The sequence below is a fragment of the Electrophorus electricus genome, chromosome 15, assembly GCF_013358815.1.
Source record: "Electrophorus electricus isolate fEleEle1 chromosome 15, fEleEle1.pri, whole genome shotgun sequence".
Lineage (NCBI taxonomy): Eukaryota > Metazoa > Chordata > Actinopteri > Gymnotiformes > Gymnotidae > Electrophorus > Electrophorus electricus.
In genome coordinates, this window is record NC_049549.1 from 15,086,837 (window position 1) to 15,208,732 (window position 121,896).

At 43.4% G+C, this 121,896-nt stretch overlaps 10 protein-coding genes across 18 annotated transcripts in view; 5 read left to right on the forward strand and 5 right to left on the reverse strand.

Moving 5' to 3' along the window:
• Window positions 1-6,585, forward strand: part of zc3h4 (zinc finger CCCH-type containing 4) — an 11,752-nt gene extending 5,167 nt beyond the window's left edge. Inside the window, exons 6-14 of the mRNA XM_026997693.2 lie at window positions 40-136; window positions 242-378; window positions 733-834; window positions 1,079-1,190; window positions 1,390-1,499; window positions 1,588-2,036; window positions 2,172-2,488; window positions 2,628-2,864; window positions 3,748-6,585. Of these exons, the coding sequence (XP_026853494.2) occupies window positions 40-136; window positions 242-378; window positions 733-834; window positions 1,079-1,190; window positions 1,390-1,499; window positions 1,588-2,036; window positions 2,172-2,488; window positions 2,628-2,864; window positions 3,748-5,357 (3,171 nt within the window). The 3' untranslated portion in view covers window positions 5,358-6,585. The remainder of the gene's footprint in view (window positions 1-39; window positions 137-241; window positions 379-732; window positions 835-1,078; window positions 1,191-1,389; window positions 1,500-1,587; window positions 2,037-2,171; window positions 2,489-2,627; window positions 2,865-3,747) is intronic.
• Window positions 6,586-13,592: 7,007 nt separating this feature from the next.
• Window positions 13,593-15,611, forward strand: zgc:154093 (uncharacterized protein LOC777623 homolog). The gene has a single exon (XM_026997685.2). It carries the CDS (start codon window positions 13,833-13,835, stop codon window positions 14,682-14,684), a length of 852 nt encoding a protein of 283 aa, XP_026853486.2. The 5' UTR covers window positions 13,593-13,832; the 3' UTR covers window positions 14,685-15,611.
• A 398-nt stretch (window positions 15,612-16,009) lies between these two features.
• ercc2 (excision repair cross-complementation group 2) lies at window positions 16,010-22,388 on the forward strand. Its single transcript, XM_026997684.2, has 23 exons — window positions 16,010-16,171; window positions 16,377-16,476; window positions 16,567-16,644; window positions 16,764-16,826; window positions 16,915-17,028; window positions 17,324-17,440; window positions 17,588-17,704; window positions 17,901-18,024; window positions 18,096-18,192; window positions 18,350-18,483; window positions 18,630-18,798; window positions 19,055-19,173; window positions 19,281-19,350; window positions 19,623-19,692; window positions 20,069-20,170; window positions 20,301-20,364; window positions 20,563-20,684; window positions 20,803-20,895; window positions 21,052-21,124; window positions 21,294-21,364; window positions 21,467-21,610; window positions 21,698-21,841; window positions 22,159-22,388. The coding sequence occupies exons 1-23, from the start codon at window positions 16,167-16,169 to the stop codon at window positions 22,249-22,251; spliced, it is 2,283 nt and encodes a 760-aa protein (XP_026853485.1). The 5' UTR covers window positions 16,010-16,166; the 3' UTR covers window positions 22,252-22,388.
• Window positions 22,389-23,363: 975 nt separating this feature from the next.
• On the reverse strand, window positions 23,364-27,368 carry klc3 (kinesin light chain 3). The gene is given in 14 exon segments (XM_035534233.1): window positions 23,364-23,526; window positions 23,782-23,848; window positions 24,068-24,145; window positions 24,230-24,279; window positions 24,748-24,847; window positions 25,036-25,209; window positions 25,498-25,599; window positions 25,708-25,795; window positions 25,903-25,992; window positions 25,994-26,123; window positions 26,303-26,378; window positions 26,580-26,810; window positions 27,160-27,244; window positions 27,246-27,368. Coding segments are annotated over 14 exon segments (1,527 nt in total). The 5' UTR covers window position 27,368; the 3' UTR covers window positions 23,364-23,392.
• A 7,598-nt stretch (window positions 27,369-34,966) lies between these two features.
• Window positions 34,967-38,717, forward strand: ckmb (creatine kinase, muscle b). Its single transcript, XM_026997681.2, has 7 exons — window positions 34,967-35,075; window positions 36,388-36,597; window positions 36,882-37,036; window positions 37,164-37,296; window positions 37,410-37,705; window positions 37,851-38,040; window positions 38,213-38,717. Exons 2-7 carry the CDS (start codon window positions 36,408-36,410, stop codon window positions 38,389-38,391), a joined length of 1,143 nt encoding a protein of 380 aa, XP_026853482.2. The 5' UTR covers window positions 34,967-35,075; window positions 36,388-36,407; the 3' UTR covers window positions 38,392-38,717.
• mark4 (microtubule affinity regulating kinase 4) lies at window positions 38,448-72,298 on the reverse strand. 8 transcript variants are annotated; one of them, XM_026997679.2, is made up of 19 exons: window positions 71,370-71,420; window positions 64,804-65,001; window positions 64,328-64,381; window positions 56,513-56,561; window positions 55,857-55,922; window positions 54,570-54,640; window positions 54,312-54,368; window positions 53,839-54,075; window positions 53,284-53,403; window positions 53,055-53,154; window positions 52,680-52,789; window positions 52,408-52,591; window positions 51,900-52,132; window positions 51,084-51,187; window positions 46,970-47,245; window positions 45,882-45,964; window positions 44,393-44,437; window positions 43,991-44,024; window positions 38,448-41,856 (listed from the first exon to the last, which is right to left on the reverse strand). In XM_026997679.2, exons 1-19 carry the CDS (start codon window positions 71,418-71,420, stop codon window positions 41,523-41,525), a joined length of 2,406 nt encoding a protein of 801 aa, XP_026853480.1. In that variant the 3' UTR covers window positions 38,448-41,522. The 8 variants fall into 8 exon arrangements, with proteins under 8 accessions (XP_026853480.1, XP_026853473.1, XP_026853474.1 ...); XM_035534129.1 differs by having other exon boundaries at window positions 41,779-41,856; window positions 44,393-44,429; window positions 71,370-72,298; XM_026997672.2 differs by lacking the exon at window positions 43,991-44,024 and having other exon boundaries at window positions 44,393-44,429; window positions 71,370-72,298.
• Window positions 72,299-76,610: 4,312 nt separating this feature from the next.
• Window positions 76,611-80,162, forward strand: si:dkey-182i3.11 (insulin-like growth factor-binding protein complex acid labile subunit). The gene is made up of 2 exons (XM_026997723.2): window positions 76,611-76,667; window positions 77,244-80,162. Exon 2 carries the CDS (start codon window positions 77,260-77,262, stop codon window positions 80,065-80,067), a length of 2,808 nt encoding a protein of 935 aa, XP_026853524.2. The 5' UTR covers window positions 76,611-76,667; window positions 77,244-77,259; the 3' UTR covers window positions 80,068-80,162.
• Window positions 80,163-80,257: 95 nt separating this feature from the next.
• On the reverse strand, window positions 80,258-88,772 carry LOC113569773 (zinc finger protein 91-like). The gene is made up of 9 exons (XM_026997787.2): window positions 88,477-88,772; window positions 87,423-87,624; window positions 86,967-87,046; window positions 86,756-86,852; window positions 84,787-86,231; window positions 83,361-83,510; window positions 82,863-83,115; window positions 82,611-82,717; window positions 80,258-82,510 (listed from the first exon to the last, which is right to left on the reverse strand). Exons 1-9 carry the CDS (start codon window positions 88,633-88,635, stop codon window positions 81,110-81,112), a joined length of 3,894 nt encoding a protein of 1,297 aa, XP_026853588.2. The 5' UTR covers window positions 88,636-88,772; the 3' UTR covers window positions 80,258-81,109.
• A 682-nt stretch (window positions 88,773-89,454) lies between these two features.
• On the reverse strand, window positions 89,455-111,163 carry exoc3l2b (exocyst complex component 3-like 2b). Of its 2 annotated transcripts, none has more exons than XM_026997810.2 (13): window positions 111,037-111,163; window positions 102,969-103,454; window positions 102,202-102,428; window positions 96,456-97,116; window positions 96,034-96,148; window positions 95,278-95,388; window positions 94,384-94,484; window positions 94,092-94,205; window positions 93,861-93,996; window positions 93,017-93,139; window positions 92,659-92,814; window positions 91,695-91,816; window positions 89,455-90,887 (listed from the first exon to the last, which is right to left on the reverse strand). In XM_026997810.2, the coding sequence occupies exons 2-13, from the start codon at window positions 103,430-103,432 to the stop codon at window positions 90,608-90,610; spliced, it is 2,610 nt and encodes an 869-aa protein (XP_026853611.2). In that variant the 5' UTR covers window positions 103,433-103,454; window positions 111,037-111,163; the 3' UTR covers window positions 89,455-90,607. The 2 variants fall into 2 exon arrangements, with proteins under 2 accessions (XP_026853611.2, XP_026853610.2); XM_026997809.2 differs by lacking the exon at window positions 111,037-111,163 and adding an exon at window positions 107,838-107,945.
• Window positions 111,164-112,703: 1,540 nt separating this feature from the next.
• ppp1r14ab (protein phosphatase 1, regulatory (inhibitor) subunit 14Ab) lies at window positions 112,704-121,531 on the reverse strand. The gene is made up of 4 exons (XM_026997737.2): window positions 121,262-121,531; window positions 115,021-115,101; window positions 114,906-114,938; window positions 112,704-113,999 (listed from the first exon to the last, which is right to left on the reverse strand). Exons 1-4 carry the CDS (start codon window positions 121,457-121,459, stop codon window positions 113,865-113,867), a joined length of 447 nt encoding a protein of 148 aa, XP_026853538.1. The 5' UTR covers window positions 121,460-121,531; the 3' UTR covers window positions 112,704-113,864.
• Window positions 121,532-121,896: the final 365 nt, after the last annotated feature.

Sequence of the window (121,896 nt, forward strand, 5' to 3'; positions counted from 1 at the left end):
CTGTTTGAAGTTTTTGAAATTTACAATTGTACTTCACAGTATGGTGACGACGACTATGACAACATGGGGGACGATGATTATGATGATTACTCAAAAGAACTTAACCAGTATAGGAAATCCAAGGATAGAGGGCGTGGTGAGTTTTAAGTGCACTGTGTACCTAACAGTAATTTGTTGAATTAATTTTAGAACGCAACAGGTATGCTTATGCAAAGCATCTTATCTGTTTGTTTATTTGCAGGTGGTAAGGGTGGGCGGGGTCGTGGACGGGGTAAGGGAGGTAGAGGCATGAACCGGGGCAGAGGGAGGAATCGAGGGAGGGGCCGTGGAGGAGACCAAGGCCATGATGAAGACAACAACGGAGATATGGACACGACGGTAAGAACCTGAATCAGCCCACAGCTCACTAGAGCAGACGTGCTCAGCTTCAGCTCTTACCCGACACTGCTGGTCCATTCAGTCAACGTTTGTGGGAACACTTGAATGCCAAAGTCAATGGTTTTTACATATAACTTGGAGACTGATCCAGGTTTTTGTTGACATTCCAATCCTGTTTGAAGTTAGATAACTTTATCCTGATTACTTGGCTTGTGTATGTTGAGGTATACGTTTGCAGCAGTGGTACGTTGGAAGTACGGGTGGAGAGCTACTGCTCTGGTCAATCCTCTTCTCACAGAACACCAACAGTAAAATATGAGTACTTATAGCTCAAGAGTACTATGTATTGTGTAGGATGGAGGTGGTGGCCAGAGGAAACATGACCAGGATAAACACGGCCAGGACAAGAAAGGCAAGGCCATCTGCAAGTACTACATCGAGGGCCGCTGTACATGGGTAAGCGTTCAGATTCATTTGACCTTAATTATTAAATTAATTATGCATTTTTAGGCAGTGATAGTTTGGTTAAGGTCAAAAATAGGCCACTGTGTCGACCAAATGGTATAATTAATTTAGTTTTTTTCAGTGAACCTTCAAAAATAGGCCATTGTGTCAACCAAATTGTATAATTAATTTAGGGTTGTTTTTTTTTTTTTTTTAACCTGACTACTGTGGTTATTGTTAACTCTGTGATTGGCAGGGTGAGCACTGCAACTTCAGTCATGACATTGAGCTGCCTAAGAAGAAGGAACTGTGCAAGTTCTACATCACTGGCTTTTGCGCTCGGGCTGAGAACTGCCCCTACATGCATGATATCCTGCTATAGTTGGGTTTTTTTTGTCGCCAGCCATTATCAGCTGTACCATTTGTTAATGGACTGACCAAGAACACCTTGTCTGCTAAAAAAAAGAAAGAAACAAAAAATGTTTTCATAGGCAAGTTGCTGTTATGGGTCTGGGCTCAGTAATTCATCCCCAGATTGGTGCAGAATATTCCTTGACTCGAAAGCACGGGACTTCCCATGCAAGCTGTTCCACACTACAGGCAACTGTGTGAACGGAGATGACTGTATGTTCTCCCACGAACCTCTGACAGATGACACAAAAGAACTACTGGATAAGGTGAGCCCCTCTATCAGGGAAAACCTACATCACGTGTGTTGCTCTTGCTTTCTTGCTTCCAAAGCTGAGCTGTTTGCCGTTTGTGCAGATGCTGGCTGAGGATGCTGAGGCTGGCGCAGAGGATGAGAAGGAAGTGGAAGAGCTGAAAAAGCAAGGCATTAATCCCCTGCCAAAACCCCCGCCTGGAGTTGGCCTTCTCCCCACACCCCCAAGGCCTGTCCCAGCCGATTCTTCTACCCCCATGGACTTTGGCATGACTGGGCCCCCACCACCGGGCAACATGCCCCCTAACGGTCCTTTGTGTCCCGGCCCTGGCCCTGGATCTGGATCAGGTCCCGGAACTGGACCCTGTCCTGGACCCCCTGCACCTTGCCCAGATGGAGGGTCGTACCAGGGATCACCAAACCCAAATGGTCCACCTCCACAAGCCCTGGGTCCTCCGCCTCCCTGCGGGGGCAACACAAGCAAGAAGATCCCATCCCTGTTCGAGATTGTCGTGAAACCCACCGGACAGCTGGCACAAAAGCTGGGTGTCAGGTCGGTCCTCTCTCTTTTCTCACAACAGCTATTCAGTTGCATATTTTTGTTCATGACCTATATATAAATGTTTTTTAAATTCCTGCTGCTTGATGCTTTTAGAAATGACTGACCATTGAATTTGTTACTTTGCAGATGTCCAAATACTGGTGCTGCTGCAGCAGGCACTGCAGGACCTCAGGGCCCCACTCCAGGACCTCCTGGTGCACCTCGTTTCCCTGGGCCAGTGCCACCTGGACACTTGGGGCCCAATGGGCCTCACGAAATGGCCCCCATGGGTTCACCGAACATGAACCAAGGTCCCTCAGCAATGATGCAGAACTTTGGTTCAGGAGAAGGGCCGTCGAACCCAGCCATGATGGCCCCCGGCAGCGGACCTGGTCGCAGTTTTTACGATAATTTCTACCAGCAGCAGCAGCAAAGCATGGGAAAGGAAGGGGGAGGCACCGAGGGTGAGCTTACCTTCCGAGGAATAGCTGTCCAGACAAATGCATCATAGCATATTCCCATCCGACTTTGCATTGCTAAATATTGTGTTGTGTAAACTGAGATATTTAATCTTATTGCATATATTTCTGCCTCTGGCCATAGGTGATGGCTACAAGGGAGCTAGTGGAAACTTCAGTGACATGTCCTCAGGGAACCAGAGCTCTGGGAGCATGGAGGGCCCAGCCAATGGAGGCTCAGCAAACCAGTCCGGAATAACAGTCCCAGATTTCCTGCCTCCAGCGCAGCGTGTGCTGTTTATGAGGATCCAGCAGAAGCAGCAGGAAGAGGAGGAGAGGGCCAGGAGACTGGCCGAAGGAGGCGCAGAGAGGGATAACGAAGGTACAGCCAACCACATCAGGTCCCACCACCCATGCTCACCCATAGCAGTGAAAACAAAAAATTACCCAGATGTGACAACTCTCTCGAGCACCATCTTATCACAGCAACACTGGTATTTTAAGGATTGTAAAAGTACATATCAAAGTGTCTATCCCTAAAATGTTGAGATTGCCCAAAGGATGTAATGACAAATGTCACATTTAATCAAAGATTTGATCACTTAAGCCTGTTTCAGGCTTTCATGTTAAACTGGAGTTGGCTTGTTATAGGTGCTTTCTTTGCACTAATGTTTAATATTTACCAAATTAGATTCTGTGCTAATTTTCAGTAAATCCGCATGACTTCAGCACACTTCAAAGGGAGCAGAAATTCAGCTTTGTTGTTACAATACATTCGACTTAAAAATGCATAATTGTGGTATGTATATACAGTCTTTTTTTTGGAAGAGGCAGCTCCCATGCAGGAAGCAGCTCAAGGACCCAGTTCTGTGCATGACCCTGTGCAGAACCTCTAAAGCCTGTAAACATGCTTTGGTCTTCAGAGTTGTTTTCACCTTAGTGCTCGACTAACAGATGGCACAATTGGTCATATACACCATTTAAAGCGGATATCAGGGACAGGAAACCAAATGTGAATAATCATTTAGCTCTCGGGTGTCACAGGTGTTGTCTTCAAGATCTCTCCAGTGTAACTTTTTTTTTCTTACACCAGCTGCATAATGGGTTTCATAATCAGTATGTAACAACAAGGCAGTAAAATCTCTGAAAGTGTGCAGCTGCTGTGGTCTATCTTGACTGGAGATTTACCTGTATTTTAGATGGACAGCTTTAAATAGTATCTTCCCATTCTTATTAAACATTCTGTGGTCTCTTGTGTGTTTCAGGTGATTCTGCAATTTGGTATTCTAGCGAAGATGAAGATGGTGGTGGCAGTGTCACATCGATTCTCAAAACTTTACGGCAGCAGAGTCAAAACCAGGGGCCCCAGAAGCCTGATGGTGCCCCCAGCGACCCCCGTCTGCAGAAGGCCCAGCCGGTGCAAGCACCCAGCAGGCCTGCAGACCCCAGGCTGGCACGGGACCCCCGCTTGGCACGCGCCCCTGACTCTTCTCAGACCCCCGAGCACAACCCCTCTTCTTCACCATCCTCCTCCGCTCCCGCTGACCCCCGCCTCGCCCGGCAGGCCGCTGCGCCCAAACCTGAGCCCCCGCTTGTGTATAAGCCCCCACCCCTGGTCCCTGCTGCCACTGAGGAAGAGGAGGGGGAGAGGATGCTGAGGGACAAGCATGTGCCCATCCCTCTGGATCCGCTGATGGGCATGGCCCTGCGCGACCCCCGCTCCCAGCTCCAGCAGTTCAGCCACATCAAGAAAGACGTGGTGCTGACCAAGCCACCTTTTGCCAAGGTGGTGCTGTGGAGTCCCGAAGACCTCATCCCCGTCCCCATTCCCAAGCAGGACTTCCTCCCACTGCCGCCCGGCATCCCGCCAGTCACTTCTATGGATCCGCGGCTGTCACGCGCCCAACAACAGATCCACACGGCCATGCCCGCGCCCGTGCCAGCCTCGGCCCCCCTCGCCGAGCAGACTGGCCAGTCCGCCTCCTCCTCCTCATCCTCCCTCCCGGACTATGAGCTGCTCTCTCGCATCCTCAAGACTGTTAACGCGACCTCGTCCGGTCCCTCTCAGTGCCCTCCACCACCGGCTCCACCTGCATCCACCCCCTCCGAAAAGCCCGTAGACCCCCGCATGGCCCGGAAGGCTGTGGCTGACCCTCGCCTTCAGCCGCAAAAATCTGCCCTCAAGCAGCCTTCGGAACCTCCAGCTCTGCCCGTGTCGGCATCGTCGTCTGGCCCCCCTGCCCCAACCTCACCTACGCCCACGATCGCACCCTACGACCCGCGATTGCTGTCGGCGGGAGGGGCCGGGCGAGGAATTGGAGGCGGCAGCGCAGGCGCGAGCAGCAGCGTCCTTAGCAGCATCAGCCTGTATGACCCACGGACACAGGGCTCGGACAAATCGGAAAGTTTGGAGCCCACCACACCAGCCGTCGAGCCCAAACCCGCCGACGCCGCATCCGCCTCGGCCAAGCCCAAGGCTAAGGAGCCGCTGTTCGTCCGCAAGTCTGCTCTAGACCAGCCCGAGCCGGACAAGGGCAGTGGCGATCAAACCACCGATCGCTACAACAGCTACAACCGGCCTCGACCCAAACCCTCGCCCTCCCCTGGCTTGGGTGCTGCCGGAGCCCCTACTCCCGGAGGGCCCTCTCAACCCAGCCAGGGCAGTTCTGTGGGCACCGAGCAGCCGGCGGGAGTCCACAACCTGCCTGTGTCCACACTCTTCAGCGTGGTGAAGCAAGCCAGCAAGCCCAGCGGCACGGGCAGTCCATTTGGGGGCAATAGCCCCGCGCAGCCGGATGCTGCTGAGCAGGACAGTGCTTCGCTCAAGGATGTTTTCAAAGGCTTTGACCCTACAGCCTCGCCCTTCTGTCAGTGAACTCGGACACAGAGCTTTAAGGCTTTCAGGAGCGTTCGGCCTCGGCGATGCCTTATGTGCAAGGAGAGTACCGCTGCAGCACCACGTTCCACATCACAGTATTCACACTTCTAAGGACTTGTGTTTGGGATGGAAGGGAATACAATGAGAATATAAGGTGAAGCGGGGGGGACACACAAAGATAGCTATAAAAATATATGTCTGTTTTAAAACCAAATGAGAACATTTAAGATGTATTCATTTTAAATTCTTCTCAAAGTGTAAGAATAAACCTGGGCTTTCGAAAGGAGATGTGTTTTTTCATTAGTCTGTGGCCTGCTGTCAGTAGGCTCTGGTTTAGTGATCTGATTGGAAGATGACCCATGGTTTAGTGATCTGATTGGAAGATGACCCATATACACTGCCATAGAGCACCTCCAGCCCCTCTCTGTGATGGACCCCTGTGGCTCTATGAGAGATCTTCTCATAGAGCAGAAGGTAGATGGCAGGGGCATGTCACTATCCCAGTCCCCTACGATCGGCTCTGCAGCAGGACAAATCCATGGGAGTATGCACTGCCACTTCATTGCTTTAACAGGACAATGTTAGCAACGTTGTGTTTCTGCATTTTGTCCCGTCGGCGATTTAACTTCTTTTAAACTGTTTTAGCTCTCCAGTGGTCTGTGCTTGGTTCAGCTGAGGACCTTGTTTTGCTTTGCTCTCTTTTTCTTTCTTCTTTTTAAAGGCTGTTTATGGGTACCTCCCTTATGCTTGGGGCTCTCAGCTCCCACTCCGAGTAACAAAACTGTATAACTGAAAAACCCCTCTGTTAAGTGTTTCACATGTGAAATTTTAATTTATTTTTTATACTTATGAGAAATCTGCTTTTTCTTTGTCCACATTGTAGTAGAATCGAATCATTCTATATACATATTTGTACAGTATATAAATATTTTTTCCCACCTGCAGTGTAAATGGACTTGAGATATGCGAGAGAGGTTTATGTAATGCTTTTGTTTTTCAGTAAAAGAACTGTTCTTCCCATCTTACCCTGGAACATGAGATTTTTCATGAGGACTACATAAGAAAATCAACTTTTTTGTTTGTGTTTTGTTTAGGTTTGCCCCTGGGAAAAACTGCTTTGTATATTGAAAAGTGTCCATATTTGACAAGAGGTAACATTTTGTAACCATTCAGTGTAGGTAAGGTTGTGAAATATTTAATAAAGGCAACATCAGATTGAACAAGGTGAAGGTCTGAAACTCTACTACATGTGTTTAGTATGGCTAAGAATTCAAGTGATTGTTGCACATGGCCATCATTCATCTGACAGTATTTCTCTTCCTCTTTATCTTTGACCCGTATACGTGTCATTTCCCAGTTTCCGCAGCCGTATGCTCCCCCATTCGGATCAGGGGTTACACGTCACTCTATTAATGTCTGTCACAAATTCCCAGCAGTACTCAGTAGTGCATTATCACCAATCGCAATTAATGACCTGTCTAACTTTAAAACAAAGACATTCCTCAATAAATCAAGTTTTCTTTGGCATTGATTCATTTGCTAAGAGAAAAGCATTTTAAATTGCTTCTACACCATGGTTGCGATGGCTTCCCAGTTCTAGCCACTTTCCATTGGACAGACAAAAATCAAACCATCTGTTGAGCCTACATTTGATAATTAAGCTTTTTAACTATAGCAATGCGGTTTGGATATCAGGTTCAAACTTTGTTGTAAAAAACAAAGTAGTTTGGAGTTTCCTTTGCATGCAATAGACATTAAGCTGTAATTTATTCAGAGCCTTTCCACACCCTGTACCACTCTATGTTTGCTGTTCCAGATTTTTATGAGGGAATGATAATTTTAAGCAAAGGAATTTGCCTGGAGTAAAAACAGCTACATTTGGTTTATGAGCATATAAAGTGTTTTGGTTGTCTAGTAGAAACTCCAGAACTGCAAATGTCTAGCATATAAGGATTCTTTTTTTTTTTCAAACTGGTGCTTGTGCTGCAGTCGTTCATGTTTCTTCATTCCAGATTTAAAAGTACTGAGCACAGCCTTCACAAGATTTCTCTGGTATTTATTTTTACCCATAATCCCCTTAAGGCAACGTTACATGGAGGGAAGGCTCGAGTATATATAGCATTCTTGATCTCCTTACAGTTGAACTGGGTCGGTCAGAGGTGTCCCTTATACCTACAGTGGTAGGGCTTCAGAAACTTGATGTCTTTTTTTCTCATTTGGAACTGCAGGAACTCACACCACCATCTGTCTCTAGATTTGCTAGACTATAGGCACAGTGACTGTAGTAGCAGGACCATACTGGCTCTTATTGCTTAATCAAAACCTGGTCTGGGCAAGACTATTGCTAGCCATTTTGTGCTTAGTGGTAAATTGGGGTATTTCTTGATTGGTATTCAGTGTTGAAATACTTTTACACAGCCAAAATGTAGTCTTCCAGATGGATTTTGGATGTTCTGGTTGCTTTTAAAGAGCCTAAAATAGTTTAGACACTTTCAAAATTTGATGAAAGTTTATGCAATGCAGCAGGGTTATGTGACCATAGAAAATCTAAATATTTACAACACGCACCCTGTTTGTTTTTGTGCTTAAGGTCTTCATCGGTCTCAGTGTGGATTAGAAAGAAGAACCTTCTCTGTCCTACTTCTGGATAAGGTGGCATAATTTGGTCCAAAAAAGTTTTTTGGGTGAAATTATTAGGTCAGTTTGAGAGTTTTAGAAATGTATAATAGCCATGTAACAGGCTGGTTTTCTTGACCCAAACACTAAGCCTAATCACAGAGTAATAATGATTTCCAATGAAAGCTAGAAAACGTCTCCCATGAAATATAATCGGACCCCAAGCGTTATCTGTGTCTGCAATGCAGTCTGTTGTACATCTTGCCAAATGTCTTTAACCGTCCTGTTTGTGCTTCCCGTGAAAACTCTGCTCTAGCCTCCCTATCCCTCCCCGTCCTGTTTCCTGCCCTCCTCGAGGAGTTCCACCCTGTTTGCTTTTTTCTCTCCTCCTTCCTGAGAAGATTCCTTTCTGCAACAGGCAGTAGAACAGGGAAAACTTGAAAACAAATCCGTGGCATCATTTGGGGGATATAAACCCCAGTCAAAGTCGAGCTGGCTCGCTGAGTGAGTGCCTCAGTGCTCGCAAAGTGGCTGTCTGCTCCTTTTTCGGCCATGAGCTGACATACGAACAGGACAAACATGCGAAAATAGCTTGTTATGCAATATAATGTTATGGCTAAAAATGGAAAAAAATAACAAAATGCAGGCTGTGCTGCGTGTAAAAGTTCTCCAACATCACAATTTAAAGGTGGAGTTTTAAAGATTTAAACACTTAAAAGGAGTTTTTAGTATCTTGATCACCGCACATTTTTTGGACTGTTGTCTGACACTAAAGTTGTGGCAAATTAAGAACTTGTTTACAATATTTTGGTAAACAGAACTCTCCAATATATCCTACTCATTTTTTATTTTTTTTGGCCAACACAAAGCCTTATGTAGAATGCAGAATAAGGGCTAGCAGTTGCTACATGATGTTTTAAACTGTGTCCCCTCTTTTCCCACAGTAAGTCTTGTAAATCTTGTTATACGGGCTCACTTCCCCCCACCACAAGGTCTTCTGGGAACTGTCTGTGTTAAATGGGGCATGAGTTTTGTTAGTTTCTTTTCCTGTTCAGATGTGGCTTTTCCCAGGTCCTCTTTCATTGTGTTTCTTTAGCCCCACCTTTAGGGAGCAAGCTTCCTCTATAACCAATTTTTAGCCAGTGTTGTGATCCGTCAGTGGACTGGATTTAATATACCCTTGTGTTAACCTTCTTGTCCTGCTCATTGTGGTGTTCTTTTTTTGTGTGTTTTGTACTGTACACATATCCGGTGCCCTCTGTTCACTGGGCATTATCAGGAGATGTGCATGATGGCTTGCTGGATAAAAAGCTGATAAATTCCCAGAAACCAGCTTTTAGTAGCAGTCTGCAGTCCATTTAAATTTGGCATGTCTGACAGGGGTTATCACGTTTACAACATCCCTACGCCAACAATGTTATGCTTGTGTACATTATCAGGGATTTTATAATTCTTAAAAAAGAATGTATCACTATTTAAAAAAGGGTAATGGACAGCTGAAGCAGAAACGCAGAAACATTTTAATATGTGATAAATCTTAGAGGAATAAGTATGCTGTAACAAAATTATGTAGGTAGAAGCATAGTCACCCAATACAATGCATGAATAATTAACCCCCTTAAACTGACTACTGTAGGTTGTAATTTAAAAAAAAGGATTTACAGATTTTATTTTCCACTTCAGGTTAGTGAATTATTCTCCCTTCCCAGCATGCAGCTGGGTATGTGCCCCAGGCCTAATGTGCCCCAGGCCTAATGTGCCCCAGGCCTAAGGTGAAGTCACTCTCCTTTTGCATGGTCAGTTGTCCTGCTGAGTTTCTTCAGTTGAATTTTCTGTGCCCAGTACACGTCATTGCAGGCAAATCAACAAAAGCCCTTTTGAGAGATTTACGGCATGGCAGTGTTCTGTGAGGGCGGGAGATGGCTGAGCAGCGCAGGGCCTGGACGCCGTGTCGAGGCTAAGCACAGTCTGAGCCTGCTCTGGGAAGTCTTGGCTTTCACATCTGACCTTCATATTCTGGCAGAACAGGAAAAGGAGACCTTGAGTATGGCTTAGATGCTGACAAGTGAGAAAGAGTCTTGAATATGTCTCGAATACTATTTTGCCTATGGGTTATGATGTTGAATCTTAAAGGAATGTTTAACACTAGTTTAAAATTGGGGATTTCCCAAAACTCTTTATTCAGAAAAAGACTGTAGTAGACTATAAACCTGATATAGACATAAGCTTTACGCTTCTCACTGTTCAACACCTGATTGGCATGCACAGTCCATACCTCTACACCTTCAATGTGTGTAAGCTGCCGAAAAACATGGCATATAATGTTGTGTATCTGTGAGTACTGCAGATAATCTTTTTATGATAATTTGTAAACTCAACTGAGTCTGTTTAGGCTTGTTTTGCTCGTAGATGCTCAGTTGTCTTCCTTGCTGCCTGGAGTCAGAGTGCTTGTTTGAACTTTCTTGTACCAATTCCTCTTCGTTTACAACAGGGCTTCTTTATCCCCCACTGTGACTGGCAGCATGTTTTTTTTTTTTCCTGACAAGTTGTCTAGATGGTTTCTATTTAATTCTATTTAAACACAGACAACCCTCCTCTAAGTATTGCTATTAGAGACCTTTTTTTTGGTTTATACGATCTATACCGTCAATAAATAAAAATGCATGCTTGCGTTGCACATTCGTTAGACCTACAGCGGAGCCGAGCGGTCTGTCCAATTATCTATAACCGCAATGCCGTATCAACAACGAGAGAAAAAAACAATCAAGCGCTTGTCATTCTACGGCTGAGCAGTCTGGAATCCTGCCCACAGGATTCAGTGCCAACATACTCTAAACAGACAGCTCCTCGTTAAGGCAAGTCTACTACATGCATATAGGATTCCCTCACTCCACCCCCAAGCGTGCCCGGGCTCCAGCCTCTAAAGCTTTGCTCGCGCACAGACAGCGCTCTCGCCCTTCCCGTGCCCCGGCGCGCGCTGTTCCTTGCCTTACGTCCCGTCGCAGTTAAGCGGTTTACCGGACGACGGGCACGCGTGTACGGCTGGAAGCGTGAGCGTGGACTCGGCTGGAACAACGCAACAAAGAACATGGGAGGCAAGTATCAAACACACAAGCCCGAACATAAATGTCTCTCTGTGTCTGTGTGTGTGTGTGTGTGTGTGTGTGTGTGTGTGTGTGTATATATATATATATATAAAGAGAGAGAGAGGGATATAAACAATGTGTGATATTGAATTGCTTCATTGTAAGAAGTAATGTGTGTTCTGTTCAAGTGCAACCTGCGGATATTTGAACCCAAAATACTGCTGATTATTCTGTTCAAAACTGTTACTCTACTGTTTTCAGGAATAAATCATTATTTCTGGGATCGTTTATTGTTATGTAACTGCTGAGTTGTGATTTAGTTGTTAATTACGGATAAACTTTTTCTAGAATATAGACATCTGGGAAATGCTTTAATCTGGGACATCTGGGAAGCCTATAGCTACAGACATATCATGTTAACCATTCACTTGTAAATTATAATTCAATTAATAGTGAAAATTAATTATTATATTTTAGAATGGCACAGATGGGATGTATTTGTAAATCCTCATGATTTATGATACCAAATGGTTAATTGGGAAAATCCGTGAATTTGATTATCTCAGGAACTATACATATATAGACACACAGAGAAAGAGAGAGAGAGGGAGATATAAACAATGTGTGATATTGAATTGCTTCAGTGTAAGAAGTAATGTGTGTTCTGTTCAAGTGCAACCTGCGGTTATTTGAACCCAAAATACCGCTGATTATTCTGTTCAAAACTGTTACTCTACTGTTTTCAGGAATAAATCATTATTTCTGGGATTGTTAATTGTTATGTAACTGCTGAGTTGTGATTTAGTTGTTAATTACGGATAAACTTTTTCTAGAATATAGACATCTGGGAAATGCTTTAATCTGGGACATCTGGGAAGCCTATAGCTACAGACATATCATGTTAACCATTCACTTGTAAATTATAATTCAATTAATAGTGAAAATTAATTACTATATTTTAGCATGGCACAGATGGGATGTATTTGTAAATCCTCATGATTTATGATACCGGATGGTTAACTGGGAAAATCCGTGAATTGGATGATCTCAGGAACTAACTTGGTTTACCTATTACATAAGAGACGGGTGGTGTTGTAATATAGAATTGGAACTGCTCTGAGTTGTATCGTGAAGGTCAAAAGGGCAGATGGCAATCATGTGTCTTAAAATTCAGTTTAAAACAACATTTGTTTTTTCCACATATCCCCGATTTTAATATCAGATATGCATGTTTATTTTTACAATAAGCCAACACTAACCAGTGCATGTTTTATGCACAGTATCTGTGCTGCTAGCATTTTTTCAGGGTTACATGAGGCATGAGTCAACTGCACTAACAGACTGTGCCTGCTACGATGGCTAAAACATATGGCCTTCACAGAGAAACACAAAGATGAAAAGTAACCATGAGTTTTTTAACGCATAGTGTGCTGGAGACGAGATTAGTCTAAAACACATTCACAGTTTACCAGCGACCTTGGGGTGTGTCTGGCCTTCTTGGTCACCACAAATTGCACTCTTCTTTTTTTGTTGTTGTTGTAGTTGTGCTTCCAGCAGAGTGTTTTTCCACAGCCAAATGTGGCGCTGGGGAAGGGAGACAGGCAATTCATCAGCCTGCTTGAGTTGTCACATCTATGTTAGGAGATAACGCTCACTCCCATTCTTCATTCTGCTCTTTCCTGACACTTTCCACTGTACACTCAATGGCAATGTGGCCTGAACAGTGGTACGTTTGATGTTGGGATTGTATGCATCTGGATGGTGCTGCAAGCAGACTGAGCAGGTGGAGTCAAGGATGAAGTCCGCTATGGTAGACAGTGGGCAGTAGCAGACCTCTACCTCCTGTGGTACTTCTGTAATACTAGTTAGGAAATGTTATCAGAGAATTCTGTGTTTATTCTGGAATATCTCTCATGTTTATGGCAAGAGGGAAAGGATCCATTGCATAATAACGTCAAAAAAAATACAGAACACAGGCTTTTCAAAGAAAGGAGAATAGAAAACCTCTGCAGTGGAACACAGGTGTGGTACAGGAATATATTCTAGGAGCCTTGTCACTGAACCAGGTTGGGAAACTTGCCCATATTTATTTAAGTAATTCACATGGTTTTATCTAGTACTATGAAATATGCCATTTTACTGAAACAGTGAATGCACATCAATAAGCTTCTCACCAACTTAAGGTCTAAACTAAATATTACATGTAACAGTATCTCTGTTTTCGTTACTGCTCCACAAAGGCCAATGATAACATGGGCTGTGGTTATATGCTTAAGCATTTTCACAAACAAGCTCTTTGCTACTATCACTATCAAAAGCTAAAGTGAATGTGCAATATATTTGCAGATATGTGATTTATCAGCTTATGAGTTATTTATTGTAAAAATCCTAAAACTTTATTTGGCTTCCAGACTGATTTCTCATTAAAGGGATGCAAAATACTTTTAAAATAATATTTCAACTTCACTTTCTCAAAATAACTGTTCTGGAGGCAAATCCAAACTTTACTTTCCATGTGTTCCATAGGCCTGAGGACCATACGTGACAAAGTTCCCGATTCACAGGCGCCAGCAGGAACACAAACAGCTGGAAGATCCATCTTCTTATAGTTTTTGACCAAAAGTCTTAAAGGGAAAGTGCAAAAGTTCAAGAGGGCTAATTAAGAATTGGCCAATGCCAGAAAAGAGCAAGTTTCTTTTAGCTCCCTGATCTCACAGCTTCACAATCACAACATAAACTAGCATTATAACCCTGTATTCAGGGAAACAGAATGCCAGCGAAGACACCCATCTACTTAAAGCCTTCCACACCAAAGCGGGGCAAAAAATTTAAACTGAGGGACATGCTGTCTGGGGACATGATCAGCTCACCGCTGGGAGACCTGCAGCACAACGCCCATGTTGGGCCAGAAGGGGAGGGCGACATGTTTGGGGATGTTGACTTCCTGCAAGGCAAACTGGACATGCTGCCTTCCCTTGCCCGCCCACTGCATTCCGGATCAGACGCAATGGGTCGGCGCCTGGATAACGTGTATGAGGCAGACTCTAAAGGCCTGCACCACAGTTCCCATGGTAACTCTAGTCATGCGTCTTTTCTCAAAAGCACAATCTCCATGCCTTCCTTCCTTTCTCCAGAGCAAGCTCCTCCCAAGCCCCCACGTCTGCACTTAGCAGAGAACACCTCCCCGGGGCTACACCAGCAGAAGCAGCATTCCCTGGCTGTGAGCAAGGAAGGGGTGTCAGGCTGCAGGGAACCTTGCCAAGACCTCTCCCTGTCTGCCTCCATCCCTGTGCTGAGGCACCTGGCTCCCTCCACAGGATCCTTCTCTGAGCCCTCCTCCGATGACTCTACGTCAGACTGTGGTGGCCCGCCCGAGCCGGGTCGAGGACTGAGCCTGGACTTCGATGCAGGCCTGAGCAACGAGGACCTGCGGAGTGAGTTCAGCGAGTCCCCCGCACTCTCTCCAACACTCTCTCCCACACTCTCCACAGCGTCTTACCCCACTTTGTCATGCTCTGGGTCCCTCACCACTCTGGATCTGGACCTGGGGCCGTCCATTCTTGAGGATGTTCTTGAGATCATGGACCGTTACAAGAGTACAGAGGAGCAGGGGGAGCTGTGAGCTGACTGAAGGCCTTTGAGCATTTATAATGTAGTGGTCTGTGTATGACCTTGAACTTGCTAAGGTCACGCTCACTGGTAGTACACATCTGACACTGTAATGACTTGTTGTGATGGAATGTCCGCAAACTGCAAGCGTAGAGCTGCACAGTATGGACATAATATCAAAAATAAGGTGGCGAATCCTTGTGGTGATGTGGTTGACATGTTTTATGTAGACCAAAACATTGTTGGTTGTCAAGTCACACGAATGATTACTAATCTGGAATGTCCAAGACTGTTCGCACAACAGAGTTTGAAAAAATGCTTTATGAGAAGACTTAATTGCAAAATGCAGTGTTCTGTTAAATCACTATTGCAAAGACAAATGACAAAATGTGTGGCACCATTCTACCTTTCAGAGGCTCTTAATCAAGTCATTTATCCTTTCAGCAAACCACAGAAACTATGATTTGTCACTGATAATAAACAAAGAAGAATTATAACAATGTCTGTTACTGTGTTCCCACTCACTGGAATTGGAGATACAGAATCTTAAACAGCACTTGTTTAATTTGTTTTGTACATCTACTTTGTTACATTCAATATATAAAAAGATGGTAAAGAGACTGAAATTTTGGCTGCCTTGTGATTTGGAGGTGCAAGATTTAAAAAAATGGGACAAAAACACAGCAAAAACTCAGTAACAGCATTCTGTGGTCTTGCTTGTTACTTCAAGCAAAATGTATCAGTGTAACTAACTTATTAACTTGGATCACTGATGTCCATATTCATAGGTTGCCTATAAATTCAAAGATAGTTATTAATGAAGGCTCATTTTTATCTTTCTTTGAGTATTATGTCACAGTGCATTTCATTATTGATGTCTTATTATAATGTGAGATATGAAATGATCATGATGAGCATGTAAATAAAATATTATAAACCATTGCTGTGTTTTTTAGTCTCTAATGAAACAAACAAACAAACAAAATAAAAATAAAATAAAAAAATATATATATATGCAAATATATATATATATATATATATGCGCATTTGCATATGCAGCAACTTCCAAGTACCTGCATGAAAAAAAAAAGAAAGAAAATAATTAATCTCTAGTAGTTTCCACGTCGTATAGGTTTTTCATTTCTTTACCCACCCCCACAGCCGCCCGTGTAGCTCCGTTTCTATCTTCCCGATCGATTACTTGGGTCTTCGTTGTTGTTTGTGGGTTGGACTTCGATGACTTTATCTGCAAGCTAAACCAATTAAATGGTCCGTTTACAATGAACCAACCAATCGTAGTCGCTTAAGAGAATCTACGCTTTTTAGACGCGACAAAGCGCTGCTAAACAGAGTCGCTAGCTAGCTTACATGAGTGTAAGGTGTTAAGGACGTATCAGCGTATTACCATTTGATCGTTTGACTGCCATTTGACAGTTTGCAGTAAATACTTAAAAGGAGGTGATACGGTTGCTGTAAGGTTTTGCCAGCAATAAAAATGAAGTGAGTAACGCTAACTTTTGTAACGTTTGTTACACCCCCCCCCCCCCCCCCGTAAGGTTTGCTAGTTAGCTATCGATTGTTAAATAGTTCAGATATCTTGCTAGCACAGGTGTCCCCATAACTTCCGTTGAATATACTGTATATAATATTACTGCATTTAACAGTGCATTCAATTTCAAACTACTATTAAAAATTACTTTCCTAGGTTGAACATAGAGGGGTTGTTAGTCTATTTCCCATATGACTACATTTACCCGGAACAATACTCTTATATGCTTGAACTCAAGAGGACACTGGATGCTAAGGTATGTCAAGGGGGTGCATGTTATTTCCTTATATAGCTAACTACCACTTTAAGTAGCACAACCTTTTCTCCTGCTGTAATCTCTTCCCAGGGTCATGGAGTCCTAGAGATGCCTTCAGGTACTGGGAAGACCATCTCGCTCTTGTCGCTGATCGTTGCTTATCAGAAGGTGAAAACCTGTTATGTCTGAATTATGTTTTGTACAGTAACAAGCAATTTGAATGATCCATGCCAAGCAAGCAAGCTGACCAAAGCAAAATTTTTCTTTGCCTCCTCCATGGCATGCAGGCTTACCCTCTTGAGGTCACCAAATTGATCTACTGCTCTCGAACTGTGCCTGAGATAGAGAAGGTGTGTATGGTCTTTTTTTACACAAACTAAACATCATTCTTGAAGTATATGTTGAGAAGTCATGGCATTTCTTTCCTCGCTTTCTTAGGTAGTGGAGGAACTGAGGAAACTGATGGACTTCTATACCAAGGAAACCGGAGAGAAAAATAACTTCCTTGCACTGGCCTTGTCTTCAAGAAAAAATCTGTGTATCCACCCTGAGGTAGATGTTTCCTTGCTAAGCCCTGCAAGTGTGATGAGAAAGTTTAATTGTATCTGTACTAGCAGTTAGTCTTTTGCAGCTTATGTGGTTTCCTGTTTATTTACTTTACTCAATGTCTAATTGTTTTATTAATCAGTGCCTTTATTGCTTAATAAACTAAATATGTAATGCAACTATGTCTAATTGTTTAATTAAATAGATTTTTCATGAACACTCAAAACTGATTATGTAATTATGTCCTAGGGAATGCTGAATCTTTGTCCAGGAACCTGATCCCGGTTGTTCCTGTTTCCAGGTTAGCTCCTTGCGCTTTGGAAAAGAGGTGGATGGAAAATGTCACAGTCTGACAGCATCATATATTCGAGCCGAGCGTCACAGTAACCCTAGCCAACCTGTCTGCCGCTTCTATGAGGTAAATGTAGGGAAAGCAATCAAGCAAGCATCAATCATAATGTTTAGAAACTGCATTTTTTAAGCATCACCTAAATGCATTTTTAAAAAATTATATATTTCATTCTTGCTTGGTTTAATTTATGAATGTCTAATTGTATCTGGGAAGGAGTTTGATGCTGTGGGCAGGCAGGTCCCCATTCCACCTGGAATTTACAACCTAGATGACCTGAAAGAGTTTGGCCGTCGGAGAGGCTGGTGTCCATACTACTTGGCTCGCTATGCAGTATGTATTTTAACAGAAGGATGTGGCCTTAGTAAAAAGTACCATTTAATTCAGCACAACTTATTGTGTATCTGTATTAGTTAAGAGGACGATGCATTTCTGTATTTGTTTAAATTGATGAGCTTATGGCTTTTTTTTAAATGCATATACATTTCAAGGTGAATATTTATTACTGTTCTCCTTCTGTTTTATTCAGATTCTCCATGCTAATATAGTTGTTTACAGCTACCATTACCTTCTGGACCCAAAAATCGCAGACCTGGTGTCTAAGGAACTTGCAAAGAAATCTGTTGTTGTATTTGATGAAGCACACAACATTGGTAAGACCCACATAAGTTGTTCTTACAATGCCGGACTTATCAGTGTTGATGATTAAGTGTCCCCTCCCCAGACAATGTGTGCATTGACTCGATGAGCGTTAACATCACCAGGAGGACACTAGACCGCTGCCAGGCCAACGTCGACACTCTGCAGACTACCATTCGGAGGTTAGCAGTGTTTACGTATTGGTGAAAAATTAAACAGACAGTATGTGGATCAACACAAGGTATTGTAGGCACATATGTATGTATTTTTATGACCATACATCATTTGCCTTAGCGGGGAACAGTGTTTACTAGTGGGTGCTTCTTTCTTATTATGAAGGATAAAGGAAACAGATGCTGCTAAACTCCAAGAGGAGTACAGGAGATTAGTGGAGGGGCTGAAAGAGACCAGTGCAGCCCGTGAAACTGACATCTACATGTCCAATCCCATCCTGCCAGATGAGGTGCTCCAAGGTCTGTCTGGTGCTTTTTTTAATAAAATCAGTTCTCAGTGCTTATGTAGGAAGCGGTCGCCCTGTTGGCGTGTTTGCACTTTTCCGTGATGACAGCACTCCCCTAAAACCATGCCATATCTTTGGTCGCGGGTTCCGCCCCTGCAGAGGCGGTCCCAGGTAACATCCGCACAGCGGAACACTTTGTGGGCTTCCTGAAGCGTTTTCTGGAGTACCTGAAGGCTCGTCTGCGTGTGCACCACGTTGTGCAGGAGAGCTCCCCTCAGTTCCTCAAAGACATCTTCGAGAAGGTGTGCATCGACCGCAAGCCCCTCAGGTGAGGTGGAGCATCGGCCTGCACAACCCATGTGGCAGCTCTGTGCTGAATTATGCAAATAACTGCATCGTCTCCAAAAGATTTCACTTTCCTGAACTAATTTGACAGGAAACCGGGAAAGGACATTATCAAATTAATGGATATTTCACCAAGTAATGTTTAAATGGACTGATAATTGCCCGTGAGAAGCGATTTGTGTGTAAATGTTTTAGCCTATGCTCGTGTCCATCATAAAATGTTTGCTACCTCTCTGTAGATTCTGTGCAGAGAGGCTACGTTCATTACTCAGAACCCTGGAGATTGCAGACATCGCTGATTTTTCTGCCATTACTCTGATCTCTAATTTTGCCACTCTGGTCAGCACATACAGCAAAGGTAAAAGAGCTGCCCCATATTCTGATTCCACTACCAGCAACAAGCAGGTTTTTTAGGAGCCTTGTGTTTATTTCAGTGTAAAAAGTAGTAACTATATTCTTTTTCAGGCTTCACTCTCATCATTGAGCCATTTGAAGACAGAACTCCAACAATAGCTAATCCCGTTCTGCACTTTAGGTGGGTTAAATGACTGACAAATCTCAGGTGCAAGGACTAAACATTGCGACAAATGAATACTGAGAAAAAGGTTTGATAATTCTCTAACGCATGTTGTGTGAATTACACAACAGGAATGTTCTGAATGTTATGGAGTCAAAAACCTTGTTCTTTCAGCCAGTAATTGCCATTCACAGCCTGTTGACCTCTTTCTGTAGTCGAACTCTAAGACAATTCACAGACGCTAGTTTGTGATTCTGAATTTTCTCTGACTTTGTGTTCCTTTTCTCCAGTTGTATGGACCCCTCCATTGCCATAAAGCCGGTGTTCGAGCGGTTCCAGTCAGTCGTTATTACCTCCGGGGTAAACTACCACCTCCCATATCCCCCTCTCTTCCTCTCTCAGTGCCCCTGTTTCAAACGTTCCATTATTAGATTAAGTGTGCCTCGTTCCCTAATCTGAGACTGTAATCCTGTCATTAGGAGTGTAATGCCATCTGTGCTGGACAAGTAAGAAAGCAGGGCACAGTTGAATCCAGTTGGATGTAATTCCTATAATTATTCCGTTCCTGCCAGTACTCACCTATTCTTCTATGACTAGGGCAATTAATAATGAGGTGGTGCTATATTAATGTATACAAATATAAAGACTTTACATGTGTCAGAACCAAGACTCTCAGCCCTGGTATGTATCCACTGGGTTTGTGTGTAATACTGTGTCTTATTGTTCCTCTAATTAGACTCTGTCTCCACTGGACATCTATCCCAGAATCCTCGATTTCCACCCCGTTACCATGGCTTCCTTCACGATGACTCTGGCACGCACCTGCCTTTGCCCTCTCGTGAGTGTTTTGTCAGACATTAACATGTGCTTGTGTTTGGAAGACCCTCTGCATCAGACTCCTGTGAAAAGAGGCTTGACAAAATCCTGTAAGTGAATACTTCACACTGGTCATTTTGAACATTTTCCAGATTGTTGGGCGAGGGAATGACCAAGTGGCCATGAGTTCCAAGTTTGAGACCAGAGAAGATTTTGGTGAGCATCTTCTTTTTAAATACGGGTGCCCCACTCCTGTGTGACCCTGGGCTATGTTTGGTTAGGGATGGAGTTAGCCTGCGCAGGGCGATAGGTGTGTAAGACTGGAGTAAGAGCAGGCAGCCCTGGTTTAGATGGTTTCTGCTTTAATGGGCCCTGGGAGCGTGAAGAGACGCTTTAATTCACTGCATTCCACAGCTGTGATCCGCAACTATGGCAACCTGCTTCTGGAATTGTCTGCCGTTGTGCCTGATGGAATCGTAGCATTTTTCACGAGCTACGTTTACATGGAAAACATTGTAGCTTCATGGTATGAGCAGGTATGTGATGACAAAACCTAGATATTCTACAGCACCTTTTTTAAAGCAGTGAACACTGTGCATCTTAAAGACCTACGAACGGCCTCCGCTGTGCTTTCTGGCTTCGGCTTTTCCGTAGGGAATTCTGGAGAACATCCAAAGGAACAAGCTCATCTTCATCGAGACACAAGATGCAGCAGAGACCAGCGTGGCTCTGGAGAAGTATCAGGAGGTCAGGGTCTCAGCCTCCCGAGTGCTGTTGCAGCACTAGACACTCTTCAAAATCAGACCAGATAGAAAAAGTAGCGCTTCCTTAGTAAGTGTGCGGTAGTACAGTAGTTTAAAATACTTCTTCTAATGACCTTTGATTTCTGACATAATGGTCCAGGCCTGTGAAAATGGCAGAGGTGCCATTTTGCTGTCCGTGGCCAGAGGAAAAGTGTCTGAAGGGATCGATTTTGGTGAGTATTCTGGTACAAGCTAAAAGTCCCATAACTGCCTATTAACTATATGATAATCTTGTCATCTCGTCATTTAGCTGATACGAGAAACAATAGATTTTTCTGTACAGTGAATGAGATATAGAAGGTCCTTCCCTAAACAAAATTGGCCTCTGACTAAACCCCCCAGTTCATCACTTTGGGCGAGCGGTGATCATGTTTGGAGTGCCATATGTGTACACCCAGAGCCGAATACTCAAGGTCTGTGGAGTCCTCCTCATCGCATCCATGGTTCTGTTCTGAACTATCTTCACATGGCTGCACCAGTACCTAACGCTGCTCCTCTTCTTCTGGTCCCATCAGGCCCGGCTGGAGTATCTCCGAGACCAGTATCAGATTCGTGAGAATGACTTCCTGACCTTCGATGCCATGCGCCATGCAGCACAGTGCGTGGGCAGGGCCATCCGCGGCAAGACAGACTACGGTCTCATGATCTTCGCTGACAAGGTGAGCGCGTCTGCTTACCGTTCTAAGCGTTTTGTGCATTTAAGGTTCCAAGCATTGCATCACTCTCACCATGGCCTCTTCCTCCAGCGGTACGCTCGGGCAGACAAGCGAGGGAAACTGCCCCGCTGGATCCAGGAGCACATCACAGACGGCAGCCTCAACCTGACCATCGACGAAACCATGCAGCTGGCCAAGCACTTCCTGCGGCAGATGGCCCAGCCGTTCAGGCGGGTAAGACCAGTGCCCTGCTGCACCCCGACCAGGGGCAGCACAAACCCTTCCTCAGATGCCCAGATACAACATTGTCCCCCTGCAAAGGTCGTCAGCGGCCTTTTCGGCCGATTGGGGAATGTTGGGTATCTCCTAAGTGGGTGTGTGAAGAATATAGTGTGTAGCCCATGAGAGGGACCTCAAATGGTGAATTTCGGTTATAATAATCCTACAGGCCTGACCTGAATGTATTTGACTATTGAAATTGCCCTTTCTCTTCTCCTCATGTTTCGCCATCCTATTTCTGTTTGGATCCACTCGCTTGGCTTGTGTTGCAGGAGGACCAGTTGGGCCTGTCCCTGCTGACCCTGGAACAGCTCCAGTCAGAGGATATGCTGCAGAAGATCTCTCAGATTGCGCAGCAGGCCTAGTGCTCACCTTGGAGCATGGAGCACATGGCTCATGGTTCGAGCCCAGTCACCTGTATATATTTTATAAATGGTTTGATATCGTTTTTTTTTTCATGTTCCAATGCAATGGCAAAAATAAATGCTGATATTTTCCACAAGTCTAATGACTTATGACTGAGTGAAACATGGAACACCTTTGAAAGGTACTGAACGGTGGAGTACAGGTGAGCACTTCAGCCTGTTGAAGCTGAGGATTTTCATATAGAAACACCCTACCACATGTTCATCTGTAAAGGCACAAAACTTGATTGGCTTTGGTCAGCTATGCTTTGAAGTACCTGCATTCTGTCCACTCGCAGTACTGTGATAGTTTGGTGGTTCTGTTTTACTGTACAGCAATCATTAATTAATTCATACGTTCCAAATTCATAAGCTAATTAATAAGTTTATTCATTCATAATTTCAAGGAAGGCCGCCCATTAGATTTAACCATGTTGATGTGTAGGTACAGTTAGTATATTTATGCTGCCTGACAGAAAACTAGTTTGAATAGCTTTACATTGTACCTTTAGTAACATTTCTAGAACTTTCTGGCAATAAACACATGCCCATGTGCACACAACCCACTTTTCATGATTGTTTCAGAATTTGACAAAAACTCAGTAAATCAATAAACATTAAAATGTCTATATTGAAATAAAGCCTTGTTTCACTGGCCCAAGTCATGTTATACAAGATTAATATTTACAATTTTACGTGTTGTGTAATGTACTACATACAATGACTTAAGTCTATACAAAATAAGTAGTGCTATAGCTGACTCTTCTAAAGCTAAGCTGTAGTGAATGGAAATATCCTAGCTGGTTGTAATAAGTTAAGATTTTATAGTACAACTGGTCTTTAAGATCTGAAAGAGAAGACTGATTGCAGAACACTCCAAAAGCCTTAAAAAGGTAGATGTGTGTAGAAGGTAGCTGGATCTGGTCTTTCCCTGATACTATGAGGAATCTCCAGTATAAACTGGTCCACTTAATCTTTACCTACTCAACCATTGTAATAGTAATAATAGTGTAATAAAGAAGGAAACGATCCTTTATAGTGTAAAAAAGGGAGACTGATTGGTCGGTGTAAAGATGGAGCTGTGGCAGGAGCTCCACCAGCATCAGCGTGGTGTGGTAAGCTCCAGCAGGCTAACCAACATAGCTAACAGTAACCTCCTCCACTTAAAGAGCTCTTCAGGGCCAGACTCTGGGTGCTGGAGCTGAGAGCACGAGTATCTGTTAGTCTGCTGGAAGTCTGGAAGGCAAAAATGTAACGTACGAAATAATTATACTGGCTTTACATATAAGATAACATAACCAAAATGAGATTAAGAGCCTGAAATTAGCCCCAGTGTACCATTAGAGAATTAAGTGAAAAGAATAGTAGCTGATTGGACAAAGGTTTGTTGTTTGGATGTCCTCTAATTAGAGTAGTAATTAAAATTCCAGTGTTGCTTTTTTTAATACTAGCACAATGTGCAGACATGAGCAGGTTGGTCTCCTTGCTTACCCCTTCTGCCTCCTGACTCCCCCGCATTCCCACATTCAGCACATTCTGGGAGTTTGCCCTTTTCATTCTATTACAAAGAAATTGTCACAGGCTGGTAAAACACTGCTTTGTTCAGACCTACAGCTCCACTGGGGGCCTCTCCAATGCCCCTCCACTAAAACTCACACAGACTAAACACACCACACTACAACCTAAGAGCCCACAGGCTCAGCCTGATGGGACAGACCATTCACCCATGTGCGGGGGGAGTCGCGTCTGGTGCTCTGAGCTCTCTCAGCTTCCTCACCAGCTTCTCGCTGCTCCGCCTTATGGACTCGCAGAGCTGGGTGAAGGACCTGCTGTGCCTCAGATTGCCCATGCTGCCCTATGTCCACAGAGGGGTGACGTGGCATGAGGCATGTGCTCTGCAGGGGCTGCGGTGTTGAAAGACAATTAGAGCTGCGCATACCCATCTAGTGCTCCCCTCTTCTGTGTAGACCCGCATTGGCCATCTGTCTCCTGAAGGTCAGGGAGAAAGAAGTCATGTTGAAAAAAACAACAGAGCAAGATGATCACATTTACTAAGATGTAATGCGTGTTGAATTTGTGAACTGACCTGGCACTCATATGCGAGCATAGACAGTGGTATTGCAAGAAACAGGATAGTGAAAGTGTTTGTTGCCTTAGTATTGTAGCACATTAGAGATTAACAAATGACAATCAATTTGAGCATGTGAACATGCATAATAGATTACTTACAAGTTTAATGAACTGTGAATAAATGACAGAGCTTCTTATGAATTCCCAAGAGGACTTATAAAATGTATAGAGCTAATTCTAGATGTGGGATTTGCTTCTGGAATCTGGAGCCCCCACAAAAGGACCAAAGAAAAGCCACTGTCAGTATAGTAGGCCTTCTATAAGCCTGAGCACATAAGAAAGTCATGTGACCTACATATATGATCTGAAGAGTTGGTGGCAATTTACCTTCCACTGATCCGAACTCTTTCTCATGGGCGCGTGTCAAGATCTCTTTGTACAAAGCTTCAGCTTGCCTGTATTTCCCCTGCTTGAGATAGCATGAGGCCTGTATACATACAGCATACTCTCTGAACACTTATAACACACGGAAATCCCATTCATCCTACAACACAGGACACTTAGACCTATATGCATGCACGTGAAGGAAATTTGCTCCTGGACTTAGTAACACAAAACCATGCACATGATAAACATGTTGAAAATAAAGTTGAAAGGTTATCTCCAGGTCCTTACCAGGCTGTTTTTGGTCTTGGCCACATTGGCGTCATCTGGGCCCAGCTGACTCTGGTATATCTGCAGGGCTCTCTCATAGTACTCCTCCACTTGCTGGTACTTGCCCTGGTTCTGGCACAGCAAAGCCAGGTTGTTGAGCTGCTTGGCCACATCAGGGTGGTCTGTCCCCAGCATCTACAAGAAAAAGGGGCACTTTGAGTTGGGTACTGGTGGTACTAACAGATAAACACAAGTGAGCAGATCAACAACTTTTCTTCACTGATCATGACGATCAAGGTCTAGTAGTTGTGCTGCTACAAATGTCTCCAGGTAGTTTAGCATTTACTGATTTTAGATAGGAAATTTGAAAGATATAGAACAACAGAAGCCACTCTGAAGTGTGAAATATTACATACTTGTGTTTTTAGCTGTATAGCTGTGTGAGGCAGATTTCCTTGCTTGCCTTAACTATGGTGTTCATACCTTTTCCCTGATCTCCAGTGCTCTCTTGCACAAAGGCTCAGCCTCTTTATACTTCCCTCTTTTGCCGTAGAGCACAGAGAGGTTATTTAGAGTAGCTGCTACCTGCGCAAATAGCAAGGAAACAGGTGAATGCATGTATTAGCTGTGCCATTCACATTTTACAACAACATTCATTCAGAATGTGAGAGATGGCAAGACACAGGCACATACTGCTGGGTGGTCTACGCCGAGGGTCTTCTCACGTATGGCCAGCGCGTCATTCAGGAGGCTGGCTGCTTCTTTGTATTTGTTCTGGTCCCTGATTAGAAAAAAAACAGAAGCCTTCACTGTAAGCCCACAGCTCACGAGATGAGGACAGCGCAGCGCAAACAACAGACGGCAATGACAATCCAGCCTCTCATTCACCTGTATACCAGTGCCAGGATGTTGAGCCTGGTGGCCACATCCGGATGGCCGTGTCCCAAGGTCTTCTCCAGGTACTCCAGAGCCTGCTTGCTCGTAGCGGCCCTGCAAGGCATACTGGATCACCAGGTTGTGGATCGTTCGGAGCCAGGCCGGGATCTCGTAGCCTCCCTGCTGTACCAGGGAGGGGCTTCCTAGGGCACTGCTATGCAGCTGACCCACTGCTGGGGCAGAGGGATCAGAGTTGGTGTGAAAAAGTGACCTTGAAGTGACCTACTGCAGGCAAAATACATTTTCAAGGGGGTATTTTGAGGGGCCAAAGGTATTACAAATCCACCAGCTAGGCTAAATCAGTTGGGCCTGCAGGTTGGTGTAGAAGGTGCCGATTCAAAGAGATACTTGCTTTGTGTTTGCTCCTCTTCGTCAGTGGGAAAGAGGTAATCAAGAGACTGCTTGGTTGAAGAAATGTTTTTATCTTCCTGTTGGACATACACAAAACAATCACTTAAATGGAAGTTCATTATCATATCAATGTCCTGAAACAGTCAAGGAGGTATCTCATTTCATGACATATTAGCTAGCAACTCTAGAGCCAATTAATTCCTAGAACTCTGCTGACTCAGAGCCATTTAAATATGGTTCGTCCCTTTTTGGGGGTTTGTGGGAGTTGCAGTACCCACCGGTAATGCCTCAGCCGCGTCATGCTTACGGAAGCTATTCATGAACAGCAGGTGTCTGTTTTGCTCCTCGTGCATTACCACCTCCTGCTCGCACTGCTGCAGCCTCTGCTGGGCGGTGGTCATCTTGTAGCGCAGCCATCGATTCTCCTGGCACAGGTGCCACACATGGGTACGCAACTTCTGCTTCACGGCCTCCAGGGAGCCCAGGTGTGCTGAGAGAGCCATCATTACCTGGGGTTAGGAGACAGAAGACAACTAAAGAGACACACTCTTTTTGCCCTTAAACTTAATGCAATATATAGGAGCGTGCTTTTGAATTTTGGCACGTTACAGCATGGTTACGTAACGTAGGAACCCTCAGCTCCAAGCCCGGAGGTGTATCATCCCGCAGAGTTTACTTCTAACCCAAATCTAACACACCCCATCCTGTTAATCAAGGCCTTCGGTAGCAGTTTAATTTTAAAGTTGGTTGCATTGCAACTAAACTTAGCATGGCAGCACAATTCCTGGACCGGCACCCTTGATGTAACACATAGCTTGTTGCGTCAGCCTGTAGATGTTTGACATTCCTGAAGCCCACCTGTGCCTCGCTCAGGCCAAGCTCGATCCTCTCTAGTGACCGTAACATGATGCAGGTCTTCTCCTGCTCCAGACCACCGCCCTCGCCGGCCGGCCGTCGCCAGCTCCTCCTGCAGGCCGTCGAGCAAAGCGCGGTTCTCTCCACGCAGGGCCTCCAAGCCTGCAGTCACCTGCCGTGTGCTGCACAAGATCTCCTCTGCTGACAACATCCCTGATGGGCTCTGCCCTGAGCGCGGGAAGACGCTCTGACACTCACTGGGTCACAATAAGCTTCCTTCAGCAAGGAATTACAAACCCAAACTACAAAGGAGGATTAAACAGGGCATGCTGTTAAACTGCCTGTTGATACATCATAGAGAGCTGAGGAAGGACCCTCCCGCTGCAATAAAGAGCTCGACAGTGAAAGCGAAGTGAGAACTGCCATAATCTCCAAACCAAAACATCACAAATGTGTTTAGCAATCTGCTACAAGACACAAGCCAGCCACTAAAAAGATGCTTTATATTCCATAAAACTCTCTTCTGGAAAAAAAACAAAAACACACACAAAAAAAACAGCAGCTCTCTAGCAATGATTTCAGCTGTGAATTTCACTCATGTCAATGCAAGCAGTTTTTGCAAGCCATTAATAATGCATGCAGTGATTGTTATTATTGTTCAGTAATGAACTTGAATCAAATATCAAAATATTACATTTGTCTGTCAGTTCATGATGTGAATAAAAGTCATGATGTGAAAAGTATGCTGGAGGATCAATGACCATTGCAATACTACTTTCAGAACAATTGAAAGGCTTAAAGTGTTACTTCTGCAAGTAACGCTTCTATTCCATTGTTCCACTGTTCATGTCATCAAACTGCTAAAAGAACCGTGAAGGAGGCGATACCTAAAATCCTGTCTAAGGCAAAATAAAAAAAGAACCTCTACCCAAAATGACGCCATGAGCATTCAGTCACAATAGCTGTCCATGACCCCATTCTCTATACTTTCATTCACCCTGAAAGAAGTCATCTGGTAAGCTACAGTGTAGCAGAGATTGCTGTATGGAAAACTGTTGTGAAGATCACCCCCAGGGCAACGGGGAGACGATGAGAAAGGACTACAAATCTAAAGAAAATATTCGACAGTAAATAGATAAGGGACATTTAAAAGAAAATCTCACAGCTATCTTTTTAAAAAATGTGCTTCTACAAATACCTTATCATTAGTGATCTGTATCAGAGTGCATTGACACAAAACTTTAAATCTCATGTTGATGTTTGAATAAACATTTTTCCACACACTGGTCTCCCCATCAATTAAATGGTGCTCATAGAAGAAACAAGGTTTTGAGTACAGTTATTTCTTTTTGATATCGCATATGTCTGCATTTGCACCTCTTTTATTGATTGATTGATTGATTGATTACAGTCTCAAGTGTAATTACTATGTTGGTTAAGATAAGAAATTTAAATAAGGTATATAACTTATTAATTTTATTTGAACATATCTGCAAATACGTGATCAAAACATGGTTAAATGGATACATTACTAATTAGGAAAATCATTTATATTTAATAACTGCTGAGAAGTATCCAACTAGTTAGGTCCCCCTTAGCAAACATTTTTTCGCTGTGTTTACACACGGTAAATTGCAGGAGAGTTTGCTGCTGATTATTAAGATAATCGTATGATCTGTCCAATAATTAACCTTCATAAGGTGTGTGAGGTAAACTGAATCACAGCTTGGATGAATCCGGTCTCTCAGTCGGTCACATGTTAGTTTAAATATCCTATTGCCAAAGGAAATTAAATAAGACCAAAATCAGAACGCAATGTTGCGTTAGTTACTTTGGCCTAATTTAAATTTAAATGTGACTAGGACCTGAAAATTAGGTTATATTAATAGCAGTCTGATAATGATAAATATTTAAGACTACTTCTCGAACCTTATTTTATAATGTAAGATTATATATGTAAAAACAAAAAATAATATAAATAAATAATAATAAGCATATAAGGATGTAATATGCACAACTATACACAACAGCAAAACTTTAATCGTCAACGAAGTGTGTTCAGCTTTGTTCGACAGTGACTGTTTACCTGCAAAACACCCTGAAGCCGATGAGACTTGTTCCAGTAGGAAGCCGGGCAATACGGCAGCTAAAACTCAATTACAGCTCAAATACTCTGATAAAGCCCAATAGCTCCATTTCTGTTAGGTATGAATCCAGTCTTGGAAGCTGGTTTCACCGCCGTTCACCAGCAGTTCCGCCGTACTGTCTCCGCTGCTCTGCCAGTGGCTGTCTGCCTGTTACAGCTTTGAACTGCCTGTCGACCTAAGTGGTGACCTGTGCAAGCCTACGAATTGTGTGCTCTTTTGGGGATTCTCTGTATATATATATCTCTGTATATATATTGGTGACGGAGACGTGTGCTAAAAAGCTGACAATAGAGGAAACTTAATTACTTATTTAGGACTTCATTATTCGTACGATTTTCATTTGCCATCCTTTTTTTTTTTGGCAGATAGGATATCACAGTACACAGTACACCATGAGCAGTCATAAAGGATATTTCTTGTTCATGTATATTATGAATATTCCGGAGTTTTCTAAGTAGTTAATTATAACGGTAGATAACACCGTCACATAACGTTTTCTGTGTTGGAGGATGCCGGGGGCGAGCCTTTGAATGTCATTTTAATGGCAACCTTTCAACCAGCTTAGAGAGGTGTGAGATTTGCCTGCATGAATAAAATAAGGGGCGTTAGCTTGGCTCAGGTCAGACTTGCTTAGTTTGACAAACAAAACCAACTAGGCTGCCCAACCAGCAACATCAGTGCTGACATGAATGATTCCGCAAACAGATATTTAGGTTAAAGTTTGCAAATAGCTGTAAGGGCACAGATGATTCAAAATCCAGATAATTTGGCACACAGCAATGCAGGCATAAGTAAGAAGTCAGGAGGAGGAAGATTTAAGAGAGACACCAGGCTTTCTGGGAACAGGAAGCGAGAACGACTTGTGTCCAAGGAATCGGTCACATTGCTACTCCTGGAGAGGAGATTGGGAAGGCGTGTGCGTACTGGGCACAGAGAGTGGCAACATAATGGCAGAGGAGCAACTGCCCGCTGACTGATATACGAGGCAGGGCTAATTGATGGTTCAGCTGCCGGACAGTGGTGCTGTGGGAGGCAGACTCATGCCTTATAAGGACTGAATAGGGGAGAGACCAGCACGGCTCTGGGATGGGGGTGGGTGGGTAGGACTACACTTCCCACAGAGGGGAGGTAATCAGGTCAGTAGAGCCGGAACAACTCTCACATTTATATCTGGCTGACAGTAATACATTTAAAAGACAATATCTAGTGGTGTACTGGAGTGTCTCTGGGGGATAGTGGAGCAATAACAACAGGGAAAACTGAAGAAAATGCTTTCAGTGCTTGTCAAGCTGTTTTATTTTCTCTTTTCTCACTTTACATTGGTCATGTCATACAGACGTATTCTCATGTCATACGTTGGTGTTTTTATGTTCCATGACACTAATCCCATTGCACGGACCTTGAGGTGCCAACCTTCCACTATGTCTTCTTCTTCTTCTTCTTCTTCTTCTTCTTCTTCTTCTTCTTTTTCTTCTTCTATATATATTAGTATTATTATTGGAATAATAGGATTAACCATTAAAAGCCCGCTGGCGGCAGACTGGTTGTTTTAGGTGGAGTTACCAGAAAGGGGTTTATTTACTGCTAATTAGACTTCAGCCTTTACTATTTCTTTTAGATATGGCAAGAGGTGAATGAGGAAAGAGCCATTTTCCATGGCACACCAGATGCTATGAGGTTTATGTGTGAGTGGAAGAGGTGCTAAACACAGGGAACGCAATCAACAAATCTGCGTCAAGCCAGCCAGTGCGGCAGCTGACTCCCACCACACAGCTGTTACTGCACGTAGTGACCTCGTCTGCCAGAACGTGTGTTGAGCCTCTGGACAGAAGATTTGTGTATGGCCTGCAACGTATCATTTACACCACAATCAAAGGCATTTTCACTAGCACTGAAAAACCTATATGACTCTTAAGCACCTGCACATGTGTCATGGCCAAAATGGTACCGCCATGCTTTCGTGAGCAGCCCGCTGAACCCTCATTCAGAGTCACTGCCTACATGATTACAGTCCTGCTTCCACACATTCTGCAGCTGGTCACTCTGAAGTCAAGAGGCAGGGGTCACTGGAAGAGTGGATGGGTAAGTGGGTAGACAGACCAAGAGCTGAGTCAATGCAATTCAATCAGACGAGCTGGCATGGGGAAACCGACCGGCACTAAACTTAGCAGGGGTAGCACAAGGCACTGATCGGGCTCCAGTTTCAATGGAAGAGGTTACTATGCCAAACCTACATTTACATGCATGCACACATATAAAAATGCTTTTGCATGTTTAGAAGCAATAACACTGATATAGGAGTGTAAGGATACATAATTCAAACTATTATAATCCACACTTTGCTGGAATCAGGCAGTACTGCTGAAATCGACATGTCAAACTCACAGTGTTCTTACTTCATATCCTGTAACCACAAGCACCCTCATCTTCTTAAGTAACAGAAACAAAAACAAAGATGGCTACCAGCTAAAAGTGGACAGAAACACACCTTTTTTTTTTTTCCATGCTGCTCGTCGGTAACTTAAACTGGATGCTGGGTTGACAAGCCATTCTGCTTTGTTCTGATATTAAAGAGCAGGACCAGCACACCCTCTCTGTACATACATTACATATGTGTTTACCACACATACAGTACATGGAATGAACATCAAACACAAAGAGCTACCATTTGATGTGTAGTATCATGTGTGGAATGCTAAATATATCTCACACTCTGAGCTCTTGAGAGTATTGATAGTATGAAAACTGAGGGAGGAGAAAAAAAAAACCCAAACTAAAAGTAAATGCTTGTGAAATGTTAATAATTCCATGCTTTAAATATCCATCTCTCTGGGAACTGTTACGTGTAATCTATTTCTTATACACAGAGGACACTCTTTCCCTTAGAGCATTGCAATACGACAGCCCTAGAGCTAGCAGCGCAGGATCTATGCAGTCTGATATTTACACATTTATCTCACAAGATGCTTTTTTTTGGTTTTGACTGGTACAAACTTTGAAACAGTAGACGTCAAATAAGCTGACCTCAGTGGACCGTATATGATATCCGATTCCACATGCTTAGAATTATGCAGCAAATGTGCTATCTGGACGTTAATACAATAACTTTGACTGTCATGTTCAAAGCAAAGACATGATCCCTCACGCACACACCGAGCTCTCGGCACATGTGCTGGTCATCCTGCAGTTCGTCCCCCTCCCCAGCACTCTCTCCACAAGCTGCTCAGTAAGAGTGTGAAAGGTCGGCGGGGTGGTGGAATAAAGACACATTTCATTTTGTTTCCTTTTTCCTCGTCATGAATTCACCACTATTTTGAGTTCATAAAGTCATTAAATTTGACTAAAGAGAAGGGAGAAAATGATTTTATTCTGCACATGGTCCAAGAGGTGCACACAGTAATCACCCTTCATATTTAGATTTTTATTCTTCATGCTTTATATTTGTTAATGATTTTGGCCAATGTGCCTTGATATAGACAAGGCGATATGTTCTGAGAAATCGTAGTCAATTTGAACACATCTGTGGCGCTAACGTGTTTGGGCCTGTTTATCTATGAGAGAAAATAAAGTTATCTGTACGACGACTGGCTGTTATTTCATTGGACCAGTGTAGCTACAGATGGCGACCCCCATGCAATCAGGTGCCACTTTCTCCCAGCCATGAACGTAACAGTAACAGTTTCTTATGTAACTGTCCTCACTCAGTGTCAGGCGCCTGGGCCCCATTGGTTGCTAATTTTGGTGGCAGCCAGCAGCCTGGGCATGCACCCTGGACTACGCTTTCCCATCCTAGACATCCCTCTCAGGAGCCCCAAAGCCTCCACACCCTCAATACAAACTGGAGACCCCAAACACCAAACACAGGCAAACGGACCTCATGTTGGGATCTTTCAATGCCCATTTAAATTCATGAGTCAGTTCTTACGTGTTGCTCAATTTCACTTTGTAAACTCGGGATCACTGTGTGAAAGTGGATGGTGTTAATAGAGAGAGAGAGAGAGAGAGAGAGAGAGAGATGAAGGAGAGGATAATAGACAAAGATCAATTTGTAAGTCACAATAGGGTCATGACGCAGCAGTGAAATGAAATGCTAACTAAAGATATGGAGCACGAAGTATAGGATGGATACATTAGCAAAGGTCAAAAAAGGGTCAGGCTGCACTCACCAGGCCTAATCGCAGTAAACATAATCCCTTAAATTTGATTGTATTCCACCATAGAATAACAGTCAATATGGAAAGGCTTTTTAGCAGAACTCTTCCATTTTTTCACTGGAATTAGAATCTAATTCATCACAGAAGGCTGTACTGCATTAATGCCCTTTGAAGTATCAAAATAACACTATATGTCTTCTGCCCATGTTCATTATATACACATTAACCTCACTTAGGTTAAACACAAATATTTAAATATTACTTTTGTGGGGATTGCTACAGTCAAGGAATAATAAAATGAGTAATTTCACATTTCGGAGAAAAAACTCAGTAGTTCTGTTTCCTTAAAATGTCAGTGTCCTTAATAAAACAACTGTTCAAGTGAGGCTAACACTGTTCACAAAATAGGCTACATGCTATTAGTGTAAGATAACGTGAAGCACTGATGACTTGTCTCTGTAAAGATGTTTGTTTGTGGTGATCTTATTTTGGAGTGAGGCCAAGCCGCTTACTAATCTTTGCAAATATTAGGATTTACAACAGTAAGGAAAAATAAAATCCTTTAAACCTTTACCAACATTTAACCAATGAAAAAAGGGAAGCGACAGATTGAGACTTATTGGTATATGCTGAATTTGGAACTTGGGGAATCTCTTGGAATTTGTTTTCATAAAATGCACAACGAAATTTGGTTGGAACTTTTAACGTTTACACAGTAATGTTTAACAGGAAGTTCTCAAATACATTATTTCATTAATTCTTTAATACACTGGTTGATTTGTTATGCTTATTCAGTGCTCAGTGGTTTGAGTCTATTTCCTAATTATATACAAATATGCAAGGACCTATGCTACAGCATCAGATACCATTAACATATCCAAAGAAGTGAAGAAAATCAGCATTCAGAGTATCTGAAATGCCAGCCTGATAAATCTGAGAATACCACAGCCACTCCAATGTGGCTGGTGAAGTCACAGGAAGACTTACACTGTAGCCATCCACACTCACAGTGACCAGTGTACGTATACACAGGAATATTTATCTAAATTAGTGCAAAGCTAGTTCAAATGCAGTCATCATGTAACTGACTGGCATGACCATCTCGTGATTTGAGGCAGACAGAAACCCTCAGTGATTCTCTGCTTGCCGGTTAAGCATTCTCTTTTTAATATAGATCTTTGAACATTAGTTACTGCAGAAATCATACTACTGCAATGAAACTTGGGATCCACCAGTGGGATCGTAAACAAAAACATAAAGACTTAAGAGACCTGGCGGACAGGAAGTGAATTTTGTACCTCTGCTGATTCTGTCTGAGCCTCTCAGTTCCTGTAACCACAGAGAAGAAGGAGACAAGCCACTGTTAAAGGGTGGAGACAGCTGTCACCCTGTCTCGGGTGTTGTGATGTAGGTTCTTTCCTTTTAGAACCTAAACTTGCTATTACCTATTGCTAGTCTCCAATAGATTTGGAGCCTACAGGGAATGACCAGCCAATGAGCACTGAGCATCTGAGTATATAAGCCGAGGTGTGACATGTTGCAAAGCTGGGCAACCCCTACATTGGCTTTGGTGGACAGGCTCTGATCCCAAGGACTGTTACCTCTTTCTCTCGTGCAGGTAAACACAACAGTGGCTCTACAAATCGAAATGGGTGGGAAATGGGGAATATTTGTGTGGAAATATAAAAAGGTTCTGCATCAAAAAAGTACAGTTAAAAGAAGTTTTTTTTTAATGGTTTTTGATTTTAAGTTACCTACCAACTTTTTTTCTCAACAAAAATGGTTAATATCTCTACAGTGTCTGCAGTATGGAGTCCTGAAATGTGATTGTTTATTTGAAGTCCTCTGCAATTCTAAAAAAAAGTTTCTGAAGTTGTTCTCATGGAATTTTGAAAATTGTTCACTTGCATATTGCTGAAACTGAGGCTAAACCATTTTGCTCATGAAGTGAATGAGCTATAATGTGTTTCAAGAAATTACAGGCTCAGAGTTTAGGAAGATTGAATCTAATTCTGTGCAAAGATTGGAGAACAGCATGGACTGTGCTTTGCTGTGTGTGGCTGGAATTAGCCCTGGGACACATGCTTGCAAGGTCAGCTGGTGTAGCAAAAAAAGGGCACCATGGCAAGACTGATTTAGCGTCTGTTAAGTTCTGTTTTAATGTGTGTCGCAAACACACGATCTTTTTATGAAACATAATATGCTTGCAGCATAAAGAAAATAGCATGAATGCCTGGTTACAAGATAATTATAGATTTAAGATCAGCCTGTGCCGTCAGAGCGTTAGCATTTGGTTCTCTGGAAACCTGTGCATAGTTTGTTTGGCATAATCCCCTCAACCCACACAGGAAAAAAAGTAGTTCTGATGAGTTTCTATCTGTTAACAATGTGAGTTCAGTTGAAAAAAAAAAAAAAACCCATCTTGCTCACATCGACCAACATTGAATTCCAACTTTGGGAAGAACAACCCCCCTCTGGAAATAAGAGAGGTGTAGATGGTAAGTGGAGTGAGGGTTTGGCAGGCATGCTAAAAATATCATCTGCTCTCGGATACATTTAAGCACACAAACCTTGCCTCACACCACTATATGTGGTAATATGATGCGCTAGTTACAGTTAGACAATGATACAAGGGTTTGCTCCAGTCATGAAATATACTACCCCTGAATGCTATGAGAAGCCCAGAGCTACTGCTTGCCTTTTGCTCAGAAAACAAGTATAGAATTTTGAAAATTGTTCAGTTGCATATTGCTGAAGCCAAGGCTAAACCACTTCAAGTGAATGATCTATAAAATGTTTCAAGCAATTATTTCTGTATCATATAAGGTTATTTTCTAAACAGATTGCATAGCCTTCCTTCCACTTGTTATCTGTGCAGTAGAAGAATAAAGCATGATGGATATGCTCTCTCTTGTGGTTTGTCTGAACAGATCATCTGAAAAGTGCAATCATGACCAAGAACTGCCACAATGACTATAAGATGAAGTTTAGTCTGGAGGAGGAATATCCTGACCTCTCTCAGCACAACAACCACATGGCTAAGGCACTGACCAAAGAAATCTATGAAAAATTGAGGAGCAAGTCCACCCCAAGTGGCTTCACTCTGGATGACATCATCCAGACTGGTGTGGACAACCCTGGTAAGAACGCAAATACACACACACACACACACACAAACAAAATAAAAATCAAATCTGGTCTTAACAATGTCCAATCACTGTAACAACTCAGTTAATATACTTAATATACTAATATGCTTACCTAGAAAGGTTTTCATCTGCAATAATTATTTTGGGTTTTCTTGATTACACAAATTCCAGTAGGAGAGGCACTGTACTCATTCCAGTGACATGTCAGCTCTAGTTCATTTTTATAAGACCCCCATTATCTGGACCTATTCTATGAAGCCTCTTCCTGTTTCTAGGTCACCCTTTCATCATGACTGTGGGCTGTGTGGCTGGTGATGAAGAGTCCTATGAGGTCTTCAAGGATCTCTTGGATCCTGTCATCTCCGACCGTCACGGCGGCTACAAGCCCACTGACAAGCACAACACTGATCTGAACTGGGAGAACCTGAAGGTGTGGAAGTATTTCATGATCTTTTTTTTTTATTATTTTATTTTATTTTTTTTTTTTTTAATCAAACCAATCATAACTTGTTAGTTTAAAAAAATCCCAGGAAAGATATCTCTTCAATCTTTTTCAGGGTGGTGATGATCTTGACCCCAACTATGTCCAGAGCAGCCGTGTGCGCACTGGCCGTAGCCTCAAGGGATACACCCTGCCTCCCCACAACAGCCGTGGCGAGCGTAGGGCCGTGGAGAAACTGTCCATCGAGGGTGAGTGTTGGTTGTTTAGCCACTGCCAGCAAAATATGGGACACGCCCAGCTATCTAGAGTAGCTTCTCTAAAGATAGCCATCCATGCAGACTGCGGCACCTTCTCTTCACAGCTATGACCAGCCTGGATGGTGAATTCAAGGGCAAGTACTACCCTCTGAAGGACATGACTGAAAAGGAGCAGGATCAACTGATCGCCGACCACTTCCTGTTTGACAAGCCTGTCTCCCCTCTGCTGCTGGCTTCTGGCATGGCCCGTGACTGGCCTGATGCAAGAGGCATCTATCACAATGACAACAAGACCTTCCTGGTCTGGGTGAATGAGGAGGACCATCTGCGTGTGATCTCCATGCAGAAGGGTGGCAACATGAAGGAGGTCTTCAAGAGGTTCTGTGTTGGCCTGCAGAAGGTAAGAACCTATCAGATATTGAAACTGAAATTCAAAATCCTGATATTCAAAACCTTGAAATATTCACGGCATAACTGCAGATTTTCATTAAATATTAGTCTGAATATATGACAGAGATCAGCGTCTTTGTCCTACTGTTGTGTAGATTGAGGATGTCTTCAAGAAGCACAACCACGGATTCATGTGGAATGAGCATCTCGGTTTTATCCTGACCTGCCCCTCTAACCTTGGCACTGGTCTGCGCGGTGGCGTGCATGTCAAGCTGCCCAAGCTCAGCACACACCCCAAATTTGAGGAGATCCTCACCAGACTGCGTCTGCAGAAGCGTGGCACAGGTAAGCTTAGCGTGAGCAAATCTAAATGCTAAACAGACTCCAACTGTGCTTTCATAATTGTTTGTCACGTCTTACCGCCACATCATACTTCTGACAGAAGCAGTTTGCAGTGGTAGCAAGCACTCGAAATCCTTGAAGTCAGCTTGACCTTCCTTTTCCCCCTCCTGTCCAGGTGGTGTGGACACAGCATCTGTTGGCGGCGTGTTTGACATCTCCAACGCTGACCGTCTGGGTTCCTCTGAAGTACAGCAGGTGCAGCTGGTGGTCGATGGCGTGAAGCTCATGATTGAGATGGAGAAGAAGCTGGAGAAGGGCGAGTCCATTGATGACATGATCCCTGCCCAGAAGTAAAGTGGGAGAAGTGCTTCTTTTTTGTATCTGTTCTAAGGAGCAACCTTGTCTTTCACGCAGTGCAAGCAGGAGAAATGTTCTCGCTTGACTTTTCCAAGAGACACTCCACACTGTTCCCTCTCTTCCTTTTTTCCTTTCCTGTCGCCTTTGATTTTCTCCCCTTTTTTCCACTCCCTTTTAATGCCATCTTTCTTTCCCATTCTTTCTGTAACATCCTGGGATCAAATTGCCGCATGGCTGAGGAAACTCTGTCTATGCTGTCTTCACCTAAACCTTTTTTTTGGTTGTACAAAGTAAGTAATTAAAAAGCCCCATGTAACAATCAAGGCCATGTCCTCGTTTGTAACTCATCTGAATGCATGCGTGCTATACTGTAACCCGCTTACTTATGATACTGATGACAATGAAATGTTAGAAAACTGCAATCAACACAAAACGCAACCGATAAGGCAAGTTCTAAACTCAGTGAGTTTATTCATCTGTCACTTCAGACATTCCCCTTTCTATACATTTAAAGGCAAAAACAATCTAAAACTTTCAAAATAACAAAACTAAATTCAATCATAATTTACTTTTTCTACACAATTGTACATATTTAAGCAATGAGTCGGCTTTGCAGGAGCAGAGAGAGTATGTGGTTATTTACCTCAAGAGGGCATGATTGCTAACGCAAACCTATGACATCGTGCTAGTCAAGACATCTTAACCAGGAAGTCTTATTTTTCCATTACAAATTGCATAAATATTGAACAAAAATAAATAGTGAAATGTTGCATGTAGTTGAAGGGTGGAGACACAGGAAAAAGTAAGCACATAAACAGAACAGAAACAACAACAAAAAGGTTTTGGGTGACTAAGGCTACTTTATATTGCAAAGTCATGATACGCTAAGTGGCCTGCCATGTGACCAAGAGAGGCTATTATTTGTCTTACAAAGTAGAATGATTAAATATTACTTGTTGTAACAACTTTGATTTCAACCACTTAAGACTACTTAACATTATAAACCAATGATGGACCAAAAACGACAGTGTTTTCAAAAACGCACAACGTGCCTTTTACCATCTGATTGAGAACACCACAGTAAACTCTTTTCTTTCTCCTTCTCTCTCTCACACACACACACACACACACACACACACACACACACACACACACACACACACACACACACACACACACACACACGTTCTGGTGCTCACTGGTCATTAGTAGTTACTTATTCTTTTCCATAACAAGATTATTTTTTGATTTTCTCAAAGCTTACCGACATTTTCATATATGTATTTTTAAGTTGAATAAATTTGTTTTGAAAAATGTGTGACATGCAGGCGTTCAGCAGCTGCCTGAGTGCTCTGACTATGGACACCCCTTCTACAGTCCAGAACAGCAGCCAAGTTGTTAATCATTTAGAAAATCCATTTTTAATGGGTTGCACATATGGTAGCATTAAAAAAAAAAACACTGCATAGGCCACATGTTCTTTTTAGGACTATGAATATTACATACTGGCATACTCTGAGTCTCCTCATAGATGTTGAATATGATCTCAGGCCAACTCAGAGATTCTGCCTCTAGCATTAAAATGCAGAACTGATCGTTCCATAGACCTCTTAGAATGACAGTTACACCTGTAATGTCAGGAGTACTGAACTGCTGAACAGTGAATCCAGGAGACTTAATTGCGATGTTTCTGTCAGAACAGAATCGGTTGCCTTCTTAGATCTTCAAAACTGGGACGCAGGATCTGATACAGTTTATGTAACACTCGCAAGGAATTCTGATCTGGTGTGGTTGTGAGAGACGATACTACACTTACTCATTCGAAGGTTTGCGAACTGTTCAAAGCATGGTGCATACATCTCTACAGGTAGCCCTTGTACCTTTGCAAATCATTGGAGAATGGTGCTCATAGGGCACCTGGGTACTGGGTAGGGTTAGCCATCCGTAAGGATTTTAGGAGGGATACAGTGTGGTCAGTCCATCTCTGCAACATTCTAACGTTACTAAAATGACCAAGCACAGCAAACAGTAATAATGACCGTGATTTAAAGGGGCCCTTTGAGCTAAGAGTATAAACAAGGTCATTTACAATGAACAGTACTGAGAACATATCACAGGATAATTTGGCAGACATGTTTTAGCACCCCAACGATTCTTGTCACATTATCAAAAATATTACATCTACAACTCCTAGATTAGCCTAAGGCTACAGCTAGATTTGCACATTCCAGGGTTTCATACAAATATACTAACCAAATTTGCACAGTGCCGAGAGCTCTGCTTGAGAGATGTAGCTGTGTTTAAAGATGACGGTCTGTATCAAAGCAGTGGAAAGCACCAGTCCTGTGTCCATGTAGCAGAGGCTTCTCACCAGCATAATACTTACAGAAGGAAAACAGGGTGTTGTTGATATTGACTTGGCTGGACAGGCGTGCCGTACCATTTGACGGGGACAGATGTAGTTCAAAGAAGTGATGCCCACTCAGCCCTAAAGTGCTACTGTACAACAACGAAGGATGCATTACAGAGAAGAACTGCTGAAACGCAGAAAAAAAAAGAAACCTGACAGACGCTACAAGGTTAGTGGCTCAGAAAAGCAACCGTGGCCTCTTTCCCACACAGGCAGGTTAGACAGACTTTATTTCCGTTTGACAGATCTTTCTCCTGTGTTTAGGCAGCTTTTCACCCAGGAAAGTGTTAATAATAAAAAAAAGAAGAGAGTGAAGCTCTTTACGACATCTGTTTCATAACTGATGAATTCACAATGGAAAAAACTAAAAGAATTTTAAAAAGTTTTTGTTGCAAATAAATCATAAATCCAAAATGAATTAAATAGCAGCTGTTAAAAAACATCAAGATGGGACAATGTACAGAAAACAAATGTCTGGTAAACTGGAATAGAACTTGGCTAAGACACCCACTAAAAGTCAGTGGGAAAGGGAGTTTTCTCAGCAGGGCTTGTGTGTAGCAGGCACAAGGCTTTTTGTGTTTAGGTGTGTTTTAGTGTCTGTATAGGCTTAGAGAAGGCAGGGGTGGAGCCTAGGCTTTAAGGGGCGGGCACTTCCTCTGCCTACTACCCAATGTTGCATCCTCCCGCTTCTTCCCCAACTCCTCCCACCAAGGAGCCCTTAGAGTTCCAGCTCTTTGGACACTTTGGTGGCGATGTCCCGGAAGGCTAGCGGCGCTCCCCACAGGCGCTTGAAGCGGACGCCGCTGGTGTCGTTGGGGCCGGCGGGCAGGTGGCACACCTCTGCCTCGAACGCCACACGGGAGCCGGCAGCTCCGTGTGTGCAGGACAGGAGGAAGGGCCCGGCCTGGTGCACCTGGCAGCCACAACCTTGCGCTGCCTCACGCAGGGCAAGCACCATGTCGGCAGGGTCCCGCCGGCTCCGGACCCTCACATCCCAGCCACATCGGGGGGTCCTGGGCTCTGGCGCTTTTTGATGCCCAGATAGATGGCGACTGTGTTGGACAGAAGGGGTGAGATTTGAGGGGAGGGGAGGGGGGTATTGGAAGTGAAATCATGAAGACAAAAAGGGGTGTGGACAGTTTGAGGTGATGTGTATGGTGGGTGGAGTGGGGAAGGGAGACAGAAATATATATATGAGAAAAGGGCACAATTGAACAAAAATAATGTGCTCTAACATTAATGGTTATATAAACTCACTTTTACATGTTACCTTGTAGCAGGCACTGGAGTTCTTGGGTTTTTGAGGGTTCCACGGTCAAATCCAAGATGACTAATTATTTTATAGATTTACAGACATGGACAAATTTGTTGGTACCCTTATAGCTCAATGAAACAATCCTTCATTCCCCCAGAAATGTGATGAAATTAAACACAACTGTCTCATGTATACCAGCACGCATTTGATATGTCAGAGTAAAGCAAAGAAAATGCTAAAAGAGGTCAATTATTATTTAGATATTCTAAAATGGCCTGGACATATTTGTCAGTAGCCCTAGAAAAGATTATAAATAATTGGATTATAGTGATATTTCTTTAATAAGTATCTTCACACATATTTTATATCTTATCATCAGTCATTAATCCTCATTTAAAAAGGGGAAAAGTAGCCACTCTGCTGTTTGGAATCGTGGACCAGAAAAAGCCAAGGAGAGACTTATCTGAAAATGGCAGATAGACATGTTAAAGTTAAAGGCTCTAAGACCTCTAAGATCTCTAAGCAACTTAATGTTCCTGTGACTTTGCTAAAATTCATGTTTACAAGCCACAATGCTTCTGGGTGAATGTCCTTTGGACAGGTGAGAGAAAACCAAAGTTTTCTGGCAAGTCACATCACATCAGAAAAGAACGCCATACATACTGTGAAACGTGAAGGAGGCTGGGATATGTATGGGGATATTTTGTTGCGAATGGCACCGGGGGCATTGAACCTGTGCTGGGCACAATGAAATCTCAAGACTATCAAGACATTCTGGAGCCAAACACACTGTACAGTTTTTGAAAGCTCTGTCTCAGCTGCAGGCCACAGGTCCTCCAGCAGGACAATGATAATAACAAACAGCTAAAAACACCCAAGAATGTCTAAGAAAACAACACTGGACTATTCTGAAGTGACCTCCGATGGGCCCTGATCCAGCGCCAACCGAACATCTATGGGGAGCGCTGCAACGTGCAGTCTGGAGAAGACACCTTCAAACCCGAGATGGGTGGAGCAGTTCGCTCAGGAAGAGTGGGTGGGTGGAGACATCTCAGCCAGAGCTACAGAAATCGCGTGTGTGCAGCGATTGCCTCTCAAAGTTACAAACTATTAGCTTAAGGGTGCCATCATTTTTGTCCATGTTATTTTCTTTTTTATTATTTAAAATATTCTGTTGAACCATAAATTTAAAAAATAATATCAAAAATCACATTTGTCCATGTTTGTAATTCATTTAGTGCTAAAAGACAATGATTTGCAACACGCAACTGAACAGACTTCCAAATGTGTGCATTTTTTGTGATTTAAGGCATTCCTCAGGCACACCGAGGTAAAGGCATTTAAAATACACGCACCCATTCTCATCCACTCCCTTCTCTTTCCATCCAGTCATCTTAACTTCATTTCTCGTACTCTTCCATGCATCACGAAGGCTTCACAGACATGTTAGTTTGTGTAGTTGCATCGAATTGTTTAAGTGCGTGTTTAAGGGTTTGACTTCATTTCCGGACACAAACACGTCTGTCAGCAGCACGGACTCTAGGGCACGCTTGTCCGAGGTCACAGGTGAGGGTGCAGTGCATGATACTAGCAGGCATGTAGCAAGGTACTGTGGATGGACACTATGAGCTCATTAAATTCAAGCATGTCCTTAAAACCACGCAGAGGGGATGGAAATGAATTTCTTAATGGGTCTTCTAAGGAATGTCCAAACCATGAGGTTTTCATTTCAAGCAACAGCTGTAACTCATGGGGGAACTGAACACTACTACAGGTTAAAAAGAGCAGGACAGGCGAAGGGAGGGAGTCTTTCCTAAAATTAAATAAACAATAGTGCACGCCACAAAAAGTGCACACAGTAGCTGGTGCTATATGTTGATGCACAGGTTATATCCGAAGTGCATGGGGACCAAGCATGGGGTTGAAGTTACCTGGTATTTTTAACCTGATTTTTTGCTTCTGGGGCTTTGCAGGGGAGGGGAGAGAATCAGTTTAAATAGTTAGAGCCAGTTTTGCAGGCACAGTTCTTAGCTAGTTTAAAATGATGCTGCACTGTGAATAGAGATTCCATATTAAAAACATTAGGCTGTGTTGAGAAAACTGGCCCTTAAAAGTTTTAGATCATCTTCATTTAAGCTTCTAAAGGTCATACTATTTCTAAAAGTTCATGGATGGTCTAAAGAAAAGAAGTTATTTTGTTAAAATCCAATTGATCCAGTTATCTTGTCAGCATGTAAGTTAAAAGTTAAAATGGGTTATCCTGATTTAAGAATAAGTGCACTGCTTAATTGGGTCTGACATGAAGGAAACTACGGTGAAGCTTGTGAACTCACCTTGTGACCGGAGATCTGCAGACTCTCTCAGGTTCGTCTGTGACCCTCAAGAGGAAGACAAAGGTTTGCATTAGGAATTAGCTGAGAGGAAGAAAAAGAAGCCCCACCCACTCCACTTAATTCACCAATCAATGAAGCTCACACATAAACGCTCGCTGGGTGGTGAAGGGCCACAGTAACACCCTCACAAAAGCAAAGCACACACGTCACCGCTATAGAGCAAACAGCATACCGTGGAAAAAAAACAGACTACAAGCTCCCTAAAAGATGTGAATCTGTGCGTCTTGGGGGTATGCATGAGCGTTTCATTCCACCACAGTATCATGCCAGAACAACAATATGAACAAATGAAAAAAACAATGACCACCATGAAATCAAGTAGTTAAATAAGAACTTCCTACTGACAGCAATCTACATGAATTGGTGGCAGTTTGCTTGCATCTTGATTTTCACAACTAAACAAAATACTCTCCCTTAAAGCATTAGCCAAGTATTAGAGTTCTATATAATCTCAGCTAGATGTCTACATTAATGTAATCTCTAAATGTTGAACAAAACATAGCTGTAGGTTTACTAGATTAATGATCGGACAGTTCACACACACTATAACTTGACAAGCCCCACACATAGAGCTCTGCGCAAGATGTGTGTCCGCCTGCTGCCATCTGAGGGTTCCAGTGCTCAAAGCAGCATCCTTAATCCTTCACCTGAACAATGACAAAGCAGAAGCCTCTCATGGCCTTTAGAAGTGCTCGTGAAGACGTTCTCCTGCCTCTGTCGTGGCACCTGCAAGCTCTTTGAGTACCGATGCATGCAGATGTGAGTGCCAACCTCTATCAGCCTCGAGCTGTGGGTGAGGTCCCTATGAAGGCAGCACGCTGGTTACACACTCTTGACTGAAAGGGGACAAGGGACATTCTATTTTCCTCTCAAAGTATACCAAACTTATTGTGTAACGACACCAGACAGAAACCATTCATTGGAAGCCTGTCACTGTACGTTTTTAAGCCTCTGGTCTTTCCCAGAAGGAAAAGACCTCTAGCGGGGGGATGACATTAGTTTCATGTCTCAATAGGACTTGTCACAAGGGAGCCATGTGATCAATCATGACATTAACCAGGCCAAGCCCAGAACTGCACCTGTGAGTGGTGAGTGATGGAGAGCACGAATAAACCTGAACTAAGCAGATGGACGCAAGTCACTGTGGAGCAAAGTGCCCCTTGTTAATCACACAGGAGCCATCTACATCAAGCTCAAAGCCATCAGGAACATACTGTCCTGCAAAGTGCAGTGGACAGCGCGACGCATGCATTCCCTGTTGTGATTGCAAGCGCTTTCGATAATGGCCACAAGGGGGAGCCCTGCAACCTTGTTCCAGCAAATGCAAGGACTGGCCAGCAAAGCAACGACGGGCTCCTGGCAGGAAGTGAGAACGGCGGGACAGACAGAAGAGGAAAAGAAGAGATGGAAAGATGGGAAGAAGACTTACTAACTGCTTTCGATCCATGTGGCAGAGGGCAGCCCGAGACGGATTTGTTTGAGCTCTGACGCTTAGTGGGGTCAAGATTGACCCTAGGAGATGGAGAGGGGAAAGAAAGCAAAAGGAGAGAGAGGGAGAGAGAGAGAGAGAGAGAGAGGCAGGAGGGTTGACAGAGAAATAAGACACAGCTGGTTGATAAAGAAAAACAAGCGAAAAAAAGAAGGAAAGACACAGAGCACCCAACCTCGGCCAAGTCTAAGAAGGACAGAGGAACGCAGACCATTGGGGAGGGGGTTGTTAGCAGCCACTGGTTAATAAAGAAGGAAACTACATGAAGAGTTAACGCAGAGCAGGAGACAGAGAACGTTCCCTAACGTGGAGGGTGTCTCAATCCAGCTGCCTTTGGAAAGGCAGAAACAGATCGGCTCCAGCAGCTGATCTCTGGCACTGATTACTAGCTCTGAGGTAAGAGCTTTTCAGATATGCTTAATCAAATCCTGAAAGGTTTCTTCCGAGGAATCAAGGGATCACTATAGACTTCATCCACTGACAGGCAACATTTGTCCATGTGATTTCTTAGGTTTGGCATTGTATTTCAATACAATGCCAGAGATTTTTAGCTGTCTTTAATCAGATTCTAGAGATATTTAGCGGTCTCTCATTCAGCCTGGACTATTTCCATATATTTACATATGCTTAAATCAAGTGTTAAATCAAGAGCACAAATTAATTCACTGCATATTCTGTGGCGCACTGCACACAAGTTAACATTTTCCCCAACTGTCTGTCTCAAAACGGTAGGCCAAGGTAAATTCTAAACCTGCTTGTTTGACTTCTTTACATTTCATTCAGCAATGGGTAGCAGGAAACCTGATCACTGATTTGCAGGTCTCGTTGACACAAACGCCTGCATGACTCAGCCTTGAACTATCTGAAATTAACAGTCTTGGACGGTGTACTGATATACGGCTCAAACCGGCAAAACATTTCAGAAGAACATTTCAAGTCCATCAGCTATAGACCGCGCACTTCGAAAGTGTCCCCTCTTTCTGATTGGGACGCCCCGTGCTGTCCCGAGGCCCGCTCTCTCCCGTTACCTGCGCGTCAGCTTGGAGGTGAGTTTGCTGAAGAGGTTGGAGGTGGCCCGACTGCGGGCGTGGGGTAGGGGGCTGGCGTCGTGCGACAGGGTGGGCGAGGCGGGTGGAGCGTGCGTGGGCGTGCGGCGCTCTCGTAGCTGGCCGCCGTGGAAGGTGCTGCGGACCGTGGAGCCTCTGGTCAAGCGGGAACGTTCGGCCGAGGAGGGGGTGGCCACGCCCGCGCCGGTGATGCTGTGCGTGGAGGGCGACGCTGGCGGTAAACGGTGTGAGAGGGAGCTGGGGAGAGAGAGAGAGACCGACGTTACACGCCGGGCGCAATAACAGGCCTGCAGTGACGGAGGGGAGGATCAGATAGCGGCACAGATGGGGCGGCTCGGGTGAAACGTGAACGCCGCGTGCTGAGTCATTTCTGCTACGAAGGCTCCCTTTCACTCTCCCACTTTCAGTGTTTCATTCTTTCAGTTTCTCTCTCTACATGGAAATTTCGTGCCGGACCACGAGTGACCCGGGCCCTTCGCAAAAAACGCCTGTAGCTGTACATCCGATCGGCAGAGAGTGAGCAACTGTTATGTTCTAGTGGGTTCTGTGCGAACGTGGACACTCACAACACAAGTGAGAAAGACAAAGACAGAGAGTGAGAGTGAGAGTGAGAGTGAGAGTGAGAGTGAGAGGTATTTCTTAATTGGATCTTTGACCGGGACTTTTATTCAGACAGCCTAGCAAATACGCCCCTTTTCCCCCTTTTAACAGAACACTTAACATGCTCAGCTTCTCATCCCGACAAACACACCCACTCATTCGCAAAAACTCCCTCTTCATCACAGTACAAACAATATCTCGATAACACCTTTGAAGTTCAAACCCCTCTATATTAGTCATGTTCTTGTAAAAGCCAAACTCCAAAGTGAGTGTGGATTTCATAAGAGCTAGGATGACGGCAAAATGTTACGGCCAAATCTGCTCCTATTTGTTCCTTCTTGTATTGTACCAACATTTGCCCGCGCAACCAAAAAGAAGCTGCCACTTCATCTTTTCTCTGCAGTTGTAACCTGCTTTAAAAATAGAGCTTTGTGATGTGAAATCTTCACTTTATTTTTGAAACAGCACTTTGTGAAGCAAATTGGCATCTTTAGTCTTGGACGCTCTAAAAAACACACGAACAATGGCCACAAAGACCATAAAACAAACACGCATCACAAACACTTGGACTGATCACAGGTACAAACAAGCCCATGTAAAATCCTCCACTGGAGATCACCAGTCCTCTTGACCTCTTGGTGGCTGTACAGCGTTCTCCAAACTGTTCCCAGCAGCCCCAAGCTTGTGCCTCCACACTGTGCCCACTTTCCCTCTCAGTGATGTCTTATTTCATATCTTCACACAACTTTTGTACAAAAATTGTACATTTTATGGATGATCAAGTTATACTGTCCAAGAAGGCCCGAACAAATTGTTCTTCAAATTAGGTATAATCCCAATATAATCCTAATATAATCCCAATCCCCCACTGGGCACTGTGCTTCTATTCCAGTAATCCTGTAGTAAGGAACACTCTTTCTGTGTCTTTTCACTCACATGTCAGTAACAATCTTGACATAAGAAACAGCCCAACAAAGAAACTTCCACCTCCAGGTCAACAAGACCCAGTCCAACAACATCCACTACATGCAACAGTCTCTGAAACACATAACATCTGGGCAAGGCCTGGTGCCCGACAGCCCTCAGCATGCAAACAGATCCCTTTAATCAGGGGTTCATCCAGCGGCAAAAAAAAAAAAGTCCCTTTAAGATCAGTATGCAAAAAACAAACAAACAATCTCAAAGTTTAAATAGTCCATAATGAAAAAGAGGCAATCTGTTCAGACGTAGTTATCCCGGGTCTCAGAAAAACATAACTACAGCCATCTGAAACCCATCAGTATGAAAAATAAAGCTGACCACACCTCTGTATATCAAATCCACTGGGCCAGTTAAAAATCTCTGAATTAACTTGTTGTGAGATTTCTGGAAATAAACAAGCTTTGACAAGTACTGTCTTTCATGCGCTTTATTCTGCTTTGCAAAGTAAAGGTTCTGTCTCGCATACAGAAGTCTGAGAGAAGAGGAGCGCCAATCAAAGCACACGCACAGACACACGCCCACACCCACACCCACACACACAGTTGTTTACGTAGAGAATGAGATAAGACCAGTCTAGGCTGAAGGCTGGCCTCCAGGATTGTAGTCACAGCTGACAAGACACATTTTACAGTTCCCATCTAGTTTCCCTCCCTTAAACTTTTGACCTATCCTTAGCAAATTTGTGCACAACATAGAAAACATACACTTCAATTTTCTCCCAGAAACTGCATGCGGAAGTGCTCGACAAATGCAGCAGACCACAGTATCATTGAGATGATCAGGCTCTTATCAACACCCTCCCTCTAAAAGACATTAGCAGGTGCATCCATTTCAATCTCGCTAAGATACTCAATGTCTTTTCCACCACCACTTTCCACTAACCTGATTCAATCTGGCCAAGGACGTAAAGCCATCCCCAGACTGAGCCCATGTATACCGAGAGAGAAAGAGAAAAAATGAGATAAAGAGAGCAAGACAGAGAGAGAGAGAGTGAGTGAGTGAGTAAGCGACAGAGACAAGTGAGACATACACTAAGAGAAGATGCTCTTGGCATGTGTCCTGCTCTGCGCCCTCCAGGGTGCTGGAGTTGGTGCTACACTAAAATCTCACACACAGCCTCGCCAGCAGTCTGGAGCCACTTTGGTTAATGCTCTAAATAAGCCTGCACTGATACAGCAGCCTCATCTCACACATCCACACACGGGCTTGACTCTAACACAGACAGTGGGAGAGTCTGACTACACACGCATTTATTTAGACTTTATATACAGTATATATTCTGCATTCAGAATATTCTGCAGCTCTGTAAGTAATGTTTTGTGGATCGAGTAACAGTAATGAATATAGTGTGTGCTTCCTAAGTACACTTTTTTAGGGAAAACCACAAAGAGATTGTGTCATTATACACCACAGAGGAAGAGAGTACGTTGTTTAGGTCAGTATGAACAGTGCAGTAAGACATGGGGAGTGTGGCTGGTGCACGTTTTCTAGACTAACAGTGCTGGAGAGAAGGTGCTGGTTCAGCTCAGGCAGGCTCACCAGCTGCAACCTGGAGCAGGTTAAACATCCACCACCCCCACCACCCCCCAAACCTCCATCAGATCACACGACCAACGCCGTCTGTTACACAACAGAGAGAGGAAATTCATACGAACGAGAGAGGGTGGTGGGACAGACAGAGAGACAGAGATACAGAGACAGCACACGCAAAAAGAGGATAGGGATAGGAAGAAGGGAAGAGAGGGGGAGAGAGAGACAGAGATACAGAGACAGCACACGCAAAAAGAGGATAGGGATAGGAAGAAGGGAAGAGAGGGGGAGAGAGACAGAGATACAGAGACAGCACACGCAAAAAGAGGATAGGGATAGGAAGAAGGGAAGAGAGGGGGAGAGAGACAGATACAGAGACAGCACACGCAAAAAGAGGATAGGGATAGGAAGAAGGGAAGAGAGGGGGAGAGAGAGACAGAGATACAGAGACAGCACACGCAAAAAGAGGATAGGGATAGGAAGAAGGGAAGAGAGGGGGAGAGAGAGATAGAGATACAGAGACAGCACACGCAAAAAGAGGATAGGGATAGGAAGAAGGGAAGAGAGGGGGAGAGAGAGATAGAGATACAGAGACAGCACACGCAAAAAGAGGATAGGGATAGGAAGAAGGCAAGAGAGGGGGAGAGAGAGATAGAGGGAGAAAGTTGGAGAGAGCCAGGGCCAGATTCTACTGTGAAACACACGCTGTCTGCCACTGCTGAAACATCTGCCGGGAACATCAAAAACCACATTGATCTAATAAATGGCACCTCTTTACCTACACAGCTGATGATTTCAGAACATACCACACAATACAAGATACTTCTCTAGGTTTTAATGTAGAAAGCATCTAGTCTTAACTGAACAGATGATATCAGGTAACTCTAAACAGAAACACCCACCCACAGACCCATGTTCACTTCACACACACACACACACACACACACACACACACACACAGTACCTGTTCTCCTTGCCGTTCTGCAGTAAGGAGTGTCTATCCGTGCTGGAGCGGTCGGTGCACACATATGTGTTTCTGCGGGTCATGGCACTTGCTGGGATGTTGTTCTGGAGAACAAAAACAAGATAAGCAACAAACACGTAAGGCCACAGGTGAAACGCATTATACAAACACCACGGCCATGGGTGAAATGCATTATACAAACACCATGGCCATGGGTGAAATGCATTATACAAACACCATGGCCATGGGTGAAACATGTTATATAAACACCACGGTCGCAGGTGAAACACATTATATTAATACCATGGCCACAGGTGAAACACATATAAACACCACGGTCACGGGTGAAACACATTATATAAACACCATGGCCACGGGTGAAACACATTATACATTCACATATACAGCATTTGGCAGACTCTCTTATCCAGAGCAACTTACAAAAGTGCTTTACTCATAGAAACCCCACGACCACGGGCGCATTACTTCCACTCCATCTATTGCCCATCATTCTGCAGTGGATTCTCAGCCCCAGTATGTTGACCTACGTGTGCGTGTGCTGATGCACCTGAGTCAGATCATTTGCTTGGTTTCCAAAGAAGGCACATGCTGAGACTGTGGGAATACTGCCATAGAAGGCCTGTGTGTGCCCTGATCCTAACTACACTTTAACATACATCCACATCTACATGACCTCTGCTATCTTCACTATCTTTATGTCAATGTTATCTTCACAGCCCTGTGTTACACTCTGCTGTGTTTGGAGAAAATAACTCCGCCGCCAAGCGTCTGTCTGCACAGGCATCTCGCCCTCACCGCCGTGATGGGAACGTCCTTGCGGCGGTCGGGGATCTCGGCCTTGTTGGGGTTGCTGGCCATGCTGACCATGGGGCTGGAGGGTGGAATGCTCCGGCTACCCACAGTGCTGCAGCTGGACTTGCGTGCTGCCAAACGCTCGTCCTTCAGCTCCGCCTCTCCGGGCCCTGGCCCCGCCCCAGCTGTCGCAGTGGGGCTGCGCTTGGGGTGGGCCGTTGGCACTGCAGGGCCGCCTGCCACATGTCCAGGGGAAGACAGGGAACACAGTCAGACAGCCTGGCAGATTTACTGTGAGGCTGTAAGCTACGGCATGCTGGAAATGCCATTAGTACAGTGGCATTCCGAATATGAATGAATGAAACAAACAAATTAAAAGTTCAGGACCAAGTATTATTTCTTAAATGTCAGCAGAGCTACTCATTATCTATGATCTCAGGCTAAACCAGTTTGCAGTTGTTGAGTCACTGAGGTTATTTCAGAACCGGGGACAGGTGAACTGGAGACTCACAGAAGTCACTGTGCCTCCTCTGGCGGTGGTAGGTGGAAGCACTGCGCTGGGCCTTGCTGTGGGTGGAGGCTGAGGTGGAGCTGGACGAGGAAGTGGAGGAATGTTTACTGGTACCGTTGGTTATAGGACTGGGCCGTACACGCGCCAGGGAAAGACTACTGCTCGACCGGGACTCACTGACATCCTGTGTAGGGGGACAGGCATGGGTGAACCACATCTGCGTAAACACACACATAATTTTATATATATAAAATATCAATTTCGCATCTCACCTCGCCTTTGCGGCCAAGCAAGAGGTAGGTGGAGGTGATCTCATTGTACTTCTGAGAGGTCAGAGCTTCTCTGATCTCCTCGCGGGTGTAACCCATGCCTACCATGACCTCTGTGGCGGAACGGAGAGAGAATGAACAGACACACTTCGTTTATTTAAGAGCAGAAGGAAAAAAATGTAGAGCAGTAAAAATCAGATCTATCATACTTCTGTTTAGTTCAGTCTCTAGCCAAACACCACGACCTGTCTGTGGAAAAAGTCCAGGAGTATCTGATGTGTTACATCAGGTACAGCTGTGTTAGATCAGGAGCAGAACTCCTCAGGGCAGCAGCTCTGCAGGAGCAGGCTTGGTCACTGGGAGGAGAGACCATCTCACCTATCCGCTCAGAGTCATTGTAGTTCTCCACAGGTTCTACGTGTGGTTTCAGCTCGTCGCCATCGTATCCGACGTTCATCCACTTATCCTTCATGATTTGCTATGGGAGACCCAGACAGACAAGTTAAGATTACCCTGGAAAAGCAGTGTTGCTCACGGCAACGCCGCCCAAGGCCGAGAGTGTGGACTGCGGCAGCGGCAGCTGTAGGCCACAGTGAGCCCTCCCCACCTCTAGGCTGCAGCGTTTGCTGGGGTTGAGCACCAGGAACCTGCGGAGGATGCCCTCGCAGTCAGTGGACATGTAGAATGGCACGCGATACTTCCCCCGCAGGACTCGCTCCCTCAGCTCCTGGCGGAGGACGAAGAGAGAGACCGTTCAGCGCCCTGTCTGACCAGACACGTCTCGGCAAGGGCATTGGGCACCCGGGGACACATGGAACAGCACTGGACCTGCATCACGTTAACACCGCTTACAAATGCCAAGTGGCACATGGAAACCGTGTCCACATACGCCTCAGTAAACATTTCGCAGAGCCTCGAGGAGGAATTCCTTATATAGAAACTACGTCACACAGAGTTGCACGCGCAGTACGGAAGCTCAGTGTTCGAGCCATCTGACCAGGGACGGATATTAGCTTTTGCACCAAGGCAACAGAGTGGCCAAACTGCTCTGCGCCAAACCTGTGGTCTTCATCAGTTGTCTTGCACGGGAAAACACTGAGTCACAGACTGTGGGTGGGAAACAGAACGAGCAGACAGACCGAAAATCCCCGAGCCGGTTCACCTTGAGGTTCTGCCCGTCAAAGGGCAGCGAGCCGCTGACCAGCGTGTAGAGGATGACCCCCAGGCTCCAGACGTCCACCTCGGGCCCGTCGTACTTCTTGCCCTGGAAGAGCTCGGGTGCGGCGTAGGGTGGGCTGCCGCAGAACGTGTCCAGCTTGCTGCCCACCGTGAACTCATTGCTGAAGCCGAAGTCGGCGATCTTGATGTTGGAATCAGCGTCGAGCAGCAGGTTCTCTGCCTGAGGGAGGAGAAAGGGAGAGAAAGAAAGCGAGACAGAGAGAAACAGAAAGCGAGAAAAAGAAAAATATAGAGAGAGAGAGAGAGAGAGAGAGAGAGAGAGAGAGAGAGAGAGAAAACATGTTTTTAAAGCAATGGAAGAATTGTTAATGTGTGATGCAGGGTCTGACATATGGGTGACATGAACAACACTCTGAGTGCTAACTGAAAAGAGACAGACGGCACTGGGAACAATACCTTCAGGTCCCTGTGAACTATGCTCTTCTGATGGCAGTAGTGAACGGCAGACACAATCTGAAAGCAGACTGACACCTTTAACACAGTTAACCATTACATCCTCCTCACCGAGTGCTGAGGGGCGTATTCATGACGAGAACCTTTCATACCCCCTGAAAACAGTGGAGTCCAAAAACAGGAAGTCTATTTACACAGTCATGCTGAAAAGGAAAGCAGACTTGAGCAAGGCTTCACAGGTCAAAGGGCAGAATGTCTTACCTGCCGAAATTTAGCTCGTGCCTCCTTCTCTTTCATTCTCCCATGCGCCACGAGGTAGTCGAACACCTCACCTGTTCCAGATGTGAAGAGAGGCAGCGAGAGAGAGGCAGCGAGAGAGAGGCAGAGAGAGAGAGGATGCACAATAAACTTTATTCCTGTACAACACAACAGCAATAATTGAGTGTTTAAAAGTATGAGGAAGTAGACGTCACACGTTACTGCAACTCAGTAAAACACTACATACTTAACTCAAGATCAATTTAATGGTTACATTTATTTAATAAGGTTTTAATATGTAAAGAAAACAAAACAGACTGATATTCTATTGCCTGTGACTTTGAAGAAATTTTGCATATAGGCCTCACAATTCTCAAGAACGTGTTTTGAAAGAGAGATGCAGAGCCAGAGTGAGTGTTTAGGCCTGTGAGAGGGGAACACAGATGACAGGTTGCTAGTGGGTGGAGCAGTTCTTAGTGTGCACGCACGTAGCACAGGCCGGGGCAGATCGGTGCTACCGGGCGAGTGCATGGGCTGCTAAGCTCAGAGCGGGTCTGCCCGCCTGCCCGCCTGCCCGCCTGCCCGCCCGCCTGCTGAAGTAGGCAAGCTGCACTGGAGTTAAAAGAAGCTTTACTCAGCTATGAATAGCGGAAGGAAGAGAGCATGGGCCGAGCTCGGGGAAGCACAAGGGTGAAGGTGTAGTGGAAACCAGGAAAAGCTGCACTCAGGGGAGGATGGTGGACTGCTGGGACAGATGCATGTACTGTGTGTGTGTGTGTGTGTGTGTGTATGTGTGTGTGTGTGTGTGTGTGTGTGTGTGTGTGTGCACAGTGAGTGAGGTGAATGGTCTGAATACACGTGTTTGTTCATGTTTGAGCCCATGCTGGAGGGTACATGTATAGGTTATAAAGGAAGGCTGGAGTATGTGTGTGTGTGTGTGTGTGTGTGTATGCGTGTGTGTGTGTGTGTGTGTGTGTGTGTGTGTGTGTGTGTGTGTGTGTGTGTAGGTGAGGGCTTGCCACGTTACATTTCAGTGAACTACAGGCGAAAAAAGGCACAGTTGCAGGACAAAAACATTGAAATGACAAAAATTCAGGGTGGGCTCGTCACCACTATAATCACCCTGTTCTTACTGAGGGCCTGATCCAGGCTCAAACTTCACTATTTGTGCCATGGCAGCAAGAGATACATTCAGAAGAGATACATTCAGTTCTAATCAAAGACTGGGCTTTATCTTAATTTCACACGTATTTGCTCTCTGAGAGTGTGTAGGACCCGAGGATTCCTTACCACCACTGGCGTACTCCATAATAAGGTACAACGTCTTCTCCGTTTCAATCACTTCAAAGAGCTGAACTGCAGAGGATAAAATAAGGAGAGAGTGATTCAGAAAGGTAGCAGTGCAGAAAAGCTTCCGTATGGGTGTGTTGCTCGTTTATACAGAAGACATTCTCAAAAACCAAGAGTTTTTTCCCCCATTTACTACTGTTAAGAGCACATTCTATTCAGGACAACTTCGCCACTGGACTAGAACCAACATCATGAAATCTCCAGGGATCACAGCAGCAGGAAGGTGGGGCGGATGATGAAACGAAAACATTCCTACATTTCCTACAATGTGGTTTGACTATACTGATGTTATCTAAGCATACATAACTTACACCGCACACAGCGCCCCAGCACATGCTGTGTGAGGACTCACTGTACATTGGTAGACACTGACAAATTAACTGGTTTGTGGGCAGTATCTATCAAATTATGGCCAGTAACAGTAACATAGCTGTTATATAAAACAACATGTAAATGGTAACATTTTTGAAAAGGTGAAAAAGTAATAGGCAATAAGCTCAAGGCAGAGGGAAAACGGGCAATGCAGACACACACACACTCACACACACACACACACACCCTTTAGATTAGGCAGCTCAGAGTTTAACGTGACTCACCTATGTTTGGGTGGTTGAGACCTTTCATGAGCCGCACCTCTCGAAAGAGCTGCAGGAGAAACAGCAGCCATTACAAACCTGACTTACTTAAACAGACACTGCTTAGGTACAGAAATGTTGACACACAGGGTCAAACAAACACAGTGGAGTTCACCCCCAAACCTACGAGTGGAACGGAAAGAATGATAGCGAGCGCAGCTGGTAACTACAGGGGAAACCCACTGATTCATCTCGTCACTGATGCCAAAGGGTCATGAGCGAGCGCCTCTACTCTGAAGCCTAGCTCACTAATCACACATTTCTGGGGGGCCTGAGGTAGAAGCCCAGCATAGAGGCACGCTCACTCTAGTCCCAGGAGAGAGAGAGAGAGAGAGAGGTATAAAATAGAAAATAAGAGAAACAGTGAGAAAGAATGAAAAGAATGTGCTGAGGGCTGACAGGCCACATGGCAACATCAGTGGTCATTCTTCATCAAAACACACACGGTAGCTCTGGGAGACAGCGAGAGAGAGAGAGAGAGAGAGAGAGAGAGAGAGAGAGAGAGAGAGAGAGAGAGAGAGAGAGGGAGAGAGAGAGAGAGAGAGAGAGAGAGGAGTACACAAACAGCCATGGCAGAAAGGCCAGAAAGAAGAAAGAAATAATTAAGTGATTAAGAAAGAAGGAAGCTGAGACAGAGACGGAGAAGCAGACGCACAGCTAAACGGAGATGACAAATGCAAATAGTAAAATGAAAGAGAAAAGGGGACAGACAGAAAGACCCAGAACTGCACAGACAGACCGACAGCTGTACCGAAGGCCACGTGGTTCACCCTCTGCATGGCATCAGCCCTCTGGGTGTCCTGCGTTTTAAGCATCTAGACGTGTACACCAGTGCTCCTGCCTTGGGGACAACAGCTGCTAGAAACGTCTGCATCAAGCTTCACGAACCAGACGTTCCCACAGCCCATCACGAACATAACATTAACAGGACGTGCCCCTAAAAACAGCGTCACAAGACCGTCATATTCTGTTACTGTTTCAGGGAAGACGACTACAAAACTGAGAGAAAGACTCATCGGGTGTCGCCAGTTCTTGTCATCTTCACGCCTGCTGACAGCATAAAAGAGAAAACCTTCCCACGAGACCTCTGACATTGTTTTAACATTGTTTCACTGGTGCTTGGCTAACTGCTTTTCCATTTGCGCCCTCTCTAAACACCGAAGAGGCCGTTTTCCGGACACAAAGCCCAGGCCTGGATTACATTACTCCGCTAATGGTAATTCCCCATTGACAACGCTGCCCGGTCGATGATCGAGCTTTTTCGGCACCAAAAATAGCAACTCTCTGTTTGGCGTAAACGTTCACTGGCTTTAGACGTAGTTGCAGACTCCCAAACACAGTGCCTTGTGTCAAAACACACCAGCCTGACTGGTATTAGAGCAGGCCCGTTCCTTATTTACATCGCAGACAGACACAAGATCACAATCATCTTGTCACGATGCGCACTTAGAAAAGGGCTTTGGAGAATGTTTCTCAGTGGAAAGGAGAAACAATTTCACTGTAAAGAAAGCTAGAAAGACCAGTCTCCAGTACTATGGGTTAAGGAGTGCAATCTGTGTTTCCAACAGAAAGAAAAGTGTCTAAATATGAATTTATCTTCCACAAAGACCCATTTCATTTGGATGGTATTATTGCATCATTTGAGTGTTCATATTTCAGTGCACCTGTAAGAATGTTCCAGAAGGTAGGATGGGTTCACAGTGCTTGAACCAAAGCACTGTTGACTAACATCTCACAGTTATATGTCGCAGACACTCAACTCGACGACTGGGTCTGTGGTGAGGAAATTTATTGCAACAGTGAGCAGGAGTCTGAGAGTCATTCTGGATCACCTGAAAACCTTTCAGAGTTAAAGCTTTCACAGGACAGATTGTACATGGCATCTGCTTAAATTCACTAATCTTTTTATGTCATGCATGTATGATTCTTGCACACGCGCACACACGTGCACAAATGAGCACACACTCAAACACAATGAGATATAGGTATATTACATAATGGCCATAAATTATATTACCTTTCTGACACGTATATTGGCACAGTTCTGATTTCGGCACGGGACAGCAGCAACTAACTCAAGGCCTCACTGTCTACATGCCCTTGGAAAATACGGCACAAATCCCTTACTCCTTCAGCAAATCCGAATTCCTCGGGACTCACTCTTATTGAATTATGGAGGGAAGCGCACGGGCTGCTTACCGCAGCTCTAAAGACGATGACCATATAAGCCTGCCTAGCCGTGACCCCTCCCCATTTCTCTTTCTTGCTTCCTTCCTCTCTCCCCTCCCCCATCACATGCAGGCCTTCCTGGTTCGTTTCCCAGATGCTGGCTGCACGTCAGCGTCACCATGGCGACCCAACGTTGAATCTTGGTCTGGGCTGAGCTTCCCTTGGGGCCTGCCGCTGCTCTCTCCTGCCATCTCCTGCTCTCTCCTGCCCTCTCCTGCTCTCTCCTGCCCTCTCCTGCTCTCTCCTGCTCTCTCCTGCCATCTCCTGCTCTCTCCTGTCCTGCTCTCTCCTGCCCTCTCCTGCTCTCTCCTGCCATCTCCTGCCCTCTCCTGCTCTCTCCTGCTCTCTCCTGCTCTCTCCTGTCCTTTCCTGCTCTCTCCTGCTCTCTCCTGCCATCTCCTGCTCTCATGAGGACTACATTAATTCTGGGAAGGCAGAAGGCAAGGGGAACAGGGCCCTCTGCCTGCACCTCTCTCTGCTTCCACTGGCACCCAGGCCACAGCGAGGCAGCACTAATCAATACCTGAGCTGAACCCTTCTTGTGTGTGTTTTTTTCCCTCATCTTCCTCTCATCAAAGCGGTTCAAGGAGTTGTCTCCCACTTTCTTTCGCTGCTACCACGGTGGAGGGTCTCTGTACGGATGCAGGCGTCTGGCTGTGCGCCTGCCTCCGATCCCTCCTCACGTTCCCTCCCCAACGCAACACGTTAATCCAGTGCTTGTGCCCGAAGTCAGGCAGGGATTGTGAGGGAAATCCAAAATCCACCAGGTTCCATCTACATGTTTGCGTGCGGAAGTGTGCTGTATTCTACATGCATGCCTGCAGGCGTGAGTTCACATAAACATGAATGCATACCTGCAGGCATTCATGTAGAATCAGACACGCATACAGAGAACATGAGTAATGTCGTGGGTTATGAAATTAGTACAATGACTACATACATAACTACCTTTTTCTTCCAGAGATCTGTTATACAATTCATGACATAAATTCCATGGGGTACTAAATGGATCCCCTTTAGTAAAGCATTCTATTATCTACAATACACAAATCTAGCCATTGAAAAATCACCTGATTGCATAAATAAAGGAGTCTATCCAACAGGGAGAGCGAGAGAATCCCATGACTTAGCGATTCAGTTGCAGCCAGCCTTTCTGTCGTCTGTTAATATAAAAGCTGGTTTATGAAAATAATGTGTGGAAAGGTGTGTTCTGCATGTAAAAGAGTCAGCATGAGATCTGGCACCTGAAACAAGTGCAACTCCTAACTGAGATAACATAGTAACAGCTACATTTTATAGGTATTTCATTAAATGCATTAAATAAAAAACGAAGTACAAATAAGTCAAATATTTAGGGAACACTGTTTAAGTACAACAGTTTTCCTCAAAAACACAACAGATCTAAAACTGAAAGATCTAGTTAAGTATTATTTCTCTTTACAATACAGAAGGGTATCAAATTGCCTTACGTTTTCAAGGTCTTTTTGCAGTTGTAATCTGCATTATAAGAAATAGCTAAGAAATATCTTAATTCTAAGAATTGTCCGAGCTCACTGTACATAAATGATGTGAATTTCCATATTCTAGTTGGTCTGGCATTGCCTCCCTGTCATGACTACATGGCCTGACTCACCCACGCCAGCACGAGAGGGCCCTCCCTGCCGAGAGTGAGTCTGGCTCTGCATCGTAACGGACGATGTAATCTGCTGCGATCCTAAGAGGCTTAGCACTCTCCCTAGGACAGCCCTGTGCAGCCCGGGCTGCCTACCTGGGCCCACACCTACTCACAAGCACTCTCCTGTGCCCGTGCTTGGAGCAGTGGCACCTCTCCTGTCGTCCAGCCTCAGCCCTGCGCTCCTGTATTTCTGCACACACAGGCGAGGACCAAGGCTATGCCAGTTTAACAGCGCCACAGCCAAAGAGATCTCTTCCTTTGAGATTTATATCCGTACTCATTTATTCAGGCAAATTTCATCATGACTTGGGCACACAGCAGACGCACACGCAGACACGCTTGCTTTCTCAAGATCTCATTCCCATATCAAAGCCTCCCGGGGGCCTCCCCTCCAGCTCGGTTGCCCTCTTTGTTCGCCTGTCTGGAACGCTGCTCCTGGTTGCAGGAACTTGAATGAGGGACACCCAACCCCACCCCCTCTATAGTCCTCCACGATGGCGGCCCCCGAAACACTTCCCTTTTATTAAAGAAGCAATCCTATGACGGGGCCCGTGAGCACTCGGATCATCTGCGCTCCCTGCCCCGTGTGGAACAGTCTGGTCTCCCGGGAATACGAGGGCTGGGAAAGCCTATGCACAGCTTACTGTGCCTGGCCCATCCACCCCTAAACAGGATTAAGGTAAAGGGGTCTTTGGGTAAAAGAGGCAGAGAATGGGGTAGAAACTCCCTCTAGCCTCGGTGATTGTGTAAGTGATACTGCAAAATAGCCAGAGCAGTTCAGATGGGGATGGGCAAGCCTTGGCACACTGACAACGCCTAATGTCTAATGCAGGGAGCCTTCGGGTAAGCGATGGCAAGCATAACTGTTCGAAGGAAAGAGATTGCCAAGTTCCTTTTTTTTTTTGCATTAGTGCACGGATACAGGCTGTACATCATGGGACGATTTGAGTGCTTTGTTTAAAATAAGCCATCACCTAAATAGATTTAGATGGGACTATAGGAGTGTGATAAGAGTGCTTAGGTTGGGTGAGAGTACAGATATCACTATGAACAATGGGCCTCGTGCAATAGTGTTTTAGTACTCTGACCCAAAATATGTCACAGCTAATTTGTCAGAAATCAGGTCATATGTCTGTGCCATGTCAGATTCAGCAAGCATTCCTAAGTTCAAAGAACTGTCATTAACTTTGTGTAGTACAAGAGCATGTGTTGGCGAGACCTGTGAATTACCATATTTAACGTCCCTAAAATGCTTTATAAGGCTAAACACCGTGCTTGATTTGTCTGGAAATGTCATGCACAACAACTCCATCAAGAGGTAAAATGAGCATCTTTTTCCCCATTTATTTTCAGAGTCCCGTAAATGAAATCACATCACTGTAACATCAGAGGTGGATTGTAGTGGAACTGACAAAGCCAGGAAATGGGAAAGAAATGTCACTTGATTTGATCAGTCGTCACTGAAGAGTGGAGTATATCTAAAACGCTACGAGATGAAGGGAAGACAAATGACAGAATATACCTGATGCTGCAGCGTCAGGCGGTGGATGATCCACTCAAGAGTGACTGTCAATATCACCATCATGAACTGATAAATAACGTCAATTCATTTTAACTGAATGCTAATTTATCAATGTATATAAAGACAATGGGGAGTGCATCTGATGAAAGGCTACTGTCACGATTTAGATTACCATGTGAGAGTAGCAGACTGCAGCGAAATACTAGTGTCAGAGAATAATCAAAAAATTATGATTTGTTACTCATTTGTTACTTCGTTACTAAGTTTAATGTGTATATTCAAACCCTAATGAAATAGATAGCTAGAACGGATACAATTTGTTAGGCCATTTACTGTTTTTTCCTTGGAACTGTACATGACTTGTATGACAGGTCTATAGCACCCATAAATGTTGTTGTTGCCTCAGAGAAAACTGGTGAATGCTGCAAGTATGAATCTGTTCATACAAGTGGTTCTTGCATAAGGACAGCGCTGTTGTGTCGGTGTTGTTGCTATGGCTTGTTCACAAAATGCTGAGACGCAGTGTACACAGTGTACTTTTATGAAAAGAATCTAGCATCACTGTAAGGATAAATACCCCCCCCCCCCCCCCCCCCCCCCCCCGCATTTAGCCTTCCAACACCTGGGGCAGACGCATGCTCTCACACCATGGCAACGGCTGCATTTCATGTCTGTGTGAGTGTTGACAGGGAAGGAGGGCAAGCAGCAGTCTGACTGACTGAGAATGACAGAAAGAGAGAGTGAAATAGAGGGGGAGAGAATGAAAGTCAGAGGAGGGACAGAGAGAAATGTAGATAGAAGAGAAACGGGAGAGAGCACAAGCGAGAGACAGACAGACAGACAGACAGAGGCAGCATCAGACATGAGAAGAAAAACATCAAGGGGTGACGAAGAGCAGGGGGCAGGCAGCAGAAGAGATGCCCAGCTGGGAGCAGAGGCACTGGAGCGCCAGTCCGGAAGGGATCACCTGCTGCGGCGCTGGTAACGACACCCCTGTGCAGCTCGCACACCGCCCCTATCCCAGCCTCACCCTGCACCAGGGCAACCACGGAAACAAGCAACAGCCTGACACTACAAGTCAACTTTCACTTTTTGCATACCGCCGGGCAAAATCCTTTCAGCATTAATGAAAGATAATGAAGGCACGCTACACGCATTTGTCTTTACCAAATCCTGTCTGTTGTAACAACAGTATTCGTATTCCCAGACATAGGCTTAAGTATCCATGGCTTTCTCTAATGCAATAGGCACTTGGTCATGAGAACAGGCTCTGCAAAGTCAAGGTTAGACATGCTCCCTTGGCAACGGAGTGCTGTTTGAACGATCAGCGCCACTAACGGCAATTCTCACATGCGAAGTGTGAATGTCATGCAATGCTCCCTCACACAAAGCGGAGATTCCAGAGGGCCCAGTCACACACACAGGCATGCAGATCAAATTAAAATCATCGCTTAAAGCAACCTAACATGACAAAGAAGGTACCGGAACAACGCCCTTGGAGGAAAAGCAGCCAGTGGAACAGACAGAAGAGAGCGGACATCAGCAGGTGGTGAAAGCGTTGTGTTCTGTACACGGGAATATGTAACTCCGCAGAAAGGTGGCATGGATTCTGGAACAGCTGCTGTATAGCCTAAGCATTAGAGTCAGAGTGAGTATTTAAATCCCCAAGGTGCACCTGTGATAATCCTCCAGAGATACATCACTGTAAAATACATTATACAAAAGCAGACACTACTGGGCTTGGCTCAAACACAACATTACTGGAGCTCACACTAAGAAAGCAAGAGGTATAAAAGACAGTCTTTAATCAAACTGCTCATCTTACCCATATGAACATTTCCGCTCAAATTGCTGTTTGCCATCTTTAGCTTGAGTAAATGTGAATGGACTAGAGTTCTCCAGATTTCATGCAAACGAGTGAGATTAGCAATGCAAATTACGAGGTGTTCCGACACTCTGTCAGATGAAACAGCATTGCATCACTGAGCAGTGCCTCAACACAGCCATCAAAGCAATTGTGAAATAGACCACAGTCAAGGGGCTCCCAGTTACGATACTCGGGTTAAAGTTCATGTTCTGCTGCTGTATTATCAGACAAAGCCTGACCAAAAGAAACCACTTTTGGGCCTTGTGATTCAAGCTGATGAGCTTGTGATTCAAGCTCCAACAGATTGCAGTTTTATATTCTTATCTTATCTTATCTTCTGGGAGTCAAATAACAGTTCAGCACTGATGCGGTATTGTGATGAGTGTTACTGCACAAGTTTCCTCATCAGGCATACATCTTATATTTAAATAATTAGTGAAAAGAAACACTTAAGAAGACCTGAAGTTAGAATCTGGGTCTTACCTTTTGCAGGCTGGTTGGGTTGAGTTGGGTTTTGTCGATAATCTTTATTGCAACCTGAAAATTGTAAAGGTACATGTGATTAGTGGATTGAGGTGTCTGACATCTCGCACATAAAAAAAGTTCTGCCCATATTCTGCCGCTGTAAAAGTCACAACAACCAAACACTTCCCATATATTTGATGGCATGATTACTCTTTGGTCAAAGTGTCAGAAAACTGGAAAACTGGATGGATTTCTTTGGTGAGCTTTGTTTGTGTCACAACGCTCCATTGCTACAGATCAGCATGCTCCTATCTAGTCATGAAGGATGACCATACTGCTCAGTTTATGGTTTGCACACTCCGCCAATTGATTTCAACTCAATTAAGGGCAGCTGTTACAGCAGGGAAACACGAAACTCAGCAGGACAGAGTTCCTCCAAGCCAGGACTTCCAAGCCAGTCGTTCCAGACCTATAAGAGCACGGCGGGGCTTTACCTCTCTGCCCGTCAGGATGTGACGTGCCAGCTTCACCTTGGCGAAGTTGCCCTTGCCAATGGTTTTGAGCAGCCGGTAGTTGCCGATGTGGGGATGCTCGTCCGAGCACGAGGCGATGGAGCTGCGGCAGCGAGCCCCCAGGGAGCGGCTGGACCAGGCCGAGCCCTTCTCTGAGCGGCTGGCTGAGAGTGGTGCATGCTGGGGAGGGAGCAGAGGTATCTTGAGCATGCAAAACCCTTTTTTATGGCAACATTTTGACACCGGAAAACACAGAGCATCAGCAGTCACGCTTGCTAAAACTTTCATGACCAACATGTACAGGTACACACCCCTAGTGGATTAACTGATTAGCTCTGCATGGAGATGAACAGGGCAGAATTTTGGGAAGCAAGACTTTAGCACACAGGTGTCTGGTTCCTGAGCCTGTGAAAGGCAAGCTGACCCTCGCTAGGCAACATAGCACTGACCTGCCACAGCTGGGCTCTGTTTGCTTCTGTGTCTTAGAAGAGCAAGCCATGAGGTGTGACTAAGGCCCTCGGTATCTTCTATTCTAGCCTAGTCTATTGTGGAATGTGTTGTGCTTTCACAGTGTGTTGCTAAGTGATGTCAATACATTCTAGCCTCCATGACTAGCCCAATGCACACATAGTAAATATAAAGTTTGGGTGATTCATTCTTTAATTTAGTTATAGTACATGCATGTTTATCAATGTGGTATATTGATATAAGCGCTTTAACAGTGAATGACTCATTGCTTTAAAGCTCAAGCTTGTTGTGACGACAGCTGTAGGAGGGAAGTCCACAAGCCAGGCACACGGAAGGTTTTGCTGTACTTCTCCACTGCTGCCATTTTCACATTATATAGCCCACATATTCCTCCTCTCAGATGTCTGTCATGCGACAAAGAAAGACAGTAAGACACTCCTTGGTTATCACAAAGCTGTCAAGTGACCCCTGAGCATCGAGAGCACACTAATAACCCAACTGTAGTGAAAATCGAGCCCTTTATATGAAAAGGGCGGTAGCTCTCCCTACACCCTCTAAACTCTGCATGTGGGTCTGTCTGCTGAGTCATTCCCTCTTGGACCTCTAGTCCCCTGGGGAGGAAGGTGACCTCCAGCACCGCACTGACCTCCAAGAGGCGAAAGAGGAACAAAATGCTTAAGTCAGTGCACCCCCCCCTTCACACACACAAGCTTGCACATATTTGCACATACGTGCATGCACCCGTGCGTATGTATACAGACGTCATCGCGCTCACGCTGACTCTTCTGCGCGCTACGTCTCGTTTCCCCACGCCTGTCCTATTCACCAGCTCCGCCTCCTCCTTTCACTTCCCTCTCTCAAGGAGAGCACATCGATTCTCCCATAGACTCCGACTGCCACACCAATTTATTCAGGACATTGGGGGTAGGGAGATGGATGTGGGGGTTTGAAATTCACTGCAGGCAGGACTGGCCTCGGATAAAAGACAATTTGGGAAGGAGGAAGGGGCGCTCCACACCCAAAACCTCACCTTCTTAACGGGAGGAGGATGCCAAGATGAATGTGCATTTCAATTCTGCATCGTGAACTCCAATCCCTGTTACATCGACAGAGACAATCAGGAATATGATGGGAATAATATGGGAATTATGTTGTGTCTATAGAAGAGGGATCAACCAGAAAGAAACACCCAACAACCAGTTTTAGATGGTCTAAAACCCCCATATAAAGCCACTGCATGAGGTGTGCTTGTCACTGGAAGTGGGAACATGGGTCTCCCACTTTTAAATGCAATATTATCTCTTTGAATCAAACATACGGGGCTCATTTTGTCCTAATATTTCACTTGCACTGTCACTAACAGCAACTTATTTAATCCGATATGTACACATGGGCCAATGGCAACCATTAACGTTTTCATCTATTGTCCCCAGTCTGGTCATCAGTTTTCTTCTCACTTGTAGAATGCTTTTGTCGAATGTTTTTTCCTAACCACATCAAGCTTTCCAAGACCACTTCCAAAGTGATACTGTCTCCCAGTGAAACGGCACTGACCAGCAGTAAGACACTTATGCAGCACAAGTCAGTGAGGATTAACTTCCTGCTGAAAGCCCTGACTGCAGTCCTGTGGACCTGCAGACACCACCCTGGTCTTAGACAATAGACCTCCCTCTTTGGGGAGCATCCTGTCTGGAGCAGGGCAGAAGGAGGAGAAGGGACTCGGGACTGGGTCAGGGTCTGTCCATTCAGACACATGTCCTGCTACTCCACTGCATGGGTCATCTCCGCTGCCGCCAACCTCTCAGTCCTACGTCCTGTTTTCCACAGCGCTGTCACGCCCCAGAGTCAGCACAAGCCAGTTCCTCATTGTGGCCTCTTCTATCTACATTTCCCTGAAAGTGATGACTCGTCAACAAAGACAGCAGACCGTGGACGGTCACACCATGCTACGGTGCGCCATATACCGAAAAGAAAACTCAAAAGACTTCAGAGGAATACAAGGGCACGTTTAAACCTAGTAAAACGTTAGCTTGGTTTGCAGGCGTACCATGGCTGGAAAGCGATACAGGGCTCCGACAGACGGGCAGCCAGTGACGGAGAGTAGTCGGACCGCTTGAGTAGTATTACCTTGGCATTAGATGAGAGGGCCCAAACAAAAAAGCCCCCAGCTGAGACCCATCTGGTGAGCGCTCAGTGCAGAGAGAGACCCTCCCCCACCGCTTCCCAAATCCACAAAGGGATGCCACCAGCATCAGCTGTCAATTGCTGCAATCAGCTCGGCAAACAAAATCATGACGCAATCCTGAAACAGCTACGGGCAGGAAAGCGTGTTTCTACAGCAGCCCGCTTTTCAATCCAAATACTTTAGTAATTAGTTTATTTATTCTTTAGTTTGCAGATATAGATAATGTCAGCTTGTTTTTCTGTACTGGAAACTGTGAATTCTAATGACTGCTGTGGTGTCAAAAAAACATTTATAAAGCTTACCTGTGTTATGTAGGCATATCGAACATGGCTAATTGTACACATAAAAGCGTAATAATAACCTTATTACTAAATGCTTGTAATGAACTAAATACAGCATTATAATATGACACACTAGGTGTCACTCCAGAATGATTACATCCAACGCATATTTTACACTATTTTCAAGGTCTCTTGCAGGAAACATGAATCATCATGCAGCTGTTATTTTGGTCCCATGAAATGGGGGTGGAGGATGGAGATTGTGTGGAAAAACAGGTGTGATTCCTACATAATTCACCCAATATAGATGTAAACAACTTAAAATCATAAAGCATTTTAGATGACTGATTCTAGATTTAAGAGTAAAAACCACCAAAAACTGTGTCTCTATCCAAACACTTGGAATTCACCACATAACAATTTTGTCCATGACCTCACAAAGATGAGCATCTTCTGCCCCTCTTACAGAACAGGAATTGCTCGTTGGGTTTCCAAGAAGCAAACTATGGGGCTTACAGTCTCCTTGCTTGTCTGGCCTCTGTGTTCGATTAGCGGAGGTATGCAGCTAATGGCTTGTTGGCTGGCCTTTTCCGACTAGGGAAAACACTAGGGAAAATTACGGTGGTGTCCTGCCAGTTGGGTACTAGATAAATAATTCCCAGTATCATAAATATCCCCAGGATCAGATTCTCAATTATCTCTTTGGATAAGAAAAAATTAACAAAAAATTGAGGAGGACAAATCCCAACACAAAGAACCTACAACTTTATAAATGACAGAATGGGAAGAGGTTCAATGTACAAACAATTGCAACATTGCAAGCATAATTTTCTCTTTACTATCAAATGAGTGAGGGAAAAAGCATAAACTAAATGGCTGGTAAAACCTTCTAGACCAAACATTTTCACAGTTCGAATCTACTGACTACCAGAGCATGTGAACTGATGTTGTCTGATTCAAAGTGAGCAATAATGTCGGACAGGCATTTAAAACAGTCGTGTTAGGTACTCCAAATGGCCATTATGCCACAAGTGAAGTAACTAGGCATGGTCTTACACAACTGCTCGCTCACTTCTTAACATACTCTACTGGCTGGTCAATAAAGTAGCATAGACCGTGTTACTTCTGCACATCAGCAAGAATGGAGTCTGGTACAGCAGAGAGATAGAGATAGCGAGAGATAGAGAGAGAGAGAGAGAGAGAGAGAATCAGAGAGACAGAATTAGAGCAGAGAGAAAGACAATCAGAGAGAGCAGAGAGAGAGACAGAATCAGAGAACATGTCTTTCCTGCTACTAAATCATTGGGTCTTGATGCTGTTTTAAAGTAAGCTGGTGGCGTGTAACACAAAATGGCTGCCATCATGACCAAGCGAAACCTGTTTCATTTCAACAGATAAGATAGGAAGATGTATGACCTGAAAACAAGGCCAAGGGTCTGGGCTAAAGTGTCAGGCTAGTCCCTCTCCTCTGGTACTGGACTACTTGCACAACAAAGACAGCTCGATCACCTTCTGGACTGTGTATGTGCACTCTGGGTCGTCTCTTTTTGTCACTCTGCTCTTGCTCTATGGCCAGACCAAATGTTTGCATAATCTGTAAGGCTGATTTCTCTCCCTTGACGTACTTCCTAGTGTGTTGGCTCAGTGCTACCAGTTCCTCTATCTCAAACTGTGGTTACTTCCACTGGGTTCTTTGGGGCCTTGCAGACACTGTGTTATGTGACTGTTGCTGCACTGCTAGAGTTTCCAAGACAAGACACCAATGAACAATGCAAGGATTCAGAATAAAAGTGAATGACGTGTTCAAATATTCTTGCTATATTAAGATCGGCAGAGTCTCTTGCCGTTATGAAGGTTTATCAGGTCATATCATGAAACATTGTTGGTAATACATTTTTCTGTGATTTGTAATATGTCTATGGTGCCTGACACAACAAGAAGTATAATGTGTAATGCACTTTTAGTCGAAGTAACACAGACATTGGATTACACCAAAATACACAATAAATCGGGTTACAACTGATGTTCAAGGTGGACAGTGCAGATTCATAAGTTCATAACTTAGTCCTAGGAGAAAACTTCTGACCCTCTTCTGACACCCAGCTTGCAAAATATCACCTTTTAGCATGTGTGTTTGCACTGCAGTCACGTGGATGTCACCTGTTACTGTTTCACACATTTTTCTAGAACAGCACTATACAAGGCAATGGCAAAAACCTCAAATGTTGAAAAGGCAGTTAGACCTTCTTATTGGACACGATTATAGTATGAGTGAATGACCTCTCTACCTGACCCTGTTTTCTGTAGCAAAATAAACTGTGTAAGAATCTTTACTGAAATATAGTTGTTTAAATTATATATGCTGGTGAGACCACAGGGACCCTTGAATATGATGTGGCAGTAGGCCATTAGGGTAAAGGTGGCAGGGTTAACATTCTAATTAACATTCGCCCTCCATACAAATACAGTATAGTACACTGCTACCCCTCCAGTGGGGGGCTGGGGTTCAAACCCCATCCAGGCAGGTTTCTGTTATAAAAATAAGAGTCTTTGGGGAAGACTCCTAAGACTACATTTGCTTACCTCTGTAACATGCTTGAAACTATTAGTTGCTTGGATAAGTGTCTGCCAAATGCATTTTAAAAAATAACTGTGGATCCCCAGAGCAAGCGCATGGGAGCTCTGTTCTAACTGCTCTGCTACTAAAGCTCCTAACAGGACTATAATGACTGGTTATAAATACCAAATAAAGGTTCAATGCAACTGACAGCTGGTAACAATTTATCTTATTTACCAAAAGTAACCAAATGAGAGACCAACATTTTTGACTCAGTTTTAAGCAAAATACATGCAATAAGCAGTCAGCCAGAGGAATACTAATGTAAAGAGCTTAATTTGTGTCCATTTGCCTACCTTATTTGATAACCTGCAGGAAGATTCAGAAACAGTGAAAGTAGTTCCACTGGCGTGGGGCACTAAACCCATATTTTTATTTAATACATTATGCATGTCTATTAATCTGGAAGACAGCATAATGGAAAACAACAATGTGTTGGCTATACCCATAAACATCAACCTGCACAAAACTCTATCTGCTAAAAGAAAGAAAGTAACAGAGTATGGGTGATACGTTTGCCACCGTGTTACAAAAGAGCACACAGTAGCAAAACTAATCAACGTCCATATCTGTGAATCATCAATTGACTCCTCACTGTAGGCCTGTACGGGGATTCTCATCCTAGTCCTTTAAGAGTTATTCACAGCCTGCTGAATCACACCAGCTCTTCGGATGGAAATCTAGGAGGTTTCCTCTCATTCTTCCAGCCGTGCAGGCCTGAGCTCTACAGCGATATTTAACTAGAAGCCAGGCGCTTATAAGCGTTGCCTTTCCAGGAAGCACTATGCTTATAGAGCCGGTAGCTACATGCATTGTAGATACACTGCGCCATTTAAACATCGTTTTCACTGTGTGTTGGGCTTGAAACTGTCATACTTAACCGTAGCCACTTCCTGAGCCGATATTTGTAGTAAAGCGGTTAATTCATTGTTTTAAAGCACTGTACGGTTGTAGTACGTGGAAACACTTCGTGCTGTGTAGGTCAGACTTTACTTACGTGGTCTGAATTCCTGTCGCTGCCGGGCTGCTGTGCTGGACGAGAAGACATTGTCCCTGAAGTCTCAACTTCAGCAACGACAGCAACTTCAGCAAATATTTTTATTTATTCCTTCTATTTATATATACAGAGCTGAAAAGCGCAAAGGGGAAAAAACAGCGGTCATTTGCGTATCTGCATTTCAGCTCTTAAGGCAACCGGTGCCCTTGTTCAGTTAGGCTGGGCTGGGGTCGGCTGTCCTGCCAGAAGCAGCAAGCAGGGATATTCTCAAATAACCCGCATGTTCAGTTGCATGCAGGTTGTCCCTACCTAATGCTAAATAAAGAGGGAGTCCAGTGTTAAAATTCTATATGTCGCTCATGGTTGGATCATCTAGGCTGAAACAAGACTCATTTTTTGTTGCTGACAAGCGATAGATGTCCCATCGTGCGTTTCCATTATGTCCACAGGCTGTCTGCATCAGCACGGCTTCCTAGTGTTGGATCGCCGTTGTTCTCTTGTCTTAAGTCAGACAAGGCGAGACATAAAAAACAGAGATGGATCAAACGTGGCAAAATATTTTTCGTATCTTCATTTTAAAAATAACATTTGTTTTCGTATTAATTAAGTGTCTTTCACCACTCCCACGCAAACCGCGTCTCATTCAGAGTCATCTGTGTACATTTCTAGGAAAATAAATTAATAAATAAATTTTAAAAAAGCCCAGAAACAGTAGCTAGCACACAATGTGATGAACTACAAAATGCAAACGGACGCTTCCCACCCATCCGAGCCTGTGTTTTACCTAAGCAAAAATGTCTAGAACAAAAGCAAAAATGGAAAACAAGGTATCGAAGAGACATCCGCCCGAACATCGCCTTGCACAGTACAAAATACGTGTTGGTTTCACAGTCTTCATCCCCAAAAGCGTGTGACACGGACACCGAGGAAGGACGTCAGGCTGAAGAATGGGCCGGTCTGCAGTGGTCACCCCCCCCCCCCCCCGCCCCCGCCGCATTTTCTTAAAGAGACAATCCGCCCATTCATTCCTGTAAGTGCGATCCCAGTCTGCGCCGAAATAGGCCGCTAAGACAGGGTTGCAATTAAAACATTGTCCCCTCTCGCCACCGTGAATTGGCGACACAGCCGATTCATTTTCATCGGAACATTGGAGTCGTTTTTACTGCCGAATAAAATGGCAGAAGCGAATCTGCAAACTAAGTGGGAGCTATGGGCGTTTTCCTGCTGGGAGAAGGGAGGGTGTAGTACCATAGCGGGCAGGGATAGGAATCAGCGCCACGATCTTTATTTGATTACATTATTTATTTACTTATTTACTTGTCTGTTAGTTCACACGGGGTTTATAATACTAGTAGTATTAGTAGTAGTACACGAAAACGAACATTTTCTCTCTGTTTTCTTGGTAATACAGTGTTTATCAAAACTACTTCCACCCTGTTTCATCCATGAGAGGATTTTGAAATGTCTGCATGATTTTCAAATGTCTTTTTCTCACATTAACCTTTTCAGTCAGTCACAGTTGTGTTCATGCATTAAACTTTGATAACAATAAATTTACATTGCATTATATTTCTGACATCTTGTCATTGCTGATGATTCTAGTGATTATTCTACGGGTATTCTTCACAGCTCTGGTTATCCCCACCTTTGAAGTATACCACTGAATATACTATTTCTTTGATTTCATTTTTCATTTTATTTCAAAATGATGCACTATTTTTGCTGCCCCTGGTTTCCACGGGTGCAAATTCAGTTCTTGCAGCATCTGCATTACTTGACCAATGTTTGCAGATTATTTTGGTTTTTGCAAACTGACTGCAAATATAAACCTGGGGCAGAAGCTTTATAAAATCTGTAATCTGAAGGTTTTAGAGTTACTTTGTGATAACAATCACTTACAATATGCTAACATTACTGTGCCAGCACCATGGTAGGCCACAAAATTGCTAAGAGTGGAATTTTACCAATCACTAATGGAAATGAGCTAGTGGGCAGACTTAGACTGTGCAGTGGTTTCCAGCATCGTAGTGTGGCTGCTGGTGACGCATGCACTGAGAAGCTCAGGTCAATCAATAATGTTACTGCTGATCAGTGTTAAACTGAAATGTAGCCAACCGAAATGTAATGTTTATTCAAATTAATTACGGAGTAAAACGTGAGTATCGAGTTCTAGCACATTTTAGTGTGATCTCTAACATGACTCTCCCCACAAAAGCTCAGTAATTAGCTGATTAGTTCAATCAGGTGTGTTATAGCAGGGAAAACAACAAACCGTGCAGTGCTTGGACCTGTTAGACACATGAATTAAGTGCTCCAACAGAATTTCATCTTATTTTAATAGTGGGCATACTATACACAGTTTAATTCGTTTAGTTTGTAGGAGCCCAGATATGTTTGACTATGGTATGAAATGTTAAATAAGTACTTAAACCATTCTGCTAGTGTTTTCCCTATTGGGTTTGGAGAGCACAATGAGTGCAAACGAGAGACATTTTTCACACAACAGAAGGCAGTGCAGAGGAATGTCACTGATTTTATTCAGGTAGGCTTCTGCTCTGTAGTGTGGATTTGTATGCAAAGTGCATGGCAAGTTTTTCCAATTGTTCCTTTAAATGTTTGCTATAAACCGCTGGACAAATCACACCAGGTGGCGATATTAGCTAAACAAACCATGTTGCGATACATCAGACATTAGTAAGCAATCTAATATATATGATATGCTATGCACTAGGAGTTATTTTGGACAAACTCTAGAATATTTACATACAATACAGTGTGTAAATAACTGGACAGTGAAAAAATGTTTTATCTCTGCATTCACTAAACAGGACTTCATGTGTAACAATGACTTTGTGTTCAAATTACAGAATGTCAGCTTTTACTGAAGTGTATTTAGAACTGTGCTTCATTTAGCTTCACTTAATATAGATTTAAATACCCTAGAAAAATTGGGTCACTGTACATTAATTATAGACTGCAGTGTGATTTTTTTTAGCTTCCATGACTGTGAACAATATAGGTATAGACTTTGAGATTAATTAGTATTATAACAGTTTAATTAACCAAATATAGTCTACATTTACATAAATAGAGTATGATTTGTCACAGTATGGTCACAGTATGTTCTGGTTGACCGGAAACTGACCAGAGACAGAGACAGTTTGTATGCCTGCATTTTGCACTTTTAGTCTCAGTACTATGTAGAAAATTAGTCCCCTAAAACTCTATGTACACTGTAACATGGTGCATATTAGTATATGAACAGGTCAAACTTCACTCTAAAAATAAAGTTGTAATGACAGTAATTCCTAGTTTCATGGAAGGTATGTTTGTGAATACTAATTTTCTGTGCTATGAAATAATTTTCTTCCCTTTAGAGCTTAGTAAAAGTTCACAATTACTGAGGAATATAAGGCATTTATCTGTCTGCAACCTTCAGTACTGAAGTGTGCTCTTAGTGCATCTGAATAGTGTAGAACACTTTGCACAGAGAGAAAACAGACGCTTCACAAGTCAAAATCTCCAACGCCTCCTAATGGCACCATCTTATGGTCAATAAGGAAAAATACAATACTGGTGGCAGAACAATCACTGACCACTTTGTTAGATTCATCAGACAAATACAGGGTAGGAACAGCTTTGCTCTCATATCAGCTCCGGTCCTTCCTGGCATGGAATTTCACAAGATGTTGGAACACCTTTCATCCTTGGAACCTTTTTATCCATGTTGACATCTAATCAATGTTGAACTGCTTTTGACATGTAGGATTAATATCTGGTGACTCAGAGTTCACTGACGTACACTCAGCTCATTTTCATGTTTGGGGTTCCAACACGACAAAGTATTAACCAGTCTGGGATTACTTCTGCTTTGTGACATGACATAGCCATTATAAGGAGAGTAAGTTGTGGGGGCATGCATGTGAGCGCATGCACACACAGACACACATGTACTTGCGCACAAACAGACACACACACACAGAGCTGCCAGTTTATTAGATACAGGACCACTGAGGAGTCGAAAATCTCTGCCTGTTTAGATGAACCCAGTTTCCCTTTGCATCTTATTGATGGAAAGAATTAAGAATTAGAAATTGGCACAGGCAACAAGTTATCCATTCTGGATGATGATGTGAGGAATATTTTCCTGGCACATATTAAGGTGCCAAACAGCCATATGAACATCACTGCTGACCAAGTTCATCTCTTCAGGGCTCATATAGACACTGTCAGTATGATGATGCACAAGACATGAATTGTCACAGAACAGTTCAAAGAACACTGCAGTGAGTTTTCATTGCTTTAACAGATCTCTCTCAAGCATTTTGGGATGAATTAGAAAGCACTGCTTGCACCAAGACTATCCAAGTTGGAGAAATACCTGGGAAAAAATGAGAAAAATAGAGAGAATGCAGAAGGTCAAGTCCAAGTTTGTCCCTGTGGTGATAGGAGAATTGGTCCTGTGACCCTTAAACTGGAGGACTGTCTCTTACAGACAACATTAATCTCGTTGCAGAAGAGTGCTGTCGTAGAAACAGCAAGATACTGTGTCTGTCCGTTGAGCTCCCAGGCCTTATCAGCTGAGAAGCATTTTGATCAAGAGTAGCACTTCGCTCACAAAGCTGATGAAGGATGTCTGTCTGAAACATCCTGTTTCTGTAAACCCCGTATGCTTTGCTGCTTTTGACTACCTCTCTACCTGTCATGGTCTTGTGCTGGTACAGTTTCTGAGCAAAGTCTGGCATAAACTGGCATAAACAGTCCTGGCCAAAGCAACAGATTTTTGTTAAATTTGAGTAACATGGTAAAATCAGATATGCAAAATATTGTACCTGACAAAGTCTATGGGGAAACTAACCCAGCTATGCTTTTTATAACACATTACAAGTCATGTATTTTTAATGAGAATACAGAAAGAATTACACACTTAAAATGCCACAGATTCGGAGACTGACCACTGTTGTTTGTTTTGATTTGTTATCTAGCATATACTATTTAAAAATGACATGTAATAAACTTCCTCATAATGCAGTGTAAGCAGATTTACAATGCATATTCTTTCTACTTATGAAAACCTTCTCATGCTGGGCTGAAAACAGTTTCCTTCTAATGCTGTAAACCTCAGATCTCTGTTGTGGCAACGGATGGGTTCACTCTTTGTGTTTAATGTGTCACTGGTGTCTGAATGCAGCATCTTTCTTCAGTCTGCATGCACAAAAACTGCTGAAAGGCACATTTCTATTTTTCATTTACTGCCTTCTAGCATGCTGACAACTCAGTTTTGCTGCTGCCATATTGGTAAGTTTTACTAATTTATAAAGATATTTATAATACTATGCGGTGTTTATAAAACCAACATACTGAGTGTGCGCAGTAGTAATAGAAAATCTTGGCATTATTTATTGAAGGAGAAATAACACAAATAACATAAATCTGTTTAGATACTGTGAATCGAAATGTGGTGTGCACTTTCCTTCAGGAAGAGTGTAACATCTCAGGATGACAAGAATCATTAAAACAATCAATAGAAGTCACAAGGCATTGCTTTCTGCAGACTTTACACTGTATTTACATTTATTTCACTCTCAAATTACACTTTCTACTTGCCTTTAAAAAAAGTTTAAAATGGTTTTTAGTTTTTAAAATAGTTTGTACTACTACAATTTACAAACCAAATGTAAACAAAGAGTCCAATTTAAAGCTTTAAACTTGGTTCTTTATGCCACTGCTTTTTAGCTCATTTAGAAGGTCTTCTTTCCTTGGTTGTGGAGTTTATTTTTATTGTTCTGAAACTGATTGTGGTTTTACTTATTGACACTTTTCACAGTCAGTATATACATTCAGTCTTTTTATGTTTTGTCCATTTCCTCTCAGGTCAACGTGGTAAACCATGATTAGACTTCTGAGCCTGGTACTGACCCTCATCACAGCTGTTGAATCTTGTTTAGTGTCCTGTGAGTGTGTAGACAACACCACCGTTATCTGTAACAACATGAATCTTTTGGAGTTGCCTCTGACTCCCCAAGACACCAAGTACCTCTATGCTACTCACAATAAGATTCAAGCTCTTCCCAGTGAAGGTTTGGAAAAACTACAGGTCCTTGATCTCACCAGCAATTACCTTAGTGTGTGGATCGCTAATACTGCCATCTTTCCAAATATGAGAAGTCTTAACAAACTTTTTCTAAGAGGGAATAGGCTCAGGACAGTTGTTGGTGGACAGCTTCAGGAGCTAAAGAATCTCACCCTCTTGGACCTCAGTGAAAACAAAATTAGAATTCTCCCAAAGAAGTTCTTCCAAGGTCTGGACAAGCTTCAAATACTTATTTTGAGCTTAAACCAGATACATAACCTGTCCTACACAGACTTTGAGGGAGTTCCTGCCCTTAGTGAACTGCACCTGAGTAGTAATAATATTGAACTGATAGATAAGGGTGTGTTTGAAAATTGCAGCAATCTGAACAAGCTCTTCCTCTCCAATAACAATTTGAGAAGTCTAGAGAAAGGGACACTGAGGGGTGCATTGAGCCTGGCTCACCTTGACCTCAGTAAAAATAGACTTAACACTGTGCCTACTGATGCAATTATGGATACGCTCAATCTCTCCAGCCTTTATCTTCAGAAAAATGCTATCACCTTTGTTCCTGGATATGCTTTCTCTATGCTACCTGCATTAAAAAAACTGTACTTGAGTAATAATGCACTTGTTAGTTTAGATGAGAACTCCCTTATGGGCCTTCTTCATCTTGGTGAACTTGATCTGAGTTCCAATCAGTTGCAGGATCTCCCCTCACTACTGTTTAAAGATCTGAGGAAACTGGAAAGACTTAACCTATATGGCAACTCCTTGATATCACTTCGTAAAGGCCTATTTAATGCATTGACCAGGTTAAAAGAGTTACAGCTTGACAGAAATAATATTCAGACACTCCCACCAGATCTATTTCATCCACTTTCAAAGATCAGGTTTTTGCAGATGGACAATAATCTAATTTCAGATCTCAACATTTCCTTTGCAAAACTTAGAAGGCTTAAACATCTTGATCTGAGTAACAACACTCTGACAAAAATTTCTAAGGGATTTTTGCACATGACAGAACCCCCCAATGATGTTGAACACCTATCATCACCAAGAGCTCCTGAACTCAAGGCGCTCCATCTGAGTAGTAATAATATTGAGGTGATAGATCAGGGTGCATTTGAAAATTGCACTAAACTGAACAAGCTCTTCCTGTCCAACAACAATTTGAGAAGTCTAGAGGAAGGGATGTTTAGGGGTGCACTGGGCCTGGCTCACCTTGACCTCAGTAAAAACAAACTCATCACTGTGCCTAGTCATGCCCTTAAAGATACACCCAATCTCACCAGCCTCTATCTTCAGAAAAATGCCATCACCTATGTTCATGAGAATGCTTTCTATAGGCAGCCTGCATTAAAGAAGTTGGACTTGAGCAATAATGCCCTTGAACACTTACATGAGGACTCCTTGAGGGGCCTTCCTCATCTTATCGAACTGGATTTGAGTTTCAACCACTTGCAGGACTTGCCCTTAAGAGTGCTTCAGGACTTGGGAAAACTAGAAATCCTTAATTTATACGACAATGACCTGGCATCGCTTTCTGAAGGTTTGTTCTACAACTTAACCAATCTAAGAGAACTACAGCTGGAAAGCAATAACATAGCCATTATCTTACCAGAATTATTCCACCCTCTGACAGAACTCAGAGAACTACAACTGGACAGCAATAGAATTCCTGAGCTTAACTCATCTCTATTTATAACAACGACAAAGTTGCAGAACCTTTATATTAGCAACAATGTTCTTTTGAGAATCCCCAAGCACTTTCTCCACAAAACACATCATCTGAAAGAGTTACATCTGATGAACAATCAAATCAACTCTATCTCAAGGCTTGCTTTCAAAGGCCTTAACAGACTCCAGTCTCTGAGCCTCAACAAGAACCACCTTTCTGTTCTGCATGCAGAGCTACTTACTGATCTTGGTGAATTACGGGAACTATGCCTTAATGAAAATAAAATAGAGAACCTCCCAGCTGGATTTTTTGTAGGGCTTAAAAACCTGAGGACACTTGACTTGTCAAACAATTACTTGACTACCTTGTCTAATGATGATTTCATAGGCCTGTCCACACTGAAAGAATTGTACCTGAGTTTCAATAAGCTTAATGAACTACCACATAGCACTTTCAGGTCTATGGGAAACCTGCGAAAGCTTTTTCTGCAAAACAACGACCTGTTTTATTTAGACTCAACAGTGTTTTCACCTTTGATTTCTTTGCAAGAACTTGATCTGGAGAGAAACCAGCTGTGTTGTCTAACCCCTTTCCTTTTCCAAAGCTTGAAGAACTTGAGACATCTACACCTTAAATCAAATCAACTCGTGTCACTGGAGTGCGGGACTTTGGACACTCTGACAGCTCTGAAATCCATTTATCTCAGTGGAAATCCATGGGATTGCTCTTGTAAAAATATTGCATATATCAGCAAATGGATTAAAAATCACACTCAGTTGGTGAAGGACGACCCCACATGCTTTTCTGTGTCTGGAAAACGTCTTCATCAAGATATCTCACTATTGCTGCCACAAGGTTGTGTTAGTGTTGCCTGTTTCTCTAAATGTATTCCACAAATGCAGATGCTAACAATGATTATAATTTTTATCACAAATATTCTTTGAGGTCTCTTAGCTTTTGCTTAAAATCATGTGCTGTAGTGCATTGTGTGCCTGGAGTTCAACAAGCTTAATAATTTACAAAATAGCACTTTTGAAGAAAAAAGAAATCATTATCACCAAAATGTTATTCCGTTTTGTTTCAAATAAACCATCCTTGAACAATGATGGTACATTTGCTTCAGAATGTGTCTGTAAAACCTTTAATTTGAAAATTATTTTTATGCATATTTTCAGCTACTACCAATACATTTACTGCAGGAAGTTGGAGACTGGTGTGCATAATCAGTGGTTACATCTTCCTCTCAGATCAGGTCATAACTACGCACATACCTGATACAGACATGCCTGCACGCAAGCATGAACATGAACACACACACACAAACTTTTTTCAAAGTACTCCATCAATGGTATTTGGGCAAACTGCCAGTTTTAAAAAATGCCATTAATACATATTATAATTTGTTTTAGTTGGAATGAACAACTCCACTGTGTTCATACTCTTAGAAAACACTTAGATAACACTCAATTAGTTTTACAAAAGCATTTACTTTCTTGAGCTGTTCAACAAAAAGGATTTTTTTCTTCTTCAACATTTCATACACTCACTCATACTATCCCTCATATTCAACAAAAGGACATGAGTCTTTTTTTAAGCTACAACCAATATTTAAAGGGAGAATGTGCATATGCAACATCACGACTGAAGATTCCTGACATGCGCTGTGCATTCATAACCTTTTTACTACACCGTATGAGCACTTTCTTGCACTCTACATTTTTTTCCACAAAACTCTGCAAGGTCAGCCACACCATCTCTCCATCTTTAAAGGCACATTTAAATGAACTTCAGTTTCACACACTGTTTGAACTTGTGATAGACAAGTAAAATACATCATCTCAAGTAACTCAAAAGATGTAGTTTAAAAAAGACATGAAAGACTGAACTTGCAGAAAGAAAATTATTACACTCAGTTTAAAGAGTGATGCATGTATCGCCCACAGTGAGCAAGATAAGGCAATATCTCTTAACCATACTTTCCTTAATTTACTGGTTATATGCACATTTATGGCTTTTCAGGTTTCTCTGATAACCAAAGCTCCTCCCACACTTGTCACAAGTGTATTGTTTCTCTCCTGTGTGAACATACATGTGAGCTTTGAGTGTGTTAAGCTGTGTAAAACTGCGCTGGCAAATAGTGCAGCAGTGAGGCTTCTGCCCAGTGTGCACACGCTCATGTCTGCGAAGATTGCCCGCAGAGGAGAAGGCCTTGCCACACACCTCACAACCAAAAGGCCTCTCCCCAGTATGGGACAGCTGGTGAGACTTGAGGCTGTTTTGCTGCGTGAACTTCCTACTGCACACCGGGCAGCTGTAGGGCCTCTCCCCGGTGTGAGTCCTCACGTGAATTTTCAGACTGCCAGCGCTTCGGAAGGACTTCCCGCAGACGCGGCAGCCGTGAGTCCTGCTGTCGCTGCCGTCACCATGGCGACTCTGGTGCGCTTGCAGGCTGCTGAGGGAGCCGACGCCCTCACCGCAGACGCGGCACGAGACGGACATGTCGCCCACATGGGTCCGGTGATGGGCCCTAATAGCATCGGCACACGGCACCACCAGCCCGCACGCGATGCAGCTGAAGCCACGCTGACCCCCGCGCCAGCCGCCATGCAACCTCAGCCCGTTGGCCTGGCTGAAGCCTTTACCGCACGAGTCACAGATGAACGGCCTCTCGCCTGTGTGGATGCGTTCATGCGACTTCAGCGTGGTCAGCTGGTTGAAGCTTCTCCCACATGTCAGGCAGGTGAAGGGTTTCTCCCCCGTGTGGATGAGCTGGTGGCGGGACAGATTGGAAAGGCAGGCAAAGCTCTTCCCACACATGTCACAGCTGTGCTGCTTCTCCACCGAGCTTGTCGCCAAACGTCTTCGCAGAGAGCGAGCTTGGCAGTAACGCCTTCCGCAAGGTTTACAGTCGAATCGTGTTTTCCTATGACGGAGCCTTTCATGACTGCGCAACAGCAGCTGATGAACAAATGCCTCGCCACACTGACAGCAGATATAAGGTCCAGTGTGAAATTTCTGATCATTAGCTAATCTGTGATTTTTCATGAAGCGCTTGCCATACTGCGAACATTTAAATGGGTTCTCCACAGCTCCATGGAGAGCCTGGTGTGCTTTAAGGTGGATCAGCTTGCCGAAGGTCCTTTTGCAGTTCTTACAGCTGAATTTTCTGTTCCAGTAGCTCTCCCGTGTCTTTCTGCCCTCTGACCGTCTTTTATTACTTAAAGTTGCATTTTCTTTTCTTTCCTTCCAAACCATTTTAGATGGAACATCAGCCCGTTTCTCACCACAGATATTTTCATCTTCATCGTTAATCTTGGGCTTTGGATCGTTGCCAGCATTCCCCGAGCACTGTTCTGACCTCTCTTCTTTTGTGTCCATTTTAGGAAACTATAAATAAAACAATCTCACCAGTAATCCACCATTAACATTTTACAACGTGACCTATGAAACGAACATCCTGCAACGTAGACTGCAATATGCACCACACCTGCTGTATTGCTGTGGCTGAAGAAGCCAGAGACCCAGATGTCTGAGTAACCATGCTCCCCTCTTCTGTCCAGCCTTGAGAGACAGAAGAAATTCTCTCCTCAGGAACTGCAATGAGTCCAAAAATATTAGGGAAGATACACATGGTGCAAGATCATAGTAACCCAAAAAACGCAACGAATTGTGCAGTGGAACAGCTCTTAGCAAAAGAGACATCCATACAGTCACAAAGAAACAAAGGTGTAAGGGTTACCTTTGGTGGGTGGATGAGTATCAGTCATGCTATGGCTTGGAAGAGCAGTGGGAATTTGATTAATTCCTCCTTTCCCTGCTGGTAGAGCTTTCTTCCTTTTCACCACTTTCTTCCATTTCCTCTTCAGGTTATCCTGTGCAGCCTGAGTTTCAGTCAACTGCAGGTGTAAACGTGTAGAGGTTTCACTGAAGAGCCTGCAAATCTTCTCTACTGCTTCCTTTACCTGCTTTTCTAGGACACATTTCAGCTGATCCTGAAATGTGAGAGGACTCAACGTCAGAAAGAGAGAGAAGTGACTAACGCACATTTCAGTGCTTTTTGGAAAACAAACTACAACTGTACAAGCACAATAGCCATACGCGACTTCTTGGGTGTCAATGAGCTTTGTCACGCTCATTAAAGCATTGAAAGTGAGCTCTTTAAAGGAATATATCCATTCACTCATAACCAAATCAAGCTTTTTATATATTTTCAGAGCTAGTTATCTAGATTACCAACCTTAAACGCCACCGATGCTGCCAGATCGTTTGCTTTAAACTTCGATAACAGTGATTCCTCCATAACTGTGGAAATATTTTGTATTGTGGCCTGAACAAGTATCTCCAAAATGGAGAACACCTGAGACTCTACAAGCGACATTTGTCGAGTCTACCTATGCATCTAGGCAGCTTCTTGCTACATGTATCCTATTTCTGAAGACAACTTTATATTAAGATAAACATACAAGACACATATCAAGCTAGCTAACCGGCACTAGCACCTGTGCTCTCGGCTTTGTTACACGGGCAGCAGCCACATTTAACTCATTGCTGCCACAGTGCGGATCGGAGCGGAACTACAGCCTGATTTAGTTTGTACACATATGCGGCATCCTTACCTTTTAGCTTTCGAATACTTACTTAGTGAACAGTAAGGTTTTTCACAAAACAAAACTCGTAGAGTACGCCAACTTTTTATTTCCAAGTCTGAAAAAGCATTAATTCCAGTCTGCACAAGGAGTCTAGTCTCTGATTATTAAGAATCTCTGGGGTGAGAAACTTATCTTACCTGAAGTCCCAAAAAACCTCAATGAAACAGCTTTAAAAAGTAGAAATGGTTTGCAGTTCTGCTTTATTAGAAGGGAACTTGATCAAAGACAGTAAACCAAACGTGTCTGGAATTCAAACTTGGCTAAGTATTCTAGAGTTAGGCAAAATGTATATACATATATTTTACACAGGAAGAGACATGAAATATCCTTCACCATACCATTAAGGTTTCAAATATGGCCCAAATCCACTCACTTCATTCTGTCCTCTAAGAACTCACTACCTCATAAGTTCTACACAAAGGTTGTCAGGTAAGCACCTGTGATTGCACTTACTTAAGCCCACACACATCAGATGATTTTGGGCTGGCACGTTAAAAGAAGCAAAAGAGAGTGTGCTGCTGGACTTAGCAGGCCTGGCTGGGCCTTCTGAGACATTTTACCTCTTATTTGTTTTGGTAGACAAAAGCTGCAGGCCAACAAATGAAATATCTTTTCATGGAGGAAACAAAAATCTAGTCTCTCAGTCAAAATGTAATAACAGTTTCATGTGTTTTAATATTTTATGTAAAGATATACTAATAAATTACACTGATGTGAAATAGTTTCCTTTTTATTGAAGGAAGACGATGATGTTACAAGTAACTGTTCATTAAATAATCTGATTATGTGAGTTTGAATGGGGGAAAGTGCAATAAACCTTTATCAGAATCAAACGCAACCAAGCATGCACTGAGTCACAAGAATAAAAATAACCAATTCTCTTTATAGAAGAAGAAAATGCAACGTTGCCACTTCTTAATTTATACTGAGCTTACAATAATGAAGAGTCTTGTGTCTAAATGTAACATTTACAAAATAAACATCTGATATTGCTGCTTGGGCATGATTATTTCAGGGAGGCACACATTTGTGATCGTTGTAGTTCCTAAGATAAGCGTACTTCTTCCCGCATTTCTGACAGCTGTACGGTTTAATTCCAGTGTGGATCTGCATGTGTGCCTTCACGTTGTTGGGCTGGCTGAAGCACTTCCCGCAAACTTCGCAGCTGAACGGCTTCTCCCCAGTGTGCACACGCTTGTGCCGTCGCAGGTTGCCCACCGTGCGAAAGGCCATGGCGCATGTTTCACACTTGTGCGGTTTCTCGCCTGTGTGAATGAGCATGTGCAGCTTGAGCCCGTTGGGCAGGCTGAAGCCTTTCCCGCACAGCAGGCATTTGTGCACTTTCTCCTTGGTGTGCAGGAAAGCGTGCACTTTGAGGTAAGCTTTGTTCACGAAGGTCTTCTCGCACACGTCGCACCGGTACGCGGTCAGGCCCGAATGGCGCTGCTCGTGAGCGTAAAGGCCAGATGTGCTGTTGAAGATCTTCCCACACACCTTGCAGCCAAAGGGGTCGCGCTCAGAGTGAAGCCTCTGGTGAGTCTTCAGGGCGTACGTCGAGCTGTAGCACTTGCCGCAGATGTCGCAGCGCTGAGGGTTTTTCTCGGCTCCAGGCGTCTCTCTGACCCCGACGTGCGTCAGCATGTGGTTCCTCAGGGCATAGTTGTACACAAAGGTCTTCCCACACACCTCACACATGAAGGGTTTTGCCGTCCCATGCATGGGCATGTGTTCCTTCAGAGAGGCCATCTGGCTGTAGCTCTTGCCACAGACCTGGCATACATAAGGCTTCACTCCGAGGTGATTGAGCATGTGCCTCTTTAGGTTGGTCCTGTGGCCGAACCTCTGGCCGCAGGTCTCACAGACGTGTGGCTTCTCCCCGGTGTGAACGATCTGGTGCTTCTGCAGGTTGGGCCGGCCCTTGAACCGCTTCTCGCACAGGGCGCACTTCCATGGCTTCTCGTCTGAGTGCACCCGCCGGTGGATGTTGAGCGTGCTCGATTGCGTGAAGCGTCTGCCGCACGTCTCGCACTTGTACGGCTTCTCGCCCGTGTGCAGCCGCATGTGCGCCTGCAGAGTGCACTCCAGCGTGAACCCCTTCCCGCACACGCCACAGACGTGCGGCTTCACTTTCAGGTGGATGAGCTCGTGCGTCTCCAGGTCCACAAAGCTCTTCCCACATGTTCTGCAGGGATGCGCCTCCCTCTTTTTCTTGTCGTGGGACGAGAGGTGCTTGTTCAGGGCTCTGAGGAATCTAAATTTTTTTCCGCATTTGTCACAGGTATGAGGGGCTGTTTTTGAGTGTCTTTGCTTGTGCTGTGCTAAGTAATGCATCTTTGTAAAAGTCCTCTCACAATCATTACATTTAAATGATGCCATTTCCGTTGGTGGTTTTGACTGGGTGCTGGTTTGCTCAGCTGGTACATTTACTGTATTCTCATCATGAGTTGTAGCGCATGTGTCTGAAAGAAACAAACACAACAATGTGATTCCATAGCAATTTTCCATCGTACACTGATGAGAAACATTAGTGCAACACAGATCAAAGATGCCTACATCTTCCTACATGCAGTGGTGGAAGAAACAAAAATACACTGGACATAATGCAGTTGGTACAACACAACCCTTCAATTCACACAAAAGACATGACCAAAATATTGCAAATGTCTACATGTTGCAGACAGTACACCTTCTTTAGCAGTTCATTACTGTCTACTAATGCCATCTACTCTGATGTACAGCTCCTTATTAAATGTAGTCTGATGTACAGCTCCTTATTAAATGTAGTTATGTCTGCCTGGTTCCTGCTAGAAATATGTATTGGTAATTCTTCTGTGCCATTATGTCACAGACAATGGTAACACGTTCCTACAAACTTTCATAGTTTCACGTTTGGTCCCTCTTCTCAATTCTTAGACCTAAATAAAATCAAGGTACTACTATAAAACAGTAAAGAGCACAAGGCAGAAATAAAAAGGGCTCATACCTTCTGTTACCAAGCTGGTCTGGACTTGGTTTCCATCTCCTTTCCCCTCCAAAGAAGCAACAGTTGTGAGAGAGTTGACCTCCTGGCTGCCAGGACACTAAAAGGGACAATATAGGTTCTGTCCTCATAAGGTCGCACAGTAACAGCCTGACAGGAGCATGTGTTACAGCATCTGTTTCTTTTACAACTATTGCTATTGTTTTTAGCAGACCTGGTCGTCTTGGATGTCACACTGCTGTGGAGGAGCTGCTTCCAATGCGAGATCCACCAGCTCTTTCAGCACAGGGGTTCCTAGCAAATTACAGGTCAATGAGAAGACATTTTAATGAAGGTATAGAACGTGTGGTAAAGGTGAGCTGTCGCTACACTATTCGTCCCAGTATAAGATGCAGTTACTCTGACATGACCGTTTGTTTTGAGTTTAACGCCCCTGCATCAGAGGTCACAGCTACCAAACTGCACATGCACCGCAACCTCATTTGCATGTTGAAGGGTTCCCCGTAATGAAACAAAGGCCAATTTCAGGAGGCTTAAAAATGCGCAGTGACAGGATTCAAAGGTCAAGCTTTATGTGTTTACCTACTACGGTAATCCCTGTTTTCTCCGACAGCTGCAGTAGTGACCGCTGTGGCCTTCACTACCTACTCTATACGGAGTGAACTCTTACCAGTCCTGCCTGCTGGGGCATCTTCTGAGTGACTAGCGACTCTGACTGGGTCTTGTACCAACAGCACACTCTGATCTTCTTCAGAACCAGTCTTCAACTCCACTGACTTGTAATGCTTCACTGAACAGCAGAACTTAAATATGCGGCAGATTTTCCTCACCGCCTCCTTTGCAAGGAGTTCCATGATGGCAGTAAGTTGTGTCTGCAAAGTTAGCAACACGTTTTTTAAGAACAATATTTGTCAGTGTACTTGCTAAAGGTTTGCCTTAACTGGTTGTTTAAAATGACCATGTCATTTATATGGAATATAGCAACAGCAATGAAAAGTAATATATTCTATATTTAAAGTTTAACTAGAGAATGGCACTAAGGCTCAACAGGCGAAGACACATCTGCAATACAAGCTTGGATCATGAAACCCACAGAACCTCAAATAAACATTTATTGGGGATTATATTTTAACACAGTAAATTCCATTGTCAGTAAAGTGGCATTTATTCATTAAGTAGCAAAAAGAGAAGTTAAACTTGAGTTGTGTTTTTAAAGCCAAGGTGAAGTATTTTTTAGAGTTAACTACTGTTGCTTACATCGAAAGTATGATGTATCTCTAGTCCGTCTAAAGGGATACTTTCTAAATGCTCAATTTATTTCCCCCAACTTATACTTGATTCTTTAATTTACAAACAATGCAAAATGAAAAGAAACCTAGTTCTTAATTCGGGTTGTCTATGTGCTGTTTGATATTTATATTCAGAGGTTATAGATTATTCAGAAGTTATAGATAGACAAGGCTGCTTTCAGTGTTGGATAAAATGTCAGCCGGCCAATTTTGGTCTGAAACTCGTGAGTGTGACTTTAAGGAGGCGTAGTCAGTCACGCAAATATGACAATATGACAGCCAAGCCCAATATGTTTGAGCTCAGCATTTACTTTAAGATGTGCTACATTACGTGGCTATCTATTTACCTGTCGTTAGCTAGCCAGCTAGCTAGCTAACGGAGCTCAAATGCGGCTCATCTTACTTTTACAAGGCATTACTCTCCACTAAACTTACCAACTTGTGCTCAGACACTGGACCTCTATCAAGATCGTAACTTTCAGAGTTGAGTACTACAGACTGACAACTAACCAGCTTGGAGATTTCAGTATGTGCCGTTTCGGTTAACAGTGTCATTATCGACATTGTTTGCGTCTGAAATAATTCATACGACATCGTATTTTAATAAAAGCTATATTGATGAAAAGTAAGAGAACTTTTCTGTACCACCAAAAGCCAGTTCGCCAGCTATGTTAAACGGATAATCCAGAAACATCACCGTTAGGCTAGCGAGTTATGCATCTAGGATCGCCAAAGACATTTAAACGCAGTTATAATGACGTCACATCACCCGCAGCCTATATGTATTTCAAAATAAGAGTTGCTCACGCGAAGTTTGATCGTTTGTTTGTTTTTTTTATTTGGGTGCGTTTCGGAAGACACTATGTAAATATTGTAACTCTATGTTTAATAAAATCTAAATCTAACCTAACGTTTCTAATGAAATTAAATGCTTAAAGTTATACCAGATAACAATTACTTGTATACTCGAGAGTCAATACGCGTCGAATAGGCGATATGATACTGGATTTTCTATTTTTTGTACTTCTTATTAGAAACGTTTCTCATTCCTATTATGATTTTTCTTTCCTATTTTATTAATCTATCATCGTATATTCTAATTGGACAGTGACAGTTATGTTATGGCAAGGGAAGTGAATAAGGACAGCAGTAATATTCGCTCCTACTGTGTCCAAACAGCCTTTCTTCATCTTCCACTATAAACCAGTATTATATACCGTGTTAAGTTCCACTTAGACACTTTACTAAAATCAAGGAAAACCTATTTTTCCCCATACCTGGTGTGTTCTTGTCATGCCAGTTCTGTTGACATCATGACCTTTTCTTATAAATTATGCTTCTGTGCCAACTTTTACTGAGTTCATTCTAAAATGATTAATCAAGACCCAAAAACCACAAAAACCCCAACAAAAATAATTTCCATATCTTTTTCATTTATTTTTATATGATTTAATGTACAGGAGTTTTATGTCCAAAAGCACAGTTCATGTCAATTCTGAAGCAAAGGCTTCATAATTTTTTAAATAGACAGAGTACCCTAAAGCACATTGAAAAGATGTATCTTTGATGCCTTTTCTATGTCATCCACATGTCACATATACAGATCAGGAAGAAGCTATACAAACAAGCTGACTATTTGAAAACTACTAATAACGGTGTCGTGCACAGCTTTCCTAGCTATTGTGGAATGAAAACAAGACATTTTTTGACAGAAAAGTGCTATTTGAAAAATCTATTGGGCTACTTAAAAATTTGGTCTGTTAGCTTGAGAAATAAAAGGCATTAAATGCATGTTTTATATTGACAGATACTTCTGTAAAATAAAGAATGTGGATATGTTTCTGTTGATATGTTTTTTGTTTTTTTTTTGGTGCAATAAATAGCCTATTTGGTTCCTAGAACATAAATACTCTCCTTTTGATTTCCACAGGCAGGTTTGAATAGCATCATCAGTACTAAATAAAAATCTCCTTTATGATGATATGAGATGAATGCAGCATGAAATTATTATTTTAAATATATGAAAAATAACAATTATCATAAATCATTGCACAGTACCTTAAATCAAGTGTTAAATCACAATGTACAATCAAAAACACAAAATAAATTTCAAAACACTATATAATGTCCAAGCAGTACTAGTGTGGGTGTGAATATAAGAGATGGTTTCACCCATTCCCAAAATATGAGATGGTCTCGATAATTGTTCCCATAATTCATTTTTTTTCTAAACTGAGCAATATTTGATAGTAGTACTTTTGTTATCCCAGTAATAATATATGTCAATGCATATGTGAAAATATTTCACAGAACCTTTATGTTCTCAACTTGGAATCATGTTATGTGGTGCCATTTTCTCAGCTCAGTCATCTGTTTCAGCATGGATACCAGACAGAAGTCCTCTTGTGTGACTTAGCAATAGCACAGGCTATGCTGTTACTAAAGTTTTAGCATTAACCACTGTCTGCATTGACATGTAGCTCATGGACAGAGTCAGAACAATACAGCAGGAAGCAGATTCTTTTCAGCCTATTAATCTTACACGCATGAAATCCCTTCAGGTGAGTTACAGTGCGTCATCCTGGGCCTCCCGGGCCGGGGCCCTGCTGCGGCGTCCACGCAGGCCGGAGAAGCAGGAAGAAGCGACGAGGGCCACCCGGCTCAGGCCTATGTTCAGGCAGTGCACCTCGGACGTGACAGGCACGTCGGCAAACAGAGCCTGGTCCCGTGCCAGGCGCCCGAGGCTGTCGTAATTCTCGATGTCCTTCACAATGTTCAATATCTCCTGCCGTTCCGTCTGCCGAGTCATTCCGCGTATGTTCAGGATAGCAGATACATGTTTCTTCCTTTCAGGGGAAAAGACAGATAGCCTTTAAGTTGTAATACCTTAATTGAGGCTACACTACCACGCATTGGGCCCAACAGTGTAGCACTTTCATCTAAACTTGGCAAACCATGAAGCTAATCTGATGAACTGTAAACACTGATGCATTGCATGGGATTATCTGCAATTTACAAAGTCCTCATTCATTATGTGCTTTCTTTACTCAAGTCAATTTGTTTCTCAGTGTGCATCACTTTCTAAACTAAATCATTACTGAATAACCAGAGGAAGGTGTTATGTAGTAGTAATCCTTAACATAAGGACAAAGGCTGTGGGATAAAATAGAAGGTACTTTCTGCAGTGTACATCAGATGAAAGACTGATGGTGTTTCCAGATCAAAACTAGATACAGGTTTACACTGCATACAGGTAATTAATTTGAAGCATTTGCCTTACTTAACATACTTTCTTCAAAAGACAATTTCCTCAGATTTTTGCAGCCCGGTGGGACTCTTAAGCAAGCAACTGCCCTTTCTAGGTTAAGACATGCAGTGTCAGGTCCAGCCAGGATGCCTGTATTGCTTTGTCTTTGTCATAGCTCAGAGATGGACAACTCCAGCTTTCATGTGAATTTAGTACAGCCAAACAGACCCCCATAAAAATCAGGAAGCCACCGACGTCTTGTTTGCTTTCACAAGCCACTCTTTCGTCGTCAGGCTGAATGGATGGTGCTAGCTATGTTTTGCCAAATGACCTGAGATCCTTGTTTACTGACCTCCATCATATTGGGAGGGTGGTGGGTGGTGCAAGATTACCCACCAACACTCACCGTACATCAGGGAATTCCCGAACTAGGACGCCAACCTCTATCTGTATGGAGGGTGTGTCCTCCAGCAGAATGATCTCGGATATGTGGGGAATGGCGCTGTCTAACCATGAGGCAGAAGACTCCTGAGGTCCAAAAAGAAGCAGGACAACATTAGATTCATGAGGCCTCATTATATGTCAATTTACCAAATATGAATTCCACTAATGTGAATTCCAATAGTTTCAGTCTCTTTGATCATGAAGGAAAAGTCTTACTCAAGGATGCAAACTTGAGCTTTAATCAGTTTTGATAAATTACTCGGGATTTTCTGCAGTATTCGTACTGCAATGCGAGTGGCTCACAAGATAATGAGACATGAATTATGAGGGCAAAACACACCAGAGCAATCTGTTGTTTCTCCATAGTCTGGGAAAAAAAAAACAAGTTATGCAGAGGAATCAGCACTGGAGTGTGAGCTATTGTAACTGAGGTTATATATCTGTGTTCACTATATGAAGAGTGCCCTTCCTGGCGTTAAAGGTCGCTCATGGCTTCAAAATCCCAGGACAGGATGCTCCTCCATAAACAAAGTCATCCTGTTGTCTATGGAGGTGACAAACGGATGCTTTAACTGGTCGAAGGGGTGGGAGCCGCACAGGAGAAGTGGGGTGAATGAGGGCGTTGCGGAGCTGACCGTGACACCACCCATTACTCATAGCTCTCCTGCGCTCGCATCCTCTCAGCAGTTTCTGCAATACCTCCAGCAGTGACGGCAGTAGATGTGTCACGAGTGACCAGCAACATGACCCATGCTGTTACAGTAAGCGCTCCTAATCTGGAAATCTGTCCCCTTTTGCTCGGAAATGTCTGTTGATGTTTTATTGACATTGTGGAATGTCCTCCTGCTTTGTGGGATGCACTTCCCTGTCCTGCACTGATCATATTTTCCATACTAAAAAAAAAAAAGAACCAGCATGCGACTTACCAAGTCTTTAAACAGCGTTTTAAGATGCTTGCCCTCATCACGAAGGCGGCTAGCCATCTTCTTCCTCATCTTGAGTGACGTACAGATGATTCTTCCTCTCATAATAGCACGAACATACTCAGTCAACACCCGGCGATGGATCTCTCCCACCAAGACCTGAAAGGAACCCATCAATGCATACACAGAACAAACAGACAGTAAGCAACTAAGTAAATCATTTAAGTGAATTTTATCAACAAAACAGTCAGAAAATCTTTAATAAATGGTAGACATGCTGAGTCTAATGTAATAATGTGGTGCAGAATAAGATGTATTGTAACACTTGAGAAGTAACACTATGTTGGAAGTGTTCATGGACCTGGTAGGGTGGACTGTCCAACCTCCGGAACTTCTTGAAGTGCTCCTTGATGTGGGCGATGATCTGCTCGAAAGCCTCAGTGCTGCTCAGCCATTTCCTCTTCACCAGCTTATCAAAGAAGGGCTGTACAAGTGGAGAGAAGGAAGGCGCGTATCGCACAGTGACAAAGTGACCACGGACCGAACCTTCCTGCTCGTGTTCGGGACGGGTGTGTTGTGTGTTTTCATATCTAGAATTCCAGGGACTGGAATGGACTTCCTGCTAAAAAAACAACCCCTAGAATGGTCCATTCTTAGGCAAAGAGGACGCAAGATTAGACCTAGAAGCCCATGTGGCCTAGCAGTGCCCAGCCAAACTGTGGGTACTAAGCATTCCATTTGGCACTTAGCCAAAAACATCTTGTTCAGCTGTGTTTGTCACAATAAGCTATTTTTATGTTTCATCCCTGGCCTGTATGTGAGCCAACAACCCTGAGAACAAGCCACAAAGGAAACACTGATAAGATATTCTTTATATTCTTCGACAGGGACCCTGTGACCATTGGGGATCAGTACAAGGTGTGTGTGTGTGTGTGTGTGTATACATGTGTGTTTTTCAGTAGAAGCAAAAGTGTCTCTTCAAAACACTACCTTTTAGTCCAAAATAAAATAGCTCATTTTAAAATACATCATCATTATTTATTTATTGTTACAGTTAAAAAAAAGAACTATGGTTGCTGGAAAAAAAAAACTACTAAAGTACATTAACTACACACTTCAGTAGACAGTAAATTGTGTCACTGTTTATATCTAAGGAAAAGAGACCTATGTGAAGTGTGAAGTGTGTGTGTGTTTGATGGACTCACTCTAATGTGCTCAAATAGTCTGTCATTCAGTACTCTCACACTCAGGTTTACAATCCTGTCCAGGGCAGTACAGGCTCGTCTACTTGAGTCTTCACTGATAGCAGGGTCACACTGTGCACAGCGTGCTACAAAGCTCCTGTTCACAGCACAAACACACAAATTAACAGATGTGAACATGAATAAATAAATGGTGAATTTTGCTCTGGAGTTGTAAAGCTTCTGGGATTGTACCTGAACGGTGGACAGCAGTTGGCCAGAGCGATGGTCTTTGCAACATAACCATCTTCATTTTCCCCAAATTCACTCACAAGCCCTTCATGGAACATTTCCACCTTCCTTTGAAAGCTTTGAAACAAAACACAGACTCTGGTAAGGATTTGTAGCCTTAAAACTATGCTCACCAATGCTGTCCTTTTAAAATGACCTATTAGGATACACAGTCAACAGCCATAGGCTACAATAATCTTTATTGCATTGCAGTGATTAGGGACATTTGTATTTTCCTGGTCCCAAACTTTCTCACCAGTACAGGAAATCAGCAAGCCCATTAAGACTGCACTGTGCCACTCGCGAACCCAAATTTTGATTTACTGCAGCAGATCTTTCGAGATCCTCCTGCAGCCTCTGTAATAGAACAGATGCAAGAAAGCCATTTACTGGATCTGTGCACGAACATAATCAGGCCTAGCAGATAACTTCAGTGCTTGAGCATTTTGTCAAAAATAGCAGTAGTTTAATATACAGTGTTAAAATAATAATAATAATAAAAATAATAAACTTATTACAAGTTCATCCTGACCAGAATGACCAGAGCTTTAGAATATTTGATATAGCACCAGTGTTTTTTTCATTGAAATGGTACATAATCGATTATGGATGCTGCATGGAACTCTCCTTCAATGACATGGATTCCACCTGTCCGCAGTACCAGCGTTTCAAAGGTGGTATAAATACATATGGGGACGTCATGTCCCCTATGGCCACTAGAGGCCAGTGAAGAAGCTTCAAAAGTACTGTGATGTAATGGAAACCAGAGCACAATGGTAAGTTTTTATTTATTTTGGCTCCAGCAAGAAATCTATTCTCTCACTGTGTCACACTGGGAGGTGTGAATGCTGTTAGAAATACCCCAGCTATGTCCTCACAATGAACTTAGTGTTTAAAAATACAACTACACTTTAGTGACAATATAAAAACAACCAGGCCCAACAGCAAACCTGTTCAGCCTATTCAGGAGAAACAAAATCTCGCGCAAATATGAAGCAAATGAGTTCAGATGGCATTCAGTACATGCTTTTAGCATCTCACGTCTGGACACACAGTGCCCTCAATCAGGATGGAAGAAAAAGAAGGGTTTAATCAAATTCAGAAGCTGATTTTGTTCCGAGAACTGAGCATGCATCGTCGCTATGCCGACCTGGATGACCGTGCGCGCCAGTGGGATACTGTAGTCCTCGACGTGCAGAGTTTCCAGCCATCTCTTCTCTTCTTCGTCCAACACCTGAGACAGCTTGTTGGTCACGTTCCCCTGGAGCACCACAACAAACAAAATCAGGGTTTGCTACACTTTATGACACATTTGTGTTTTTGTTAGTGGACTTAATCTGGGTGTTTGCCAGGACCTCCAGGGCCCTCCATAAAAAATTCAAAATGGTTTCTGCTGATGGTTTCCTGAGACCTGCCTACATAGTATATCTCCACTGATTTTACATGCACCAACAAAAACAGTGGAACACTTAAACACATAAATACTAATAACACATAAATAACTGTCATTAAGGTATAAGTGACTTAAAAATAAAGTAAACTTACTTACTGTTTGTTTTCCAAGACATGCTTATTAATTATTTTGTCTACACTCTGTTCAGTGGAGACTCTCATCACTGCATGAACTCACATTTAAGTTGCATCATGAGATAAGAAGGGGAAAGGCCTTGTTGTAAAGCCTGGCTCCTATTGTGTGGTGCTCAATGTGGACAGGAAAACCGTGAGTTGACCCCGAAATGCCGCGTTCTAATTGGCCACGCAGGTCGCAGCGACCTGTCTCATGCCTTGGACTTAACAGGAAGTGCCGTAGATGCACCCTTTTCCGCCCACTGGGTCGAGGAATACGCCACTACGGAGCTAAGGAGGTGGGGAAGGTGTGGAATGGACTGGGGTTAGGAACCCTTACCCGGACTGAGTTGAGGCAGTCCAGCTCAAGCTTGTCTACTGTCTCCTCAGGCAGCAGTGGGCCAAGCTGAGAGTAGTTGATGGGTGATGTTATGCTCACTGTTCCAAGGACATCCCTAAAGCAACAACAGGAAGGGTCACTCCAACAACGAGACTGGACCTTAGTCATGAGGAAACATTAAAATATGACGGGATAGGTGTGGGAGTGTATTTTAAGACTCTTATCAACAGACGCTTATCAATAATCATATTTACTAAAATTCCTGCTGCAGGATGGGAAATAAAAAGTGATAGCAAGAGGCCCATGAACTATAACTCATATAATAAGTCGTATAATTACTGTGACAACCACTCATAAATAACAGCTGACAGCAGTGGCCGTATTTAACATCTACGGAAACCGAGGGAAAATCATTTCTCAACCTGCTATAGATGTTGTAGAGCCAGTCTAGGAGAGAGTAGATATCAGTAATCTGCATCTCTCCGTCAGTGATGGCCTGCAGGCGTCGGGTCACAGCCAGGTGGTAGCTGTGCGTGTACACCTGGAAGGCATCGTACTCCTCAGGGTACACCGACACCACGTTGCGGCGAGCTGCGCCCAGGTCCTCCACCATACGGATCCGCAGCTTGTCTAGGTATGCCGCCAACACACCTGGCTCGACATCTGCATTCTGGGGCAGGTTGGCATCGGCTGCCTCAGCGACGGCCTCCTTCCAGCGCTTCTTCAGCTCCCGAGGCCTCGGGCCTCCCTGGGCGGCACCTTCGCTCATGGCCCAGTCCCGATCGGCTTGCTCCTCCTGCTGAAGCACCAGCACCACGAGGCCCAGATTGGGTCCGGCTGAAGGTGAGCGCAGGGACTCCCGCACCACATCCCACAGCTCCTTCTGCAGGGCTTCGTACAACAGCTCCACATCCTTGGCCTTACGCCGGCTGCTGTCCTTGCTGCTGGGGCTGGTGAGATCCTCAATGGCAGTGCCCCCTGCTGGTGTGGAGGATGCCTCCTTACACTCCTGCTCCAACTCCAGGATGTGGGTGTCAGCCAGGAATAAGTCCCGTTTGGTAACTAACTGTAGGATCTCTAACACTGAGGGGGGATGCAGAGCAAAAGGGGGATGGGGCACATAAGGGAGAGAGAGGGAGAGAAAAGGACAATGAGCAAGGTTTTATCGTTGATGAATGAGTGAAAAACTATAAATTGCTTGTAGTCATATAATATCATGGAACACAATTGTAGGATGATCTCGTAGCTAACAGCCTAATCAAGAGTTCCAGACGTGAAGCATGCTTATCTTCTGGAACTCTGGAAGCAGTTCTGCATGATTCCCACTCATTCTCTTCATTGTTCTTCAGTTCATTGTGGAGACCGTGAGCATCTCTTTCATACCCTTCGTTTCCTTCTTAGTGCTTCACTTGAGAGGGGTCGTAATGGATCAAATAATACCAAACATAATTCATCACTCTGCTCATTATTTTTACTGAAAGAAAAGTGATGAGGGGCCTTTCCAAACAGGTACATACCTTACTGGTTCAAATTACTTGCATTATTCATGAAGATAAACTGCGTAAGATTAGTGTCAAGTTTTCATGCAAGTACTATAGCTCATCTTATGTAGAGACTGGAACAGGAACTGGATGTTTTAGCAAAATAACATCTTCTGCAGAAGGACTTTTAAAGCTACAGCCATGACAAATGAATTAGTTTCCTTATTACGAAGAAAAAGGGTTTTCTGCAAAGATATGTTTTATTATAAGCAAATCTGTCCAACAGTGCTTTACACAAGATCTTTCAAGTTGTTAAGCATAATCTATATGTCCATGGATTAGTGTTCTCATTAGTTTCTCTGATGGGGTCAAATGAGGACTTTTTACATTTGAAATAAAATCACTGGTGAAGTTCCCACTGAGATCAGTGCACACGCCCATTACATCATGCTTGACCTACTCATTTGTTTTTTAAACAAGAAACTTGTTTTGATTGGTGGTGAGAGTGCCCAAAGGAGTTATATGTCTGACTAATGTATTTGACTTAGTTCAGGAGAAAGACAAGAGCTAAATGGGGCATTCTGTTTATGCCGGCAAAAAAACAACAACTTTTCTCTCACTGAACCACATATGTGTCCTGCAGCTGGACAATCGGTTGACAGCACAAGGAGCACAAGCCATGACTGTACTGCTTCTTAAGCAATGACTTTCAGCTCCTGACTGACCTTCACTCTGGCTGGTTATGTAATAACTAACTGTTCCACACATGCTTGTTGATGGAGTCAGGAGCATTCATGAAGTGCTGACAGAACCTCTATTGGCAAAAGAGGTCAAGCTTAGACATAGACCTGCTTTTCTGACAATATGCATACACACACTATGAGAGGCTTGTCTAAACTGTAACATATCTCACAGCACGACTGAGAAGCAGCCTTTTGGAGTGAGGATTACTGAACTTGCACCCTTAAATTCAGGGGAGATAGTAGCTCTACTGATAGGAGAAGGGGATTGACCCTGCTGTTGTCACTGGGGTGTCTGTGTATGAGTGACTTGCCTTATGCCTAATACAATGTATCAGACTCCACATACATCCTCCTTCACCTCTTATATAACCCCTTTGTTCAGAAACAACCAGGGCTGCTTGATTATACAGTATTCCCTTGCAACCTTGAGAACCTTGAAATGCTGTCATTTCACCTCTTGCGTCTAGGTCCATTTCAGAGCCTGGGGAACCTTGAAGAGAAAGCCAGGGTTTGGATGGAAGGAGTCTGTCTACTGAGCATTGATGAAGGTGAAAATCACACAGACCGATTCTAAAAAAGACTACGTTCTAGTGGAGAAGTCCAGCACAGAGGACCAGGGTCCTGAGCTTCTGAGCTACCCACACATTTCCTGCAAAAGCCTCCTCTTTTAGAGGAGAGGATGCGTGGGAGCTCAGCCGGCACCCGCCTTATCCGTCTCTGTCCCACTCAAGGAAAAAGTATCCAGCCATGCCACCACACACCGACACCCCTAAGACTCCACCTCACTTCGTATGGGCCAGAGCCACTTTGCCAACCCATCGGAAAGAGGTCTAAATATATAATACAATGCCGGCAGGCCTAGCGCTATCACAGAGGAGGACTTGGAAAAATGAGTGTGGTTCCCTGTTCTTGTGTCAGAAACTAAGAGGCACTTCCTATGGTAGGCCCATCCGGCTAGAGTCCTCCACCCAAGGACAGAACCTTACTGAGGGGGTTGGGTAGCTTAATGAACAGACACCACTTTAGATTTAGACTTGCTTCTCTCCCTGTCAGCCTGAGGAAGGAGGTCCGAGCTCCATCAACACTAGGCAGAAACCTGTAAACCACGCTCTTGAAACCACGCACAGTTTCAAATGCCAGATGTTGAAAGGTGTGCAGAGTCCATATGGCTTATCCCAGAGTCATTAAAATGGGAAAGAGTGTCAAGAAAAGGGAGTGATGCTGAGTTATATGCAAAAGAAGAACACTGGGGCTTTGTTTTCCCAAGGCACCTGCCATCTGAAAGTGCTGTAACGAGCGCACCCCATTTACGTATAGATATATCACCCTTCCTTAACTAAAACCACAGTAATAGCAAAGTGACTGCATATGTCTCAGCAGGGGATTGGGGATTGTCGAAAACCTGTGCTTTTGGCATTGGGATTTCAGAGACAACTTACTCTATGGTAAAGTAATGAATAAGCAAGATATCCACTAACATAGCTCAAGCACCTGCATAACCAACATCCATTATAGTTGCCATTCTGCTATTATAAAGAGAAGGTTATCCAAAAATCTGTGTAGAAGCCAGAATCTGATCCACCTAGTCTCTGGCCAAAGACAATGGACTTCTCTATATTTACCCCATGTGGCATGGATTATCCAGCTTCACTTTGGAGCTCTCCAGACCCTCCACCACCTGTTCAGCAGACATGCAGAAGGGCTCCAAAGGGCGTTAGAAAACTAGATATCTGATACCTTTGACATTCTTTGAGCTCTTTTCAAACACCCCCATCTCCCTTTCTTTGTCAATTCCATGCAGGCATGGATAAATATTTCTCTTCAACAGTGAGTAGGGGAGTGTTGGGTTTCCTTTCATAACCCTCCCCGCCCCCAGTCCCAAAAGGCCCGCATGCAGAGCCCAAACTGTTGGCCTGTGGCATCCAGAGTCCCTGGACAAGACTGTGCCTGCCCCATCACCACTGCACCACCTTAAGCACATTCAAGCATCTGGAAATGGAGTTGCTGGTGGATTAGCATCTGGCCCTCCTCAGACGTTCATGTTTCTGAAGAGCCTTTGGGCTGCTGGGTGTGCACTGATGACATGAACCCATCTCAGGACACACTGGGTTTCCTCCCAGCCTCAATAGTGGGAACATATACTCTACCAGCAAATATGGACTAAATTTCATAATTTGGCAACTCTGCCCTTCCTTACACTATGAAGCTACTTGGTTCTATTTAACATTTAGTTGATTTCTAAAGGAAAATAACATTTGTAAAAGCTTGCCTTAATATGTGCACAAATGTCCTCACACTATCTCACATATATAAATTTCTAGGTTACCAAGGTTGTGCTTTGACATGGTTCCCATGGTTACATCTACTGTGTGGCTATTAGGTGCAGTTATAGTTTTATGGTTGAGGGCTGTGGTTGTAATTTGATGAAGTCTGGAAATCATTTACTACTCTGTAGAGAAACCACCCTGCTAAATTACCTCTTTATCAACATAGTTTAACCAAATCTAACCAGAGTCCATCTCACTGATCAGCAACATTTGGGCAGTTGCGTCTTCAGTGTTAGCAGATATTGGAACTTAAGTTGGAAATGAGTGCATCATTTAATACAGATTCTCCACTGACCTGAGAGCCTGTCCTTGTGCTTATGTTATAGAACATATATGTTTTCTAACTTAATATGCTGCACACAAGATTAATGTGCAAATGTGTTAGTTTAGTAAAAAAAAGTCACAGTTTCCTGCTGCAGAATGACTACAGTGCTAAGAGAATCACTCCTGCATCATCACAGAGAAATTCTGTACCACTTGGGAACAGCTGCCTTGACAGAACATTATTTTCCTTTGATTAAATGCCTGCAAAACAAGTATCTTTCTGATGCACTGATTATCCCTTTATTAATGCTAAGTGCAGAACCAATAACATATCCCTTGTCATTAGCTATAGCTAACCAAGAGCCTAATGTTTCATCAAAAGTATGGATTGGGCTTAACGTGCCCCATGAAGAGCTGCAGAGACCTCCTGAATGGAGGGGAGGTTGCCAGAAGGTTCCCCTTCAACACAGTGTGGCTTAACATACAAATAAAAGCTTGTTTTGTGCTGTATCAGCTGGAAATGGAAAGTAGCGGCATGTCCCCTTCTCCACCCCCCACAGGCACAAAGCCGAGATGTGGCCAGTCATGTCTGAGGGGTTCCCTACCCAGTTCCCCTTTCCACAAATTCCCCTTTCTCCATTTCCCTTTCTGCATTCTTATTGTACTTGCAAGGAAAGAGCAGTGTTTAAAAGACTTTCAGTTGTGACAGCCCATATTGAACCCTGGAGATTGGCTAAGATGATAGAGCAGTAACCTCTAGTTCACTGGCAAGGCGATAAGCCTTTAAATGGAAGATTGAAAAATGTTCAGATTAAACGTTGGAATGCATGTCTCCTTTATTTGCACTCTATCACCTGCCGTTCCAGAGTCTCTTTCAACATGTAATATAAGTAATTTATTTACACTGTACACACAGGACACCTTTAAGTGGGACATTCTGATCGCAAAGGTCTTATTAGAAGGTGAGCATGCTAATTATATTGGTGGGAACATCCTCTGCCTGTGGTAGGGGGAAGAACTACCCATCATTTCATTAAAATGCTTTTCTGATGTATATCTGAGGCCAATCTAAATCTTGCCCAAACAGGCCCTTAAAAAGCCTGCAATCTGATCTGTGCAAGCTAGCCCAGGACAAATACCTGTTGACATTGCAGCCAAACAATCACGCTCTGTTCTAATCACAGACTCCATCCATGAGTGTGCTCTGTAACTCGAAAAGTTATGTGTTTTTGGACAGAGATTTAGTCTTCTTTTCATACGGTCACCCATTACACTCCACTGCTGGTCAGAGTTTTTGATGTTTTCTCACATAATGGTGTTGACATCGAGTGACATGATAGCATCTGGCCTCACCTGAGAGGGGTTCTCTGGGTTTAATCTCTGGCACTTCCTCTACCGGCTCCTCTTCAGGCCCAGGTGATGCTGAGCGCTCCACCATGGACTCCCTCTTCTGCTTGCCTCTACCCACGATCTTCAGAAAGGAGAGTCTTCGGCTAGTCGAGTCGGCATCGCTCTCTGAACACAGGTCTCCGTTGGGCAAGCTCTCCTTTCGGAGGCTCTCTCTGCACTTGCCCGCCATTCTGACCCAGAGAAGGACAGCAATTAGAGAGCCTGAAGCAACGAAGAAAGGGTTCTGGAAAGAGGCTAACATCTCGTGATCTCTTAGAGAGCTCTCAGCATCAGCAACTTGTGGAAACCTAATCAACCTTCAAAAATCCTAAGACTGATTCTTTTAAACCTACTGACTTTAAGGGTAAGATTACTGCCCACATCCTCCAATTATGAAAAGAGAAGCTATGACAGGCTGAAGGCAGTCACCCTACCTGGGACTCAAACTCAGGGCTGATAGGAGGCAAATGTAAGCTCTGACCACTGGATCAAAGAGCCAGCTCCCTGGTCCAGCAGCCAGAGGACCCATTTAACCCTCCTAAGTGACAGTCTCCATCACAGAAGCATATGGGGTTAGGGGTACTGGAAGATATTTGGAAATTTATTCTGTGAGCCTGGACCTATATATACTGTTTACTCTATGAAATTTAAAGTTTGAAAATAAGGAAAGAAATCCCAGATCATGGGCACCGCTACACCATTTCACTCCTCACCCTTCCCCACACATGTACCTCAGCAGGCTCCCTTCAGAGCTCCGCCGGCCCTTCTTCTTTTTCTCCATGGGTGACGGGGTGCCGATGGAGCCCTGAGGTGAAGGCGTGCCGCCACCTTTGCCCCTGCTGGACATCCGTAGGCCCTTGCCCAGCTTGCCCAGGGTCTTGAGCGGGGACACACCTCGGATGCGCTCCAGAGTCCCCTTAATGGAGCCTGACTTCCCTGAGCCCCCGCGCCTCCCTTCATTGGCCTCGTTCTCGTCCTCCTCGTCGTCGAATGGGTTGCGGTCACGGGGGACGCCACCGTCCAGGAGCAAGCCGCCGTTGTTCCGGGCCCACTCCTCATCCGAACCGTTCTCGTCAAATGGGTTGGTTTGGTCCAAGCTCATCTTACGTAGGATCAGCTTGCCGTGGGTGATCTCCAGCTCTGTGCTCGACTTGCTCCCCTTCAGCCGAGCTGGGAGGTTCTTAAGGATAGGCATTCTGCTGCCTGGAGAGAAGACACTGGGGCAAAATAAGAGTCAAGCATTAGAGAGACACACCGACATTATTTCATAATGCATTCTTGAATATTTACATCAGCATGAATGAACTTTTCATGTTTTATATTAAAGTAATATGGAGTGTTATATGGAGATTTTGAATGCATATTTTGAATATTGCAAATTTAATGTAGTAGCACACTCCCACGTAAGTGTTTACATACTGAAACACCACATGCCTGTTGAGATGAACAATCATGAATGTATATTGTAGTATTTTTGTTATACTACATTACGTTATATTATGCAGACACTCTTCATGAATATTCAATCTTTCTAGAGGCTTTTAAAGAATTTTCATCTTTTGTTTACACTGTATCTTGCTATGAGCATTTTAAACAAACAGTTAAGTACAGTTAAGTAAAACCGAACACCTACTGAAAACGTTTAAACATTTGATAATAAATTCTGAAAGATAATGGCAATTCTGTTATGCCTTTATTTATATGGAATAATACTTAGGTCACAACTTCCATATGATATGAAGTAGCTCTCCCTCCTTCATGGCTCTAATACATTAACCAGTGCTTTGCTGACACTGGAGTTGGTGATTAGCTTCTGTAGTCTAGAGGCTGAATAGTTTTGCTTAAATAGTTGAATATAAGTGCTATGCAGGCATCACAAATGAGTCTTGGTCTATAATACCCCCTCTAGAGACATGCTGACTATTGAGGTGTACCCGGACAATTATGGTTGGTGATAAAGAGGAAGGGAAGGGAGCAGTGCTGAATCACTTCCTGTATGCTAATTTATGTGTTTGTGTATAGGCTTGTGGGACAGAGTGCATTATCTCAAACAGAATATCAAATTTTACAATGCTGGATTTTGAATGGTGGTTGGCCAAGTGACAAACATACCACATCATACCACAAATGGGATACAGGCCCTTCATTTGACATAATAAAGCCATTTTTAAAATCATACAGGTTGTGGGTGTTTATTTCATGATATAATATATTGTTTCCAATAGAATTATAGCCAATGCTACACATCCAAAATGATGTGGGGGGGTCTGGAGAGTGCCAAATGAATTTTGGCTGTAAAAGATTAGGTTTACAGCAATCAGCAGGCGCTCGTGAGATGTATTGCCAAACACAGTGGCAAGCTGCATTCAGGGCACAACAGTTAGCAAGCTTTGAATTCCTGAAGAGGGCCTATTGTTTGCAGCTTCCTAAATGTTTGGAGTAATAATGTGTCTCTATGATTTTTCCATATGCGCTACTAACTGTTAGTACAGATGAATAATCAGACAGCAGAAAGCAGTGGGAGGAGCCGAGCAGCACAGAGGGCAGTGATTGCAAAGTGACTCACTGATGGTTAATGTTTAGAATGATTGATTTACAACTAACTATTTGGTTCATGTCCTGTGCTATGTAATTACTGAGCAAGGAAGAAACTGAAATTACAATTGTAGATTGTCAGGAGAGGACATTTCTCAACAGTTTAAGTCCATATTATGGCCTAGCACAAAACATGCATAGTCATACCTAATATTGATATTGCCTCTTTACAGTTAGTGTCACAGTACTGTGATAGACTAGGGTAATATACTTTTGCAAAGAGTTCAATGGGAAGTCAGCACAGCTGCCCTTGTGAAAACAGGGAAATGAAAAGTGCTGCTATTTATTCTACACCACCAAAGCCCATGAGGATGAAGAGAAGGTTAAAAAAAAAAACAACAAGAAAATTCAGCAACGCTTCGAGAACGTCGTAGGCAACATTTGCCTGGCTTAAAACCAAAAGCTCACTAAAATCTTGTGGAACCACTGCTGAGGTCTTCCCGTCCATTCTGACACCTCTGCCGTGCAGTTCTCACGATGTTCCCACTCACCATTCCTGGCCATCCAAGTGCTAATTATAAACCAGAGAAGGGGGCCGCCATGGAAGGTCGGGTTAGATCTCTGGGTGAGATATTAAACCCAAGGTGGCGCTTTCCCAGCCAACTCAACTTCCTGCCTCGCACAGGTAGTAAACAAAAGACAGGTTCCCTGCATTCCATCCCACGATGGGGGGATTCTCCATTTAGTTTCTTGGATAAAAACAAGAAGCGACCCATGGCTATTAGGTGACCTAAATATAGACCGTTTAAATGAGAGCTGCATAAGATGCGGCAGCCAAAGGTTGTAGGGAGCTGGACGTTGTAGGGAGCTGGACATTATAGGGAGCTGCATGTTGAAGGGAGCTGGACATTGTAGATAGCTGGTCATTGCTTTCTGGGAGGGATGCTGAACTTTGAGATGAAAGATGAATTAAAGTAGCTGCTAATCTTTCTTCTCTCTCACTACTTTTTTTAGGGAGTGATGGATTGAGATCAAGAGCTTTTATTCTTTTGATTGACACCTAACCACTATTGGGAATTATTGGAATGTCTTGAGTTCCTGGAGTGGCCGGCATGACCCCAGTCCAGACTTTCCCATATGGATTGCTTTACACATTGTTTTCATAAGATTCACCTGGACATTTAACTTCAAGAGTTTAAGAGTTGGTAACAGATCACTTTAAGAGCCTCCTGTCTCTTTTATATACTTGTGGTAACCTGGATGTTAAGGTAGAAACTCCCCTAATCGGGTCCTAATGTCCTCTTATCTCCACATGTAAATTTCATGGCCAGAGTAATTTTTGTATTTTTGATGAGTAAACAATTGTTTATAATGCATCCTGAGTTTACTTTCTATCAGACATAATTTTTTGATGTCTCATTTAGTATATTCATGACAACACAGTTTCTTCATCTGTTTTAAGGGCCAACCAACAAAAATAGATAAATCAAAGGAGAGAGAAGGTTTCCATCCTGATCACATGTCCATGTGTGCAATAAAAAGACTGATATGGTACCTTTGTCCTTTCACTCTAGTCTTCCATCCTGTCCTTTCCAACATGCTACCCAAGGTCATCGCTGATCTCAGAGCTACAGTCCTGTGCCCATATTTTTCAAAGGTGTGGGGAAAGGAGGGAATAAGTAGAGATGTGTAGGGCGGACCGGAATGTCACAAGTAAAGGGAGAAAGCCTGGTCTCAAGACGTCCCGTGAGTGCTGCATCCAGGACTCTGGCATTGGACCACAGGTGCTGGTTGGAGGAATTCTGGAGGGATTCCAAGAAATTCTTTGCACAACTTTCCTTAAGGGAAGGGTTATATACGCATGCTTGCCATCAAGGCATGTAACCACACACAAGTCCAAAACAATGAGGAAGAGAAGAGCCGTGAAAATGCCACTTTAGTTTATATCAGGCTTAATGGCAGTTAGCTGATTTATGGATTTTCAGGGCACATTAATTCCTTCTGCTCTGAATGACTTGAGGTCAAATACCATATCATGACTATTCCCAATCCCAGTAATCATCCCAATTCAATAGATCTCTGATACATTCCAATAGAACTTGTTTTCTTTCCCCTCTTTTTCTTTGGAATCCTTCACAAAAAGGTTTGTGTGTCTCTAATTCTATAAAACAGTTAGATTCACTGATGTTGGCATTAAATTAAAATAAGCAGAGAAAATCTTTCAAAATCTGAACAGAACATGCAGGTTAAATAACTGATCTAGTTAGATATATGCCACTTCATCTTTGTTGACAGTTGCAACATTGCAGTATGTTCTACCATAAAGATGATTTTCCATGACACACCTTTTGCTTGGTCGGGGGGGGGGGGGGTCTAAATCTTTAACTGTTCACTAGTAGACTGGTGTCTATTTAAATTTAGAAGCTGCAAAGCAGTGAAGGTTTATTTTTCTGATACAGAAAAAAAAAATTGTATGTTTCAGCCCAATTAGGTTTCAATTCCCCAAAATATGTCTGCACTTCTAAAACATCTTAGAGTGGGAGCGGGAAAACGAGGTCCGATTCCTACGTCTCTCCGTTGGTCACAGGTACAAGAATCTGATCTGAATTCAAACTAAGGAGCTTTGCTAATACCAACCCAGGTCATGAAATCTTCAAAACAACCCCAGAGGAAGGTTATCATTTTTGAAGAAATTAATTTAAATTCATCTGAATTGTACTCCAGATTAATCTGCCTAACTAGCATGAATGTGAGTTTGAAGACAAGCTGTGCGCTGAAAAAAGAGATAGTTGACCTTGGTTGTACTTGAGAACAGCTGAACAATCTCGAAGAGTATGCTTTTGTATAAAAAAAAAAAAAAAATTAATTCTTTTTTATTCTTTTGTTTGAGTACATACTAAAACTAGTCTTGGATTATAGACTGTGCTATAGAGCTTCACTAAGTATTATTTTGCCTACTTCAGTCACATGCATCAAGTCTACATAACTCACTAAGAAAAGTGCTGAACACAGTATTCGTTTGACTTTCAGTAGAAGGAAAATATCCAAAGAAGCAATACACTTACACAATCCATTCCGATCTTGTTTTAGAACAGGAACACAAACAATAAGATATCAAAAGTGCAGTCCACAAATATGAACGTTCTTTGACATGCTGAGCTGTTGCTCAAATGTCAAAGCTGCTCCGTCGTGACTTTATTTTGGGTGGGTTGTCCCAAGATCATGAGTTTCACAACACGCTTGGAAAGCGCATTATATTATTAATAAGCACAGACTATTTTATTTTAGTCGCAAACTTATATTTGTATTTCTTTTTCACATCTGTGCAGTTATTTGCAAACGTTTGGAAACAAATACGTATGTACGAATATTATAACAATTATTTTAGGAGTGTATCTTGCCTCTGTGTTATAGGAATTTCAAGCGGCGTTTTATGGTACGGCTTGATTCACATTTTTGGAGAAGAGCATCAGTTATGTTTGATGACGTGAGAAGACAATTATTTATTGGGCTTTTATAGCTGCTAGTTGGTGGCACGTTTCAAAAGAAGGTTATTGGCTTGATATATTTATAAACTCATCTATTATTGCAGGACCCAATCCACTAGTGTCCTTAACGTGTCCAAAGCAACGCGCTACTGTTGTTACCAGCCCTTATATGGTATATATAAGCCTCCATTTCATCTAGTTTTACTGCCATACATGGCACCGTGGTCGTTGCATTTAGTCTGTGACCCCAGGGCTGTTTTAGGCGCAATTCACCAACGTACAAAATCGACACTGTATTGTCACCACACTGGAGCAGGGTCTGTGCAGACATGTTTCCCCAAGACTCCTGGCAACCACTGTGAGGATGAAGAAATGACTTTTCCTTTTGTGATAGGGTAAATACTTGAATAAAGATAGCCGCCGATTTATAAACAGTGGAAGGAGGCGAATGCAGGGGACACTTAGAGGTCAGTTTTCCCAGCAAAATGGCTTAGCCTAGCTAAATTTTCGATCCTTAATTTTACTCTGGTGTCCTATGTTTGGACTACTAATCTTTATTGGCTTCTAAGGACTGTCAACGTCTCCATATAGAGAACATCATGGGTTTGCTTAAACCTGCACAAAGAAAACGCTTAGCGACCGACTTCCCTTGATTCCTAAATCAGATGACAATCCTGCTTTTGTACGCACGTTAATTATCGTTCCATCTTTGCTATGATATGTGCACAGTCACAAGATTCGTTGACAGTGAGTCACATGCTTTGGTCTATGAACTATTTTATTGTGAAGCAGATCGAGCACGTCGATTTCCACCTAGAAGTGGGACTGCGAGACGAGCTCCGGAGCGGAGTGTATTCCCGGCGTTATACTGCATAGTGTTTTCAAGTTTGCCCTGCTGTGAGCGCAGAGTGCTTGCGTCTGTTCCTGATGTCTGCGAAGGTCATCTTGGCTCTGCCTCAAAATATTTCCCAACGCTTCGGCGAATGAGGGAGCATGCTGATGCGTGTTTGGCTTACATAGCTGGATTTTATTTGCTTAGGCTAATGGCTTTTGCTCTTTAGCTTTTTTGGATGTGGAACTGGTATTTTTTTGTTCTGGTATTTTAAAAACAGTTACAGTAGACCATTCCACCCTGAACAGACGTGGGTACCTGTTCATTTGCTATCATGATTATTCTTTGACCATTATTGTCATATTTGTGCAATCTTCTAGTCAATCTCCAACTGCCCCACTACCAGGACCCTGGAACTGAGACTATTTCGACATTTGTCATTGCAGATATGCAACTGCTAAGAACTTGGAACTGTGCACCTGTGTGGGGGGGTGTGCTCCCATCATAGCCTGCCTGCATCCTGCTCTCCAAGGGTCACAGGAAACGCTCTCCATCCCTGCTGTCACCCTCACCCAAAAAAGGGCACTATCAAATGACCTCGGAGCTCAAATCTGCCACTGCCCCACTGACCCAGCCAGGAATGATGAGCAGGGGGCAAGACTCGGCTGGCGCCACCTGGACCCAGTGGCATCCTGGCGCCGCTTGGCCTCAGCCAGAGCATCTGTCCCGTCCGGCAGGATGAGTGCCAGTCGGACGTCATACAGTCACCTTTTTCACAGTCGGAGCCAAAATGACACTAAATTAAGGGGGCTGTGACGGAAGTTGTAGCTCCGTGTGAAGCGCAATTTGTGGTTTGAGGAAGGGGAGTCTAACGCGTTCCTGCGTCCCCCAAAATTCAGCTGATCTCATCATCTATTTGCATTTGGCTGTGGTTTTGCATGAGTTTAGCACTCAGTCCTGTTAACTTCTTTCAGCACATAATTTTCATTACTGTTCGGACAGGTTTAGTGCTGTGTACATTCTAGTATCTGTAAGATATCCCTTGATATCCCTAACTCCAGCAGTGCCCAACTCTGGATCTGGAGAACTATTGCCCAGCAGAGTTTAGTTCCAGCAGTCATAATAATCTGATGCTACTAGAGGTGTTGATTAGAAAGCTTTTGTTTGGAACTCTGACAAAAGCGATAGGTTTATAGGGTGATAGGTGTCCAGAACTGGAATTGGGAACTCATGCTCTGTAACCTCATGTATATACCTCTCGGAAGCACTAACAGTTGGATTTCAAATGACTTGCAGACAGTATCCAACTAGCTGTCCTGTTTTTATGAGAGTTTATCCAATTGTCAGCATTATATCAAATTATTGCCTGAGGTCATTTACTTCTAAAACAGAGTAATGATGATGATAAATACTTACGGGATTTGACTACTGTTTTTACATTATAAGCATACTCCAAGTAAACAAGTCAGCTAACATCTATGGCATTTCCATGGCTACAAACGAGCGGATAAGATTCACTGAAGGCAAGTTGACTCATGATCATATCTGAAGTCTCATAGACCTCTCTATCGAGTGCCAATTATGAAAGATTGTTCATGCTGGTCAGGGCTAAAGAGGTTGGCAGTGATGAATAATTGTTATGGTCCACACACGGGTTAGCAGCTGTTTGTTGGCACAGATACCAGTGTGAGGCAGAGCTTTCCTGACCTTTGCAGCCTGACGTAGATATCCACAAGGCTGAAAACACAACGCTCCTTCATTTCACCAGTACAGTCACTTACGCAGCAGGTAAAGTATCCAGACTGAATTCAAAATAATCCATCCATTCAGACAGGTCTCACAACTGTAATATGGGGTCAGAAGCCAGTTTTTCTTTGTCCATTAGAAAAAACCCCAATCAAATGACAACAGCCTGGTCACACCAGGAAGTCCCTCAGCGCTTACCTTGTTTATCAGCTGTGTGGTGGTCCCCAGCAGTCTTAGCACTGGGACATTCCTGTGCCTCTGAGGTTTGTTGGATGGTTGGGAACTAGGCTGTGCGTGGCTGACTACACGAGTGTGCCTTCCTCAGCCCAAGGCACGTCTGGACCCTGGGGCCGGCTGTGGTCGCTTCCTGAGCTGTTAAGCAGTGCGGAGCTGATGCTTTTTCCTCAGGAAGCCGGCCATCCCCTTTCCTTCTCGCCAACCAACACGCCTCCCCCAAACCCCATGGGATACTGGGAAACACAGGGACTGTGATAATACTAATTGCCCTGGGAAGTGCGGCGCGGAGGGCTGCCCTTTTAAGAGCACCTCACTTTCTTCTCCTTTTGTTTGTTTGCTGTCTTTCACCAACGGCCCGGGTTGATAAGGGGATGCTCACGCCAAAGCCCGCGGGCCTGGCCCGGCCCAGCAGTCGCTCAGCGGCGTGGGGGAAGTGGAGTTGAATGGAGGCAGAGCTGGAGATTGTTTCAGAGTCCTCTGTCCCACTTCGAATCCCCTTTGTCTGCTTGAGTGTTTGTTGATGCATGTCCCAAACACAAGCCTCCCGTGTCTGAAGGTGGTTTCCCACTGTAATGGCAATGCTGGCTCAATGTGAGCCCTAGGACGAGACGGGGTCTGGGCGGCGAGCTAAAGCCAAGGTCACTGGGTACAGCCACACTTTACAGGACGTTTTTGTTTGTTTTTCCACATTAAGAACCAGTGGTGGATATGGATCTATACACTCATGGCTTTGATCACCACTGTGGTAGTGACAAGTCAGCAAGTTATTTACATTCCTCATAGTACACAGAAGAGTGTGCATAGTGTTTTTTACTTCCAAAATTTTTAATCATAAAAACGCAAACATCTGTATGTTAGTCCAGATACTTTGGTTTGGTTCTTTAACTTCCTTAGTATTGTGCTCACTACTCCACGTCCCTGTTGATAGGTATAAAAGAAAGTGTTTTCTGGATCACATATATTTAAACAGATATCACACATATATGTCAATATAATCACACATATATGTCAATATAATGTAAATGATCGCGCAGCAGTAGTTTTAAATGGTTCTTCAGAGAAACTGAGCAGCAAGCTACACTTAGAAATCAGCTGAACTGTTCATTAAATTCTGTTGATGCTGAAACAATATTGGAAAAACTGACGACAGAAAACTGACAAGCAACTCCACTCAGTGTAAAATACATAAAGGAAAGCCTGCTTTGATCTAATTGCTGCCAGACCTGAGGCACAATTCAGGTGTAATAAAATTAACAGAGAACTTAATGTTGCGAGACAACCTTTGAACGAAAACGCTTCAAGGCTTCAAGGCTAATTCTAGCTCTGTTCGTAACTTAATGTTATGCTTTTGGCGCCCTCTGGTTGATTCTTTAAGAACAGACTGGTAGCGAATACTTTTCAATTCCTCATACTCACAGCGATCCCCAATTACAGATATTTTAGAATAACCAGTACACACTACACAGTGCATCTTACAATTGCATTATGCACAGTATATGTGAAAGACATGCATCATACTACACTACAGTGTCATAAAAATACACAACTTCTCTGATAAATGCAATAAAGTTTGCACAAGATTGTCAAAAAGAAGTTGAATGCTAATATTTCACACATTACACAAAAAAGAAACCAAGATTTTAAGTCTTTATTTGAAACAGGGACAACGTCTTGCAACAAATAGACACATATCAAATTTACAATTAAAAAAAGGCAAAATGGTTGGTTAATAACGTGGGTAGAAAAAGCCCTGAGGACATTACACCACATGCTAGAATAACGGGCATGTTTGGTTATTGATGGCTGCTTAACTAACTTTTTACCTTAAGCTATAAAATTAAAAAATGGCATACTAGAGTTTCATGGTTTTTAAAATTCTTTCATATGAAGTCTGTTTAGGAGGGTCAGCTGAGTATTTCTGCCCCTTGAGCGATGGGATATTCTGCAGTACTTTCAAACATATACATGCATACTTGGCTTCAGTGCATGGCTTCATTAAAAAATTAAACCTTTGTCTGACCTATTTGTTAAAATAAACAAATAAAGGGCAGAATATGCTCTACATGTTTATCAGCGCAATAAAATGAAGACTGACACAAGGTTGAACACATTTCTCTCAATAGAACATAGAAATGGAATATATATATAGAAAGGGAATATATTGATTCAACCAAAACACTTTTTTGCCTTATGAGGAAAAGCTATTCGAAGATTCTAATAGCAGGTAAACATTGTGCTTTATGCCTGACAAAATAATAAAAACGGCTAACAGATATGTAGACATAAAATGTTTCTATGGCTGAATGTGGAAATTCTGGTGAAAACTGGACTCAGGTGAACACTGAGACTTCCTTCCTTACAGACTGTGTTTCGGTTGTGAAGCTAAAAACGGTACCGGACCCTTTGTGGCCTGTACCATCAGTATGGCCTGAGTCTCCAAACCAGGGCTCCTCCATCACAGACACCACTGGGTGTGAAACACCACCACATAAAGAAAGTGGGTGAAAGCTTCTGACACTGCAGGGAAACAGCCCAAAACTGCAGTTCATGCATCTAAACTGGTTTGGCATTTAAAATCGGGTATTAAGAATCAGTCTAAAAGTCAGTAGGTAGGTGTGTGTCTGCGTGGCTGGGGGCTGTTCTTATATATTTTACATGCTGAATACTGCAGCAGTTCTCTCTGGATGCTCCGCATGCATTTCAGTTAATGTTGAAATACTGAAGATTCTCAGTAGTGGGTTTAAGCAGGACCAGCATGGTCCATGTCAGCAGGGGGTGCTCTCCCTCTCTCAATGTATTTCAGTGTCAGGGGAGCCCTGGTGGTTGGGGAAGATGTGGAGCTGAGCGTGCTCAATGCCATCATTGTGGAGGTCCTCTTGTTTCTGCAGCCCGTGAAGCTTCAACACCAACTCCTTAATGAACGCCTGGACAGATCACCAGGATTAAAACACTGCAAATACACTGCTAGGAGACAGGATGAAGGCTCTTATGGCCAGTTTGGAAATGGCTCAGGGAATTGGAAAGGGTCGCTAGTTTTATGCAATGCTTTTGAACCATTAGCAGAGTGCTGTGAAAAAAAGCTACATCATTTAATCGATGGAGCTATCTGTAAGTAGAATTTGAACTGCTATCCCTGACAGGTAGTGATGGATAAATTTCAGCCTTTCAAACTACAGAAGTCATCACTTGGAAAGAGTACTGACTAGTGTTGTCTGGGTGTGACACTGTAACAGCCTGCCTGAGGATATTCAGGAGTCTACAGGAGATCATTTTGGTAACTATCAGACCTTATCCACTCGTCAGCAGCTGTGTGACTTTTGGGTGGCTGTTGCATGGCTATATTCTGAACTGTCACATGGATATCTCATATTTCAAATGTCACACCTCAAATATCACTACACGTTATAGCTAAAAGGCTAGGTCAGTCATTGGCTTTGGTATAAAAATTAAGCTAACAGGACAAGCCAATCATATGATCCCAGATGTTGCATGATGACTGCACATATCTTCTCTAGAAAATCCCAAGCACTGTATAAAGTGAACTGGATATTTCATTTTTATTTTAGCGATGTTATTTTTAGGCATTCACCTGGTTAGTTTATTGTTTTATTTAACAAGCTGAGCAGTGAACAGTGCACATGTCTCCACTACTGCTCTCTGAGTCACAGAGTGCAGTGAAGTATACCAGTGCTGACTGCCTAATAGATCTGTGCAGATAAAGACAAGCAAGCTTTGTTATCAGCGTGGGCGCCACAGTAACGGGAGGCGTCTGTTACTACCAGATGGAGAGAAGTGTGACAATACGCATCATGTGAAGAGCAGAACCTTACCTCCGTGCTGTTGGTACAGGTATGGAGGATATCCTGTAAGGAAGACAGAATGAGGAATAAGGAAACGGAAAGGTGTGATTGGGAATACGACACTTTAATGGGTGAGGCTCTGTACCTGCAGCCTCTTTGTCCTCTCCTCGTCACTTGGCAGGTCCAGCAAATCGTCAATGTTCACCTCCTCTGGCATGTGCTCCTCCTGTGGGGAGAGGCAGGCTTCCGGTCACACCCCGGCTTTTCCTAGTCATCCTGTCTAATGTCCCTGTGGTGAGTGGGTTGACCCTCACCCCCTCCCTGCGTCTGTGCTTTAGTGCTGGTCTGAGTCGGAAGGGAGACTGCGCTGCTTGCTCCTTTTAACCTGTGTTAGTCTGTTTTAGCCACACAAAATAACGCCTAATGACTGAAAGCATTTTCCTCTCCTGCAGTCTAACAGATTGCCTATTGATTTCTCAGCTCATAATGTGTCATAAATGTATGTACTTGTTTATCATCAATTAAAAAAATAATAATCACAATGCCTCTTCTTTCTAGCAGGTATTATGCACCTCAGTCTCATTTGTCTTCTAACTCAGATTTCATGCGCCAGTGGAAACCTGCATTCAAAATTTAAAATCGCTTCATTGTCATTGTCAATTACTCGCTTCATTGTCAATTACTGTGCCTTCTACAGCCGACTGTAAAGGTTAAGAGGTGTGCTGCATGAGGACTGTTCCAGAAGCGTAGGATTGTTTCTTCTGCCCACTTCAGCCTGGACCCCACCCCTACTGCTGATATCTCTGAACTGCTGGCTTGTTGACAGGCGCGTGCTAAATCTACTCTACTTTTTCCACATGAGCCTTCTCGCAGGCATTCAAAAACGACAAACACAGCAACAGCTAAAACTCGCAGATTGCGACTAACTTAGATAATGTGGTTATGAGGAGCAGTTTCTGGGAAACCTGGGGCATGGCTTGTGACCAGGCAGATGGACACAACGGCCAGGGTTCCAGGGTTAGTTGTCTGGGCAGTTTTACTTTAGATTAAAAGAAGGAAACTGATTAGTTTTCTGCACGTGCAGACATGGGCCATGCCACTGCCCGTGTGCATACTGTGTGTATTTGGTTTTAGAGGGAACTTGCGTATGTACTTATCTCACCTTTATAATGGCTTACAGCCCTGGGAAGAGAGAAATTCAACAATAGGTCATGAACAATTTCCACTGGCAAACATTTAGCAAATGCTTTTTTTGAGGTTAATTGGCTTTGTTCCATTGTCCACTCTGCCTGCCAGCATTGCAGTGAGACAATGCCATCCAGCCAATCGAAACCAATGTGCTGTACTATTTACATAAGCAAGTCAGCAAATTTTCACACAGAAATACTTGGTATTGAGGAGGATAAGTCAACTGAACTCCAGATGCAGTCTTTGTTGTCAAAAGAGAGACGTTATGGTCTGCGGTAAAGAATGGAAATGGAAGCTGAACGAATAGTGGAGCATCTGGAAATTACAGTCATCCCGTTAATCTCATTCATGCCTAATAAGAAAACATGGTGCAAATGTAGCTCTTCACTCTTGGAATTAGTGCAGTTAGTGGGCAGATGTCAGTGCTTGTTAAAATATCTGAATGGCTTATGTCTGCAAGTTAAGCCTTTTTTTGTCTGCAAAAATACAAGTGTGGATTTATGCTTTGGTAAATTTGTGTAGTTTGTGTAAAGGCAAAGTGTGTTAGCCTCATTGCTGATTTCCAGTTTGATTTGTTACCAGGTTCAGGAAAGAGGTTCATTTAAGGAACGAGTCCTCAAGATTACAGTTCCAACAACCAAAACAGCATGGGGAAGTGGTTCTCTGTAAAGCTGGCTGTCAAGTTTGTGATAAGGTTGTGGTAGCTCAGTGGTTAAGGAACTTGACTTATAAAGCCTAAAGGCTGTAAATGTTACTGAGAATGGAAGCCAGAGAGAATACTTTACCAATTCTGAAACTGCTGTCACCACTGAAAGGTCAATCAGAGCAGGATCCAAGCAAACCCCCTTACTGGGGTGTGGGTGACCTTTCTTTTAACTTCAAATGCTTCCGAAATGCTCTCTCTCGAACACATACACACACACTGCTTATAGATTGTTCACAAATTAACAATTTAATTCACATAAAAAGGAAGACATTAGATAAAGGTTTAAACTTTACTAGGTCAAACAATGTAGCAGTTTCCAAATTAAATAAAGAGAACTAAACCATAAGCTTTAATTGTTAATCCTAAAATGAGGACAGAGGATTTATTAATATTGAAAATAGCATCAAACAAAAAAAAGGGGAAAGTCTGCTCAGACTTTCACAGCGCTTAAAGATGTCAAACTGTGGTTTAAGAACAGACTGCATAGACCAACGAAATACTAAGCTTTGAAGTGTTTAAAGGAAACTGATAATTTAACGACATTTTAGGGGGAAACATCAAATGACTACAGCTATATACTCACTAAGCACACATCATGCATTTTGGATATGCTGTTTATACCCATGTCTGCTGGCCAATGATGCTGCGCTCTCAGTTCAGGGTGCATGAGTGTTGAGTGAATCCCTCCATCCAGTTTAACATCAGGGCATCCTCTATGGCTGCACATTAGATCTTATTCCTTCCAGGTCAGTAGCTTGTGGTCAGTGTCGTGATGGTTTTTTTTTCTTTCTTCCCTCTCGGTTTGTGAACTCCATTGTCTACCGATTCCCCTCCTTTGAGAGCAGCTGTGTAGCTGCATCAAATCTTGTGCTTATAAAATAACCCCTGCTTTTTTGTACAAAAAGCATGCGTATATCTTTTGAAAAAGATATACATGTGATAAATATCCATACTCGAATCCATGCTGTATACAGAGCAGTTAATATAATTAATTATAATTAAATATATATTAATTAATTATAATTACACTTAAGCTTAAAATATCTTTATTTCCATTGTACATTGCACAATGTGATTTAGTTTAACTAATTTGTGTAAAATATGTACAAACTGGAACTATTTTTGTGTTCTGATAAAGGCCTGAGAAAAAAGATAAGATTTTTAAACAGAGCCATGTGTTAATAAGAGCCTTTTACATTGCTCTATAGACAGTGTACCTGAAATCTTTTTTTGTGAGGAATTGTTTATATGTTTTTGGGATTCATATGGTTTACATTACTTTTACAACTCCCAGTGTGAAACCTTTAATTGGAATCTACTACAGTATAAAACTTTACATAGTGTTGAGAAAGTGTCTGAAAAATGTAGTTCTGAGGACAGTAAACTGCTCTCCCTCTCCCAGAGTACACCGGCTGTGACATCTCTCTATCCGTTCACCTTCTTTGTCTCTGTTGGCATTACACTGCACACACAGCACTTTATTAATGTTGCTTTGTGGGGGTGGGGTGTGGTGGGGGGGAACGATAGTGTGCTTTTAAACAGCAATTTCCACCTCATACTCCCAGTGGGACTGGGGAAAGCAGTCAGGGATATGTGGTCAGTCAGCCAGCCAGACAGATGTCATATTCAACAAAACTAGAGGTACTGCATATGACTACATAAAGACTACACCCAGCTGGTTCAATATTCAGCTGACCCTGGCTGTTTTGTGGGGTTGCTCTTACTGTGGTCTGCTTGCAAGATGTCACATGACACATCCACATCCACACTGTGAATCTATAGGAACGAATTCGAATGAAGCCCACTGCATGTGAAAGGTCAGAGATACCAATCCTCAACCAATTACTTCCATAGCAACACATTAAAGTCTTTATTGCTGCTTTAGTACCCCATATCAATGGAAAAAAATCCTCTGGATTTTTGCACGCTGCTTATAATGTCACAGAATTTATTTTCAGGATTATAATGTCATATCTGTAACACAAAGTATTTTCATCAACTTGCGTGTGGGCTGTGTATGGTGGCAGATGTGGGATTACAGTTACAGTTGACTTTGCATCAGAGTAATCTGTTCTGAATAATCTGGCCTTGCGATGAGCCTCTGAATGAGCAGCAAAATCCCAATAGCCCTGCGTAATGGGGTGAGCAATGTCCGCTGTTAATCCCAGCGGTTTGCTGTGTAGCAGGGTGGGGAGGGGCTTGTTGACGCACCAGGGCTTTCTTTGTGCACTACACTGACATATGGGGTCTTTAAATCCCCAACCCCCATTCTCTTTACACAAGAGGAAAACCCTGGGAGACAGAGACAGCATCAATCAATCTCAGGATCACTAGCACTGAGACGTGGCCATGTAGCTCCACTGTAGTCAGACCTTTGCTCTGTCCAGAAATGAAGGCGCTTGAGGGGAATGGGAGGTCTGATGACAGCTTCTCTCCTTTCTTCAAACCATCACAGACAAACAAATGCAGCAATTTAGATATAACTTGGTCTTTATTTGGATCACTTGGTCTTTGTTTGGGTTCTGTAACATAAATCTGTATAGAATCCAAAGGTCACTATAAATGATCTGATAGCTTTCTAGTCAAAATGAATGCAAAATGAATCTGTGTAATCTGTATAAAGCTGTAATATTATGTATCTACAGCCATAAATTCTTAAAGAGCAGCTGTGGCTTCTTGGCCAATATTGTTTTCCCTCTAGTGAGGAGATATTATCTCCCAGACTGTGACCAGTCTTGGCAATGGGCTCAGTCTCATTAAACTGTAATAAATGCAGGGGCTACGCATGTGTGCCTTTGCATGTTTATTGGAAAATTAATGGGCACATGCAGTGGGAAAGGATCGTAATCTTGCTTTGTCCAATGCAGACATCACTGAAATCTGACACACAGCAGAATGATATGTCTTCAAAATGATCGAGCCAGGTGAAACTATTCGGACAGGCGCATATGGACAGATGCACATGGCACAAGTCATGAATGCAGTTAAAATAGTGCGTCCTTTCACTGCTACATTCAGCTACCTGTGAGTCATATTACTGGGTGATGAAGTATAAGGGAGAGCCAATGTAGATGTTGTCTCATCTTTTATTTCTGTGTCGCAGTGGTTTTCTCAGTTCCAGAAACCTTGGAACACTATTATAAAGTGGCCCATAAATGTTTCCAGTACCATTTTCCAGTGATAGAAGTATTCTGCTCCTGTAGTCTTATCCTCAATAGCTTTATGTGAGAATAAGCCAAGCTTTTGCTTACTGCTTAAAAGTGCAAGTTGCATTATGTAATTGTATGCTACATGTCCATTAAAGGCAACAGGAATTGTGTACACATGTAGCATACACAAATCCTGCCAAAGGGATGACTGTGTCTATTTACTGTCCATATACGGCAGTCAGTGTTCCAATCACGGTCAAACCTGGCTTTCAACACACACCCCTCATGGGAATTGCAAAGTTTTTTTTCCCTTAAAAAAATGAAATACAAAAATAAACAAATATTCAGACTCTGATGACCTCTTCCTGTTATGCCTGCCAGTGTTGTTCAAGCTTGTGATGTAAGCACTTGTCATGTTAGACAAGCCATGCTTTAAGCATTATTTTGCAATCCATACATAAATCGTGATCAATCTCTCCAAATCAACTACTAATATAGATACTCTATGACATCTGTATTACATCCATTTACTACGACCAAACATTAACCTTACGAAAACAAAAACTTTGGAATAATACACAATATTAGATACAACGGGTCATTCTTTGGCAAGCAATGAGAATGGACTATATACTGTCATTCAACGCAGTTTTATCTTTTATGATACTTTACTTTGCATTCCCTCATTCAGTGGGATGAATTTTGAACATTAATCAGTGAAAATAAAACTCTAAATTAAAGAAACAATAATTTAATTCGCCATAACAAGAACAGTAGTTTCCAATGTGCTATATATACTGTTATGGACATTCCCCACTAACCATAAATGATAGATTTCAGACCCTTCCTTTAGGACCGTGATTATTTTGACATTAGAAGAGTATATTTCAAATCTTCCTAAATTTACTTAACAAGCCAAGCTCAACGAAAAGCGAAAAACAAGGAAGGGTTACCCTTTGCTCCAATAAAAACGACCCCTTTTATCAGTAACCTACTTAATGTTCGACCCGTCTGCTTATCATTTTGGACACGCACATTCGCATCCACGTGGATCATTCTGGGTTTTCACCTACACCACACAAAGGCTAGCTACAGGCTAGAGCCCAGCAGAGACAGAATACATACACACATATTCACATAATACACTTCTCTTAAATCCCTACTGATCCACCCAGTTCAGAGGCCAGTTCATGATGTGACAGGTCGGGTTTAAAGTGTGACAAGACACACTGTATGTTTTCGAAGAACTTGGCCACAAATTAAATCCTAAACACCTAGTCATCATACAATGACATATTTTATATTTATCCTATTGAAACGTAATGTCACGACACACTACTCACCCTTCCTAAATAGAGTTCGTCTAGACCCGCATCTATCCACTTCTCCACATCCAGGCGCCTCTGAAGTTCTTTCCTGTTATATTTTACCGTTACGCGGGCTTGTCTCTTCTGTACGCTTAGTCCCGGGTCCCGGCCAGCACCTCTACTCGGTGAGTGAACTTTGTTATTATATCGTCTCCCGACCCGGTTCGCGGCCATCTCCGCTTCTATTTCCAACGTCTAACGAACAACCGCATATGATTATTTCTCTAGAGCAGTGCGCCAGCGGAGCATGAGGAGCGTCAACGTCTCCAAAAGGTGAGACAGCTGGGTCCTAGCGCCGTTGCATTACTAATTATTGCATTATTGATCTTTTGTGGACTCTCGGTGGTGGCGGAGTTACGAAGGGTACAGAAGAAGGATCCCGAATTTTACATCATGTAGATGGCTTATTACTGCCTTTAGTTGTTGGCAGCAGGAGGGTTTGGCTTCCAGGAGGGTTTACATTGTATAGTCAGATAAAAAATAAACTTATTATGAAATATTATTTAGACATTTACATTGCTTAATTACTTTGTGCAGGCGAGCACATACTTGCACATATTGATAAAGTCTAGGTTTTATCTAGGTAAACCCAGTTCCAGCCAAAGATGTGC

Excerpts from the sequence above, each read along its gene's own strand:
- mark4 (XM_026997679.2), bottom strand. The coding sequence starts at position 71,420 with ATGTCTTCTCGTCCAGCACAGCAGCCCGGCAGCGACAGGAATTCAGAC. Across the intron at positions 51,188-51,899 it reads AGGACGTTCCCATCACGGCG|AACAACATCCCAGCAAGTGC; the intron begins GTGAGGGCGAGA and ends TTTGTTCTCCAG. Across the intron at positions 44,025-44,392 it reads TGCAGATCTCCGGTCACAAG|CCCCAGAAGCAAAAAATCAG; the intron begins GTGAGTTCACAA and ends TCCCCTGCAAAG.
- si:dkey-182i3.11 (XM_026997723.2), top strand. The coding sequence starts at position 77,260 with ATGATTAGACTTCTGAGCCTGGTACTGACCCTCATCACAGCTGTTGAA.
- zgc:154093 (XM_026997685.2), top strand. The coding sequence starts at position 13,833 with ATGCCAGCGAAGACACCCATCTACTTAAAGCCTTCCACACCAAAGCGG.
- exoc3l2b (XM_026997810.2), bottom strand. The coding sequence starts at position 103,432 with ATGCCTATCCTTAAGAACCTCCCAGCTCGGCTGAAGGGGAGCAAGTCG. Across the intron at positions 93,997-94,091 it reads AACTGCTGTCCACCGTTCAG|GAGCTTTGTAGCACGCTGTG; the intron begins GTACAATCCCAG and ends TGCTGTGAACAG. Across the intron at positions 93,140-93,860 it reads GACTATTTGAGCACATTAGA|CCCTTCTTTGATAAGCTGGT; the intron begins GTGAGTCCATCA and ends CCACTTGTACAG.
- LOC113569773 (XM_026997787.2), bottom strand. The coding sequence starts at position 88,635 with ATGTCGTATGAATTATTTCAGACGCAAACAATGTCGATAATGACACTG. Across the intron at positions 86,232-86,755 it reads GACCAGCTTGGTAACAGAAG|ACACATGCGCTACAACTCAT; the intron begins GTATGAGCCCTT and ends TGTTTCTTTCAG. Across the intron at positions 82,718-82,862 it reads TACTCATCCACCCACCAAAG|TTCCTGAGGAGAGAATTTCT; the intron begins GTAACCCTTACA and ends GACTCATTGCAG.
- ppp1r14ab (XM_026997737.2), bottom strand. The coding sequence starts at position 121,459 with ATGGCCGCGAACCGGGTCGGGAGACGATATAATAACAAAGTTCACTCA. Across the intron at positions 115,102-121,261 it reads ACGAACTCTATTTAGGAAGG|GAGGAGCACATGCCAGAGGA; the intron begins GTGAGTAGTGTG and ends CTCTCCCCACAG. Across the intron at positions 114,000-114,905 it reads CCTGTACCAACAGCACGGAG|GCGTTCATTAAGGAGTTGGT; the intron begins GTAAGGTTCTGC and ends TGATCTGTCCAG.
- ckmb (XM_026997681.2), top strand. The coding sequence starts at position 36,408 with ATGACCAAGAACTGCCACAATGACTATAAGATGAAGTTTAGTCTGGAG. Across the intron at positions 36,598-36,881 it reads GACTGGTGTGGACAACCCTG|GTCACCCTTTCATCATGACT; the intron begins GTAAGAACGCAA and ends TCCTGTTTCTAG. Across the intron at positions 37,037-37,163 it reads TGAACTGGGAGAACCTGAAG|GGTGGTGATGATCTTGACCC; the intron begins GTGTGGAAGTAT and ends AATCTTTTTCAG.
- ercc2 (XM_026997684.2), top strand. Across the intron at positions 16,477-16,566 it reads AGAGGACACTGGATGCTAAG|GGTCATGGAGTCCTAGAGAT; the intron begins GTATGTCAAGGG and ends ATCTCTTCCCAG. Across the intron at positions 19,174-19,280 it reads GGTCAGCACATACAGCAAAG|GCTTCACTCTCATCATTGAG; the intron begins GTAAAAGAGCTG and ends ATTCTTTTTCAG.